At 36.7% G+C, this 144,179-nt stretch overlaps 11 protein-coding genes, 1 long non-coding RNA gene and 5 pseudogenes across 15 annotated transcripts in view; 7 read left to right on the forward strand and 10 right to left on the reverse strand.

The window, feature by feature from the left end:
* The first annotated feature begins 7,059 nt into the window (after positions 1-7,059).
* Positions 7,060-10,789, forward strand: LOC111206587 (NADPH-dependent diflavin oxidoreductase 1-like). The gene has a single exon (XM_048758846.1). The coding sequence runs from the start codon at positions 7,734-7,736 to the stop codon at positions 7,932-7,934; it is 201 nt and encodes a 66-aa protein (XP_048614803.1). The 5' UTR covers positions 7,060-7,733; the 3' UTR covers positions 7,935-10,789.
* Positions 10,790-17,580: 6,791 nt separating this feature from the next.
* Positions 17,581-25,342, reverse strand: LOC111206173 (annotated as a pseudogene).
* A 10,781-nt stretch (positions 25,343-36,123) lies between these two features.
* On the reverse strand, positions 36,124-39,609 carry LOC125587263. The gene is made up of 4 exons (XM_048757491.1): positions 37,659-39,609; positions 37,067-37,589; positions 36,885-36,984; positions 36,124-36,816 (listed from the first exon to the last, which is right to left on the reverse strand). The coding sequence occupies exons 1-4, from the start codon at positions 39,607-39,609 to the stop codon at positions 36,124-36,126; spliced, it is 3,267 nt and encodes a 1,088-aa protein (XP_048613448.1).
* Positions 39,610-45,157: 5,548 nt separating this feature from the next.
* Positions 45,158-46,805, reverse strand: LOC111206337 (putative F-box protein At4g10190). Its single transcript, XM_022702956.2, has one exon. It carries the CDS (start codon positions 46,369-46,371, stop codon positions 45,229-45,231), a length of 1,143 nt encoding a protein of 380 aa, XP_022558677.1. The 5' UTR covers positions 46,372-46,805; the 3' UTR covers positions 45,158-45,228.
* Positions 46,806-53,243: 6,438 nt separating this feature from the next.
* Positions 53,244-55,040, forward strand: LOC125587264. The gene is made up of 3 exons (XM_048757492.1): positions 53,244-53,717; positions 53,817-54,139; positions 54,308-55,040. The coding sequence occupies exons 1-3, from the start codon at positions 53,244-53,246 to the stop codon at positions 55,038-55,040; spliced, it is 1,530 nt and encodes a 509-aa protein (XP_048613449.1).
* A 21,574-nt stretch (positions 55,041-76,614) lies between these two features.
* Positions 76,615-79,686, forward strand: LOC125587265. Its single transcript, XM_048757493.1, has 8 exons — positions 76,615-76,643; positions 76,745-78,097; positions 78,169-78,337; positions 78,418-78,525; positions 78,640-78,729; positions 78,813-78,920; positions 79,009-79,083; positions 79,348-79,686. The coding sequence occupies exons 1-8, from the start codon at positions 76,615-76,617 to the stop codon at positions 79,684-79,686; spliced, it is 2,271 nt and encodes a 756-aa protein (XP_048613450.1).
* Positions 79,687-80,184: 498 nt separating this feature from the next.
* Positions 80,185-83,081, reverse strand: LOC125587757 (annotated as a pseudogene).
* A 4,483-nt stretch (positions 83,082-87,564) lies between these two features.
* Positions 87,565-88,625, forward strand: LOC125587266 (protein ALP1-like). The gene is made up of 2 exons (XM_048757494.1): positions 87,565-88,555; positions 88,597-88,625. The coding sequence occupies exons 1-2, from the start codon at positions 87,565-87,567 to the stop codon at positions 88,623-88,625; spliced, it is 1,020 nt and encodes a 339-aa protein (XP_048613451.1).
* A 777-nt stretch (positions 88,626-89,402) lies between these two features.
* On the reverse strand, positions 89,403-90,677 carry LOC106421918 (annotated as a pseudogene).
* Positions 90,678-91,157: 480 nt separating this feature from the next.
* Positions 91,158-92,292, reverse strand: LOC125587267. The gene is made up of 2 exons (XM_048757495.1): positions 91,285-92,292; positions 91,158-91,238 (listed from the first exon to the last, which is right to left on the reverse strand). The coding sequence occupies exons 1-2, from the start codon at positions 92,290-92,292 to the stop codon at positions 91,158-91,160; spliced, it is 1,089 nt and encodes a 362-aa protein (XP_048613452.1).
* A 758-nt stretch (positions 92,293-93,050) lies between these two features.
* Positions 93,051-93,830, reverse strand: LOC106394201 (glutathione S-transferase T2-like). Its single transcript, XM_013834794.2, has one exon. It carries the CDS (start codon positions 93,828-93,830, stop codon positions 93,051-93,053), a length of 780 nt encoding a protein of 259 aa, XP_013690248.1.
* A 538-nt stretch (positions 93,831-94,368) lies between these two features.
* LOC111206175 lies at positions 94,369-99,253 on the reverse strand (annotated as a pseudogene).
* A 907-nt stretch (positions 99,254-100,160) lies between these two features.
* On the reverse strand, positions 100,161-103,413 carry LOC111198069 (zinc finger CCCH domain-containing protein 55). Of its 3 annotated transcripts, none has more exons than XM_022702634.2 (8): positions 102,357-103,413; positions 101,853-102,029; positions 101,576-101,755; positions 101,396-101,499; positions 101,073-101,291; positions 100,869-100,977; positions 100,595-100,755; positions 100,161-100,451 (listed from the first exon to the last, which is right to left on the reverse strand). In XM_022702634.2, exons 1-7 carry the CDS (start codon positions 103,169-103,171, stop codon positions 100,608-100,610), a joined length of 1,752 nt encoding a protein of 583 aa, XP_022558355.1. In that variant the 5' UTR covers positions 103,172-103,413; the 3' UTR covers positions 100,161-100,451; positions 100,595-100,607. The 3 variants fall into 3 exon arrangements, with proteins under 3 accessions (XP_022558355.1, XP_022558356.1, XP_022558354.1); XM_022702635.2 differs by having other exon boundaries at positions 100,640-100,755; positions 101,396-101,502; positions 102,357-103,411; XM_022702633.2 differs by having other exon boundaries at positions 101,396-101,502; positions 102,357-103,409.
* Positions 103,414-103,928: 515 nt separating this feature from the next.
* Positions 103,929-107,373, forward strand: LOC111206176 (annotated as a pseudogene).
* Positions 107,374-110,858: 3,485 nt separating this feature from the next.
* LOC106397851 lies at positions 110,859-117,463 on the forward strand. 2 transcript variants are annotated; one of them, XR_007324103.1, is made up of 6 exons: positions 110,859-114,922; positions 115,020-115,989; positions 116,129-116,251; positions 116,379-116,465; positions 116,867-116,912; positions 117,068-117,463. It is a non-coding gene; the product is annotated as an uncharacterized LOC106397851 (long non-coding RNA). The 2 variants fall into 2 exon arrangements; XR_001279867.3 differs by having other exon boundaries at positions 116,129-116,465.
* Positions 117,464-136,865: 19,402 nt separating this feature from the next.
* On the reverse strand, positions 136,866-142,740 carry LOC106374525 (bifunctional dethiobiotin synthetase/7,8-diamino-pelargonic acid aminotransferase, mitochondrial-like). Its single transcript, XM_048758849.1, has 16 exons — positions 142,034-142,740; positions 141,884-141,966; positions 141,704-141,815; positions 141,521-141,629; positions 141,359-141,439; positions 141,143-141,273; positions 140,927-141,067; positions 140,453-140,460; positions 138,697-138,791; positions 138,397-138,509; positions 138,162-138,308; positions 137,906-138,039; positions 137,698-137,829; positions 137,484-137,618; positions 137,279-137,391; positions 136,866-137,181 (listed from the first exon to the last, which is right to left on the reverse strand). The coding sequence occupies exons 5-16, from the start codon at positions 141,403-141,405 to the stop codon at positions 137,007-137,009; spliced, it is 1,371 nt and encodes a 456-aa protein (XP_048614806.1). The 5' UTR covers positions 141,406-141,439; positions 141,521-141,629; positions 141,704-141,815; positions 141,884-141,966; positions 142,034-142,740; the 3' UTR covers positions 136,866-137,006.
* A 219-nt stretch (positions 142,741-142,959) lies between these two features.
* Positions 142,960-144,179, forward strand: part of LOC125587758 (ABC transporter G family member 15-like) — a 3,914-nt gene continuing 2,694 nt past the window's right edge. Inside the window, exons 1-2 of the mRNA XM_048758848.1 lie at positions 142,960-143,296; positions 143,920-143,999. Of these exons, the coding sequence (XP_048614805.1) occupies positions 143,065-143,296; positions 143,920-143,999 (312 nt within the window). The 5' untranslated portion in view covers positions 142,960-143,064. The remainder of the gene's footprint in view (positions 143,297-143,919; positions 144,000-144,179) is intronic.

Genomic DNA, 144,179 nt, shown 5'->3' on the forward strand with positions numbered 1-144,179 from the left:
ACTCAGTGATTCATGAAAACAGTTGTAATAAAATAATAAAAAATATAAAATTAAACAAAATTAGTTTTTTGGTATCCCGCGTACAGACATAAATGAATCACCTAGTATATACAGTATATATTAAAATTTGAGCTAAGAAAAAACTGGGCATGCCATTAATAAAAATCTGGTACTCATTACCTGTGGTAAAACATGCATTAGCTTAATAATATTTGGGAGTGATTCATCAAGAATTGAATTTTAAAAGAAGTATTTATAATAAAATCTACATGAATGATAAACTGATTTGTTTAGTTAGTGTAACCAAGGTTCTCTCTCTACTTTTAGAGAGAGATTTATTTCTCGATAACCTATGTTGACAGACATATATCTTTCACAGAGGATCAGGATTATCTTTTTTGTTGTAATATATTTCGATCTTTGATAGGATAGTCACTGATCAATAATGATCAATAAGTTAGGTTCGGTTTGTCTTGGGCCTGGGTTCTTAAAATATGTATTGGTGGGACTGGATTCTCAAGTTTGCCATGTAAATACTTTTCCATAATGGAAATTTAGTTAGACAAAAATATGATTCGTTTAGTTTAATTTCAAAAAAAATATAAAAAAATACATGAGATTTATATATTTAGAAGAAAAGGGAGAAAGGAGGTGTATTTTTACACAAACCACAAAACCAAAAAGAAAACTATAAAATCAACTTATACTATCTGCCAGCCAGCATTGAGAATTGTTAATGGGCCGAAATTGAGAGTGAGGGCTTATTGAACTGGTGATTTGAGAAAATTTTATTATATATAAAATCAAAGGAATTTAAAAAAAAACTTGGGATTTAAGCACAACTTAGAAAGGATTTTAAGAGTTTTCGGAAATAAAATCAATAACTTTATTCTTTTTCCTACAAATTAATACAGAGACTTGGTCCCGTCGTGTTGCAGCCAGTAAAGACAGACATTTTCCAAAAAAAAAAAACAATAGATTCAACCATTAATCTCAACCCAGAAACTTTAGCAAGCATCAAATTGGCTGACGATTGAATAAAGAACATGCCATGTTTTTTCATGTAGATCAGCTTTGTTACCAACCAAAGCCATAAACATATCTAGAGCTCCATGCTTTTGCAGTTCCTGTTAGATTTAAAGGGAAAAATCCAATGATTCAGTCATTTAAATCATATGGGTCGAGGAAATCAAATAGTTGTATGCTCTACTACCGCTAGATAGGACTTTCTGCAAGTCTGTTTCCAGGCTTTAGTTCAGAAGCTATTGCATGAATCCCCAAATATAACAGCAAGACCAGTGGCGGATCTAGAATACATTTTTATCCGGGGCAAAGATGAAAACTATTAGCAGAAAATAATATGTGAGCAGGGGCGTAACAAATTTTTGTAAAAAAATTACACTGAATTTGAAAATTTCATCGGGGGCAACTGCCTCTCTCTTACTTCATGTGGCTCCGCCACTGAGCAAGACCATAGATGATTAAAAACCTGAACTTCCTTAGCTATTAAAAGAAAGAATCATAGCAACAAGTCAGTCTCAACATTCGTAAACAAAAGCTTAAACTAAACACAAAGCTCACACCTTTACGCGTTAGCATCTGCTGGAGCTGCTGTATGATTCCAACAAACATCACCAGCATAAACACCGTTTTTGTTGGATTCAAACACACATAAAACACACATCATCTTCATGAATCAGCAAAACCCATTTGGTTTCTCCAATTCTTCAGACAGAATCCCTAACTTTTGTGAAGATTATAATTCAACCCAAGGTGTCGCCTTTTCTGAAATTGGCCTCGAGAGTATTGCGAATAAGTTCTTCCCGTTTATAATCAAGCACTAATGATCAATTCAACAAAATCGAGAAGTAGGAAAGAAGAAGAAAAGGAAAGAACTTGCTTGGAAGAGAAGCAGTACATCCCATAGCTATAGAGCAGAGAGATCGTATCTGGACGTTGATGGCATCAAATTTACATAAACCGTATCCATGAAAAGCAAGTAATCTATTTAGCAAAAATCTGTCATATCAGATAGGAGTCATAGGAGGAATCCATTTCTCATAATTTTCAATTGGTTTGATCACTTTTTTTTTTTAAACGAAGACGATGCAATCCTCATTTTTATTTTGAAATAACATCTCTAGGTGGTATTTTTCTCTCACTGAATTTTAACAACGAATCATTTTTCGGATAATCCAAGATAAATTTTGATAAATACTGGCGTGAAATTCTAATTTTTCAATAAGGGGAGATTTAGTGGGATTTATACAAATGATAAGTCCAATAACCATGGATTTATAAAAACTTTTATAAATACCAAATACAATAAGGAGAGATTTGGTAAAAAACTGGTTTTTCTCAAATCACCAGCTCAATAAGCCCCACATTTTAGGGTTTTGGGGATTGCGAAGGAAAAAACAAAAATGAACTTGCGCCGTGTTCTCGTTGCTCAACTATGGAAGATGGCCTGTTCAACAGTAGCTGGTCCTCCGTCGGTTGTCGTGGAGACCACTTTTGCTAGGTGAATAATGTACTTACGGCCTCGCAGCTGGACTGGAAGGACACGGAGAAGAGGAAGATGTTCTTGAAACTGCGGCATCTTGAAAGGACGGGACTCACAGTAGAAGAAACACTAAATAAGTTTATGAGCGATGATGAGCACAAGAAGAGGAGTATCTTTGTCGTTACCAAAACAGATCTCTACAGCTGGGCTAAGCTTCTCCACAAGGAATGCAAACATCACCGTGCCGTCGAGGTAATGTCTGATCTATTTCAAATGTCTTTTCTTTGATTAAATTAGTAATTGTTTTATCCTCGTAGATCTTTGAGTGGATGGAGAGCAAGAATATGTCATTGACGGGATACAAGCTTGCTTTTTTTATTGAACTCATTGCCAAAACCAAAGGCTTGAAGGCTGCTTATAGCCACTTCCGCAAAATTGAACCAACCCTCAACGACATGGATATTCGAAATTGGAATATGAATCGGTAGAAAAGTCTCCTTTGGGTTTAAAGTTTCTTTCGCACCGTTACATGACTCCAGTTCCTGCTCATCTTCGCAAGTGATGGATGATCGTAAGTATCGTTTGGTTTGGTATCTTTTAATAAGCAAACGATGCAGACTTATGTTCTCTTTTACTTAAGAATTGTTGCTTCGTTTTATGGAAACTTTAAAATCTTAGTTCTTTGTATCTCCGAGACAATCTCTCTGTTTTAAATTTTATAAATGCTGAAATCATTAAAAGGAGTATTTCTTTCCACTGAAGAGTTCTCGTGAACATAGCATAAACGTTGTACTCTCTCTTGTCCTTGCTGCTAGAGTTTCTGTTACTCATCTTCAATAGCATTGTGGGAATATTTCATCCATGAAATATAATGTTCATCATCTTTGATGGTCCTTCTACAAGCCAATTCTCTTGGCTACACTAAAATCTGTTTCAAGTTTATATGTAATCAAGTGTTTATTGGAGCAATCAACTCGAAGAGCTTCTATTCTCGTGTTTTTTTCGTTTTCCCTTACTTCCGGAGCTTTAACCTTTTGAGCATACTGTGTCTTATTCAATTTTTTTTTTTTTGGGCCATTTAAGACTGAACCTTTTAATTTAGTATTTGATATATAGAAAAAAAAAGATTTGATTGACTTAAGTTCAAAACTATTACTGTAATTCGAAAGCGAAGAGATTAATCTATATTATGAATATACAATAGTTTATAAGCAATTTCAATGTTGGAACAAAATAAAAATTCAATTCGAACAAAAAATGAAAATCAAAATTAGGTCTATTATAAATATAAATGAATAAAATATAAGGAATAGTAAGGATTAGAGTCTAATCGACACTATGGATAGACTTTATTTTCATTTCAAATTGGATTATATGAATTCCACTTCGTTCTTCCCTTTTCTAACACTTTAAAGTTTACACGCATTGGTTGACCAAAAAAAAAAAAAGTTTACACGCCTTGAATTTCTCCATCATTATAGTAGGTCCAATAACAACTACGGGTGTTAAATAAGAATTAGTAACACACTATAAAAATGATCCAATGGAACATGATTTTAACTATTTGATATGAATGAAATCTACGATCTCTAGTCTATCTACTGAAAAGTGTTTTAGTTTAGATTTTATAAATGTATCAAAACTTACTAATCCTTATATTTTATTCATTTTATACAAATAAGATTTCTTGCTCATTAGAAAGCGGTTTTATAAAAGGCACGTTGATGAGAAACACAATATTGTCGACTTATCCTATGCTAATCAAAATCTGAAGTTAATGTGTTAATAAGGGTAAAACAGTTTTATATATACAGTAAAACCTTTATAAATTAATACTCGATAAATTAATAATCTCTATAAATTAATAAATTTTGTCGGTTCCAACTTGGGTTGGTGTAAAATATGACACAAATCAATAAAATAATAAGATAATAATATTTTTAAAACTTTCATGTAAATATATAGTCTCATTAAAATAATAAATTAATAATATATCCCTATATATATTTTATATAAGTACAAGCTAAACATTATATTGTTAGTTTTATATTCACAATGAAAATACTTTTATTTTTCTTAATATTTTAATTTATTTTTAATAATATTTATTAAAATTATATCGAAAACCGCGTAACAATTCTATGAAACATAACAATATACATCAAATAAGATAATAAAATAATATGAAAGTCAATTTTCTAAAATTTAAATAATTTATATACGGTAAAATCAAATATTTTCTTATTTTATTAATAAAAATATTTAAAAATATAAAATATCTAAAAAAGAAACTTTTGTAAATTAATATCTCTATAAATTAATAAAATTTTAAAGTCCCGGATGTTCTACTATATATATACTCAGGTTTTTGTAAACCAAAAACGTGTAGTTAGTTTAATGATTTTTAGTGCACAGTACAATAATAATCTGTTGGTCAACATAATATACAAATGACTATTTTAGGAAATTGCTAGTTTGTAGGATATTCTATTGGATTCTTCGTAAGTTTATTATTTTGCATATATTGCATAATGTTAAGTGATTTACTAATGAACTAGGTGATTTTCCCATGATTATACACGGGTATAATTATTTATAAAGTAAATATAGTATTTCAAAGGGCGGGTATATTTATGTTTTTGTTTTTTATTATTTCAAGAATAACTTAGTGGAAAATATAATTAACTCTGAAACCAAAAATCAAAAACGAATCAAAGACTGAACGAGTATCCAAATTTTTAAAATAAATATTCAAGTTAGGTATAGGTAGAAATAATAGGAACCTGAAAAAATTTGGTCCAACTTAGACTATTTGTAAGTAAATAAAATTGTTTCTATTTTAATAGTATTGATTAATTATTAAACCGATTAAACTCAAGTGGTAAGTCAATTATGTATTATTGAAAAGTGTAGATTTTAATGCTAGGTTGAAATATTATTAGATGAAAAAATAAAACATGATTTTGTATTAACACATAACCTTAGTCAAAAGAAAGTAGTCTGACCTAATATGTAAACCGTAGATTTTGTTTTTTAACGTCCGAAGAATAGTTCGGTACAATGTAACACATGATGAAAGAGACCCTACCTGCGGAAAAATAAAAACAGCGCAAAAAGACAACGACACAATCTTAAAGGAAAGATGCAATAGTCTTGTCTAAACGCTTTCTTGACGGAGACGGTTGTGAAGCCATGCCGGTCCTCCCATGGTTAAGTATGATATATGTATTCTCTTTGCTTATATTATTATATCAAAAGTTAATATCAAAATATGATCATCATTTATTCTATTTGCCTATGTTATTAACATATATCAACCGGAGGTGGGTTCCTAAAATTCTGGGATTCAAGCGGAGGTTGGAAAATATGTAAATTAGTAAAATGTAGTTATGGTTACATAATTAGTTTTATATTTTCAAATAGGTCTAATAGTAAGCAAAGTAATATTCCAAGTAGTTGTAGGTGTAATTGTTAAGAGTGATTCTGTTTTAATAAAATAGATTTTAGGGTTTTGGGGATTGTGAAGGAAAAAAAAAATGAACTTGCGCCGTGTTCTCGTTGCTCAACTATGGAAGAGGGCCTGTTCAACAGTAGCTGGTCCGCCGTCGGTTGTCGTTGAGACCCCTGTTGCGCTAGGTCAAGGAAAATGGTTGATGTACTTGCGGCGTCGAAGCTGGAGTGGAAGGAGACGGAGAAGAGGATGATGTTCTTGAATCTTCTGCATCTTGAAAGGACGGGACTCACAGTAGAAGAAACACTGAATCAGTTCATGAGCGATGATGAGAAGAAGAAGAGGAGATTTTCCTTCGTCGTTACCAAAACAGATCTCTACAGCTGGGCTAAGCTTCTTCTCCACAAGGACTGCAAACATCAGCGTGCCCTCGAGGTAATGTCTGATCTATATTTAAAAAAAAAATTAATTATTGCATGTTTTATTCTCGTAGGTCTTTGAGTGGATGGAGAGCAATAATATGTCATTGACGGGCTACAAGCTTGCTTTTTATATTGAACTCATTGCCAAGACCAAAGGCTTGAAAGCTGCTTATAACCACTTCCGCAAAATTGATCCATACGTCAACGACATGGATACTAAATCCAAAAATATGCCTGCCTTCTCGTTGCTTTCGAGATTGGGAGCTGAATCGGTGGAAAAGTCTCGTTTGGGTTTAAAGTTGCTTTCACACAGTCATCTGAATCCAGATGCTGCTGATCTTTTGATAACACATTTCTAAGTTTATGTCACAAAAATAGCTCTCAAAAACTAAAATGACCAAAATAGCATTTTATCTTTTGAAAAATTTAAATTTTTTTTTATTCTTCAAAATTTGAAATATTATCCCTAAACCCCACTCCCCAACTTTAAACCCTAAAACCTAAACTCTAAACCCCAAACTCTAAACCCTAAACTCTAAATCCTAAACCCTAAACTCTAAATCCTAAACCCCACCCCTTAACTCTAAACCCTAAACCCTAAACCCCACCCCTAAACTCTAAACCCTAAACCCTAAACCCTAAACCCTAAATCCTAAACCCAACTCCTTAACTCTAAACCTTAATGTCTAAATTAATTTACCGTTGGGGTATAAGTGTATATTTATCTCTTTTGATAAAACATTAAGTGTTATTTTGGCCATTTTTATTCTTAAAAACTATATTTGTGACAAAAACTTTTTTAGTGCTATCATAGTCATTTTCTCTTTCATAAATGCTGAAACCATTAATTGGAGATTTTTTTTTTTTTTTTTTTTTTTTTTTTTTTGGTAACTCTGGTATCTGGGCAGCCACATTCTCAACTATCCCCCGTAGGGGGTCCAGCGCCCCAACGGAAGGGATGTTAAATCCGTTGTGGCCAAAAAACCCGGGTGGCGGGCAGTACAGCTGTACCTCCTTTACCACCAAGCCACGAGCGCTTGGTTTAATTGGAGTATTTAATTCCACTAAAGAGTTCTCGTGAACATACCACAAACTTTGTACCTATGGTGAAGTATGTGTGTGTGTGACCATTATACAGACAAAATCTGAAATATGCAAGTGCGAAAATTCACAAAACATAGTTGCTTGTGGTTCTTCTCCTGGTAAAAACCAAACTCTGCCTTACGTAAAGTTGCCAGAGTACGATTAACCTCGGAATTTGAAATCACTGCTTATATACAAATAGTTATACATCCATTACACTGCATTCTCTAGAGACCAACTGAAGAAGGTTTACGTGCAACACAAGATCCGAGAGATGAGGAAGGAAGTTTGTGATTTGCTATGCAATGGAGCCGCCGTTTACGTGGCGGGATCGTCCACGAAAATGCCTTGTGATGTGATGTCGGCTTTGGAGGAGATTGTGATGGAGGAGACCGGAGGATCAAAGGAAATGGCTTCACGGTGGCTCAAGGCTTTGGAGAAAGCTGGGAGATACAGTGTCGAAGCTTGGTCTTAATCCCAACTTCCTCCATATCATGTAATGTTTGATTACTAGTTATAAGAATCATTGGATTGTTATTTAAATTGATTTTATATCCACATTGAACGGTTCAAGTGAAGATAATTTGTTTGATTGTATGCATTTAGAACTTATGTATAACTTAATTTTAATTTTTTATATAATGAATGGTTTTTACCTTTTTTCATTTTTCTTTTTTGGTAAAAATGTTAAAATTTTATACCATTTTCAGTTTTTTACAGAATTTACAAAGAGACACTAGTAGCTGAGAAAGGAAAAAAAAAATCTAAACAACACAGGGAAGAAGAAGAAAAATCAACATCAAGAGACCTAAAGAACAATCAAACAATCTTAACTCATAGAACTAAGAAGCATAGCAGAAGTTAAAGGTTGACCAAATGAATGCATTGCCAAATGGAGATGACACTTGATGAAATATGAGACCACTCTGCAACAGAAATTGGCTTGCCTGCTAACGCTGCTCCAAATGATTGATGCCATCTCTGGATAGCTTTGCAAACCTCAGTCGAAGAAACTCAATCCTCCAACCACCACCAGCAGTAGAAAATTGAGTTTCAAGAACTCCTACCACTACTTTTACCAAAAAGCTCTAGTTGCGCCCACTGGGAAGTTCCACCTAAATCTCCAAAAGTTACCATTATTCGGTTCGGCTTCAGAACTAATGCGAACCATACCGTAAACCGGGTGCAGTGAGAGCCACATTCTGATGTTGTTCTTCCAAACCTACAATTAGACTATGGATAAGCCCACCATTGTGAACCAAAAGATTCAACACTGGTGCTGGGATGACATATCCAAACATGAGGTTCCCTCGACGAACTGTCCCTCCCATGACCCACAAGAGGTTAAGAAACGCCGCCTCACGCTAAGCACGAGAACCGGAACTAGTTCCAAGAGCAACGCCAAAGCTACGCCAACGTGGGAGAGCCGGTGAGCAACTCCGACGAACCGGAAAGGAAGACCCTCCAAAAATAAACAACCGATGCAAAACGAACACCAAAAGCGACGAAGACCGAGAGTGACAAGTTGGAGCAACCGCCGGAGGAGACCAAGAACAGGTCATAGACGGCCCGCCTCAACTACGAGAACGGCAGCGGTACACGAACAACACAGCAGCTGTAGCTACTACACAGCAGCCAACACAACCACGAGCTCGTCTCCGGAGAATCTCTGAAGCCCAACAGAACCGGAGAAGGTAGGAGGTCTCACCTACTCGACGCCAAGAAAACGAAACCACCTACGCCAGAAAACTCCTCACCAACCTGAAGCAAGACACCAAGCCACCGAATCTAGAGAGGAGACATCCACACACGACCACACGCTCCCACCGCCACAGAGGAAACAGATTTAGAAATTGATAACCTAGATCTACTCCACTCCGCAACCCAAAATCCGACTTCACCGCCAGTATACCCAAGTACCAACCTCGTCTCGACACCACCACTCCGCCAAGAGATACCTGAAGGTCACTCACCGAGGTAGAGATTCCTCCGTTTCTGCTCAGCTTCATCACAACAGGGCCAGAAACATATCAGCAGGGAAGGATGGACCAGTGAGGAAGCAAGAGATAGAAAGGAAAAAAAAAAAAAGACGCCTCCGGCTGCGGAGAACCACCAGAGCAACCGGAGGAAAGACGAGCTTTTTTTTTTTGAGAGAGAGTTTGGAGAGAGAAAAAGGAGTTTTTTAAAAGCAATAAAAAAACTTCACCTTTTTTTCATTTTAACTAGGGTTTGTTTGAATAAATCATTCACCGAATAATACATGATTTCAATATGTATTTTTAACTAGGGTTATCAACTTATGTTTTAGATGCTGAGCCTCTGCAAATATGATCACATTCATGCATATATATATGTGGATACCAATTTTACTTCACGTGACTATACTTTACAGTATATGTTTTAGCAGACTTCCTGTTGTGGAAAAACAAGAAATAGAAACAGCAAGTAAATTTAAAACATAGTTGATATGAGAATTGAGAAAATTCGCCAATAAGAGATACATGACAAAGGCCCGTGACCAGCAGAGTTGCTTGCTTTGTTTTTATTTTACTAGTGTTGTGAATGAAGAAGGGAACTTGTGTTATTATTACTGTCGACCAGAAGGTCCATATATATACAAGGTATTAGACCGTCATAAGGTCATGTTTATCCTAACAAGATAAGGATAAGGATAAACACTATGTTACAGATATACATGGAATATATACTAGATAAACACATAGTCTCTGGTTGTCTTTATCATGTCTCGGATTGGGCCTGCAGTACGGGCTGGTCCATGGTCGATCATCATTTGGTTTATAACACTCCCCCTTGATCGACACATCCGGTACAGGTTCGTTGCATGCTTAATGTTGCCTCATTAAAACCTCTCCTGAAAAACTCCAAAACCAATGTGGCAAAATGGGAAACCAAGGACAGGAAAAAGAGTACAACACATGAACTCCCCCAGATGAATGCATCACTGTAGTAGACGCATTCCCATCTGGTATCCGAGTCTTCTTGAACGTTGAAGTTGCCTATGACTTGGTGAAGATGATTAGCTGGATTCTCCTTGAATGAACTTGTAAGTCTTGGACGTTGGTATGTCTTTTGGAACTCCATTAAGATGTGGTCAGGATGTACATCTTTGCTGCTGATCACTCCATGTCTTGGTTGAACTGATGGTGCTTCAAACGGTGCTCGGATGGACTTTATAATCTGCAATAAAACTTTACTTGCAGGTCCTTTTTCATGTCCCACGGATTCTCTTTGGTTATATGGCTTTCCCAAAATGTGGACATTCAATATATATTGAGTCATAGACCCAGAACACATACGAACAACTTTACTTCATATCTTTTGTTCATTCGGACTTATATCTCTTCGTATGTGCCAATGGCTTTATCCATTGTAACCAATCATTCTTTATTTTCTTTTGTCGATCCATGTTGAGCTATAGACCTTGTCTATATTCGTTCATAATCATGAGTATCTAAGGTCATACCATCAATAATTATTTGCTGCAATGAAACTCATCACACAATGAATTCGCAGTCATACACTCATGTCCTTTGTACATGGTTATCGATCTTTTCTTACTTTAGCAATGCTTATAATCATTAAGCCACGACCAGACATCCTTCTGGTCACTATCCTGGTTTATGGTTCTCACTTAGGCGTGCTGACTTAATCATACACACACACACACACACGGCTATGATTTTTCTACAGACTTTCCATATGTAAAACATAGCATGTTTAATCAATCGATAACTTGTATCATTGAACCTTTGAACCATTAAACATTTTTCTCTCAGTTGGTATTTATTATGATCACAAGGAATTATAATATTTTCTGTATGGACTGACTGCACTAAGTAAATACTTAGTCTTTCATATTATTTACAGCTGCTGTATATTACAACTTAGGAACAAAACTTGTTCTATGAGAATTTCTTTCTCATATTTCTATGGTACGTTGATATCTTTATCCAGTGATCCATTTGCTGCTTACTACACCATTATTTCTTTAGTAAATATCCAGACAAAATCAAACTTGATTTTCTGTAGTAGCATCCACCATATAGGAGCATATCTCTTTATAAATTGTTCCTTGGTCCTTGTGAGTATCCTTGTGTAATCAAGCTATACTTGAACGTTATTTAGAAGGAACATGGACACACTATACCATGTGGTCATGTCCTTTAATCTCACGGAATTTCTTATCTCACAAGATCCATTCACTGGTTTCTTTCTTAGATGGCTTTTCTGTATGTACATGGTTACTACGCCCATCTGTCTTATAATTACTTTGAATTCTTTGAACACCCCACGTCCCTATATAGGTTTTATGAGTACTCTACGTGGGTTCATGATCCTCAGGTTATATCCTTCAAATCCCAAGTACTACAATCTTTTATGAGCTCTTATGTATGTAAATACATCTTTGGTGTTAACACTCTTTATCTTCAGTTTCATACTGTTCCAGACATGATCTAATTAGATTTTGAGATCTTATTATCCAAGACCTTTATACCTTGCAGTTTGGCGTCCCAAACTACATGGTCTGGTACCTTAGATGTGTGGTTGCGCAACCTTATTTCTCTGTCTGAACTGGTTTCTCTTATGAACTCGGATTTGTACGATTCTGAGCACCTTTCATTACTTTCCGAGGTTCCTTATTATTTGGAACTTATTTGTCTATCTCTAATAGACATTGTAGCAACTTGATTGTGTCTCTTAGACATCAAATTCGTGGTGCTTAAGCTGGTATGACATAGTCATTTTTTCTTTTCGGGTCAGTGTGTCTGGCATATATTTCTGCTAGCTTTTATATCTTTTGATCATATTCTTTTAGAACGTCTAGATCATAATCTTTGGTCTGAGGATCTTGCCAAGACAACTATGGTTGATACCATTATATTTCTCTTTTACTCTTTACTCTTTATCAGCCTGATAACTTTCTCCTTTCAAAGTTGGATAATCAGATTACTATCTTTTGTAATCTGTGTTCTTGGCCACTTGATTAAATCATCCATGTTTGGCACAAGATACATTATAGTTTCGTGGAGGAAGTCTTATTTATCTAATATATATTCCCAATCCTCATCTGAGGTTCCATCTTAAATGGCACACATATATGTGGTGGAATATTCGTATTTTCTTAAGATGGTTTGTGTATATGTCTGGTTTATGACCCTTAATCATTCAGAGGTGGGAATGTCTATGCTTACATGTATGGCCTGATGTAAATCAATATTTATATACATAATGTCCTTAAGCTTTAGGCTGGACGTGGGTGATGTACCATTAGTGAGAGCTTTAAAGCTTTCCAGCCGTGTATATTATGGTTGTAAACCATGGAATCCGAATTTATGATATGATCATGGACTGTGGGTTTTAGTCCTCTCTCCCCCTCATGAACATACTCATAATTTCGTAGTGCTTAGGACAGTGGAGCCTTAATTATTTTAGTGATTTTCCCTTTTGTGTACTTATAACACATTGTGAGATTTTATGGGATCACTTTTGTGCCTTAATTAATTTTTCATCATGTTTTGGATCAAGATGGCTAATCTGGTCATGCCATAAGTGTTTATTTCGTGGTGAACCATACTGGTTACCATGGCTTTATGCCTCTTTCATACTGATCTTTAGCATAGAATAAATTAGTAGAAAATATGGGTATAGGCATTAATTGATTTCTTTATAACTCAATGGGTCTGAATAATGTTGTGTCTTTTGCCATTGTCAGTACCAATTAATTGATTTCAAGTGATTGTAGGAAGGTAAAGTTGAACCTATACAATCAAGATGAAGTTAAATCTATGCGAGAAATCAATATATCAGTGAACTGACTCATTAGTCTACACCCAACAATTGATTTTATGTGATTGCAGGAATGTAAAGTTAAACCTATACAATCAAGGTAAAGTTAAACCATGCATGAAATCAACTATCAGTGGACTGATTATCCTTTTATTAAGGTTTTATTTGTTATTTAATCAAGAATCATCAAGCAAGACCAAGCAAGATAATATATAAAAACAAAATCGTGAATCATCAAGTAGGTCAAAAGCAAATCACAAAATCATAGACTTAAAATAAAATTATCATGTCGAGATCTTTCTTTTAGTCAATGTATAAGCCGGCCTCACAATCTATATTACTCCACACGGCTTTCTTGGATTCATCCTGATCCAATGCCTCAGGATATCTCATCTCACTGTTTTGTTCCTCAATGCATCTTTTCTGAAGTTTCTCAAATCTGTCAATGGTATCTTTAATTTTCTGCTTTCTTTGCTCAGTTGCCAATAGGTATGACAATAGGTCATTATAGGTTGTGAAACCTTTAGCTGTATATGATAGCAACCGATCCTTTGGATTGAATGTGGAATATGTTTTATACAGTAGATCATTATCTGTAACCACTTCATCACATAGTTCAAGACTATGGGCGATTTTCATTAGAGCAGAATCGTATTCTTCCACGGATTTAAAATCCTGGAACCTGAGTATCTTCCAATCATTCATGGCCTTTCGCCATAATTCCATTGAGTATATGGATTTTAGTTTTATCCAAAGATCATAAGGATCCTCAATACTTTCGTACTTATTTCTCAGTTCCTCAGTGAGATGATAGCGCATAATTGTTATGGCTCTATGCTTTTCACTTTCAACTTCATCATTTCTTTCAATGATACATTTCCCGAGTCCTCTAGACTTCAGGGCAATTGAAGTGTTCATTTCCCATTCTGGATAATTATCTCCAGAGATATCTAGGGCAGCATAATCCGAAGGCTCAAATCTCGACATCTGAAATCATTAATAAATTCATGATGTAGAATTCTTGCAACCAATTCAAATAATTAGTGCATATGATTTCATAAGTCTATCTATAATACTTTAGGCTACACGGCTCATGTTTTGTGATGCTTAGGCCTTACGGCTTTAATCTCAATCAAGGGCACAAGGCCGCATGTATGAACCAATGCATTATGCCTCACGGCCATTCAGTATGATTGATAACAAAAACACAATGCCACACGATCCATATCAATCAAATAATCTAGCAACCTAACTCTCATTCAATATGTAAATTCTTTAAATCAATCTTTCAGGTTTTAAGTAATGAGAGATTTAAGGTTTCAAGGCCTTTAGGAATATCAATCAAGATTAAGGGTTTCAAGGTCTTAAAGATTTTGAATCTTGAGATTAGATCTATTAATCAATTTATCAATCCTAACATCTCAGATCATCAATCATCAAACAAAGACATTTTAAAACCGATTTACACTTTTAGGGTTTCAGTTTGAGTGATTTAGATTCGAATTTAAACAATCTTATCAATAGCTCTAGGTGATCAAACAATCAAAATTTAAATCAAACAATTTTAAAACCGATTTTCCAAAATTAGGGTTTTTAGGAGATTTCGAAAAACTTTAATCTTTGATCAAGGGGATTTGATTTGAGATTCAAAATCATTAAGACTTTGATTTTAATTGATCAATGGATCAATCTCGAATTATGGTTTAGGGGATCGGACTTATTCGAGCTCCGATTTTCTCTTTAGGGTTTGATCTATTTTCCCTATGGCTTTCATCTTTAGAGTTCTGATTTTAGGGTTTCAATCTTTACAAAACAACCATGTTCAATTCATGTTCTCAGAATTAGGATTACCTTTGTTTTGCAGATTGTAGAAACCGGACCACCAAGATGAACCTCGAACGGACGCGAGCTGGCTGCTTCGGGATCGCGAGCTGAGAGGATGCGATCGGGTTAGGTTTGTTAGGTCGCGATCGCCTTGGTTGTCTCTCGCGAACGGGTTGAGGCTGATCGTCGGATCGAGCTGAGGCAGTGACGGGAACGCGAGACGGGATTGAGTTCAAGGGTTCGTCTGAGCTGCGATCGGGATGAAGCTGAGACGGTAATGCTTGCTGGAACGGAATCAAGAACGAATTAGGGTTCTTTGGGATTAGGGTTCCAAAAGACCAAGGCGGCACCGTCTATTGTTTCTGCGAGTGTGGGCGTGTCTGAGATCGGATTGACGAACGGTTTTCGCTGATAGATTCGTCTTGTCCAGAGCTTCAATTTGATATGTGGTTCGTCGTCTCGTTCCTCGGGGTTTGAGAGATAGATTGATTTTAAGTTACGCCTGGATTAGGGTTTATGTGTGACGGATTTTAGGTTAAGTTTTGTCTCAGGGTTTTGCAGTCTATCGTGCTGATAACGTGTTGTGAATGAAGAGGGGAACTTGTGTTATTATTACTGTCGACCAGAAGGTCCATATATATACAAGGTATTAGACCGTCATAAGGTCATGTTTATCATAACAAGATAAGGATAAGGATAAACACTATGTTACAGATATACATGGAATATATACTAGATAAACACATAGTCTCTGGTTGTCTTTATCATGTCCCGGATTGGGCCTGCAGTACGGGCTGGTCCATGGTCGATCATCATTTGGTTTATAACAACTAGTAGATTCTTTTTCTGCCCTACGCACGGATCGTGTATTCTGAATTTTGTTTATTTACCTATTTTTTATATTTTTATTTAATTTTCTTGCGTTCACATTTTTTTAAGCTCTAAATTTGATTTTGAATTTGAAAACAGTTGCTTCTGTTTTTTTTTTAAATAGTCGTTTCGCTTTCACCTTTTCAACTAATACCTTACTATGTTTATGCTTAGAATATTTTTATAAATGTGCAATTTTATTTTAAAATTTATGATGAGATTGTATTTTTATTATAAAGCTTATGTTATTGCAAAACATATTTCCATTATATGAAGTAAAAAATGTAATACGATTAACACAATTAAGATGAAGGTAGTTTGAGGGGTTTTTGTAAACGTAATACAGTAAAACCTCTATAAATTAATACTCGATAAATTAATAATCTCTATAAATTAATAAATTCACCGGTCCCAATTTGGGCCGGTTCAAAATTTGACATAAATCAATAAAATAATAAGATAATATTTTTTTAGAAAATTCTATGTAAATATATGGTCCCATAAAAATTATAAATTAATAATTTGTATATATGCATATTTATGTAAGTAAGAATCCATTATTATATTGTTTGTTTTATATTCACAATTGAATTATCTTTATATTTTCTTAACATTTAATATATTGTTGATGAGATTTAGTATTATTATATCTAAAATCACATTTTATTTCTATGAAATATATATTATATACACCAAATAATATAATAAATTAATATAAATGTCAAATTTAAAAAATTTATAATTAATGTCTATACACTAAAATCAAATACTTTTATTATCTTAGAATAAATATACCTTAAAATAGAATATCTAAATAAGGAAACTTTTGTAAATTAATATCTCTATAAATTAATAAAATTTCAAAGTCGCAACATTATTAATTTATACATGTTCTACTGTATATCATTCGTGTATACAACACAGCTTAAATCATAGGGAAATATCCTAGGATAGCACTAAAAAAGTTTATGTCATCTAAGGATCAAAATGACCAAAATATTTCATTAAAGAGGTAAACCTTAGGGTTAAGTAATCCAAACCTTAGGGTTTAGTGTTATGGGGTGGAGATTTGGGATTGAGATTTAAAATTTTATAAAATAAAAAATAAATATTAAAAAATTTAAAATAAAAATTTTAAAAATAGTTTCAAAAAGTATTTTCGAATTACAAAAAGAAAATTTGAAAACAAAATAAAAAAAATTCGATTTTTTTTTTATTTTAAAAATTATAAAAAAGTTCGAATTTGAAAACATATAATCTAAAAATAAAAATAAAATTATTTTTTAAATTTTTAATTTTTTAAACTTTTTTTAGTTTTTTATATATCTAGGGTATTAGAGTCATTTTACCTATTAAATGAAATATTTTGATCATTTTCCTTTTTGTGATCAAAACTTGAAAATGGTTTTCATAAGTAAATGCGTGAGGAAAAAATCTCTATTAACGAATGTTATATACCAATTTTATATGTAACTACTTTTATTAATATGTATAATGGTTTTCTACTGAACTGAAAAAAAATTAGTAGTTTATAACACTTGAACTAAAAAAATTAGTAGTTTATAACAGCAGCATGGATTAAAATATGAAAATACAATATTATATAGTGGTGTCTTATATTTTAACTTTAAAGTAATTATTTCTTAGTGATTTTTTATCATTGTTTAAACGTTTTTCACAGTTTTTTATCATGTTTAATTATTATAGTTAGTTTTGGTCAAATATATTTTGCATGATGGTTTAACAAATAAGCTTTTATTTCAACTTTGAAGCAACCATTTGCTAACTCACTATAAGAACATGTAGTGTACAAATCAATAAATCACTGAAAACTAATCTAAACATGGAGGAAGGAAAAATAGAAAAACGCCAATGAAAATTCTGGAGACATGTTATTCTTATTGATCAGTAGCCCGAACCACATAAAAACTCAAAAATGAAACATTGCTGATAGTGTTCCAAAAAAAAAAAAAAACATTGCTGATTTAAGAATAACTATATTTTGATATGTGCTTTCAAAGCGTGGAATTGTCTCTTTTGGAAAGATTTTTATTTTATAACATGTACTGTATATGGTTTTTAAAATGATATAATGTGTTTTTGGTATATGTGTAGTTGTTATTTTATATGTTTAGGATGATAAGTACTGAGATATAAATATAATATATAATCGGATGCTAATTAATAATTAAGAAGTTTTGAAAATGATAGAATGTTAATTGGCTTCATTTTGGATATTATTAAAGAAATTTTATTACCATAGTTAATAAAATAATATACCACTATAATTTTCAAAAATTTTAATAATTATTTGTATGTTTCATATAACACTAAGTTACAAAATGTAACCTAACATTATATTTTTTTAATTTGTATAAGCTAAGTAGGTTTGTGTAGGTCAAAGTTGTATTTCACTATTTTGTGGTTTAGGGTATGTACATGATTTTTTTTAGGCTGTAAAATGACATTTAATTAATCTAATATAGGGTATCTAGAAGTTAGAATGTTATTAAATCTTGCTTTAATGTAATTGGTTCCCGAAATACGTGACATATGACCAATTGAAATTATGGCTGACGAATTTATTTTTTATTTTATTTTTAAATTGAAAAGTTAGAAAGTTAAATACTGTTTGACTATAAATGAAAAGGAAAAAAAAGTGACTTATGATTGGTTACAAATATGGCAGGTGAGTTAATTATAATTTTATCTAAAAGCAGTGACATTCTCTTGTAAATAATTTTAAAAATCAAGGGCAGAATCCTATTAGAAATTCTACTTTAATAGTATAGACTATATTTTGATCTGCGCTTTAAAAGCGCGGGATTGTTTTTTGTTAATAAAACTATTAATCCCTTTATTAGTTCATAATAGAAATGACAAATCTATTTGTTCAATCCATCTATATTTGATAAATATTTTGTGACCCGTAGCAATAAACCAAAGGAAATCTGACATATAGTTACGTAATGTTAGCTGTTGTGGTAAATGTATTCAAGTAAAACTATTGGTGTGATATATATAATATTAAGTAAACAAAGTCATCCTATAAAAGAAAATTCAAAATAATTAATATTGTTAAGCATAAATATAGAAATGGCATGCCATTGTACATAACTTCAAAAGGTTAAGGCATGGATTATGCTTTAATAGTATATATGTTGTCATGCTTGTAAACTGGGAATAAGTCTTTTTTTTTTATTTTTCATTCTTAAATGCGTATAGAGAAACAAAATACAACTCAGAATAAATATGTGTAGGGAAGCAAGACCTCTCTCAACGTTTCTGAAATCCAATAACAAATTTAAAAATATGTTGGGAAGCGATGAAAGGAGTTAGGAAGCGAAACATTTCTTAACATTTCTTGATGTTTAGGGAGAAACCCATTGTATTTTATTTTATTTAAAAACTAGTGGTTGGTCCGCGCTTCGCGTGAGATTCTAATTTTTTTTATAAAAAAAATATGTGATATATGTTTTCTATTGATTTTGTTTATTGCAATAGAACCTTTTGTTTTGTGGATGGTTTAAATGTGTGATCTGCAGTTAATGTCGAGTGAGGTGGTGCATGTTCATCTCTACTCCTACTCGGAGGTAGCTTCTTAGGTTTTGATGGAAATATGTGGACGTGAATTTTAACAAATAAGCATTTATTAATTAAAGGGGTTATAATTGTGGTCTTGGATTTGTTAATTAATAAATGCTTATTTGTTAATAAATGCTTATTTGTTATGTGGACGTAAATGCTTTGTTTAATGTAGCAGATTGATTACTACAGACGTTATACAAAGGTGGTCTGGAGGCTGTAAAATCTGAAGAGACACAGTGGTTCTCCGCAAGTCGGGAAGAAACGTAATAACTCTTGGGCCAGACTGATAAAAGTTATAAACGCATTTAGTTTTTCAGTTTACACAAGCCCATTCAGAGAGAAACCAACTTTCAATCTATATTATTAAACTAGGGTCGGCCCGCCCTACAGACGAAAAGTTATAATAAAAACTATTTTATTATGTTGAATAGTGTTTATCTTCTTGTTTTAAAACTAATTTTAAGTTAACACTTAGTGTTTTGACCTAAAAATAGTACTTAGAGTTATAAAATAAGATAATTCTATTTGTAATAGTTTTCGAATGGTATGTTGATTTTGTATTTAGTCGTTTGATGATGTTGCAATTTGTTTAAAATGAGAAAGTTATTATTAGAACAGTCGCAACACTTTTAAAAGTCACATATTTAGTTACCGTTAGGAATTCTATAATGTATGTGAGCAAATATTATTTATTGAGAAATCCAATGTGCGTATATTTCTTGTGTAGACGAATAATTTAAGTACTATTTGAAAACGTAAACGGACTGGCTAATAGAAACGATTAAATATAAGAACTTGTTGAGTGGTGTTCATATGAACGTTTTTAACCTATTTTCTTAAATTAAAACTGTAGAAAGTGTGTATATTCACCGGTTCATTTTGCTTAGAACTTTATGCGTTCAATAGGTGCACCATTTTAAGTGATTTTGATGGGAGATCTCAAAAGTTATAGAGGAAGAAATTGGGTGCTGAGAATTTTGCTTACCGAAGTGGCATATTTGACCAATTAGATTTAGCTACTGATCACAAAACTTTCTTCCCTTTTAGGGACCCGTTCTCGGGAAGGTCCACTTTAGAAAGTAACGCACCACCTACGATGATCTTGTTCTCATAGGTTAACAAAGAGTCTCACTGCTGTGTTTTCTCTTGATTCCACGGTTCTAGCTCTAAGGACTTGAGTTATGACTCTTGGTACATTACTTTTTATTTCCAACTAAACACAAGTGTTTAGCAAAAGACAAAATTGGCTTTACACTTTTTAATACATTTAGGAGATCCCTCATTTTTAGTTAACTTCAACAATCAAAGCTTTAAAAGAACAGCAGTAAAATAGTTAACTTCATACATTTGGCGGGTGTGACGTGTGTATATTCTTCAAAGAAATCAAGATCGATTCTCTCGATATCTTCAACCGAATACTTCAAGTAGTTCTCAGGGTCTCTTCCACTCTCTATATGACTCCCGAACCTTCCAAGAAACGATTTATCTGTGACCTAAACCAAGATGCAGATTTACCTGTATAAGAACAGTTGCGAGGAGACCTAAACTCCACAAGTTCATTGTAAGAGGGCTACAGATTGTCATTAATTGCCTTGATTACAAAAAGTTCAGCTTCTAGCTCTCCAAGCTTGACCAGAAAAGGGAAACGAAGGAAATCAAGTATAGGGATGACGAAATAGGAAGCAATGACTGTCCAAGAAATTAAAAACAAAAGCAAGCATATGGGTTCACCTCAACATCATCCAAACATATCTTCTGTGTCACCTCTCCCCATTTTTTATCTGCATAAAAATCAAAGTTCAAAGAGAAAGTTCAAACAGAAACATATTACAATGGACAATCATATAGCTGGTAGAGAGATGATCACAGACAGAGGGAGAGCCTCCAAGAATCTGATGAGACATACTTCGACGGTGGAGACGCAAATGGACGATTGAGTCAAATCGACAGAGGAGAGTCGTTCAGATTGCTCTGAGTCACATCAAAACCGCTTATGGAATATATTGAACCCGCCTTGATAAGATGTTTGTACACAGTGGCTTGTATGACGGTTGACTGCAATACATAAAACAAAAGGAGTGAAAATCAACAAAAAGTGAATTCGAAAGCATCTCCCATAAGTGAATTCAGAGGATTGTGTCAGAGAATGCTAACTTTTTTAAAGCCGCAGATATACCGCCTTGGAGAAGATACATTTAGTGTTGAGGATCACTGCTACAGCTGCAAGTAGCGCAAAGGCCACAGCAAACACTTCGGACTGAAAATCACAGAGGAAAGAATAAGAACGATTCTTTCTTCTAACAGATGTATATAAGTAATGCTGTATGACTTCAGGGACTCAAGCCCGAGATGAAAAATGCAAGGAAAGGACAATTTTAAATGGAAATGAAAACACAGATGTAGCTAATATCCATAAGAATTAATAACATTTAAACATTGCCAAAAGCGAACAGAGATGTCTTTTTAGATATATCACATATATCAAAGTGCATTCAGACACAAGAAAAAGAATAAAACAGCCTTCTTTTAACCTATTGATTTCTTAGTATGTTCATAAAACCATTTTCAAGCAGGAATATCTGAAAGACCGACCACAACCATCGTTTTGGACACATAGCTTACGTGACCACAACATTTAATGGTAAACTTTACAATATGGTTAATCGCATATCGGATCATAGACATCAACTGCTGGTCAGGCAAGACAGTAGAGAGCCATGAAACTAAAAATTACAAGTATAAGAGAGCACCACATTGTGTTGTTTATTGCTCACTGAATCAGTTCTGTGTGTTAAATCAAAAGCTAACAGCAGTGCACTGTCTAGGGATGTCTTAGCCTAAGCATCGTTCTAGAGAAACTCCCAAATCAACAAAGATACCACCTTTAACTTTAAAGCTAAGATTTTGATTACCTTTTTGACGGAGGGAGACCATGAAAGCATAAGCCCCAAGAACACAATGAAGAAAAACGGTCCCCACAGATCCCAATCCCTAAGCGCCTTCCCAGGATCCTCCCTATTCGGATTCGGAAACACCACCAGCTTCAGATTACTCACGATCATTGACAGATCCCTCTTCACAGTATCCCACACCGTCTCCGTCAACGTGTTCGGCGGAGACCCGAACCCGCTCCCACCGATCGTCCTCGAACTTTCGAGATGCCGAAGTTACCTGCCGGCGGAAGCGATGGAGGGGCTGGAACGGGCGGCACTTTCTGGGAGGTGGACGGCGGAAGCGCAGGGAGGTTGGATTGGACGAAGAGAGAGGAGGATGGGATGGGTATTGAGGGACGGATCGGGCTCGGTGGACGAGCGGGGAGGATGGTTCCGGGACCTGATTGGAATCCGCCGTTCATCTTGTTCTCGATCTCGTCGATGTCTGATTGGGACGATTGGTAAAGCTGAATCGTATCATTGTGAGAAATTCCAAATTTTTTATTCCGATGCGTTTGGTTTCAGCCAGAGCTTTTTGATGTCCGTGAGATTTAGTTAATGAAACGCAGAGTTTCGAGATGGTGGTACCATTCACAATCCACGACTTATCTATGTGGCTGCTGATGTGGCGCTCCAAAAAAAGAGTAAACTGTATTTTATAATAATAGATAGATAGATAGATAAATAGATAGATAGATGTAAAGTACAAAATAGAAATACCTTTTGGTTTTGGAACTTAATTACGTTAGAATGCCACTGTAGTTATAAATAATCCTATCTTTAATTAATGTTGTCTTTTCCAGATAATTAATACATTTTCCTAATTCTAATTTTACCAACAAAAATGGCAACAATGTAACGGAAATCAAAATCATATTGCTATCATAAGGGAACTTTTGTGACATCACTTACAAAAAATATTTTCTTTACTTCTTCATCTATAGCCGATGTTGGTCTTTTTAAAACATCTCTGACAGGCCAGATTAATAAAAAATTCATACAATGGAGTTTTACTTTATTTTTATTTCTACCTAAAATTCGAACAACTTATTGAAATTAATATATTCATATGTATATATTAATTTGGTTACTATTTACCAAATTTTACAAAAATTAGATTTATCTAACCTTTCTAAACAAACAAAATAAATACATTATTCCTATATGCTAAAATATATTACAACCAATCGAATTAATTTGTTTAGTTATTGTTTTCCCCAATTAGATTTTTCTATGTTTTTTAAACAAACAAAATACATAAATTCACAATCCAAACCATAATATCTTTTAAAGTTTATCCATATGTAATCAATGAGAAATATTTATTATCGCTAAAAGATATATAAAATATTGGCTCACCAAATATCTATATCAAATATTGTGATTCATTAAAATCCAAACTATTTCCTAATTTTGTGCTAACTATAATATCTTTAAAGCCAAATGTATTGTACGGTTAAATTCTGTGATGTTCCCTTGCAAGCTAGGTTAGCGCTTATTCTCTACTCTACGGTTATATATATAATTTTATTTCCATACACTTTTCATTATCACCTTCTATCGCAAAGACAAACCACCATGTCAACAAACAAAAGTTTTACCTTGCTTAACGAGGTTAAACCTTACAAAAGCGGATGCCGAGTACAAGTTAAACTCTTTCACTCATGGAAACAAAACCCCCAACCCTCCTTATGCTGACGAGACACGCGAAATGGTCTTATCCATTTATTTTTTGTATGCTTTTTTATAATTATGGTTTCTAATATGATTTCAAATGTTTTTCAAAGTGGTAAAATACTTGCATCATGAATAAGAACTCATATGTTTCCGACACAATGCAACCTTTCGATTGGAGAGTGGTGTGTAACTGAAAACTTTAAGGTATCCCAAGCAGGTAAACGGAAATACCAACCAACAAGTCATCAATATAAGATGACTATCACCAATGAAACAGTTTTCACCGGATCCGACCACCAAGTATTGGTGATACATTTTACGCTAAAACGCAAAAATATAAATTTACTTAATGTAATACGATTACAATTATATTCACAAATATAACATTTAGTCAAAACACAAATTAAAATTTGAAATTGAATACCCGCGTGGTCGCGCGGGTCAATGTCTAGTTATGAGTAAAGAGATTGCCACGTATCGTAATTTGTCCCGGTCTAAAAGATGAGGTGGAGGACTGTAGAGAGAGGTAACTCTCCTTTATTATATAGATAGATAGATAGATCGCATTTTCTGAATGAATCTGAAGGAAAACCAAAGGAGGATCATAACCAAAATTACTCGAGACGTGAAATTTCCAACAACTAAAACCAAAGGATCATATAGTAGCAAGGCAATATTTTACAGAAACCTTTAAGAACAGTAATCTTATTTTAAGACCTAAGCAAAATTCTCAACTACTTTCTACATAACATGATAAATTATATCCGTTGACCTAATTCATATTAGGATTTGGTTCACAAAATGAATCACTTGGTTCAGAAAAACTGGGATTGAAGATTATTTCACTACATTATAGTATTCTCTCAGGAAATAATTTATAATGGTTGTAAACAAAATTCTTTTCCAAAACTTAAAAAGCAGAGGAGGCTTGTCATAAAGCTCATACAAAGCAACAATAACTACATTGAAGACCACCAATGTGTTCGCATAAATCAAACTATTATTCACAACAGATCATGAAGAGAAAGAGAATAAACATACCGTATATTCCAGAGCCAGACCAACAGAGGTAGTTGTTCACATGCGTTAGATCATAGACATTGATATGAACCTGTGTAATGGCATCTCCCCTCTTCTCTTCACTCCCCTCAATTGAGCCTGAGCTCAAAGTAGGCAACCCCATTTTTACTCACAAAACAGTAACTTGTAGTATCACAATTAAAAGTCACGGTCCCTTTCTTCCTACGACTCTACAAGACAAAAAAAAAAAAAACAATTTTGAAGTCAGAAGTTGACAGCAGGAATCCAAAACGCGAGACAGAATATCAAACTCGAATCTCGAAGTTCCTTACTCAAAGAAGATTACATATCAGTGGGTCTGCATATCACTGGAATCCAAAACATTTTTGACAAAATTTTAGGTCTTTAAAGGAAGGAATACAAATACCTTAACGCAAAAACACACTTACCCTTCCACCAAGAATCCATTGTAAGATGCAGAGATTAGGCCCAGCCACCGAAGTCAAGCTAGAAACAATCACAACATCGTAATCTTTGTAACTATCTTCGACTGGTTATCTAGAATCTAGAACACTGATTGTGTAAGAAGAGGAGGCATAGTTGCACAGGTTACCTTTTGGTATGCGGAAGCCTAGTGTATTTCGAACAGATGAAGCGATGATTCAATGGTAAAATTGACACAGAAAAAAATACATGTGGGAATACGATGAGTCAAAAATCGACATGAAACTTCCTCTAACATAGATGAAATTCAGAATGATTTAGGTGATGATTGTTTTGTTAGATTCTAGATTTTGGTTTTTGGTTTTTGGCTTTTGGTTTTGGGTTTTTGGTTTTTGGTTTTTAGTTTTTGGTTTTTGATTTTGCAGTAGATTTTGGTTTTTTGAAAAACTTGATTGGTGGTTTTTGATTTTGGTTTTTAGTTTCTGGTTTTTGCTTTTAAAAGAAAATAAATTTTAAATATTATGAATAGTAAAATATCTATTATTGAAAAATAAAAAATAAAATACTATCATCAAAGCATACATAATTTTGTTTTAAAATTTAAAATATTTTAAAACAAAAATTACCTGAATACGATCATTCCACCATTCATCATCCATTTGAATAGCTTTTGTGGTCTCGTGAAATGAAACCCCAGTCATACGGCCCAATCGGCAATAAATGTCATACAATTTTTTTATAGAATAGAATTTATTTTTCAATGGAAGCCATTCTGGATTTTGACCTGTTGCTTCTTGAAATTCGTTTCTAATTCTCGTTTTACTCTCTTTTTTCAAAGGACCGGTACACCAATTTATTTTTTCCATTTCATTTTCATATATTTCAAGAAATATATGGACCTTGCTATCGTTCCATAGTATTTTTCCCTTTAATAGTAATATCATACATAAGTTAGTCAATTAAACTATATAATCAGTTAATTAAAATAATTTATTTAGTAAATAAATACCTCTTTGCCATTTGATGATTGTCCTTGGTGTGCTATACCTATAACAAAATACACCATTAATAGTTAAATTTATGTAACTTAATATTATAAATAAACTACTAATAGCTACAGAGGTAAATTCCTACGTACATGTTATTATAATAATTATATAACAATGCATGTATTTATGCTGTAATTATATTTTAGAATAAAATTTTAATTCTTTATTGTAGATATAATATAAATAGATAGTAACCGTACCTTTAAAACAATAAGTAAAATATGTACATCCATAATTTTTTTTAAAAAATTAACCATAATTATATTATATATTCATTAATTGATAACTACAAAAATTTATTTTCAGGGAGCAAAATACCTTCTCGATTGGATGTAGAGAAGAAGATTTGAAACGAAGAAGATCAGCAAGCTTCCTAAAACTTGACACTTGGATGCATTATTTAAGGTTTACGTTTGACTTGCTTTGCTTTGCTTTGTGTGTTTGTAGTGAAATAGCTTTGTCTTATATAGTACATTATTTAGTTAAAATTAGCTAACAAAAAAAACAGAAAAAATAATCATTTTTATTTTTGTACGTAACTTTCTTAGGGAGAATCCAATAGAATAGGAATTTTGGTTTTTGGGAAAGAAAGAGTAAAGAGAAGTAAAAACCAGTTTGCCTAAAAAAATAGGAAATCTATTTTGTCAAAATCATGATTGGATAAAAAGTAGATTTTGGAAAATCAAAAACCAGAAACTAGTGCAGAATCTGCAAAAAATCAACCTTTAAAATATGATAAAAGCATTGGAAATAACATACCTATTCGTAGATGAGTAGTTGTTGGACCCCCTTTTGTAGGGTTTCTTGCCTCCCAGAATTGGATGAAGCGAAAGCGTAATTCCGATTCGGCTAGGCCCAGTGAGACGCCGTTAAAAATTTGAGCCGATGGAGACTTTCCGGCGATTTTTCACGATTTCATTGCCATTGTCTGCGGTGGTCGTATGGTGTGTGATTCAGGGAATGGTTTATATAAGATAACAAAGAATTTGTATTTGTGTTCTTCTTGATCTTCCGCAACCACGCTTGTAAACTCTTGATCATCATGTGAGTTTAAGTTTGGTGGATTTTAATCTTCTCCAATTATCTGCAGTTTCCTTACGCGCACAGTATCATCAGTATAACTGCCCGTCTCAGTACCCCACCAGCGTTGTCTTCACATGGTATGGTAACGTACCAATCACATACCACTTATGCAAATCAAAACAAAACTCAACTACTGTTTACACTTATTAACAGGGTCTTAAGCATGCATGGAGATTAACCATTGTATTAAGGTTAAACTAGAAGATTTCGCCTGCAAGAACCATCTTCTTGGTTTCAGGATGCTTATCTGTGGTGCCTCTAACAATGAGAATGGAGTTGTTAACTACTCTCCAAGCATATTCAATTTGGGAATCAGAACACGGGTTTTGTTGTGATAATGATGTTTATTATTTAGATAATCATGTAAATATTAGAGATAAATACTCTAATATAGTCGGTTTAGGAGATATGTAACATGTATATATATTGAGCGTCAAGCTCATGATAAGGCACGCACAAATATTCAGTAATCTCTTAAGTTTAACATGGTATCAGAGCAATAGATCAAATTCAAACGATCTCTGCTTGTTGGTATAATTACAACTCTTGTTCTTCATTCACAAACAAGACATGGGAGATGATAAATCGCTTACTACCGGCGTGTCCGAGAAGGGGGCGAGGTCGCCTTATTCGTTGTTTTCGTCAGATAATCCTGGAGCTTTGATCACTTCCGTTCAGTTAAAAGGTGAAAATTATAACGAGTGGTCAACGGAGATGATGAATGCTCTACAAGCCAAAAGAAAGGCTGGTTTCATCGATGGTACATTGAAGAAACCATCTGAGGGACACGCAGATTTGGAGTCTTGGCTCAGCGTCAACTCGATGATAGTAGGATGGTTGAGGACATCAATCGAGCCAAAAGTAAGATCTACAGTTATTTTCATCACAGATGCACACAAGCTTTGGGAGCATCTCAAAGAGCGGTTCTCATTAGGGAACAAAGTACGAGTACATCAGTTGATGGCGAAGCTTGCCTCGTGTAGGCAGGATGGACAAGCGGTGATCGATTATTATGGTCGACTTGCAAAGATGTGGGAAGAGTTGCAGACATATCGACCACCACCGGCTTGTACTTGTGATGCAGCGTCTCTTTATGAAAAAGAAAGGGAAGATGAGCGAGTTCATCAGTTTGTTATGGGACTGGACGAATCACGCTTCGGTCATGTTGTTACAGCTATAATAGAAGCTGATGTTCTACCAGATCTTGGAAAGGTGTACAACAAGATAATCCGGGAAGAAGATCGTTTGAACTCAGCTAAGATACGAGAACAGCAGCAGGAGGCAGTTGGTTTCGTGTCTCGACGTGAGACCAACAGTGGTGAGTTGGGAGGAGGACATGATGCTTTACCAACGTCACAATACAGAGGAAAGGATCGTAACTGCTCAAATTGTGGAAGAACCGGTCACGAGAAGAGTACTTGTTGGCAGTTGATCGGCTATCCTGAGTGGTTTACAGAGAGAGGAGGACGTGGAACCCGTGGTGCGAGTAGAGGAGGAGGTCGCGGTGGAGCCAGTAGAGGAAGAGGTCAGTCAAATGTAGCATTTGCTACAAGCGCCAATCCTGGAGCGACTGCACCAGAGCTTACCGCGGAACAATGGAGAGTAATCACTCAAATTCTACAAGAAAAGTCAAGTGGTGCTTCGGATAAGATGTCTGGTAAGGATATGGGAGATGTGATCCTCGATACAGGGGCATCACATCATATGACTGGTGACATAAATCTTCTTATTAATTTAGAAGATATATCTTCGTGTAAGATTGGGTTTGCAGATGGGAGTACTACCGTAGCAAAGAAGAAAGGCGTATTGCCTTTGTCTGATCGCATCTCTGTATATGATGTGTTATACGTGCCGGATTTGAACTGTTTTTTAATCTCAGTATCGAAGCTCCTCAGGCATTCAAACTGTTTTGCGTTTTTCACCGATACCTTATGCGTTTTGCAGGACCGGTGTTCGAGGACGCTGATTGGAGCAGGTGAGGAACGTGATGGGGTGTACTATTTTACGGATGTTAAAACTGCTCGATGCAACAAGGTTGTGAAGGTTGAGGATTCAGTCTTGTGGCATCAGCGATTGGGACATCCAGGGCTTTCAGTTTTATCTTCGTTATCTGTGTTTTCTGGTGTTAAAGATTCTGCAATTTTAGATTCATGCGAGGTCTGTTTTAAGGCTAAGCAAACAAGAGATTTGTTTCCTGCGAGTTCTAATAAAAGTAAAGCATGTTTCGAGTTGATTCATATTGATGTCTGGGGGCCATATCGTGTAAAATCCTCAAACGGAGCCTCCTATTTTTTGACTATTGTAGACGACTAATCACGTACTGTCTGGACATATTTACTTCTCGAAAAATCAGAGGTAAAAGAAGTGGTTCAGAATTTCTATGCTTATGCAGAAACACAGTTTGGGAAACGTATCAAGAAGGTGCAGAGTGATAATGGCACAGAGTTTCTACGTTTTTCCTCATTCTTTAAATCAAAAGGGATTATTCATCAAACTCCCTGCGTGGGGACGCCGCAACAGAATGGTAGAGTTGGAAGAAAGCATCGTCACCTGTTGAATGTAGCAAGATCCTTGATGTTTCAGGCGATGATGCCAATCAAGTTCTGGGGGGAGGCCGTACTTACAGCAGCTCATGTCATCAATCTGACTCCAACCAGAGTACTTAATGGAAAATGTCCACATGAGATGTTGTTCGGGTCGACTCCATCTTACTCAAAGTTACGAGTGTTTGGTTCGTTGTGCTTTGCACATAAACAATTACGTGACAAGAACAAGTTTGTTCCTCGTAGTCGAAGATGTGTGTTTGTTGGTTATCCTTTTGGGAAGAAAGGTTGGAAGTTGTATGATCTGGAAACGTGTGAGTTCTTTGTGTCGCGTGACGTTATTTTCAGAGAAGAAGAGTTTCCTTTTTCTGAAACTGTTGCAGATAAGTCGCCTCTTGCTCATTTGGAGATATTTAGTGATGAGTTCGTATCAAACGAAGTTGAGATTATCAATGGCAGGGGGAGTAGTTGTGATCAGCCAGATTCTTCGAAAGAAATTTTGGCTTCTCAAGATCCTGCAATTATCGAAGTTGGACCAGAAGTTCCGAGTGTTGTGGAAACAGAAAGGAGTGAGATTCCACAAGAAGTTTCATCAAGTCTTGCCCCAGAAACAGAGAATACTTTGGGCAGAGGACAACGGGTTAAGAAGCCTTCGGTGAAACTGAATGATTACGTGACTTACAAGGCAGTTTGCGACAATAGTACCCCTCACGTCCTCGCCGGTCAATCATTCAGCGTCTTCTTCGACCCGGTCTCAGGTAACACTCTCATTCCACTTACTGAATATATTTAAGATGAAAACTTTTCTGGTGGCCACAAAGCTTTTCTTGCAGCTTTTTGTGCTGATAGCGAGCCTAAGAATTTTAAAGAGGCCATGCGCGATAAGAGGTGGACAAAAGCAGTTTACAAAGAAGTTGATGCACTTGAGGTTGTGAAAACTTGGAGTGTAGTTGATTTACCGCCAGGGCGAGTAGCCTTGGGAACAATGTGGGTGTTTAAGATAAAGTATAACGCCGATGGAACAGTAGAACGTTTTAAGGCAAGGCTAGTTGTGCTTGGAAATCGTCAGAAAGCTGGGTGTGACTATGACGAAACCTTTGCTCCAGTTGCGAAGATGACTACGGTTCAGAGTCTCTTAAAGATAGTAGCTACTCAGAACTGGGAAGTGCACCAGATGGACGTGCAGAACGCGTTCTTACACGGTGATCTGGATGAAGAAGTGTATATCAAGCTTCCGCAGGGTGTTAACAATTCAGATCCTAATAAGGTGTGTCGACTACATAAGTCGCTCTATGGATTGAAGCAGGCTCCTAGATGCTGGTTTGAGAAGCTTACAAAGGCACTCGTCAAAGCAGGGTTTGTTCAGTCTCTGTCCAACTACTCCTTGTTCATATACTCACGTGGAAACGTTGAGATTCGGGTATTAATTTATGTGGATGATCTTATTATATGTGGAAACGATGGAGAGGCAATTAAGAAGTTTAAGGCATATCTTGGTGAGTGTTTTCACATGAAAGATTTAGGAAGACTGAAGTATTTCCTTGGAATCGAGATTGCTCGCAATAAAGAAGGATTTGTGTTGAGTCAAAGAAAGTATGCTTTGGACATAGTCAAGGAGACTGGTCTGGTCGATGCAAAGACTGCTGCAACTCCGATGGAGCAGAACCATCACTTAGCTACCGACGACAGCCCTTTTTCGAGGGATCCAGCACGATACAGACGGCTTGTAGGAAGGCTGATTTATCTTACTAATACAAGACCGGACATATCCTACTCAGTGCACATATTGTCACAATTTATGCAGAGACCGCGAGAAGGGCACATGGATGCAGCATTGCGGGTCGTGCGGTTTCTGAAAGGGACAGTCGGGCAGGGTATATTGCTTAAGTCAGAGACTGACTTACAGGTTTCTATTTACTGTGATGCCGATTGGGCAGCTTGTCCATTGACAAGAAGGTCCTTGACTGCGTACGTTGCCATGATAGGAGGTTCTCCAGTGTCTTGGAAAACAAAGAAACAAAAAGTGGTGTCGCACTCATCTGCTGAAGCAGAGTATCGTGCCATGTCCATAGCTACTCGTGAAGTGCAATGGCTACGACAACTCTTACGAGATTTGGGGTTTGCGCCAAATAAACCAGCTAGACTATTTTGCGACAGTAAGTCTGAAATCTACACTAGTAAAAAAACCGTAAATAGCAACGGTCAAAAATCGTAGCTATGAATGATTTTTCGTAGCTATATGGATAGCTTGCTACGAAATGCGACGATTTCAAAATCGTAGCTATACGATTTTAGCAAATTCGGTTCGTAGCAAAAATCATTTCAACATGCTACGAAGATGCTACGGACGTGTACGTGGAAAGTTGCTACGATTTAGAGACGAACGGTTTCGTATCTTTTATTTTGTTTGCTACGAATTTGGACACGGCTACTTCGTCGCACAATTTGCTACGGTTTAGAGATTAATGTTTTCGTCTCTTTGTTTTTGTTTTGCTACGATCGTTTTCGTGAATAGGTATTTCAACAATTAAAAAAAAAAACTAATTAGAAACAATTTTTTTGAAACAGAAACATAAATTATATTACATATTGAGCCTCTTAAAAGCTCAAAAGGTTCAAAAGATTAAACATCCAAAAGGTTCAAAAGATTCAACATTCAGAAGGTTCAAAAGATTCAAACATAATACATAAACTTGATTTAGGGCAAGCCACATCTAAGACCTACAAACCCAATGTGTTGCACCACCTATCTAACTCAGAATTGTTACTGGTGATGTGTTGAGGTTGTGATTCACCTTGAGCTGGAGACATATCACGAGCTGGAGATGGTGCTTGACCTTGAGGTGGAGCTTGAGCTTGAGGTGGAGCTTGAGACTGAGTTGGTTGTGCAGTAGATGCAGCATGATTGGAAGCTTGAGGCTGAAGAAACTGCAGAATCATGTCGAGACTTGATTGAGTTTTAGCCATCCCTTGGTTGAAGTCAGTCTTGATAGCCTGAACATCAGACTTCAAAGTCTGGAAATCAGACTTCAAAGTCTGGAAATCAGACTTGATTTCCTGAGTGATGGTCTCCAAACCACAAACCCTAGTCTCCAAGCCGATGTTTCGGTTGAGTGAAGCAGAAACTGACTCAGAAGGATGTTTGTTGTTGAATTGAACACTGCCAAGCCCATAAATGGTGCCCTTGCGTGTCTTTCCACGCTGAAAAGGACACAAAAACAAGATAACATTATCACAGAGAAAATTCAGTCACAAAAAATGCAGTCTGATCTTGTTACAATTTCAATACAAGAGTAAAAAGAAACAAATATAATGAGCAAGAGAGATTATTACCTTGATGTATTCTTGGTTTAGGAGAAGGCGCTTAGAATTTGCTGTGCCAGCAGTTGAGCAAGTTTGGCTATCTCCAACTGGAGAACCATCTTCTAACATCTCTTCAACTGCTTGCTCAACCTCTAGAACCAGTTGCTCAGTTCGTTCGTCCATGAAGGTCCCATCTTTGCGAGTATGAGTCTTCCTTGCAAGGTCTGTATATGAAGGTAGTGCATCCAAACCTTGGTCGAGCATCTACAACAAAGGAAAACAGAAAGTTAGACATTTAGCAGTTAAATAAATGGAAAAATGCAAGTAAGACAAGTTGGAAAGCTGACCATACAATACCCAATATTTACAAAGCAGCGTGGTCCTGCACCATGGACGTGCATCTTCAACCCCACAGGAGCCGAAGTGCGAGAATCAGCTGCTGATTGGTTCTTGGCTTTTGCTTCATCTGTTGACCAATTCGCAAGGACTATTTTCCAGTCATTCTCACTGATGTATTTAGGTTGCTTGTTCTTTTTCCTTTTTTGGCTTATGCGTCCGCAGATAGACACTTGAGTCTGAAGCTTCCATTTAAAGTGGATTTCCTCATGAAGATTGTCTTCCCAATAGTATTGTTGCTGGAAAAGAATAGAAGTGATTAGTATTGTTGCTACAACAATATACTTAGGAATAGAAATGGAGATGGTTCAGGATCACTTACGATGAATGAGTGCCACCATCCTATTCTCTTCGGCTCTGGAACCTTTATGCAGCTTTGCCACGGCCCCCAGTAATCTCCCTGCCATGTTGCTCGGATAAAAGCATGAACTTCAGGATCAACCCCAAACCTGCAAAGACAATGTTAAGCATCAAACAAAATCAGATAAGAAGACTTAGCTAACGTCATTAAGCACACGGATAAGAAGAATTAGCTAAGGACAATAACACTTAACTAAGGTAAATAAAAAAGGCATCAAATTTATAATAAACACTTAGCTAAAGGTCATTAACTAATGGTAAGTAAATGATATCACTTACCACAATGCTCCATTGGGCTTATCAGGATGAAGGTGTGGCTGGTTTATTCTTGATGGAGCACGTAGCAGAGCATCTTCTGTTCTCCTCACATAGGTTGGAGGAGCCGCTGGAGGAGCCGCAGATCCTGAACTTGAAGGTCCTATTGGTTGCGCAGGAGCAGGAGCAGGAGTCGTAACAGCAGGCATTGACGCGGTTCTCAATTGGGGTCTCACGTATCTTGCATCTGTAGACAGAGATAAACATAAGAAGCTGTTAAGATTTTAGAAAAATTAAAACACAAATCCGAAACCGAAAGCAAACCCTAACTATAACGTGAAAGTAAAATCGAAACAGAAAGTCCATACCCTAATCCAAACCGAAAGCAAACCCTAATCCCAAATCAAAAACCGAAAGCAAACCGTAATCTCAAATCGAAACAGAAAGCAAACCATAATCCCAAATCAAAACCCTAACCATAACTTGAAACCCAAATCGAAATCAAAACACTAGAACATGAAAATCTAGGTGTGGCGATTGAAAAACGAAACCCTAACTGGAAGAGAGAAACACAAAATGAAAAGAGAGAAACAAAGAGATAAGAGAGACAGAGAGAAATCGAAACCTCACCTGGAAGAGTCAAGCCGGGAGGGCGAGGACGACGACGGTCGTTGGGTGTGTTTTCGGTAGAAGCAGCCATGGAAGAGAGAGCTAGAAGAGAGATCGAAAGAGACGGGAGGTGAGAGAGGTTACGGCTTAGAGAAAGGTTACGACTTTCTTAAGGAAACAAAAGATGAAAAAAATGCTAAGTGTGGGAAAATGGGTTTTGGGGTCCAAAATGTTGGAGGGAATTGGGTATTGGGCTCTAAAATGTTGGAGGGAATAATAGATTTTGGAGATATTGGAGAATTTGGAGAATTTAGGGGTTAATTAGGGTTTAGATAGAGTTTAAAAATAGTATAATTAGGATTATTAATATCTTTTTTAAAAAAATTATACACTAATATTTTTTATATGAGACAGTTTTATAAATTACAAATTATATAATAAAATGTTGAAGATTTGTAGAATTTGAAGAATTTAGGGGTTAGTTAGGGTATAAATAGGGTTTAAAGATAGTATAGTTAGGATTATTCATATCTTTAAAAAAAAAATTATACACTAATATTTTTTATATGAGACAGTTTTGTAAATTACAAATTATATAATAAAATGTTGAAGATTTTGTAGAATTTGAAGAATTTAGGGGTTAGTTAGGGTATAGATAGGGTTTAAAGATAGTATAAGTAGGATTATTCATATCTTTTAAAAAAAATAAATTTATTTTTTTTTAAATTATGCACTCATATTTTTTGTATGATACATTTTTATATACTACAAATTTACTACATAGAAACTTATATTATACATTAAACATTCATATCTTACAAACACTAAGAATTTATATTATACATTCATATATCTTACAAACACTAAGAACTTATATTATACATTTGTATATCTTACAAACACTAAGAACTTGAATCTGATTCAGAATCAGAATCAGTACATGATTCTTCTAACTCATCTTCAGAAATGTATTCGTCATTGGGAGGAACAACCGGCGTTGAATCATAATCTGAATCATCTTCGACAACATAAGATTCAATGCGTAACATTTCACTTTGGGCAACAACTTGGTTGTGTGTATCATCTTGTAACGCAGTAAGAACAACTTTGGAAGTTTCTCGAACCCCTCTAGACACAACTTTCGTACATGCCCACCAATCGCTTGCTGATGTACGACGAGCTTGCGGATAAGGAATGAAGCAAACTTGATCACAATTACCAGATAAGATAAATGGGTCATATTTCTCGTACTGCCAGCGCGGTGACACATCGACGATTCCTGATTTATGTTTTTGAATCCCCCGACCTACAACTGTATCAAACCACTTACACTTAAAAACCATGGCCTTAAGCCCAATAGAACCAGAATACTCAACCATCATTATCTCTTCGATCAACCCGTAATAATCAGTGTCCGTCGTACCCCGGACTTGGACACCGTAATGTTGAGTTCTCTTATCTTGGCCATGGCTATGTGTGTGGAAGCAGTATCCTCGTGAGAAATATATCGGCCAAGCTTTATAATTGCGTTTCGGTCCTTGTACGAAATCCAACATCCACAACGGAAACTCATATAACTGACTCGCATTGACAACCTGTTAATTAAAATCATGTTTATAAATGATAAATTCACATTGATAGTCATATTATATCAAAAACTTACATAATTTTTCACCCATTCTGCAAAGTGGTTGTCTTTCGCTATATGTAGATCATTACCACATATAGATGGATTTCTTTCCATCATAAACTCCTCAAACATTCTGTTCGGTAGTTGTTATAAAATGATTAAAATTTCCAGCTAACGTTGTTAGAAATGTAGAATATAAAAATTGGTTGAAATACCTTTCGTAGGGCTCAAATGTAGGACAATTGAGCATCAGAAATGTATGCAGCACAGTGTAGTCATCATCGGTTAGATACCTCTGTTCTACTTTTCCACTCACTCGACCTTCATGGTAAAACATATTTGGCACATCTGGATCTTGATATGTGAATCGAATATCTCCAGGTTGCAAGACTTGAGCAGGCACTTCTGGATTCCCAAAGAAGTGTGCAGAAGATGTAGAAATCTCTTCATTACGACATTGGGCAATAATAGAACCTGCAATATGTGCCTTATTTTTAACTTTTTTCTTTAGATGGTACATGTATCGCTCGAAAGGATACATCCATCTATATTGCACTGGACCACCTAGAGTAGCTTCGTCTGGCAAATGCACTACGAGATGTTCCATAACATCAAAAAATGAAGGAGGAAAAATCTTTTCCAAATAACAAAGCTTCACTGCAATGTTTTCTTTTAAAATTGCAACATCTTCACTCTTCAGTACCTTTGCAGAGATATCCCGAAAGAAGAGTGCTATCTCTACACAAAACATTTTTAAGTTAGTAGGTAGTAAGTAACACTTATACAAAAAAAGTAAAAATAATTTACCAGAAATTGCGATGTGGACATTTTTGGGAAGCAATTCCTTAAACGCAAATGGAAGAAGTCGTTGCATGATGACGTGGCAATCATGACTTTTCAGGCCCGAAAGCTTCGAATTTGTCTCGTCAATACATCTACTAAACTTTGAAGCGTACCCATCTGGAAATTTTATATCATCCTTCAACCATCGCAAGAATTCTTTTTTTTCTTCTTTAGACAACCGAAATATCGGCACTGACATCGTTCCATCATCTTTGATATGTAACTCTTGCCTTCTGCACAAATCAGGTAGATCCATCCTTGACTTTGCATTATCTTTCGTCTTCCCAGGAACATTAAGCACCGTGTTGATAATATTATCAAAGAAATTTTTCTCAACGTGCATAAAGTCCACATTGTGGCGAAGAAGAAGATTTTCCCGATACGGAAAATCCCAAAAAATACTCTTCTTCACCCAATTGTGATATTTCCCATATCCGTCTATGTTGCTCGCAGGTTTCTCGTGTCCATTGCCTCCACATTCAACAGTTTTCTTCAATCCTTCGATGTTGTTGATTCTTTCACGGAGAATTTCTTCTCCATTCAACCATGGTGGAGGATCATCGGTTATCGTCTTTCCCTTTCGAAACGCTTGGACATTTCTCCTGTAAGGATGGTCTTTAGGCAGAAACATTCGATGACGGTCAAACCAGCTATGCTTCCTTCCATGTTGCAACCAAAATGACTTTGTATCATCTAGACAATATGGACAAGCTAAACGACCATGAGTCATCCAACCTGACATCATGCCATACGCTGGAAAGTCATTAATGGTCCACATTAATGCAGCCCGCATCGTGAAATTTTCCTTTCTAGAGATATCGTATGCTTCTGCCCTGTGACTCCACAAACTTTGTAATTCTTCAATTAGCGGCTGCAGATAAATATCAATGCTCTTCTTTGGATGTCTTGGTCCGGGCACTAAGACTGATAGAAAGAAATATTCTCTTTTCATACACATACCAGGAGGTAAGTTATATGGAGTTACGATTATGGGCCAGACCGAGTGGGCTTCACCACTCATACCAACTGGATTAAATCCATCTGTTGCTAATCCAAGATATATATTCTGACTTTCTGCAGCGAAATTAGGATATACCTTGTTAAAATGCTTCCAAGCTCCTCCATCAGAAGGGTGATGCATTTCTCCTTCGGGCGACTCATGTTCCGCGTGCCATCGCATTTGTGATGATGTCGCCTCAACTTGGTACAACCGCTTCAACCTCTCCGTAATAGGCATGTAAAACATTCTTTGTTTTGGCCATTTTTTTCCCTTTCCACGGTTCTGGTGATATCTATCTTTCCCACAAAACCGACACACCAACAAGTCTTGATCTTCCTTCCAAAATAACATGCAGTTATCCTCGCAAATATCAATCTTCACAACAGGGAGACCAAGCGCCTTTGTCAACTTCTTCGTCTCATAATATGATGCAGGAGCTTGATTTGGTTGTGGCAGAACATCTCTGAAAGTTTGTGATATCTCATCCAAACATGACTCTGACAAATTATGATCGGTTTTTACTTTCATTAAACGTGACGCCAAGTATAACTGAGAAATACCTTCAGAACATCCTTCATATAATGGTTGATTAGCGGCTTCAAATGCTTGAAACACGCTATCTTCATATTCCTCCTCATCGGGTGCTTCCATCACATTATCCAATACATGAGTTGATCCAGTGCCTCCACCCATAATATCAGGAAAGTTCTCTTGATATGTCTCTTCTTCCGTATGTAATGTCTCTTCTCCCATAAATGGACCTCCTGCTGATGATCCGCCAACGTCATAGTAATTTTCTCCATGGCTTGACCATAAGTAGTAATTACTCTTGAATCCGACTAGGTAAAGATGGCGAGACACGGTTCTCGCGTCACGTTGTTTTCGGTTTTGAAATTTCGAACAAGGACATAACATGGTTTTCCCCCTCTAAAAATGAATTTTGATTGGAAGCAAATGCGATAAAAACATCAACCCCTTCTTTAAACTCTCGAGAAACACAATTATTGATCGGATCAATGTGTCGATCCATCCAATCTCTTGAATAAAAATAAATCGACATTGAACGCTCAACTTTTTTCCAACAATATCGAACTCTCTTTGATAAAAAACTCGTTCTAACGAGAGTGAAGCGCTCGGTTGCTTTTATAGAAAAAATAATGCCACGATTTTGCTATGACATTGCTACGTTTCTTGCCACGTTTTGCTACGAAAATAGCTACGAAATTTGCTACGATCCATAATCGTGGCAAGCTCCAAAATATCTAGCATTATTTACCCTGCACATTGCCGGATTGAGGGGACATTAATTTAGAGTAAGCGACGAAAAATTCACGTTGCTTATTGTTTTTTTGTTTTTATCGCTACCACTTGCTCAGGATTTGACTGGTGGGGCGTATTTTTTGGTGGGTTGCTACGAATTTGATACGGTATGAAATCGTAGCCAGTTGCTACGTTAATTTTAGTAGCAATTTCGTAGCAAAAGCTTGCCACGTTTTGTTTTCATAGCAAAAAAGTAGCAAGGTTTGCTACGATTTTACTACGTTTTGCCACGTTTCCTGTTAGCAAATGCGTTGCAATTTCGTATCTTTTTTTGATTTGCTACGAACTCATCGTGGCAGTTTCGTTGCTATGTGTTTTTTTTTTACTAGTGCTATATAGCTACGAATCCAGTTTTCCATGAACGTACTAAACATGTTGAGATAGATTGCCATCGAGTTCGGGACGCTCTGAAGTCAGGAATTATTACTGCATTGTATATTGGGACGAAGGAGCAACTGGCCGACGTGCTAACAAAGGCCTTAGGGAAGTTCCAGTTTAACCATCTCATGTCCAAGTTGGGCATTTGTACTACGCATGCTCAAACTTGAGGGGGAGTGTTGTGATAATGATGTATATTATTTAGATAATCATGTAAATATTAGAGATAAATACTCTAATATAGTCGGTTTAGGAGATATGTAACATGTATATATATTGAGCGTCAAGGTCATGATAAGGCACGCACAAATATTCAGTAATCTCCTAGGTTTAACAGGTTTCAAAACCACAAATGTCTCAGTGAGAGGCGTCATGTATATTGACTTCTTCCTTGGCATTGGAATGAGGATATTTGAGGTGAATGGGACCTGTTACCTTTACAGATGGAGCAACATCGTTCCCTTCACTGCAGTATCGATTTCACTAATTAATTTTTATTTTTTTTTGAAACAGAATTCACTAATTAAATAAACATTAAGATTGATAAACAATATGTCAAGAGACTGCTTTGTATCATTAGAAGAATGCTCTACTCTCCCATCTTTAAGAAACATCGTAACATAGTTGGCTATAGAGGTAAATATTGTTTTTTTCTTAGCCATACGGCCTAATTTCCCTAAATACAAGTGAATCATCATGGTGTATAGATATGTTATACTCTCTCTGTTTCTAAAAGATTAAAAAAAAAAAATTTAAATGTTTCAAAAAGATATACAGTAAAAATCTATAAATTAATATTGTTGTGACTATAGCCGTGTTCTTTTATCAACCGCTGCGGCAACGTCAAGAAAAACAACAGCGATTGTAGAGCAAAACGGAAATGACAGAGTTATCAAGTGTCGCTAGTTGAAGATGTAACAGATATATTACACACATAAGATGACGCTGAAAATATTGGCGTCCATTAGAGATGCCTTGGATAGCACCGACTATCGTTTCTGGCGGCTGTTTCTGTTTCCTCCATGTTTATTTTGTTTTCTGTTAACGTTACTTTTTATTACGCTACTGCTGCCGCAGCGGTTGATAAAAGAACATGGCTTATGATAATTTATTAATTTCTAGAGTAATTAATTTAAAGAATTTTTTTATTTTTAGATTTATATTTTTAAAAATATTGCTTATTTAAGAGAAGGAAACAATATTTTATTTCATAATATTATATATTAGTTACAACTTTATAGCTTTGAATTTCATCTATTTTTATGATATTATTTGATATGTTTTATGTATGTTGAATATATCGACGTATACAAATGAGTTTTTATATTAATTCGGTAAAGTAACACCAAAATATTGAAATGAAAAATAAAAATTAGAGATACAATTCATTTTGAAGATTAATAAACAATAAAATGCCTTATTTATATATATATAAATATTTTATATATATATATAGATGTTTTATATATAATAATTATTAATTTATGATTTCAATAGGACCATATATTTAGCTAGGAGTTTTCTAAATATTATTATCTTATTATTTTATCGAATTATATCATATTTTACACCGGCCCAACTTGGGACCGAAAGAATTTATTAATTCACCGTGTTTATTAATTTATCGAGTATTAATGTGTAGAGTTTCTATTGTATGTTTTACAATTATTTGCAGTTTTTATTAGTTTATAAAGATAGATTGTAAATTTTAAATAAATAATTTACTTATTCAAATACTATTAGTTTAAACTACATTTTTTGTCACCAGTTTAAACTACATTATAATCAAATTTGAATTAATATATTTTCTTAATCTACATTATAATGAGGCATTTTGCACACTTCTCAGCGCGACACGTCAGCGTTTTGTGGGTCCTACTTTTAAAAACTGTGAAAAAAAATCAAGCCATTGGCTCGAACCCGGGTTATTGAAATAAAAATACCAACATTTATACCACTAAACTAAAGGATACTTTGTACATTAATGAGAGAAACTAATATATATTTTTGAAGGTCGGAAGCACTTGCTTCTTCGGCTTCCTCTGAGGGCAGAACCTACAAGTGTATTAGGGGTTTCATTTTTAAATGGGATTCATCACGTTATATGGAAAAAAAACTCAAGTTTGCAACAATTATAGTTTTCACATATTGTAAACTGGCGTCAGTTAACAAGAGTTACGGTTCTTTTCATCATTGTCTCTGACAAGTCTGAGTTACAGTTACAGAGTTACACCGTGTGTCTGTTCGTAATCTATTTTTTCACCAGTAAACTCTTCATCTCCCCATCTTAAATCACTTGATCATAAATGTTCCTGATTTGTAGCCCCTCTGTAAACCCTATATATATGATTCTCATATTTGATGAACTAAATCTGCATCTCCACAAAACTCATTGATTCCTCTTAGCTTTAACCATATTCAAGAAAATGTTTCTCCCTGCCTCTCCAGTTCCTGAAACTGGCGTTCCCGGCGTCCGTCACTCAACATTCGTGTCTCTCCATCTTGGTCGTAGTAGTCAGAGCATAGCCTCTTGTCTCCTCCGCTTTTGGGATTCCCTGAACTTCAAAAAAGACAATGAGTTTATGGGAATCATGGTTTTCTTCCTTGATGAAAAGGTAAGTTAATCTTCGATCTATCACACTTATTTAACATAATTGTTTTTAATTGATTTCCTGATTCTTTGTTGAATAATATTATTTGCAGATTTCGTGATTATGGGTTTATTCCTGCCGGACGTGCTAATCAATACATGTCATCTTTGAAAGCCGGTTCCATTGTGAAAGTCGATCATTTTGAGGTTGCTAGGTGCTCAAGCATGTACATGATAATTGATCATCCATTCCTCATTCGTTTCATCTCACCGACCATTATTGATGAAGTCATCACGGGTGCTCCTGAGATCAATCTCCAGTCAAGATTAGACTATTCGACAATCTCCAAGTGATTGCGAACAAAAACCTAGAACTCGCAGGTATATTATCATATTGCATCTGAGTTTATATTATGTTTCGATATCATAACTGATATTTAAATTCGAAGATGTGGTTGGGCAAATCCGTTCTGTCCAGGGCTCTTACCTCACCAAAGAAACAACTTGAATCGCTATTTGTCTCCTCATTGATCTGTAAGAAATAATCAACACACAATCCCCTTTATATTACTGTCTATATTGTGCTAAAATCAATAATCAAAAATATTTCATACCCAAGATATGTGGTCGTCTATTTATCTCTCTTACTTATCAAACTAATTTTACACAAAACTTTATTTTACAGATTAAGAGAAACCACAACAACTCAAACAATCAAAACACCAAAAACTAGAATCCCAAAAAGACGAATCATTAATGTTCACCTCTCTTTTTTTCTAATTTTACAAATAAACTTCAAAACAAATATACCAAACCAATCACCTCAACTAAAACTCAATGACACATACATCGAGTCAGCTAAACAAATACAAACTACACGGTCAGCTATTTAACAAGTTACAAACTTACTTTCGCAGATGCTTACGAAGAAGACGAAGACGACAACCAAGATCAGTGAAATTACCTACAAAAAAAGCAGAGTAAGTTACGAACTCTGATAAATACAAATAACAATGATTTTTGTTTACATATTACCCATCCAATAAAATAGAAATAAACACAATCACACCAGGAGATACAAGAGACAATCCCGACAAACACAAAGGCGGCAACAACATCTCCACCTGCACACTCCTCTTATCTTATGAAAATAGCTTATATGCCCAATGTCAACAGGCCACTGATATTGTCTTCTTATGAGAAATATATAAATTCGTTTAAAACCCATTAAAACTCAAATACTCAGAATTGTCACTCATTTTATAGTTATTTCTACAAGTCTTCATGTATTTGTTTTAAGGGTCCGGTAAAAGAACGAGTTTCAAAAAAAAAAAAACAAACATAATAAGGATAATAAAAAATTATTACTTAATACACAACTTAAACAACTAAATTGGAAAAAAAATATTCAGAAATAAAAGGTACTCTCAACAACATTAATATAATTTATGTACTATCAACAGTACAAGAAACAAATTAAAAAGACAAACAAACAATAAGTACCAGTGACGCAGCAAGCAACACCACGAACTATATCAATCACATTACTAACACAGTTTAGTCATTCATAAGTGGAGAACAATGCATACACAGTTCATCATCACAACTCTAACCCTATAACAATAAAAAAAACTTGAAAAACAATGATCAACCAAAACTACAATTATCCCTATCAAATATTGAGATGAAACAAAAATTCTGTCTACAAGCGCGGGGGCAATGCCCTTAGTATGTGTAAAATACAAGAATAGAGAGAGCCTATAACTAATTTGAGTTACCAAAAGTGTGTGGAGTTACAATACAAAGGGTTTCTTTTACTACTGATCAAATACCCAGACGACATAAATTGTGAAGCAGCGCCCTAGAACCTTAATTACTGATCAAATACGCTAATTTCTAAAAAGTGTGGATTTGGATGGGAGAAGATATGGATGGTAAAGTATCCATATCTAATTTACAATGTAACAAAACTCCATAACCATATGAAGAGGACACTCTCAATCTGAAACGAAAGCTACGGTGTCCAAATTCTTAAGACCATCCAAGATGTATCACAAACGATCCTCAGTGGTCTTGTTGATTTGTAAGGACAACACTTGCTTCAAAAAATATTGCTCCAGTCCCACTGGAATTAGACTTTGAATTGTATGGGAATCAATAATAGAGCAGCAAGACTTACATTTTAACATTATCAAATATCATGAAAACTTGGATAACAATGCATAAACTAGTGTGACAATTATAAGTTACGTCATTGGTGCTTTCCATGTGCCTAGCCCCAAAGAACCTCGTTGGATTTGAACCAAAGTAGGATCATCATACCTGTAAGGAAGTGAGGATTCAGATCCGACGTCATGATGGTCTACTTGTATGTATTTATCCGTTCCCACAATGTGTAAGCAGTTACTAGAGTTCTTATATTTAGTGGGACACACTAAAACTTTATTCTCACGGTCGGCCAAGAAACTCATCCCATTACAAAGCGGATGGGTTCGTTTCACTGTTAGGAGCTTACTCCACGACATGTCTCCAGTAATTTTAATTTTAGTTGCCATCCATATATCTATATCTTGTCCCTCGTAACGATAAGTTAACAGACAAAGTTTTTGCTCTTCTCTAGTCACTGATAAAGCATAAACATAATAAGAAAGAGGATCAACCGGAAGAGACACACATCCAAACCTCTCTATTGTAAAATCAAAACATCCTAAGGTATTTACGTTGGTTGGACAGGCTTGATTAAAATCATAAGAAAGCCAATAAGTATTTCCATCAACAGACGTGCCATATTGCCAAGCCCCTGGAAGTGACCACTCTCTAGTCTCACCAACAAGCCTCCACAAATTAGATGTAAAGTCATAGATTTCGTACTTAACAAGGCATGGCCGCCCGAAACCATGTCCAGGATGATGGACCCTCGAGATTTTGTACTCGTTGTTGCATGAGGATTTACCAAGAGCGTAGGTATCGGTATAATGGTGGGAATTTAAGGGTTTGACAATCCTACTGGTTTCCCCTGAACATGGGTTCCAAACAACTAGTCTTTCGTCCATGGTGGTGCATAGCAATAAACCATCGCAGTGGCAGACGCGGCGTACATCGACTTCTTCTGAAGAACTAGAAAGAGGATCATTAAGGCTGAACTGACTTCTTACCTTTGCAAAGTTGTCGTGGAGATCAAGCCTAACTAAATAGACCCTATAATCAATTAACATGACAACAAGAGACTTCTTCGCACGTCTCACTTCTTTTTTGATAAGAGCGTTCCATTCTTTTGAGGTAGATCGGAGTCGTGCAAGAGAAGCCTCTGGAACCCTAGAGAGTATCTCCACAAGCAAGTCTGTAGGAAGAGATATTGTGTTTTTCCTCTTCTTTTCTTGGCCCGTCATCAATGATCTTGGAGATGAACCTTTGGAACCTAGTGTGTGTGGATGAAACCCTAGTGCTGTGTTTGTATGAGGCAGAGGCTCACCAATTTAAAACCTTTCTATCGTGGGCTTCGCTGCCCTAGATTCATCAGAAAGTTAGGCTCGTGGGCCTGCGATGCTATAAGTACCCTACGCAATAAGTAATTGGTCCTTGATAAGAAACAGATTTTGCTACGGCAATAGCTAATATTGGTCTTTCATATCCCTCGGTATTCGGATTCCAGTTCAGTTTTCGGTTCTTTGGTTCTAGAAGTTTAGATCCATTCAGGTATTTAGAAAATTCGATTCGGTTTTAGTTTGGTTTTGTCGGTTCTCGGTTCGGTTTGGATAACAAAGTTAGGAGCCGACATATCCAAGAGAATTTTGGATCCATTTGGTTGCGGTACGGTTCTGGATGTTTCGGTTAATCTTATATATTAAAACAGAAGTCACAACCTTGATTCATGTGTGATTTTTTAAAAAATAGACCTAATTGACCTATATTCCTGTAAAGTCATGTTACATTAAATATCTAATCTTATCATTTAAATTTTGGGCCTACAAATTTTTTTTATTGGACTATCAATAATTGGATTTAAACAATAGATGATCTATTGGATTTATAGATAGTATAAATTAAATAGATCTATTGGATTTATAGATAGTATAAATTAAATAGATATAATTTAACGTTGTAATAGTATACCTCTATATGCTAAATATTTAAATATTTGTTGATGTTAACTTTTAAAATTATAAAGATTTTTTTTTAAATAACAAAAATCATATTATCTAACAATGATTAATCTTTACTACCTTAAACCAATGAAAACAAATTTTAAACTATATAATTTATTTTAAAAATTAAATAAAAATTAAATGTTTAATTATTTACTCGATAATATAAATCTATGAAGCGAAAAGTTTAATTTTTAAAAAACATTCTAAATTTGTGAAATGTTATAATATCTTTGAATATGACAATAAAACAATATTTTACTAATCTTTATATATATAGTTATGATTTTAATAATGAAATAATAATCCGAAAATATATATAGAAGAAGATACAAATACATGTGAAAGTTTGAAACAATCTATTAAGTGAAAAAATATACAGTAAACTTATTATGTTTTAAAAATTGATAGATACATATATATTATAATATATACTAATTTAGAATTGAAAACAAAATATTTATATAAAAATAAATGAAAACAAAAATCCGCGCGGTTGCGCGGATCGAAATCTAGTTCAAATTAAAAAGACAAAGATTCGAGTTTTTGGTATATTATATTATAGAAATTATAAGCATATTATAAGTATGTAAATTATATTATAAATATTTGGGTACACATTTAATTTTCGATTCAGTTCTGCATCTTTGGTTCTAGAGATTTAAAAACTGTTCGAGTAATTTGTAGGATCCAAACACGAACATGACCTCTCTTTTTTTTGTTTGGTTCGGTTCTTTGATTCCGGATAAATGCCCAAGCCTAGTTTTTCATATTTGCAGATAAGTAAACATATATTCCCTAACAGATTTCTTAAATCGTTTTCCAGAGCCGTGGACACGATTAGTGAATCAATCATAACGACCTTTGCAGTAAAACTAATATTACCAATTACTATAGAGACAAACGTATACAAAATGTCGATAAGGTGAGTGACTTTTTCCTGTTGTGCTCTTTGCTCATGCAGGTTAAGTCAGGTATTATTGGTTTGGAAAGTGTTGTCAATTACATGTTCACTCTTTTAACTTTCCCAAACAGGAGTTCACAAGGCTGTGGTTTACATCTTCAAAGGATGTAACACTTTGAACGTGGAGATACTTGAAAGGACGATTAAGATCCATATCCAAAGGATGGAAGGCTTTTTTCAAATTTGGAGAACTTGGGTTTGTTACAAGAGAGCCATCTAGTTTTCTATAAACTCTAGATTCTTCATTCTGATTTTAAACATTATTCTGCCAACCCTATGTCCGTGATAACTGATTACATACGGTAATTTCTGAAAATTGTATATTTGAATGGGTCAAGACATCGTAAAAGCACCCATGTCTAATTTACAATGCGACATAACTCTATACAAGAGACACTAAGCTCAATCTGAAACAAAAGATGTTGAGATGGAAGCAAAAGAAGAAGAAAATAACTAAAGAGGTCGAGTCTACCTACAGCAATGAAGTGGGCACTTTGATAAAGCTACATTGAACACTTTAATGCTATAAAGAAAAGAACACTTGCTGAAGAAAAAGACAGATTGTTGGAGTCAAAACCGGTCACGACGGAATCAATGTCTGAAAGTTTCCGGAAAACCAACCCTCGATCGATCCTTGAAAACTAGACATTCCCGGAAAACGGTTAATCAAGTAAAAGACAGTTTTTCGCGGATGCGAACCGAAGAATGTCGAGAAGAGGATCAGTCTGGATGAGGTCTCGATCGTAAGCGAGAACCGTCTCAACCGAGGTCACCTCACCCATGGGCGAGGACGACCCACATCGAGGCATGGGCGAGGACGACCCACGCCGAGGTCACCTCGCACATGGGCGAGGACGACCCGCGCTTAGGTCACCTCGCCCATGGGAGAGGATGACCCGCACCGAGGTCACCTCGCCCATGGGCGAGGACCGACCTCCTGTCTAGAAACCGTGCATCCTCGTCTAAGTTCCCGTAACACAATCCTCGGGCCCTTGGATGCAATACCCATGTCTCGTCTCGCTTAGGATTATCAAAGAAAGACTTCAGAAAAAATTATAAAAAACTTGGTCGTCAAAACGGATTCCTGTCTGCCGTATAAAATAGGCTATGGTTAGCTTGAACACCAGTTGCCTTAACTATACGGGTAATTGGAATCCTTTCGGAAACACCAACAGCTGTTTCTTAGAAAAAATCGTAAAAACGGCTAAGTCCCAAAACGGCCCAAAAGGGGCCTGAACCGCGACTAAACGGCCCACTTACGATTTTAGAACAGAATTGAGCCCAAGGCTGATATGACGGTCTATTTTTTATTTCGCAGGAAAAGATAAATGTCAAGTTTCCGAAGATAATCATGAAGGGTGACGAAAAATGGAAAAGCCCATCTCGCGACGAATCCGGCCCAGGAAAAGGTGCAAACCGACCTAGAGAGAGTATATAAGGAGGGCTTAAGGCGAGGAGCAAAAGAGAGAGCTTTCTCAGAAAAAACTTAATACTTAGAGCAATTTAGGCATTTTTTCATTTTGGCTATCGAGTTGCGACTCGGCTAGGTTAGAACTTAGGTGGCTAGACTAGCGAACGTACCAACAGCTCTCGTGGCCTAGGATCTTACCTGTTGTTTACGCTCAAACGCGAATTCGGAAATAAGACCTCTTTGTTCTCCTTTCGCGATTTATTACTTTCGACTCTTTCATATTGATTGTGTTGTGTGTGGCCCAGCAGATAACCGGGACCTTCAGGGAAGGCTAGGTTAGCTTGGCCTTCCTCCGATTAACAAATCTCGACGGTGTGAATTCTGGTTCCCACAGGTTGGCGCTAGAAGCACTACAAGAAAACACGCCGAATTCCGACGGAGGTTCCGACGGACATCAATGTCGTCGGACATTTGTGACGGATTACCGACCAATTTCCGACCAAATCCAAAAAATTGAAGTCGTCAGAATTCCATCGGCCCTTTCCGACGGAATTCCTACGAAACAAGGGTCGTCGGAATTTTCCGACGACTTTTCGACGACATTCTGATAAAAAATGTAACCGTTGTAGTCGTCGGATGTTCGTCGGTATATTCCGACGAACTTCCGACGACATTTCGATTAACAGTAAAGTCGTCGGAATTTCGTCGGAATTTTCCGACGAATTTCCGACGAACCATGTGACCGTTGCCGACAAATATATATGACCGTTGTATAGCCGTTTGAGATTGGACAATACCGACGAAATTCCGACGGACTGCTTTACATCCGTCGGAATTTCGTCGGAAAGTCGTCGGAGGGCCGTAAGCAATTTCCTATAAATACAACCCCTCCTCATTCAACTCATTCACACTTCATTCTCTCTTCATTCTCTTTAGTCATAACAATTCCGTGAAAATCATGTCTTCAGAAGTTTATTATCGTTCGTGGATGGATAAACCTCATTTGGATCCGAACACCAATTTGCTTACGGAAGAATACGTTCAAGGGATTGGAGAATTCATGAGAATTGTTCAACAGCAACCGGATGCAAAAAGTGGTATGTTAAGATGTCTCTGCTCTTCTTGCAATAATAATAAGGTTATAAAAGAATTTGATGTTTGGACTCATTTGTATATGAAAGGGTTTTCACGTAATTATAAAGTTTGGTACCTTCATGGGGAAACTGGTTATGAATATGGTAGTACTAGCGAACCTCAGCCTGTTAGTGAACTTCAGCCTGATATTAGGTTAGAAGAATCTAGAACGGATATAGATTATGGTGTAGGTACTGAGCAGATGGTACATGATCATTATAGAGGGGAAGAACCAAATCCCGAATCTAAGAGATTTTTTGACATGTTGGATGCAGGAAAACAACCTTTGTATCAAAATTGTAGAGATGGTCATTCAGTCTTATCATCTGCAACTAGATTAATGGGTATTAAGACAGACTATAATTTGGCTGAAGAATGTATGGATGCGATTACTGATTTTGTCAAAGGTATTCTACCTGAGGATAACCTTGCACCGGGTTCATACTACGAGGTTCAGAAACTTGTTGCAGGTCTTCAACTACCGTATGAAGTGATAGATGTATGTATTGACAACTGCATGATCTACTGGAGAGCGGATGAGACACGGAATGTATGCAAATTTTGTGGGAAACCTCGTTATCAGGAGACGAGGGGAAGAGTTCCGATCCCATTCAAAAGAATGTGGTATTTGCCTTTGACGGAAAGATTGAAGAGGTTGTATCAGTGTGAGCGCACAGCAAAAGCAATGAGATGGCATGCAGAGCATTCCACAAATGGTGAGATTAGACATCCTTCAGATGCGAAGGCTTGGAAACATTTCCAGTCAACATATCCAGAATTTGCGGAAGAGAGAAGAAATGTTTATCTTGGATTATCTACTGATTGTTTCAGCCCATTTGGAAAGCATGGAAGACAATATTCTCTATGGCCAGTTATTGTGACACCGTACAACTTACGGCCGAGCTTGTGCATGCGACGAGAGTTTTTGTTTCTCTCAATTCTTGTCCCAGGGCCAGATCATCCTAAAAGATCACTAGATGTGTTTCTTCAACCACTAATATATGAGCTGCAACAACTATGGGCGCATGGTTTTGAGACATACGATGTTTCGTGCAAAGAAAACTTTCAGATGCGGGCAGTACTTATGTGGACAATAAGTGACTTTCCAGCATATGGTATGTTATCTGGATGGACAACACATGAGAAGCTATCATGTCCATATTGTCAAGATGACACAGATGCTTTCCAACTAAAGAACGGAAGGAAAACGTGTTGGTTTGACTGTCACAGACGATTTCTACCACCTGATCATCCATACCGCAGGAGTAAGACTTCGTTTACGAAGAACAAGCAGGTGTTTGATGGTCCACCTGAGGAAGTTAGTGGGAAAGATTTGTTGAAGCAGTTTAGGTATTTTGATGCAGAAAGGACGCCAGATGTAGGTGGACATGAAAACATTCGAGTCAATGCGGTTGGAGAGCTACATAACTGGCACAAAAAGAGTATTTTCTGGGATCTGCCATATTGGGAGAGTCATCTATTGCGGCATAATTTAGATGTCGTGCATATTGAGAAGAACTTCTTCGATAATCTGATGAACACAGTCCTTAACATCCAAGGTAAAACGAAGGATAATTTGAAGTCAAGGTTGGATTTAGTCGATATTTGTGATCATTCTGAACTTCACGTTGATGAGAACGGTACGGCCCCTTTTCCCATTTATCCCTAAGCCGTGCTTCTTCGTATCTGGCATCTTCTTCGCAAGCTCCGTATGCCGATCCCATGATTCTCGAGGAGCTACATGACAAAGATGAAAGGATTGGGGCATTGGAGGAGCAGAACACCACTATCCTTTCGGAGAAGGCCACTATCCGTTCGGAGAATGCCACTATCCTTGCTGAGTTGGCATCCCAGAAGAAGTTCAACACCGAGACAATGCAGAAGCTAGATCGCTTGATGTCTTCGAGTTCATCTTAGTTTTTTTCGGCTTTTTAAAACTTTCGGAATGTTTTTTTTTTCTATTTCGGTTTGTATGAATTTTAAACTTTCTGAATGTTTTTTTTCTATTTCGGTTTGTATGAATTTAAATTATATAATATTATTAGTTTTAAATTTCTGATGTTTTTTAATTTATTAATATAAAAAAATATATAAAAATGCAAAATTAATTCGTTTTTAAAATTTATATAATTCGGTATATTCCGACGGACAATGGTCGTCGGAATATACCGACGGACAAATATCCGTCGGAATGTACCGACGAACCAATTTTCGTCGGAATATACCGACGAACAAATATCCATCTGTATATACCGACAAACAAATATCCGTCGGTATATACCGACGCCCAAAGTTTGTCGGAAAATACCGACGCCCAAAGTTTGTCGGAATACACCGAGGAATCCACTACGTCGGAATTGTCCGAGGAACGTTCTCCGTCGGTACCTAGTTTTTCCGATGAACTCTGGTCTCGTGTGTCCGCATCGTAATATCGTCGGAAGTTCGTCAGAATGATACCGAGGGACAGGTTCGTCGGAAATTCGTCGGAATCGGTCTATTCCGACGAATTTCCGACGATTTCGGCCATCAGAATCCCCCTGTTTTCTTGTAGTGAAGGAGGGAGGGTACTGATCTATCTCTCACGCAACCGCGCACGCTCAGTCAGGTATGACGATCTACGCTGACAAAGACAAGCAAACGCACGACGGGACTTCCGTCAATGCCAACGCTGACAGAACTCCAGCTGGAAACGTATCCACGGTCACTATGAACGCCGTGATACTGGACCAGATGAAAGAAATGTTCGCCTCCGCTCAGAAAAAGTCGGACGAACAAGGAAAGCTCGTGGCCTCTCTTGCAAAACAGGTGGAATCCTTAACGGCGAAGGGCAAGAGTAAAAACCCGTGTGGGGCCACAAGAGCCCGCAGCGGTAGAAGACTCGATTTCGAGACTCCAAGCGATCGGGCCCCACGGGCAGACAAGGATTCTTTAGGTCAGAACCCTGACGAAACAGTCCCGCCTGGAGCACAACCGACCACGGAGAATCTTTCACCTCCCGCCGGGAGCAACAAAGGAGGCGATTTCAAGCGGATCGATCTGGACATAAGTGACCAGTCCGATCACTCGGACGGAGGTGCCGACGTCCATCCGAGAAGAACGCGAAGCCAGTCCGCTCGGCAGGATGCGTCGTTCGAAAAGCCCATGACAGAAGAAGAAGAAAACCTCTATTGGGTAGAGTAGGAAGAACTGGCCAAGAATCAGGCTCGGATCCACCGCAGCCAACAGGCTCGCAAGGCTGCTAGAAATCCTGATGAGATCCATGATCTCCGCGAGTACATCGCAAAAACTGAGGCAGAAGTCAAGGCGGTAAAGTCGCAGATTTACCACGCGACAAGCGCTGCACCCGAGATCGACAGACTTCTCGAGGAAGCGCGGAAAACTCCGTTCACTTCCCGAATCACGGAAACTAACATCTCAGATCCTGGGAAGATCAAAATTCCCGTCTACAATGGAACCACCGACCCGAAGGCGCATTTGCAGTCTTTCCTGATCGCGATGGGAAGGTGAAAACTCAAGGAACGCGAACGAGATGCTGGCTACTGCCTCCTCTTCGTCGAAAACCTCAAAGGAGCCGCACTCGAATGGTTTTCTCGTCTGAAACGAAACTCCATCGGAATTTTCCGCCAGCTCGCCTCAGAGTTTCTCAAACAGTATTCCATGTTCATGGACAGGGAAACCTCAGACGTTGACCTTTGGAGTCTATTTCAAAGAGAAGACGAACCACTCCGCGAATTCATGAACAGGTTCAAGTTGGTAATGGCAAGAGTCACTGGAATCAGCGACAAAGTGGCTATCGACGCTTTGCGGAAAACTCTCTGGTACAGGCCGAAACTCCGGCAATGGATATCCCTTGAAAAACCGAGAAAAATCCAGGACGCTCTTCACAAGGCAACAGGCTTCATCATAATGGAAGAAGAGATGAAAGTCCTCTCCCAGAAGTACAACCCGCAGAAGACGTCCGCGAGAAGAAAAAACCCTCGTAACGACAGGTATGTCCACCACGAGGGAGAAGACCTCCAGGGCGAGCATAATTACGTTGTCAACTCCGAACAGGGAAAGACTTCCGGAAATACCTGGACCAGGAACCAGTTCAAGGATAATTCCTATTGCGAGTTCCACCAGACCAGAGGTCATTCCACTATGAACTGCAAGGTTCTCGGCGCAAGGCTTGCTGCGAAGCTCCTCACCGGCGAAATTTCGAAGGTCACAGGCATAAAAGACCTCCTCATGGATTCCGATCGCCCTCCCAAAACTGATAAAGAGTCCCCCGAAAATGACACCCGCGAAAATCAGTCGGGCGAGAAACGCGGAAGGAGGCAAGATGACCGAGGAAACGCCAGCAACCGTCGAACGGTGTGCATGATCATCGGGGGATCGCAATTCTATCGCGATTCGATCTCGTGATCAAAGCTTATGGATGGAAGGCTGAGATGAGTTCAAGCTCGCTGGTTCGGTCCCCAACCGACGACGCCCCTAACGATACGATCGTCTTCGAAGAGCGGGAAACCATCAGAATCGACAAACCTCACTGCGACCCATTGGTTATCGATCTGGTAATCTGAGACCTTGAAGTGGGAAGGACCCTTATCGACACAGGAAGCACAGTCAATGTCATCTTCTGCGATACCCTCCGGAGGATGAACATTGAACTCGGAGAAGTCATCCCGGAACCAAAACCTCTCACCGGTTTCTCAGGTGCAACGTCAATGACCCTCGAATCAATTAAACTCCCAGTGATGGCTAAAGAGGTGACGAAAATCATTGACTTCGTGGTAGTCGATAACCCGGCATCTACAATGTCATCATGGGAACTCCTTGGATCAATACCATGAAAGCGGTACCGTCGACTTACCACCTTGGCATCAAGTTTCCAACTCCAAACGGAACAGCGGTAATCTGGGGATGCAAGAAACAGTCTAGGCTCCTCTTCTTGGCCGAGCATAAACTACGACAAACTCGGAACACCCCCGCGGTCAACCCGAAGCGGGCTAAGAAAGCTGAAAATGCTCCCGAGAGCTCCATAAAAAGTGATCCAGAATCACCCGACCAGGCAACGACTCCAGACATCGACATAGTCCCCGAGTCCATCACCTTGCCAGCGGACAGCCCGACCCCTGAAATGGTCGTCGATCCAACTGAAGCCCTAACGGCTGAAGTAACCGGAATGATCCCATCCAGCGAGTAGGAACACCCGCAGCAACAAGCAGAACTACGAGATGGCTTGATCCTCGAAAGAGGTACGTAGGCAGCTTGTCATATCGACAAGTTCAGCTATCCACCTCGTTAAAAAGGGGGGGGGTACGTATACTCGTATACTCCCACAAAATCCAAAATATCCATGAATGTACTCGATATTTTCGAAACTTTTTCTATCAATTCTACCTTCTTCCGATCTCACGATTCACTTGCAATAAGTCACAGTAATCTAAGGTTGCCCTAAGAAACACTCAAGATAAGGGCATACCGTCCAAGCAGTCCTTGGACGAAAACTAATTCCTACATAATTCACACATACTCATGGTCAAGTAAGACCGGAAAAACTCATCTTCTATAAAAACGAAGATCGTAGCCATCTCACAGCAAAAGACATAAATTCGAGAAAGCGAGACGTCACAAATATTTCTCGAAAGATATTATCCAAATACACAGTCCATCCGTGACTCTAAAATACAAAATGCCCGTCGATTGGCCCCGACTGACAAGTCCAAAACGTTCTCTAAAAAAGAACTCGTAGTCAAACCTTTCATAAAAACTAAAGGTTCTCTTACATCCGACAAGGATACCATAGCGCGCTACACAAGAAAATCCGAAATTTTGGTCAGCACACCAGACGTTTTCTGGAGAGTGCTCGATTCTTCCCACACAAGTCATATAAGCCGGCGCCTAGTCGCACACTTTAATCGGAAAGAATCAGGTAGCAATCGCCAACGGGCAAAATGAAAGCCGATTAGTCGTCGCATAGCCTTAGAGCCAAAAGTAAACCTACGTCTTTCCCTAAACCCAGTCCTACTGGTCCATTAACATCTCAAGACATGATATCGAAACTGATACGAGATCTTAAAACATGTCTCATCGTCCACATCTAAAACGCTCACGAAACTTCGTAAAACTCCTAAACGTTTTCGAATACCCTCGAAAGAGCAAACGAACGGAACGACAAATTAAGAGTTAAGATACGAAGTGACTACTCATGTCTTTCCCTCGACACTTGGCAGGAGTATAAACTAAAACCCATAGAATGCTAAAAGAACATTCGTTATATATAAAAAGGCCGCAGAGCGGCTGGGATTCGAAGCCACAACGGCCAGTCCCGCATACATAGTCAAATGACCTCACAAGGCCATAGCACACTCAAATAACGAAAGGCCACACTCGGCCTAAAACACTACACGAAATCTTGAGATAAAGGCAAAGGGAAAACAATCCCGACGACCTTCAGAGATCAAGGTCAAGATACCCAGAAATTGATGCTCCAAATGAGTCTGTGGGCTGATCCACTTCTCCTCCCTCGTCCGCAGCATCGGCTCCCGCTTCCGTCATGTCCTCCGAAACCTCGATTGGTTCCCAAAGCTCTCGGATCCTCCCCTCGATTGGAGGAACCATCGACTCGGCCTGGGCGCACCTATCCATGAGGCCCGACATCTCAGCAACCTCGGAGAGAAAAGAGAAATCAGCGTTCTGCGACTTTCAGAGGGTACCAACCGAACCGCGGCATTCGCGGAAGTCACCCATGTAGTCTTTAGCGTCCTTGAAACTCCTGAACTCAGCATCAAACAATGTAGCTCTCCTCGCTAACTCAGCAGCAATCGCCCTCCTCCCTTTCCTCCCCACATGGATGAGAGCTCGGGAATGGGACTCAGCCTGTCTGCGCTCTCTTTCCGCAACCTCTTTCTGAAAACATATGAATTTCCTCTCGATCTCTTCGGCCTTGAAGTGAGAAAGACGCGCCTCTCTGAAACTTCCGTCAAACGTTGAATTAAAGACCAGCATTTCCTACACGAATCAAGGGTCAAACATGGAAGCGGCTAACGAAGATTCGCCAAAAAAAAATAATTTTTCAGAGACTAAACCTCGTTGATCAACCGAGAACCTTCCGCGACCACTTCTCTCTTCGACGCTTCATCCAGTGACGCTGGAGTAGTAAAACCGGGAGGAAGGTTGGCAAAGAAGTCGTCCGGAAGAGGAGCCTCGCTGGTTCCACTTCCATCACCCGGGGTGAAACCCGGGTTCCATCCAGGGAGCGGAAGATCTTCTGAGACAAAGTTTTTGTCTTCGAGAGCGATTCCCTTGTATTTTTGGGGCCTAACTCTCTCCCTCGTCGGGATGTGGCTCGTCCATGTCTGATGCACGTAAAGGTCGGGAGATGCCTCGCGATCGGTAGAGCACCACTGCATTCCGGATCCTGTCTAGGGTGAAGGAATCCCAAAAGAACGGACCATTGCGGAGAAGATCGCGCTTAGCAAACAGGTCCCTGAGGATCGCGGGGAGGATACCGTTCGCTACAAAAAAAAAATGCGTTAGATACCTCCGAGTATCTATACGAACCAAATTTCCAACCATCGTACCACGATGAAAGTTCCATTGGCCACGGAACAAGGGGAGACAGTTCTCCTCGACGGATGCGCCATCGATTCGAACATAGAAAAAATGCTTGAACCATCCCTTGGCATTTGAAGTATGCCCCTGGATTATCGATATATGTCTTTTAGGAGCCATGCGGTATGAGTAGTCAATCGAGGTCTTTCATGTCGACCATAGCCCTTCAAAGTCGTCGGGGCTGAGGTCCATTCCGAGCTTGTAGCTCAGGATCAACACGCCAAGAAATTTCTGCAACGCCGCAACGTTTAGTTGACTAATCGACAGCTCAAAACGGTCGAGTGCACGGACGATGGCCTCAGGAATCAGGAACCACATGCGACAACGTGTCAGGAAAGCTTCGTAGCATGTGAAGAATCCCTCCAGGGGATCCTCCGCACTCTCCCCCTACACCGGGACTCGAAACACAACCCCGCTCGGAACTTTGTAAAACTCTCGAAGGGTCTTAAGATAGGCGGGAGAGGTCCTGCTCGGAAGGGTAGGATCAAGCTGCATCGCGGATCTTGTGGGATAGAAGACTTCGGGCGGAGGAGTTATCGAACCACATAAAGCGTCCCATTACGCTTCCTTCTCTTCTTGCTCGACCTCGAATTCCTCATTGGGAACAATCTCCTCATTGGTACAAGGATTGCCAGAAGATGATTGAGGGGAAGTCTTTTTCTTAGAGGATCTCTTTCTTGAAGTCATTTTTTTTTAAAGACAAAAACTTTGACACAAAGGTAAAGAGAGAGAGGATAAGAGAAATTTCTACCTTGGAGAAATTTTCTTGTGAAGAGAAGTTAATGAAGACTTTGAAAAAAAACTTACTCCACTTAAATATAGGGAAAAAGGTTACTATTCATTCTCGGACTTTCGGCAAACCATTACGTCAAATTCCATCAAAACAAGTCATACCGCAAGCTAGGACCTCACACCCAGGTCCGCGGATCCTAGCTAGCTGGGGGGCTAACTGTTGGGGTCAAAACCGGTCACGACAGAATCAATGCCTGAAAGTTCCCGGAAAACCAACTCTCGATCGATCCTTAAAAACTAGACATTCCCGGAAAACGATTAATCAAGGAAAAGACATTTTTTTCGCGGATGCGAACCGAGCAATATCGAGAAGAGGATCAGTCTGGATGAGGTCTCGATCGTAAGCGAGGACCGTCTCAACCAAGGTCACCTCACCCCTGGGAGAGGACGACCCGCACCAAGGTCACCTCGCCCATCTGCGAGGACGACCCGCACCGAGGTCACCTCGCCCATGGGCGAGGACGACCCGCACCGAGGTCACCTCGCCCATGGGCGAGGACGACCCGCGCCGAGGTCACCTCGCCCATGGGCGAGGACGACCCGCGCCGAGTTCACCTCTCCCATGGTAGAGGACGACCCGCATCGAGGTCACCTCGCCCATGGGCGAGGACCGACCTCCTGTCCCAAAACCGTGCATCCTCGTCTCAGTTCCCATAATACAATCCTCGGGCCCTTGGACGCAATACCCGTGTCTCGTCTCGCTTAGGATTATCAAAGAAAGACTTCGGGAAAAGTTATAAAAAACTTGGACGTCGAAACGGATTCCTGCCTGCCGTATAAAACAGGCTATGGTTAGCTTGAACACCAGTTGCCTTAACTATACGGGGAATTGGAATCCTTTCGGGAAAACCAACGGCTGTTACTTAGGAAAAATCGTAAAAACGTCTAAGTCCCAAAATGGCCCAAAAGGGGCCTGAACCGCGACTAAACAGCGCACTTACGATTTTAGAACAGAATTGAGCCCAAGGCTGATATGACGGTCTATTTTTTATTTCGCAGGAAAAAATAAATGTCAAGTTTCCGAAGATATTCATGAAGGGTGACGGAAAATGGAAAAGCCCATCTCGCGACGAATCCGGCCCAGGAAAAGGTGCAAACCGACCTAGAGAGAGTATATAAGGAGGGCTTAAGGCGAGGAGCAAAAGGGAGAGCTTTCTCAGAGCAAACTTAATACTTAGAGCAATTTAGGCATTTTTCCGTTTTTACTATCGAGCTACGACTCGACTAGGTTAGAACTTAGGTGGCTAGACTAGCGAACGTACCGACAGCTCTCGTGGCCTAGGATCTTACCTGTTTTTCACGCTCAAATGCGAATTCGGAAATAAGAACTCTTTATTCTCTTTTCGCTCTTTTACGATTTATTACTTTTGACTCTTTCATATTGATTGTGTTGTGTGTGGCCCAGCAGATAACCGGGACCTTCAAGGAAGGCTAGGTTAGCTTGGCCTTCCTCCGATTAACAAATCTCGACGGTGTGAATTTTGGTTCCCACACAGATCACCTACAGCACCAAAGTGGGGGATTTGATAAACCTGCATTACACACTTTGGTGCTGTAGGGATTCGCAGACACTATTCACTACAGTTTAAAATTCAAAATTTAAAATATAGCTGTTGGAGTCTTTTCTCTTTTTTGTCTTCTCATACCTTTTGTATTTATGGTTATGGCTATAAATAGCACTAGATTTGACCCGCGCTTTAAAAGCGCGGTCCTATTTTTGATTGACCAAAATTTATTTATTTAATCCAACCTATGTTACTTTTAATTTTGTGTGTATTTAAAATGTAAGACAATCTATTTTAATCAGCTTCGTATTGATCATAGTTTGTTTTAATATTTTATAATTAAAATGTATTAATATTTTCATTTAGCTTACTTTTTTTATTTTATAACTGTTTTGCATATTTGATGGGAACCCGTAAGAATATCAATTGTAAGACATTTACTGTCACCTGCACAATATAATTATTAATTAACAATATATACTATATTTTGATCTGCGCTTTCCAAGCGCGGATTTTTTGGATTATATTATAATACAAAGTCTTATTATATCGAAAATTATAATTTTTAACAGTTATATAAGCTATGAATTAGTTTATTTGAGATTTTACATGTACACTTTTACGTAAATTTCTTTTAGGCATGAGAATTATATCCGGATTAAAAAACCAAACTGAACCGACCCGAAAATATAGGTTTAGTTCAGGTCCAAAGAAGATAATCTATTGGGTTTTTTTTGGACCCACAGGTCTTTGTTTGAGTCTGGGTCCTATCCTAGACCCGATCATAAATATGTTGTGTTTATTAGGTATATTTGGATATTTCGAATATGTTTCCGATATTATGGATATTTTTTTTAAGTTTTTGGCTTACGATTATAGTTTCTGATTTCAGGTAAATTTTCAAATTAAAAAAAAAAAAAATTGTGTATTTTTCAGTTCATCGTGCTGATTTTGAATAAGATTTTGAATTTTTAGGTATTTGAATTTTTGACTATTTGTTTGGAGTTTCGAATATTTTTCAGATTTTTTAGATATTTTGATTTTTTTAGGATCCTAAATACCCGAACATAGGTGGACCCATTACGTCCATATCAGGTCCAACAACCTTTTGATATAGATTTTTAGTGTTATTGTACAAAAACATGGTTGATGAAATATTTTTCTGAGTAAAGGTATCATAAGGAATAATATTAGGATCTGCTAAAAATATTTAAAATATTGTATGGTTAGAATGATTAATGGTATTACCAAAAAAAAAAATTGTTATACTTGCCTCCAACAACTTTTTTATATTAGATTTTTTAAGATTATTTCTCTTTTAATAGTATTGATTCGTTTTTAAGTGAAAAGTATATAAAAGTATAATATCTAAACCAATAATTTTTAAAATCGTGAATAATCAGTACTGATATCGCGAAGTCGGGTTAACTTTAATAGAACCAATGAATTTCTACATTTTTTGTGAAGGTAACATGAATATTCAGAAAACTCATTTTTAAATATGAAAATATCTACCAAACTGTAGACGGTTGAAATTTTAGTATATGATATGAGATTTTAGTGGGAAAATTTATATATGATATAATCCCCTATATATTATTTGAGAAACATTACAACTTCTTTTTGTAGCCACGTGTCATCACTAGGATGATTCTTAGAATCATTAGAGAAATATGTTGGTCCATCTAATTATATAATAAACTTTTTATTAAACTAACAATAAATTAATTATTAATGTATTTTATTATTTCTTTAAATAAAATTTACGGAATTGCCTAATTTGGCTAAAGTATATATGACAATTAATGATTTTGAATAATAAAGATTTGATAAAAATTAGTGTATCTTCTATCATATTTGTTTAATATTAAAATATTAAATAAATTAAACAACCACAATAACCATATAATAAAAAATTTAGATTTTTCTGTATATGTTATATTTTAAAATTTTAAAAACGACTATAAATTACTAAAACTGTTAAAAGTCTCACATTCAAATGATTACAAAATTATATAAGTAAAAATTATAATTTAATTAATTATTAAGATTAATATATATATATATATATATATATCGTTTTAAATTAAACTATAAACCATATAAAATAAATAAATCTTTTAGTTTCAAAATTTACTTTGAACAATTTTTTGGTAAAAATTTTAAACGAACATTGACAACTTATTTTTTTATAAAAATTATAAATTATTAAAACTATTAATCCCACAACTAAAATTTTGTTATCAGTAATTTAATTTTTTTTCTATAAAAGATACAAATGATCAAAAAACTATATGAGTAGAAATCATCATTTAATAGACATTAATATTAAAAATATACTAAAATATACTATGTATGTTAGTATCATTTAAATTTAATTACATATCCTATCAAATATTAAAAAAATATTTTTTAGATTAATAAAATTGATTTATATGTTCGCACCAATTTAATTATATATTTAATAGTTGCTGACTTTTAATTATTCTATATATATTTATTATTTCATAATATGTAAAAATATTTAATACATAAAATAATTTTTATATATAATATTTATCCCGCGCAAGGCGCGGATCTTAACCTAGTTACTTTATTATAAAAGAAAGAGGAAATTAGAATATACACATATATGTCGTGTAACTTCTCTTGCTTTAAATCGTATATTATACGATAAAAGTGATAATATAAAACATTAGTTTCAATGCTTTTACGATTAAAAATCAAAATGGTAAATATAGCAATAGTAGTGATTAGGATTTAGGAGTGAGATTTAAATAAATAAAGGAAATTAATAAATTATTGTTAGAGAAATATATGGTAACATATTATTAGTATAAAAAGGTAAGACCAAAAAATAATGAGATAAATGAAAGGGTACAAACAACTTTCATAGGTAGATTTTTTAAGACTTCTTTTCTTTTAATAGTATCGATAGTTTTTTTTCCGAACAAAACAATATATATAGTTAACAATATATATTTGCTAAGAAAATTAAAAGAACTATCAAGAAGAAAGAGAAGAGCAGAGAAGAGATGCACCAAAAGATTGATATTGCTAAGTCAGGGCTAAAAGAAAGAGGTCAGAATCTATAAACATTAAGCTAAATGTCAAATAAGTTTTGCAGGAAAAGTAAGCTTTTCCATTGCAATTATCTTTCGCTTCCTGCATTTGGTGTATATATCAATTGGTTGCTGCTTGAGGAGGTCAACACCAAGAAGATCAAGTTTGATATGAAGGAGAAAAAAGCAATAGGTCGTGTAGATGACAATATGGATCCAAAAGACTGCGTAGTTTATGCTTAATATATTAATAAATTCGCAATTATTATTTTTAAATCTGTTAGTATAGAGATTTAGATTATGGAATATTCTCTAAGATATGATAAATTTCTAAATCCGCTAAGTTAGGTATTTGAAAAATATTATGGAAGATACGATGGGCCTTTAATTGCTTTGGGACGATTTCTAAATTATCTAAAATGGGAACACCTGATTGGTTGAATAATATGTACCAACAATTATTTTTGAAAATCTAAATATGGGAATGGCATAACAATGTAAATAATATAAAAGGTAAGGGCAGAATCCTATTAGAGATTCTGCTTTAATATTATAGATTCTTTGTACACGTAAATGAATTAATGGAGTTTATCTTCTCCTTCATCTAAATCTCTCTTACTCTTTCTAATCTCTCCAATCTCTTATCTCACTAATCTTCCTAATCTCTCAATCTATTCTTTTACTTCTTTAAATCTTATATGGTATCAGAACCAGGTTGCTCAAATTTCTGAGTTCATTCCGCAGATCTCAGTCTGTTCATCTTCTTTTCTCGATTCCTTTCCTTCATATTCTGGGTTTTGCTAGTCTGATTGAAACAAGCAACCCAAATATGGAACTGAACCACAGATCTGTTATACCAGGGTCCCTGTGGGAACCAAAATTCACACTGTCGATTTTCGATTTCCATTTAAATAAGGAAAGTAGGAGAACCCTAGTTTCCCCTCCTACTTTCACAGATGTCCCAGATATCTGCTAATACCACACGCCAAACAATCAGAACACGAAATAAAAACGATAAAATATAAGAAATCGAAAAGATAGCACAGTAGATCTTATTCCGAATTCGCGTTTGAGCGTTACAACAAGGTAAGAGCCTAGGCTGCGAGAGCTGTCGGCGAGATTCCTAGTTCTAAAACCCTAAAGCTGCTAAACCTAATTGAGTCGCAGCTCGAATAACAAAAACGGGATACTGTCTAAATCGCTCTAAGTGCTAAGTTTTTTGCTGTGTCTTGAATCCCCTTTTGCCTCTCGCCTACGTAGCGACTGAGCCTTATGCGTGCTTCGGCTTGAGCTCGGTCGCTACGTAGCGACCGAGCCGTATGCGTGCTCAGTCGCTACGTAGCGACCGAGCTTTGGCTCGAGCTCGGTCGCTACGTAGCGGGCGAGCCGTGTGCGTGCTCGATCGCTACGTAGCGACCGAGCTTGGCTTGTGCGTGGTCCGATTGCCATTCTCGAGCTTGTCTGTGGCCGGTTTGAATACGTGTCTGTTGCCTTGGGACAATCGGTATTTGGTCTGATCGAGATTAGAACAAGATTTTACCGCAAGGCTCTTTGTAAAGATATTTTTTACGAAGAATCACTTTCGTAAAAAATGCTCATGCTGATTTTTGCGGAGATTTGGACAGTAACTTCGTCGTAACCGTTTTCAACCCCAACAGTTAGCCCCCTCAGACCGTTAGAATCGTGGATTTCCAATGAGATTCTAGCGTGCGGTATGGTGAGTTTAGCCAAGGTTGGCGTATTTGGGCGAAGTTTATATCCAAAAGTCCGCGGGCAAATAGTAACTTCCCATGCCTATAAGAAGGAATGTAACTTCTTCTTAATTTTTCACTTGCTTATTCTCATAAGAAGTTTTTTGAAAAAATTTCCCTCTTCCTCTTTCTCTCTTTCTTCTTGTTTTCTTGAATTTTACAAGATGTCTAGCAAAAAAAAAGACTTCGAAAAGAGGTACCTATCGCGGTTCCTCGTTCGAAGATGTTCATGACGAGATTCTTGTTCCGAAGGTTGTGTTCGTGCCTCACTCGATAGATCCAGCCAAAATGCGGCATGGTGGACAACGAGATATGGTTCGATTACTCCTCCTATCGAGAAGCCGTTCCCTGTCATGAGCCATCGTTCGGTCGAAAGGGGCGAGCCGAGCAGAAGTACTAGTGACTTTCTTCAGACCGTGCAGTCGTTCTACCGAATTCCAGACACGGTGGAATTTCGCATTCCTCGTCATGGGGAAAGCGCCGATAGTCCTCCGGACGGTTATTTCATTTGTTACGAGTCATTCGTGGTGCGCTTCCGTTTGTGGTTCCCGATTCCTAAAGTCATCATCCGTGTGCTTGATCGTTTTGAGGTATCGATAAGCCAGCTGAATCCTACCAGCCTCCAGCATCTCATCGGCGTTGTGATCCTGAGTTATGAGCATGGTCTCTCCCTTACCACCGACCACTTCGAAGCGCTCTTTAGACTGCAGCTCGTCTCGAAGCCGGACAATTACCGGTTGGTCCCTCGGAACCATATGTCGGTGATCAAGGGGTTTACCTCCAACTTTAACTTGTGGAAGAAGTTCTCCTTCTTCCTCCGTATAAGTGCTGCATCTGTCGAGGAGAGCTGCATTCCGTTGTTCCGGAGTAAACCGAATGACGGTCCCTTCATCAACCGACTCCCTCCATTCCCTGAGGACACGATCGAAATGAGGGATCTCCTCAGGAATGGCCCGTTTTTCTAAACGTCCTTTACGCCGAAGAGAGTTCGCAAGGCGTTGAGGCTCGTTTGTCCCGATTTCGAAGGGGGCGTGGGGACGGACAGTGATCCTGGGTCTGACGGTCCTGCTCCTTGCGACGATCCCGCTGGGGAGACAAACGTGAGGTCTCCGAAGGGCAAAGGCATTGACCTCGGCGATATAGACTTTTCCGTAGATGATTCTATTCTCCCAGGAAGGGATCCGGACCTTGCTTACGGTGACGGTAGCGGTACGAGCGAGGCGCCTATCCCAGATTTTGACGATTTCTTTGCCGGTCTACCCTCGTTTTTCGATCCTCCCTCATCAGTGGATGAAATGGGAAGGTCTAAGATAGTCGTGGAAGGATCTCGTATAATCAATGGGGTTAGTTGCTCTTTTTTTTTTTTAGAAATTTTGCAGATAGGATCATGCGCTTTTTCATATTTTTTTTAAACGCGTTGGTCATTTTTGCAGGGTCTGAACTTGCTCAGCTCAGCTCTTGAGGCGAGCCATAGGGAGTCCATGGTCTATCGCCTCAAGGGATAGAAAGCGGAAAAGGACCTTGCTCGTATGCAAAACCAGATTTTGGAGTGAGATTCGAAACTCGCCAGGGACAACGAGAAGGCTGTTCGTCGTGCGGAAAGGAAGGGTAGGAGAGAGATCGTCAAAGTGATGAGGAACCATGCCTCTCAGTTAAAGACTGAGTATGGAAACCTCAAGGATGCTTATTCCTTGGTGGGCGATTTTCGCGAGTGTCGCGGCTCAGTTGGCACCCTTTGGAAGACGCAGGCGGACGACTTCGTTTTCGAGGAGGAGATGAGGGATATGAAAGATGGCATGAAGGACCATGCCCACGCTGAGGTGCTTATTCCCCCGATCGATGGGAGGATCCATGGATTCTGGGATCCCATCCAGGTTTCTCCCGATACGGAGGAGGTCGCGACTGAGGTTGCTGGTGACGATGAGGAAGTGAACTATCCCGCGGATGCATTCGGAGCTTCCTTGTCCGGAAATTTTAACTTTGATTTGTGAGTATCAAAGTCGGTGTTTTTCGGGGAGCGATTTCCCCTTATCTTGTGTTTATGGCCGCGTGGCCTTTATTATCCGTATCTGGCCGAGTGTGGCCTTTATGCTGAGACTTTGTGTGGGCCTTTTTGGCCGTTTTTTATCGGGACTGGCCTTTGGTGGCTTTGAATCTCTACCGCTCTGCGGTTTTATATATATGATGAATATTTATCGAAGTACCTTGTTCTGTGAAATAGATATGAGTTGTCGTCTCATATTTACTTCTAACGAGACGTTCAATCTTGTGGTTCGCCTGAGATGTGATTTTTTGTAAGTGTCGCTTGTTTACTTTTACGAAGTTTTCGTGAACGTTAAGATATGGACGGAGAAACATGGTTTAGGATCTCGTATCATTTTTAGATATCATGTCTTGAGATGTTAGAGACCAGTGCGCTGGGTTTAGGGCAAAACCTAGGTTTACTTTCGGTTTTAAGGTTTTATGCGGTGACTAGCCAGCTATCGATTTTTCTGTTGTGATTTTAACCTGATTCGTACCGATTTAAAGTCTGTGATAGGTTCTCAGCTTATACGACTTGTATGGCATGAATCGAGCATCTCTCCAGTGACAATTTTTAAGCCAACTGGAAGTGCTAGACCAAAATTTCGGATTTTTTTTGTAGCGTGCTATTATCCTTGAGTTGGATGTTCGAGGATCAGAAGAATGATCATGTTGCGTTTGTTTAAGACGGCTGGTGTGTTCGTCGGGGCCAATCGAGTAGCGGGGTGTAAATACTCGTTGAGATTTTATGGTTGCGTTCGGACAGTTGTTTGCAGAGTTTCGAATTTAACTTGGCGACGTCTCGCTGTTGTTTCGAAGAATATACATATGTTTTAGGTGTTGAAGAATGAAGGCTTTTGCGATTTTTTCCAGATAAGGCCGTTTGACAAGAGTCTGATGTTTGTAGAATTTTATTTTTTAAGCGTGTCCTGAAACTTTTTGCGTAGCTGAAGCGTAAGTATTCGTATTGTAGTAAAAGTTTAAAAAAGCTCGATTACAATGATGCATCTTTTAAAACGTGGGAGTATACGAGTATACATACCCACCCACCCCCCCCCCCCCATTTTAGAGAGGGGGATAGCTGAACTCGTCTTTCGACGAGCTGCCTACGTACCTCTTTCGAGGATCAAGCCATCTCGTAGTTCTGTTTTATGCCACGAGTGTTCTTACGGCGGTTGTTTCCGTGCGGACCGCCTTAATCGTGGAGACTGTCGCAGGGTCGACGTTTTTGTCTGGGTTTTCCGGTTGAGTCATAGCATTGATTTCGGAATCGTGCTGAGTTTCGATGTCCGAAGCGTTCGCTTCGGCAGACGATGTCAAATCGTCTTTCTTTGAAGTGTTTTCGGCCGAAGGCTGAGTTAACTTCGCGCGTTTGCGAGTTTCCATCTCGGTGGTCGTGATTTGTCTTAACTTATGCTCTGTAAGAAAGCAAACCCGTGACTGTTTCTGACAACCCTAAATGGCTGCGATTCCGCTCTGGGTCGGGAATTTGACGCCGAGGTGATATGTAGACAGAACGGCTTTCATGGCGTTAAGCCATGCGGTTCCCATGATCACGTTGTAGATGGCAGGATGATCGACCACCGTGAAATCGATGATTTTTGTGATTTCCTTGGCCATGACTGGTAGCTGGATCGATCCGAGAGTCATCGATACTTTGCCTGAAAATCCCGTCAGCGGTTTTGGCGTTGGGGTAACTTCCCCGAGTTTGATGTTCATCTGTTTGAGAGTGTCACAGAAGATAACATTAACCGTGCTTCCCGTGTCTATGAGGACTCTCGTAACTTCTAGATCTCGTATGACAAGATCTATGACGAGTGGATCGCAGTGAGGTTGATCGATTCCGGCGGATTCGTCTCTCGTGAAAGTTATCGATTTGTTTTGACCATCTCGGGGAGGAGACCACGTAGGCCAGTTTGCACTTGATTCGGCCTTTCGCTGGTAAGCCTTTCTGAGACTGTGTCGTTGCAATACTGCGATCCTCCGATGATCATGTTGACTCTGCGACGATTGTTATCGTTTCCTTTGTCGTCCGGTCTTCTTCCGCGTTTATCCCCTGACTGGTTTCTTTGAGGGGAATTCTCCGCGGGCGGATTCCTGTCCGTCTTTGGAGGGCGATCGGTCTCGAGGATGAGATCTTTTACGCTGGTTACTTCGGAGAGCTCTCCAGCTAGTAGCTTCGCGGCCAATCTCGCTCCCAGGACTTTGCAGTTAGTCGTGGAGTGCCCTCGGGTCTGGTGGAACTCGCATAAGGTGTTTTCGTCGTATCCTTGATTGCGAGTCCACATATTACCCGTGGTTCAGCCTTGATCCGAATTGATCGCGTAGTTATGCGCCCCTTGGAGTTCTTTCCCCTCGTGATGGACGTACTTATCGTTACGAGAGCTTTTCTTTTTCGTCCTTTGGTCTACATCTTTCGAGGACGGCTTTGTCGGTTTATGCTTCTGCGGCAAATTTTTTGTTTCCTCTTCGATTATGATGTAGTCCGTTGCATTGTGGAGGGCGTCTTGGATCGTCCGTGGTTTGTCGAGGGCTATCCATTTTCTGAATTTCGACTTGTACCAGAGCGTTTTTCTGAGTGCGTCTATGGCCACCTTGTCGCTTATCCCGCTAACCCTTGACATAACCAGCTTGAACCGGCTTATGAACTCGCGGAGGGGATCGTCTTCCCTCTGGGACAGACTCCAGAGGTCGACATCGGATGTTTCTCTATCTATTAACATAGAGTATTGTTTGAGAAATTCCGACGCGAGCTGTCGGAAACTTTCGATGGAGTTTCGCTTAAGGGGTGCGAACCATTCGAGGGCCGCTCCTTCCAGATTTTTGGCGAACAGACGGCAGTAGCCGGCGTCCTTTTCGCTATCCTTCAGTCTGAATGTGCGCTTTAGGATTAGTCGTACCATCGTACTTTGGTACTTTGATTTTTCCTGGGTCAGATACCCTCGTATCAGAGATTCGAGCGGTGAAGGGTGTCTTCTGAGCCCCCTCGAGCCATCTGTCGATCTCTGGGGCAGCGCTGGTAGCGTAATGGATTTGGGATTTCACGGCCCTCACTTCCGTTGCAGTTTTGGTTATGTAGTCGCGAAGGTTGCGTATGTCCGATTTCTCGCCAGCAGATTTCCGAGCTTGGCGGCTGCGAGTAATCTCGGCCTGTTTCTCGGCCAGCTCCTCCTGTTTGATCCAGCATAGGTTTTCCTCCTCTTCCGTCATTGGTTTTTCGAACGGGGAGCCCTCCCGAGCCGATCGGCTTCTGGTTCTTCTTGGATGTCTGTCAGCGTCCTCCTCAGTATCGTTGGAGACGTCGCTGGGATCCAAGTCGACATGCTCGACTTCATCGACCTCTGTGTCCTTTGCAGGGGGTAGAGGACTTTCAGAGTTCTGTTTCTGGGCAGGGGATGTTTCGATGGGGTTCTGTCCAGAAGGACGTTTCCACGATGTTCTAGGCCTGTCGAGTGGGGTTGTGAAATCGAGTTTTCTTCCGCAGATTTTCGTAGATCCGCGGGGGGGGACTGCACGGGTCCTTGCCGTTAAGGTTTGGACCTTTTTCGTCAAGGTATCCACGAGTTTGTCATGTTCTTCCGACCTCTTTTCGTAGGCGGAGAACATCTTTTTGAACTCCTCGAGCGTCGCGGCGTTAGCAGTTGCGTTGGCCGCGGAGACGGCCGCTTTCGGAGTGTTTTGATTATCGTTGCCTCCTCCGTTGAGAGGATTTTGCATGTTATTCGTGTTGTCAGTTGACATGTCTGATCGAGCGTGTTGTGGGTGAGAGTTAGATTGATCCGTACCCCTCCCCCCTCCTTCTAGCGCCAAACTATGGGAACCGAAATTCACACTGTCGATTTCCGTTTAAATAAGGAAAGTAGGAGAACCCTAGTTTCCCAGAGGTCCCGGATATCTGCGAATACCACACGCCAATCAATCAGAACACGAAATAAAAACGATAAAATATAAGGAAGCGAAAAGATAGCAAAGTAGATCTTATTCCGAATTCGCGTTTAGGCATTACAACAAGGTAAGAGCCTGGGCTGCGAGAGCTGTCGGCGAGATTCCTAGTTCTAAAACCCTAAAGCTGCTAAACCTAATTGAGTCGCAGCTCGAATAACAAAAATGGAAAATTTTCTAAATCGCTCTAAGTGCTAAGTTTTTTGTTGTGTCTTGAATCCCCTTTTGCCTCTCGCCTAGGACTCCTTATATACTTGCTCCTAGGTCGGTTTGCGCCTTTCCCCTTCTGTCCTTAAGCCGTCATAGCTCAAAAATGGAGATACTCCAATTTTCCCGATCTTCGTGTTTATCTTCGAAAACTTTACATTTATCCGCAGAAACTTGACATTTATCTTGCCTTACAAACCAAGCATAAACCGTCATAAGGCTTATGGGTCTTCGGTTAAGAAATCTTAAGTGGCCTTCGAGCTAAGTTTTAGGTCTCTTTGGGCCGTCTTTGACTCGAAACGTTTATTACGGTTTCTTCGATAAAAACAAACTTCCCGCGGTTTTTATCGTAAAGTTTGACTGATGATTTCGAGTGATGAGAAACAAAGAATGGTTTAGCCATGGTTCACGGGAGATAGCATTAAAGAGTAGACGAGAATGCATGGATTCGTGTCGTATCGACGTTCTGGGAGAGTCTGGTCGCTTCGTAACGACCGAGCCGTGTGCGTGCTCGGTCGCTACGCATATGGTTCGGTCGCTACGTCGCTATGTAGCGACCGAGCTTGGCTCGAGCTTGGTCGCTACGTAGCGACCGAGCCGTGTGCGTGCTTGATCACTACGTAGCGACCGAGCTTGCCTTGTGCGTGGTCCGGTTGCCCTACTCGAGCTTGTCCGTGGCTGGTTTGGATACGTGTTCGTTGCCTTGGGATAATCGGTATTTGGTTCGATCGAGATTAGAACAAGATTTTACCGCAAGGCTCTTTGTAAAGATATTTTTTACGAAGAATCACTTTCGTAGAAAATTCTCATGCTGATTTTTGCAGAGATTTGAACATTAACTTCGTCGTAACCGTTTTCGACCCCAACAGCCCCTTGAAGGGTTTAATTATTTTCTTTGGTCGAAATTAGCCAAAATAGCTTTTGGGAGCCATGGACTTTGGAGGAGTCACATAAAGATTGAAACTTCAAAAATGGCAAAAAGGAGGTCAAGCTACCGATCAGATGGGTGAAGAAAAGTGGGTCCAAGAAGACCAAAGAGCAGTTGAGATCATCCACATGTCTCTCTCAGATTCAATCCTGGAAGCCTGTGGAACGGCCTAGGAGTTGTGGGAGAGTCTGAAAGCTGTTTATGGAAACATCTCCAATCCAGCAGTGTTAAAAGAAAGACTCAAGCAAAATGTCGTCTTCAGTCTTCTACTAAGTTTGAAAGACTTAAAAAAAGCTTATGCTCAAGTTAAAGGCAAGTCCATGTATACTTCCTTCATAGGTGATTCAAAGAAACAAAACACTTAGACAAACAATAATGAAATGGACGAATCGGATGGTCCAATTACTAGGAGAGATTGGGATGCCTTTATCATAGAAGCAAAGGTACTCGTCGCATCTAGGAAGTCTGGTACTCATTCCATGGCTTCTAAATCCATCATAGTTAATTCTGGAGCAAGTCATCATATGATATGTGATAGGAGTTTGATGAGTAACATTAAGGCAGCCTCAGGGAATGTACTGATAGCTAATAGGATTCCAATAGAAGGGGTAGGAAGTCTGAAGTTGTTTGACAAGGAATCTGCTGCTTTTTATTTGCCTCGGTTTACATCAAATTTGATATTAGTGAAGAAAGCTACAGTTAATCTTGATTGTCAAGTGGTATTCATACCAAATGAAGTTGAGTTTCAAGATCTTAAGACAGCGCAAGTGATTGGCAGAGGGGGCAGCAGAAATGAACTCTACCACCTTCAAACAACTAAGTTTTCTAAACTCCCTACTTCTATTTGCTTGAGTAGTGCTTCTTATAAGCGTGATAGTATTACATGGCATGCTAGATTGGTCATCTTCACACTCGTGCCTTTCAGATTATAATGCCTAATATGTCATTTAATTATTTGGAATGTAAAGCATGCATTTTAGGGAAACATTGCAAGACTGTTTTTCCAACATCATAAACTATGTATGAAAAATGCTTTGACCGAATTCATTCTGATGTGTGGACATCCCCATGTGTTTCTAGGGACAATCATAAATAGTTTGTGACTTTCATATATGAAGGGTCCAAGTATACATGGGTCACCTTGTTGCCTTCCAAAGATAAAGTGCTAGATGCATTTATAACCTTCCAAGCATGTGTTACTAATCATTTCAATGCTGCTGTGAAGGTATTAAAGTCAGACAATGGAGGGTGAATACACAAGCCATGCGTTCAAGAATCATCTGACAAAGCATGGCATACTTCATCAAACAAGTTGTCCTTATACTTCCATCAGTGAGACAGAAGAAGTGACACAAGAGGATTTTGCTCAAAGAAGCGGAAATGAGGAGGAAGAATCTCATGATCTAGAAGAGATTAATGAAACTGAAGTAGAAGAAAATGTTCAACTATTAAGAAGAAGCACAAGAGTGAGAAAGGCTTCAAAGTGGTTGGACACAAGGGTATATTTCAATGCGCATGCAGTAGCTTATCCAGCTCAGGCTATGTGTTCCTTTGCATTACATCCAGAAGAACATGTGGCGTTCATGCGCAATTTGGATGAGGATGAAGTTCCAAAATCTTATGAAGAAGCAATGAAGCACAAGGTCTGGAGAAATTCAGTAGGTGATGAAGGAGATGCAATGATAAGGAATGACACTTGGTATAAAAGTGAATTGCTTAAAAGGAAGAAAGTTGTTTCAAGTATATAGATCTTCACCATAAAGTATTTTGCAAATGAGAAGATTGAGAGGCGCAAGACTAGGCTGGTAGCAAGAGGGTTTACTCAAACCTATAAACCCTATGGGGAAGACTAGATTGACACATTTGCTCTTGTCGCCAAGCTCCACACAATTCGAATTATCTTATCCGTTGCAACCAACTTGGAATGAGACTTGTGGCAAATGGATGTGAAGAATGAATTTATGCAAGGTGAACTTGAAGATGAAGTATACATGCATCCTCATCCTGGTCTTGAAGATCTGGTGAAGCCATGGAATGTGTTGAGACTAAAGAAGGCTATATATGGGTTGAAACAGTCTCCAAGAGCATGGTACAACAAGCTGAGCACAACTCTCAATGGAATAGGCTTTAGGAAATCAGAACTTGACCACACTCTCTGGACCATCAGGTATCATTGTTATTCTGGTGTATGTGGATGATCTCATCATCACAGGAAGTGACAAAGCTGGGATACAAGCTACTAAATAGTTTATGAAATCTGTGTTTGATATCAAAGATTTGGGAGGATTGAAATACTTCCTTGGGATTGAGATCTGCAGATCTAAGGAGGGATAAACTCTAGATCTGTTGGAGGATGCAGGCAAGATTAGAGGAAAGTCAACAGACTTTTGAAGATAATCAGACTTTTGATGATGCTGGGCTGTATAGAAGGATGGTTGGGAAATTGATTTACCTGACTATCACAAGACCGGATATATGTTTTGCTGTGAATCAAGTCAGTCAACATATGCAAGCTCCAAAGATGCATCATTAGAACATGGTAGATAGAATACTGAGGTATTTGAATGGGTCGTCTGGTCAAGGAGTTTGGATGGGATGCAATGTGAGTTCAGAAGTTGTTGGCTATTGTGATGCTGATTGGACATGTGATAGAGTGGACAGAAGATCGACCACACGATATTGCACCTTCATTGGAGATAACTTGGTTACTTGGAAGAGTAAGAAGCAGAAGGTAGTTTCTTGTTCTAGTATCGAGGCTGAGTATAGAGCCATGTTGAAGTTGACAAATGAGTTGATCTGGATCAAGGGTATTTTGAAGTATCTAAGCATTGAGACAACAACACCCATGATCATGCACTGTGATAACCAAGCAGCTATCCACATTGCATCTAACTCAATATTTCATGCAGAGGAAAAAGTACATAGAAGTTGATTGTCATAAGGTGAAGCAGATGATAGTCCAAGGAGTGATATTACCATGCTATACACGAAGTGAAAATCAACTTGATGATGTGTTCACTAAGGCTGCAAGACAAAAGACAATTGAGTTCATTCACTCTCGTCTTGGACTCATTGATCTTACACCCAACAGTTGATCCCCTTAACCATGAAGTCTCCACTCTTTTTTCCTTGGTAAGTTTTTGTTCCACTGAGTTTTTCTTACTAAGGTTTTTAACGAGGAAGGTCTCACTACAAGAAAAATGATTTTTAATAGCAGACCGGTATAGCATTTTTTACTATTATGCTATGGTTGACTAACCCGCGTTTTAAAGATAGCGTTTGTATATTTCGAACCGCTATGGTAGAGGGTCGATTTAAAAAAAAAAACAAAATTCAGCGTATGGTTTTAAAAGAAGCGCTTATGTGTAATAACAAAAAGTTATTAAAAGTGTTATAGTTGAGTTACACGGTAATGCCCGCGACACTTAGAAATATTTTGGCTCCTAAAACAATTAGGCTCCCAAAAAAATCCCAAATTATCAAACCTAATTTAGGTTTTTTCCCTCTGTCGTATCTCTTTGCCTCCATTTTGCTCGATACAGTCAACATCAACCTCTCTCACCCAAAATTTCAGTTTCAGTTCCTAAGGTTCTACCATTTCTCATACCGAATCGTGAAAACAGGTCCCCTCTGTCGTATCTCTTTGCCTCCATTTTCCTCGATACAGTCAACATCAACCTCTCTCACCCAAGATTTCAGTTTCAATTCCTAAGGTTCTACTATTGCTCATCCCGAATCGTGAAAACAAGTCCCCTCTGATTGGAATCCATTCAGAATCCGTCAAAGGTTAACTCGCGTTTTAAAACTCTGCTACCCGATTCAAAATCGTTTTATCAGTTTCCAATTAGTGATATAGGGTTTTTGCATGTCTAATTGATTCGTTTTTGTATACTCTTTTGCAGGAAGATTTCATCTCCAGGTCTTTCGCTTAAGGTACCTCTATCTATTTATTTTTGGGTTTCTCGTTTCAGTTAGTATATGTAAATTTTTAAGTGATTTCATTGTATTTTAACACTGTTGTCTCCTTTTGTAGGTCAATCTAACTAAAATTGAAGAGATTTCATAAGGTAAAAAGAAGTGACACTTTCTTCTACTTTATAAATCTCGATCTTTTTTGTTGTTCTTGCTTGATAAAGTGAGTGTCTTGTATGTACATTTGCTCGGAGCTGTAAAATGGATAAATCTTGGGTCTTTTTACCAAGGTATTAACTTCACTACACTGTCCTTTATAGAGTTATTTTTCTGTTTATCTCATTAGTTTGTAAGTCATAATGTTATGTTCTCACTTGTTCTAACCCGATAGGAATAGCCTTGAGTATGAGAAAGGAGCAAGGGAGTTTGTGTCTTCTTCATCAAGACGTTTAGGCGATCCAGCTAAAATGTTCTGCCCGTGTCTTGATTGCCGCAATGTCTGCCATCAATCTACTGAGACAGTTTTCGAGCATCTGGTGATAAGAGGAATGGATCAGAAGTACAAGATTTGCAAATATTGGACCAAACATGGGGATACAAGGCCTCATCAGTCAGCTGATGCCTACTCGTCTGAAAATGAGGCTTACGAGTTGTTTAGAACAAGCTTCATGGGAAATGAAGGCAATGGAGCAGCTCAGCAAGAGAATGCAGAAGCGTTTGAGGTAATGGACAGGCCAGAAGAAGCTGAGTTCAGAAAGAAATTAGAGGATACAGAGACGTCATTGTACCTGAAGTGTATTAAATACACGAAGGTAGCTGCAATTATGGGACTTTACAGGATAAAAGTCAAGAGTGGGATGTCTGAGAACTATTTTGATCAGCTACTGTCATTAGTTCATGACATGCTCCCCGCAGACACTGTTCCTGAAACAGTTTGGTTTTGGATACGATGTCATCCACGCCTGCAGGAACATATTCTTTATAGAAAACAGTATGAGGATGCGGTCAGCTGTCCAAGATGTAGTGAATCAAGATGGGAGAAGGACAAGCAGACTGGTGAGGAGAAGAAAGGGATTCCTGCTAAGGTGATCCGGTATTTTCCGATAAAAGACAGGTTCAGGAGAATGTTTAGATCGAAGCGGTTGTCTGAGGACTTGTGTTGGCACTCCACTAATGCTTCTGAAGATGGAACTATGCGACATCCAGTTGATTCATTGACTTGGGGTCAGGTTAACAACAAATTGTCGGAGTTCGCAGCTGAAGCAAGAAACCTTAGACTAGGTATTTCAACAGATGACATGAATCCTTTCTCCATCCAGAACACCAAGTATAGCACATGGCCTGTTCTACTAGTCAACTACAATATGGCTCCAATGCAGTGTATGAAATCCGAGAACATCATGTTGACAATGTCGATACCTGGCCCAACCGCACCTAGCAACAACATTGATGTATATCTACAGCCACTGATAGAGGACTTGAAGGAATTGTGGACGGAAGGCATGGAAGTCTATGATTCTTTTAAGAAGGAGAGTTTTACTCTTAGAGTGATGATGTTGTGGAGTATCACTGATTATCCTGGTTTAGGGATATTAGCTGGGTGTAAAGTGAAGGGGAAGAAAGCGTGTAATGTCTGTGGGAAGGATACACCTCATCGGTGGCTTAAGTTTAGTCGCAAACATGTTTACATGGGGAACAGGAAGCGTCTGATGCCTAGTCATCCTTACAGACGAAGGAAAGGATGGTTTGGTTTGACAACACGGTGGAGGTTGGTACTGTGAAGAGGATTCAGAGTGGTTCAGAAATATTTGACAGTCTAAGGTACTTCAAAAACGATTTTGGAAAACATTTACCTAAGAAGAGTAAGCGAAAAAGGACTGAAGGAGATGAGGATGATGGTGTTTCAGCTGACGAGTACGAAGAAGATGATGATCTGTGGCGGTGGAAGAAGAAGTCTATCTTCTTCGAGTTACCTTATTGGAAGGTATTGTCATATTAACTTTATTTTCTATCATAAATTGTTAATATTCTGCTTCTGATAAATATTTGTTCAATATATGGCAGGATATGCATGTGAGGCATAACATCGATGTCATGCACGTGGAAAAGAATGTGTCTGATGCGTTGTTGTCTATTCTGATTCATAGTGGGAAGTCTAAGGATGGCCTAAAAGCAAGAAAGAATTTAGAAGACATGGGTATTAGAAGCAACTTACATACAGAAATAAGGGGGAAGAGACATTATTTATAAGTAATATTTATCTGAACTGGTATTTGGTTTGAGTAGGAACAAAGTGATAAGTACAGGGAACTCAGGAAAGGGCAAATTCCTCACACCACTAGCCGTAAAGGAATGAATCGACTTGCAGATGAGATGGTATGTTTGTCATATTGAAATAATTAGTAAGGTGTGGTTTCAAATAAGTGCAACTGTTGACAACATTTTCATATAACTTGTAGAGAAAAAACAGTTCTGATCCTACGAAAGTTACTAGAACTAAGGTTTGGGTAGCTGGTCATACGCATTCTGATAGAACACCCGTGCGTCAAGAATTCGCAGAAACAATAGTAAGTCCATTTTAAATTCCTTCAACTAAGTCAAATTGTGTTTGCTTTTAAGTACATTTTACATATCATGTGATATTTTTGATTGCAGGAGAAGATAAAGAGAATTGACAGTGAGATGGAATCAAGTTCCGCATATAATATCTCTGAAGATGCTGTCACTCAGGTTCTAGGAAAAGATAAACCAGGAAGAATTAGGGGGATGGACAGAGGGGTTACTGCGACGAAGTTGGCATTCTTACATGCTAGAGACTCCCATGTCCAGAAGCTTCAAGCTACTCAAGCATAACTAATCAACAAGCTTGAAGATTTACAAAATGTGGTTAAAGACTTAGCCGGTAAAAAGGTAAACGACTTATTATTGTTGTGCTCTTTACAGTTTTAATATAAACCGGATATGTTTATAGTTCTGAGTTAAACTTGTTAGCAGAACACCGGATATGTTTCTAGTTCTGAGTTAAGCGATGTTAGCCAGGGAAGAATACGGTGCCAGATATTGGATTGGGTTTCAAATGATGATTTGGTTGTTGCTGAAGGAGAGTTCCACTTTAGTGAACCCACGTATAAGATTGGTCGAATTCCACTGAGTCCTAATGCGGCTGCTGTTGTAGTGAAGTCTGTATCAGTTGTAACAGCATCTATATGGAGACCTACTCCAAATTGTGTATCGCTTCCTCAGGCCGTTGGAGTGAAAATTGCATGGCCATCTGAGAAGCTCATATTGGATGATGGTATTGACTTAGGAAACAATGCTAACACCTACGGGTGAGAGGTAAATTAAAAACTGTATTTCTGTTCATTAATATGCACAATGAAATTAACTAATGCGAAATTGTGTTGTATGTTTGCATGCTTCAGCCTGAGAGTGACTCTGTAGGAAAAGTTCTAATATTTGATTACTGGAAAGCAGAAGATGAATTGATTGCTGAGGGTGTATTGTTGTCGACTGATCCTGCTAAACTCGTCAACCAAATTCCTCTTGGACCGAATGCTGCAGTTGTTAAAGTTGAAAGGGTTGTTAAGTCTGATGCATTTATCTGGAGACCTACGACAGAAGTGACAAAGATGGGTGATGCAGTAGATGGGACAATTTCATGGCCTATAGATAAGCTACAACTACCTGATCCACATTCACCTACTGAATCAACCAAGAAATCAAATCAGGTTAGTTTCTGAAACATGTAGGTTCTTAGTGAACAAAGTGAGATTTATAAGAATGGGAATTGATATTGTAATGAATGTGTTTCTCGTTTTTCGTTTTTAGAGTGGTAGTAACAGAAGTGGTAGTAGCAGCAAAGGTGGTAAACAGAAATGCGCTCTTTTGGGCTGTGCTAACTCTGGACAGAGAGTTGCTTTAGGTCGTGTGTTCTCAACTGATCAAGCAGAGAATGTGCATTTCGTCCCTTTAGGTCCAAATGCTTCTAAGGTCTGGGTAGAGGTTTCGGAGTTCGATGGGGCACGCATGTGGAGGCCAAACTCTGAAATTGAATTCATAGGTGATGCAGTATGAAGTACCGTGGCTTCGCCAAATGATAAGCTTGTTTTTATCTGAGACAATTTCTGTTGCTTTTGATCTTTTGATGTTACTACTATGAACAACTTATGTAAGAATGTGTTTATGTTGAACATTTGAAGTTTATGTGCAATAATATAATATGTTTCAAATTACAGAAATCAATGTGTATAAATATAATAATATATAAAATTAAAAAATAAATAAATAGAATATATATAGCTGATAAATCACACTTATTTAACTGCTATAGTAGTTTTAACAATAACATATCGAAAACGCTGTTAATACTTTAAACTAATAGTATTAATGAGACGCTATTAAATAATATTTAATTGCAGCTAATAAAGCGCTATCGTTAATGAAGATTCGATAGCAGTCCTAAAAAGCGCTATCTAAAGTGTCTGACCTACTATGACGGGCGATGATACAACGCTTCTAAAACCGCTATCGAATCATTATATAGCGTTTTTCGTCCGCTTATAAAACCCATTTTTCTTGTAGTGTCTTCATGGTCTCCAAGCTTGACCTCCGGTTCTCCTACCGTCAAGCTTGAAGGGGAGTGTTGAGATGAAAGCAAAAGAAGAAATAACTAAAGAGGTCGAATCTACCTACAACAATAAAGTGGGCACTTTGAGAAATCTACACTGAATACTTTGATGCTATAGAGAAATGAACAGTTGCTAAAGAAAAAGGCAGATCACCTACAGCACCAAAGTGAGGGATTTGATGAACCTGCATTACGCACTTTGGTGTTGTAGGGATTCGCGGACACTATTCACTAAAGTCCAAAATTCAAAATATAACTATTAGAGTCTTATCTCTTTTTTATCTTTTTATACCTTTTGTATTTATGGTTCTGGCTATAAATAACTTTCTTTGTACACATAAATAAATTAATAGAGTTTATCTTCTCTTTCATCTAAATTTCTCTTAAGCTCTCTAATCTCTCCAATATCTTATCCCACTAATCTTCCTAATCTCTCAGTCCATTCTTTTACTTCTTTAAATCTTATAAAAGCTAAGGTGTCTAAGTTCTTAAGACCATCCAAGATCTATCACAAACGATCATCAGTGGCCTTGTTGATTTTTAAGGACAAGACTTGCTCATTTAATTAGAGATGACCAAATATGTTGTTCCGGTCGCAGAGGAATTAGAATTGCAATTGTATAGAAATTAATAGTAAAGTAGCAAGACTTACATTTTTTATGTATCAAATATCATGAAAACTTGGTTAACAATGCATAAACTAGGGTGACAATTACAAGTCACGTGGTTGGTGCTTTCCATGTGCCTAGCCCCAAAGAACCTTGTTGGATTTGAACCAAAGTAGGATCATCATCATACCTGTCAGGAAGTGAGGATTCAGATCCTACATCATGATGGTGTACTTGTATGTATTTATCCGTTCCCAAAGCAGTTACTAGAGTTCTTATCTTTAGTGGGATACACTATAACTTTATTCTCACGGTCGGCCAAGAAACTCATCCCATTCAAAAGCGAATGGGTTTGTTTCACTGTTAGGAGTTTACTCCATGACATGTCTCCCGTACTTTTAATCTCAGTTGCCATCCATACATCTATATGGAGTACCTTGTCACCAGAAGCTAACAAACAAAGCTTTTGCTCTTCTCTAGTCACTGATAAAGACAAAATATTATAAGAACGAGGATCACCCGGAAGAGACACAAGTCCAAACCTCTCTGTTTAAAAATCAAAACATAGTAAGGTATACCTCGTCTTTTGACTAAAATCAAAAGAAAGCCAGTAAGTATTTCCATCCACATACGTGCCACCTCGCCAGACACATGGAATGTACACGTCTCTAGTCTCACCAACAACCCTCCATGAATTAGATGTAAAGTCATATATTTCATACTTGACAAGGCATGGGTAGCAGTAAGGTCCATGATGATGGACCCTCAAGATTTTGTACTCGTTGTTACATGAGGATTTACCGAGAGCGTAGGTATCGGAATGATAGTGGGAATTTTAACGGTTTGATAATCCTACTGGCTTCCCCTGAACATGGCTTCCAAACTAGTCTTACGTCCATGGTGGTGCATAACAATAGACTGTCACAGTGAAAGACGTGGCGTACGTTGACATCTTCCGAAGAGCTTGAAAGAGGATCACTGAGGCTGAACTGACTTATTACCTTTTCAACGTTGTCCTCATGAATGCCGTGGAGATCAAGCCTTACTAAATAGGCTTATCAAGTCTCTAATTCTTTTTATAAGAGAGTTCCATTCTTTTGAGGTAGATGGGAACCCTGCCAGTGAAGCCTCCGGAACCCTAGTGAGTATCTCCACAAGCAACTCCTCGGGAAGATATAATGTCCTATTCTTTTCTGTTTCTGTCATCACTCATCACTGATCTTGGAGATCAAACCTTGTAACCTAGTTATGTGGGATTATTCGCCCTAGATTACGCTGGAATTTTGGCTTGTGGGGCTGCGATGCTATAAGTAGCGTACGCTACGCTTTACGTAATTGGTCTCTGTTAGGAAACATATTTTGCTACATGACTTCTTGTTACGACAAATATGTAATTGGTATTTGATATTTTTTTGGGCAAATCTCCAAAATAACATATTTCTAAGTTTATGTCACAAAAATAGCTCTCAAAAACTAAAATGACCAAAATCGCATTTTATCTTTTAAAAAAATAAAAAAAAATTTATTTTTCAAAATTTGAAATCTTATCCCAAAACCCCACTCCCCAACCCTAAACTCTAAACCCTAAACTCTAAACCCTAAACCCTAAATCATAAACCCTAAACCCTAAATCCTAGACCCCACCCCTAAACTCTAAACCCTAAACCCTAAACCCCACCCCTAAACTCTAAACCCTAAACCCTAAACTCTAAACCCTAAACCCTAAATCCTAAATCCTAAATCCTAAATCCTAAATCCTAAATCCTAAACCCTAAACTCCACCTCTTAACTCTAAACCCTAATGTCTAAATTAATTTACCATTGGAGAATAAGTGTATATTTATCTCTTTTGATAAAACATTAAGTGCTATTTTGGTCATTTTTACTTTTAGAGACTATATTTGTGACAAAAACGTTTTTAGTACTATCCTAGTCATTTTCTCTATTTTTTTGCAAATTGACATTTTCTACATAAGTTTGTGTGTTTTCAGTTTACAATATACATAAAAGATGGATATATATATCAATTGTTTTCTGGATTGGGATGAGTTAAGGCTCAAAGAGAACTTTTAACAAAGAATATTGTGAATTTGCATTACAAAAGGGAGATTGATTGTTTGTCTATCTCATGGATTCATTATCAGTTTGGTTCTCCACATCTCTGCTATTAGGATTAGCAGCAACAGCATTCATTAGAGCTGTGAAAATAAGCCTGTGAGGTCCTCCACGAGGGATTGGGATTTCACTTCTCCACTTTTCCAATGCTTTCCCGTCTTTCATAGCGATACTCCAGTGTTCAAGTTCTTGTGTATGTCGATTCTCTTTGAGTAGCTGGAGCATACCTGAATGTAAAATAAACCTTGTCACTCAGTTTCTCTTAAGCATCTATCATGGTGATAACAAATAATATCAATCTTGAGCAGCAAAATGATATCCAAGTTCAATATTTTGTGGGTTAGTCTGTTTTGGATCAAAATACAAAGTATCTTGTCAGATGCTTCTCTATGCAGCCTCTGTTTTTTCAATATGTATTTTGTTGTTTGTAGTTAGAAGATACATGTGACAGGAAGTGCTGCTGACACATCCTTATAAAATAAAGGTGTTAGGAACTATTGTGGGAATACACAATGCTCAAATCTTGTGCTTTGTTGGAAGAGTTTTTTAGATTCTAAATATATTATGATTTCTTCAGTGTGCCGCCAAGGAGCATGAACTGATACTGGTGGATACAAAATATGAGTTTGGAAAAAGTTACGATGGTTCAATCTTATTGATTGATGAGGTTAGTTTTACTTTCTCCTTGTCCTTGTCATCTCTCTTTGAATACACTGTTGAACACAAATCTGCACAACTGCCAAATTCGCTGATTAGAATATAATCTAATTGTACACATTGTATATAGATTCACTACACTGGATTCAAGCAGATACTGGCTTGCGGGTTCTTATGAAGAACGCTTTCAAAAAGGTCTTGAGCCTGAAAATGTTGATAAGGCGAGTGACTTTTTCCTGTTTAAGTCAGGTTTTATTGGTATGGCATGCATTGTTTATCGAATGTTCCACTCTTTTTTCTATCCAAACAGGAGTTCATAAGGCTGTGGTTTAAATAGAATTGCAATCCATATGAGGACGAGGTAATTCTTACATCTTCAGAATGTAAATTCCAGCATTATAATAAGAAAATCTGCTAAATGTGTTGCATCTATTTCAGGTCCTCCCCGGTGCTCCAGCTACTGAATTAGCTTGGTGGTATGTATTCTGATCTGTAAACTCTGGTATATACTTGATTTACAAGATTTTTTGATATTGAAGAAACATTGAACGTGTATACGCTGTAGACTCTGTTAGCTTACGCTAGTAGCATTGGTTTTAAAGTATTGATGGAAGAACCCGTAACTATGGCGGGAAAAGGGCATTTTTAGACCCCAACAACCGTCGTGTCTTTTTAGACCCAAACAAAACATAAGTGCAAAATTATTCCTGAACTGAGATTTTTAAAAATAATTCGACCCAAACTTGACTCCCTTACATGAAATCCTACCTTGACTAACTTATAGTTAGTCAACTGTTAAACCATGCTTAGTCGGATAAAGAAAAAGTGTCGATTTCAACCCGTACAATTTCGGTCGTGCCTTCGGCCCTGTTCGTTTGCAGGTCGCTAGCGGCAGCGACCAGTCCTAGCGACTAAACGTTGTTCGTTTGGTGGTCGCCGGTTCTGCGACTGATCGCTGCGACCAGACGCCAGCGTTCGGCGTTCAGAAATTTTGATTGCTGAAAATTTCAGCGTTGCGATCGAAAACCAGCGATCAAAAAAATAAAATAGTGTAAAAAGACAAAAATACCCTTGATTTATTTTCAAAATCACAAAACAATACCCTTAACCCTAGATCTCTTTACGCCTTTCTTCATTACGCTTCTTCATCGTCTCTCCTCCTCAGCTCTCTCACGCAGGCTACCATCAAAGCTCAAAGGTCAGTTCTCTCTCTCTCTCTCTCTCTCTCTCTCTCTCTCTCTCTCTCTCTCTCTCTCTCTCTCTGATTCGAAATCCTTCTTTAAAACTTTCAGAAAGTTCTAAATTTTGCCTTTCACTTGAGAGATTTAGAAGGGTTTATTGCTAGTGAAATCAGTGAGATGGGCATGTTTTAAAACGTACTCTTGCTGCTTTTTTCATGCTCTGGTGTTCTACAATATGATTCTCTATTTTTCTTACATGATTTATGCGGTTGTGTTGCTGACAGGTCGAGATTGCTCAATCTTATGAAAGAGGTGGTGCAGCTGTCTCAGTGTTTTGACTGACCAGAAGTATTTCAAGGTTCACTTGTTGTGTATACACGTTTGCAGATATCTCATACACATTTTCCATGTATTTTTTTCTAACATTTATTAGTTCTTATCTTGGTTTGGTACAACAGGAAGGCTTTGAAAACTTGGAAGCAATAAGAAGCGCTGGTGTTAAGGTAATTCTCTTAGCAAAGTCTCATTTTTTCTTTTGTTGTTTTAATGATGAAGATCAATTGTTCTGCTTTCTTAATGACAGTGTTGACATTTTACAGATTTGGACATAAACCACAACTAGACAGAAAGAATGGCTAATGATGTAAGTTTCTAATTCAGCTCTTGTTTCTTAAATGTTTTGTGATTGTTTTTTTCTGCTAGTTTAGTTTGTTTGTCTATTAATGAGACTTGTTATTTAGACCTGGACCGACGAAGAATTTCGGTATTTTCTTACTCTTTATGCTGAAGAAAAAAAGAAAGGGAACAGACCAAGGACTGGCATGAATTCAGTTGGAAGAGAGTTCATCCCTAGGAAGTTTGAAGAGAGATTTAGTAAGAAATGGATATGGGACAGGTTTAAGAACAAGGTTGATGTTTGTAGAAAAGCATATGTCAAGTTTAAGAAGCTGACTCACAACAGAACCGGACTTGTCTATGATGCTATGGGACGGTTGGAGATGCCAGATGCTTGGTGGGATCAACGCATAGCGGTAAATAACTTTGTTCTTGATTTTTTTTTTTTTTTTCTATTTAGAACTTGAGTATGCATTGTTCTCTTAGTCTTATTGCTTTAATAATGTGAGTATATTAGCTTGAAATGTCTTTGTTTGAGAATGTTTAGTGTTTGAGAATGTAGTATGTGAGTATTTATAATGGGACTGGTTTGAGAATGTTTAGTGTTTGAGAATGTAGTACGCGAGTATTTATAATGAGACTGGTTTGAGAATGTTGTATGATTAGTAATAACGTGAGTTTTCAAGTGAATTAATTTTTTTATGTTCTTAAACAGGAATGGCCAGGTGCAAGAAAGTATAAGAACAAAGTACCTCCAAACATGGATATGTTTGAAGCAGAGTTTGGTGCTGTTAGTGTGACTGGAGCAGAAGGATGGTGTGCTCAGCAAGGAGAAGCTAGCTTAAATTCTAGAATGGATGCAGAAAAGGAAGATGAATCAGATTCTGCTGACACAGATATGCCAGCACCAAGAGAAGGAACAAGTAGAGCTGGATGTTCAAAGTCAAAAAGAAAGCGTAAAGAAGTTGATCAAGAGCCTTATGTTGTACGAAATGCAATTCTGGCAGAAAAAAATAAGATAGCTGAAAGGATGTTAGAGATAATGGCAGAGGATCGTGTGGTGTTGCAACAGGATCGTAAGTTCCGATTAGACAAAGTATTGGAGATACTTAATGAGCTGCCTGGAGTGATTAAGTGGTCACCATTTCACATTGCTGCTGTTAGCCATCTCAAAGCTGATGAAGGAAACAGACTGGCCTTTATATCTTTCCCTAGTGATGATGATAGGATTAGCTACCTTGAGCATATGATTGGAATTAAGATTTATGGAGGATTGTAGTATGACTTTTGTTTCAGTTTTTTGTTACGACTCAGATTGTAACAATTGTTAAGCGAATGAATATTTTTTGTTATGACTTTTGTAGCTCATATTCACAACTTATATATATATGATTTTAATTACTTGCAGATGGTTAGGTGGTACTTGGATGATGATGATGATGATTATGATGATGAGGATGAATATGAGGACGATGTGCTTAAGCCAGAGAGATTGCTTCAAAGAACAGATCGAGGTGCTGGATGGCATCATGTTCAGCAGCTTATGCACGGGTCAGATCAACAGTGTTATGATATTCTTCGCATGAATCAGAGAACATTTCAAGATTTGTGTAAGATGTTAGCGACGAGATATGGGTTAAAAGAGACGAACAATGTCTATATTGAAGAAGGGGTTGCAATGTTCCTTGAAATGGTGGGTCAAGATAAGACGGTACGGGTTATTGCAGAAAGATATCAACGTTCGTTGGATACGGTCAAAAGGAAACTTGAAGAGGTTTTGAGTGTTCTCTTGAAATTTGCTGCAGATGCACTAAAACCAGAAGATGGTGAGTTCACAAGAGTATGTCCTGCTTTGAGAGATGATGATCGATACTGGCCATGTTTTAAGGATTGTATTGGGGCATTGGATGGAACTCATATCTCAGTTCGCCCTCCTAAGCGAAATGCAGAAGCATACCGAGGTAGAAAACAGGAGCCGACCATGAATGTCCTTGCTATATGTAACTTTGATATGAAGTTCATATATGCTTATGTGGGTGTACCGGATAGAGCACATGACACAAAGGTATTGACTTACTGTGCGAGGAACGAGCCCTTTTTTCCACATCCGCCAAATGGAAAGTACTATTTGGTTGATGCGGGATATCCCACAAGAACAGGGTATCTTGGTCCGTATCGCAGAGTTCGGTACCATCTTGATCAGTTCAACAGAGGAGGACCGCCAACGAACAGTCGAGAGGTGTTTAACCGGAGACATTCAAGCTTGCGATCAGTGATTGAACGGACATTTGGAGTATGGAAAGCAAAATGGAGAATTCTTGACCGTAGGCATCCAAAGTATGGTTTGATCAAATGGATAAAGCTAGTAACAGCAACGATGGCTCTACACAACTTCATACGTGATTCACATCGAGAAGATAATGATTTTGTGCGTTGGCAGAGAAGAGAAGAATATCATACACATGGTGATAATGATGAAGAAGAAAAAGATGAAGATGAAGAAGAAGAAGAAGATGGTGATGATCATGGTGGACATATTCCATATGAGCCTACTGGTGATAGAGTCATGGAAGGTTTACGTGATCATATTACTAGTGAGTTGAGTAGAGGATATCGATTACCTTATTAGTTTATTTGATTTGGATTTGTACTGATTTTTATTTATTAGTTTCATAACATTTGACTTTAAATTTTAAAACATTTATTTTATGTTTAGTTTATTAATATAGTTTTAGGTACAAGATACAATATAAATTAAAAATAAAAATTGAGTTACAAAACCAAAATTTTGAAAAATATAAATAACTCTAATCATACTTTTAATGTATATATGTACAGGGCCGTACACAAGAGAAAATGTATGTCAAAAATAAATATTTGGTCGCCAGCGATACCGAAACGAACAACATAGCGACAACCGCTGCGATCAATCGCGCGACATGGAAACGAACAACATAGCGACAACCGCTGCGATCAATCGCGCGACTTTCAAACGAACAACTATCAGCGACATCATGTCGCAGTCGCTGGTCGCTGACTCTGGTCGCTGACGCTGGCGACCACGAAACGAACAGGGCCAAGGTGTCCAGGTTTTAAGATCATTCAAACGCAAGGGTTTTCAGTGGTATTGCTGATTTTTGAAGGACAAGACGTGCTAATTTAATAAGAGATAACCAAAAACATTGTTCCAGTAGCAGAGAAAATATAATTGGGGAATTGTATACGAACTAAAACATTATAGAGTAGCAAGACTTACATTTTAATTTACCAGATATCATGAAAACTTGGTGATTGGTGCTTTCCATGTGCCTAGCCCCAAAGAACCTTGTTGGATTTGAACCAAAGTTGGAACACAGCTGACAGGAAGTGGGTATTTAGATCCTACGTCATGAAGGTCCACTTTTATGTATTTATCCTCTCCCACAATGTGTAAGAACTTGCTAGAGTCCTTATATTTAATGGGATGCAGTATAACTTTATGCTCCCGGTCGGCCAAGAAACTCATCCCGTTACAAAGCCTAAAGAACTGGTCTCTGCTGGTTCGTTTCACTGATAGGAGTTTACTCCATGACATGTCTCCGGTACCTTTAATCTTAGTTGCTATCCAGACATCTATATGGAGTAGATTGGCACAAGAAGTTAACAGACAAAGTTTTTTCTCTTCTCTAGTCACTGATAAAGCAAAAACATAATCAGAAAGAGGATCACTCGGAATAGACACAATTCCAAACCTCTCTGTCGAATAATCAAAATATCGTAAGGTATTTCTCGGTCTTTGACAATCTTGACTAAAATCAAAAGAAAGCTATAGTAAGTATTTCCATCCGCAGACGTGCCATGTCGCCAGTTCCGTGGAAATGTCCACCCTCTAGCCTCACCAACAGCCCTCCACGAATTAGATGTAAGGTCATATATTTCGTACTCAACAAGGCATGCTGACATCCAACCATCTCCAAGATGATACACCCTCAAGATTTTGTACTCGTTGTTGCATGAGGATTTACCAAGAGCGTAGGTATGGGAACTATATTTGGAATTTAACGGTTTGATAATCCTACTGGTTTCTACCGAACATGGATTCCAAACAACTAGTCTTTCGTCCATGGTGGTGCATAGCAATAAACCATCGCAGTGACAGACGCGGCGTACGTCGACTTCTTCCGAAGAACTAGAAAGAGGATCAGTGAGTCTGAGCTGACTTATTACCTTTACAAGGTTGTTGTCGTGGAGATCAAGCCTAGCTAAATAGACCCTACAGTCAATTAAGATGATAGCAAGAGACTTCTTATCAAGTCTGGCATCTTTTTTGATAAGAGCGTTCCATTCTTTTGAGGTAGATCGGAGTCGTGCCAGAGAAGCCTCTGGAACCCTAGAGAGTATCTCCACAAGCACGTCCTTAGGAAGATATACTATGTTTCTTTTCATCTTTTCTTGGTCCGTCATCAATGATCTTGGAGATGAAACCTTTGGAACCTAGTGCCGTGTGTGTATGAAACCCTAGTGTTGCGTCTGTATGAGACTCATCAATTTAAAACGCTTATATTGTGGGCTTTGTCGCCCTAGATTCATCTGAATGTTTGTTCGGCTCGTGGGCCTGCGATGCTTAGAGCATATGCATTGGTGTACTTGTATTAAGAGTCCTTAGGAGTTAAAAAGTATTATTCTTTTACTTTTGAATAGTTAAGGATTATTGTCTTAATCTTACGTCCAATAGTGTTATCCAATCAGAAGTCCTTATGAATAAAATAATAATATATTTTTTAAAAAATTGAAAAAAAAAAAAAAAATTTATTGCATAAAAAAATATAAAAATACAATAATTACTGATTTCATGATTAAAAGAAACATACAACAATTATTAATTTTGATCACCAAATTTGTTCCAAACATTTTCGATTAAATCGTTTTTTAGTTGTTCATGTATACGCCTATCGCGAACATGAGTCCGAATGCCAACCATATTATCGAGATTTGTAGGCGTCTCGGTACTGTAGGACATATCTACCTGAGAACTTCTGCTTCCATCTCCTTCTTCAAACTCAGATATATTGTACTGAGTGTATCCGTCTCGTTCATATTCGACTATCATATTGTGTAGTATGATACATGCTCTCATAATCTTCCCAACTTTCGTCTTGTCTAATGTAAGAGCCGGGTTTTTCACAATCGCAAATCGAGCTTGCAAAACTCCAAAAGCCCGCTCAACATCTTTTCGAGTCGCTTCTTGACATTTAGCAAATAACTCTGCTTTAGGACCTTGCGGGAGGGAGATAGATTGGATAAATGTTGACCATTTTGGATATATGCCGTCTGTGAGGTAGTACGCCAAATCATACTGGTGTCCGTTGACCACGTACTGAACTCTTGGTGCTCGACCTTGTAAAATGTCATCAAAAAAAGGTGATCGATCAAGGACGTTAATATCGTTCAAAGTACCTGGAGAACCAAAAAAAGCGTGCCATATCCAAAGATCTTGTGAAGCTACTGCCTCCAAGACAATTGTCGGTTTTCCGGATCCACGTGTGTATTGTCCTTTCCAAGAGGTTGGACAATTTTTCCACTCCCAATGCATACAATCGATGCTTCCTACCATTCCAGGAAAGCCGCGTATCTCTCCAATATCAAGTAGTCGTTGAAGATCCTCTGGAGTTGGTCTTCGTAGATACTCATCTCCAAATAACCGTATTATGTTTTCTGTGAACTTATGTAAACACAAAAGTGCCGTGGATTCACCAAGTCGAAGATACTCGTCAACTGCGTCAGCTGCAGAACCATAAGCGAGGAGACGAATAGCAGCCGTACATTTTTGTAGTGGAGAAAGACCGGGCCTCCCGGTTGCATCTCTTGACTGACGAAAGAAAGGGACGTCCTCTGAAAGGCGATGGACAATATGCATGAATAAGTCTTTGTTCATGCGGAAACGACGTCTGAATAAGTTTGGGGGAAAAGTCGAATTCTCGCAGAAGTAATCATTCCATAAACGTTCGTGTCCCGTTTCTCGATCGCGTTCTATATAAAGACGTCTAACTGGGTTATTGTGATGGGACTCCACTATGTTGTTGTATGTGTCCTCCAAAATGTCGTCAAAAACTTCTTCTAGTCTTTCTTCGAGTTCGTCGGATGAAGATGATGACATTTTGTGTGTTTACTTCGTAATCCTTCACTGAAAATGAAGATTGTTAATTAATTTTTTGTTTAAAAAAACACTTGTGTTGTAAATTTTACAAGTGAAGACTTCTGTTATCTAAATAGTTTGCTAAAATGTTGTATATATTTTTTAAAAATTGTTTAAAATTCACAAGTGAAGACATATTCTTTGTAAAAAAATTTTTTAAAAAATTCACAAGTGAAGACATATGCTTTGTAATTTTTTTTTTTAAATTGTTTAAAATTCTCAAGTGAGTTCCATATGCTTTGTAATTTTTTTTTTTAAATTGTTTAAAATTCTCAAGTGAGTTCCATATGCTTTGTAATTTTTTTTTATTTAAATTTGTTTAAAATTCACAAGCGATACACGAAGCTGATCACATTAATACAATCCGAAAGAACCACAAGCCATACATAGATAACAAAGAAACAAGTACCTGCTTACAACTGATACAAAGTGCTGGAGTTATGTCAATACAAGCCGAGGCTTCACGCCAATACAACGGTTTTCAAGTACACAGAAAGCTAAAGAAACAAGTGAACTACAAGTGCTACCTAAACCGAGGCTTTACGCCAACTTATAGAAGTACATAAGGCCAAATTAGAGATGAAAGGACAAGTCATGACAGAGGAACCCGTGAGCTTACTTCACCCGTGAGCTGGCTTCACATGTCCTCAAAATGTGACAAGTCTAAAATGCACCCGTGACCCTGCAAGTGAAATTATATTCAAAACTATAAACATACCTTACTGTAACATCTCAGACATTAGTTTGTTTTTAAGTGATGTTTCCATCTCAGAGAGGGGGTCTTGTTTGGCTATCAAACGTTCTAGGATTTTTTGGTTAGAGAGTTTCTGTTTTATTTCAAACAGGGCCTCTAACTTTGACAACTCAAGTTCCTTACTGCTCTTCTTCCTCTTTAGAACAGCTTTTGCAGCCTTTACCCCGATAGGTCTTGCTTCAGGTTCTCTCACTTCCTCATCTCCATCAACCTCCAACACTTGCTTGCGCTTCTCCTTAGGCCCCTCCTTAGGCAGATAGGTTGAGCACCATTTACTGTCATGCCGGAGCTCCCTCCAAGCATGTTCGAGGTTGAACTTGATGGAGTGGTCGTTGTAGTAGAAGTCCAAGGCAGCTTTCATCACGTCATCCTCGTTTTGACCACTACTCTGGCACCTCAGAGCCGCGTCGTAGCAGCCAACGAACTTACAGACGCCCTCGTTAATCCTCGCCCACCGCTGCTTGCACTGACCGAGCTCCCTAGGTGCTGTCCCAACCAAGAGAGGGCTTGCATTGTAGTAATCAACGATTCTCTTCCAGAAAGCGTCAGCTTTCTGCTCATTGCTCACCACAGCGTCTTTGCTTGTGTTAAGCCAAGCCCCAATCAGGATTTTATCCTCTTTGGGAGACCACTTACGCCTCTCCTTAACATTTGAACTCTGGCTACTCATCCAAACATGTTCAGGTGCATCAAGATCAACGGGATTTTGGCTATTGAGGAGGTTAACAAAACTAGGGGTATCCATGGTTTACTAGATATAACTCTATGTTACTCAACTACTAACACAGAGCCTTTAAGTAGAGGATTTAAAGTTTTCAAGTACACACAAGTTAAAGAAAGGTAGATAGAAATTCACTAGCATTTAAAATTATCATTTAACACCAATCAAATCGGAGAGGTTAGGAAGATAGAAAACATTTTTCATTTAATTTTTCAACTCTTAAAACATTTCAAGTTATCAAATCCGAGTAGTTACTTGGTAACTATACTTATCAAAAACAACAAGAAAGATGGAAGTTGTTACAGTTAGTACCTTTTATATACACAGTGTCGAGGTGAGACACTCCCGCTTCAAGCTTTGGACCCTGCCCCTGATCACACATTACACGAAACAGTTAAAAGCTTTTAAATAACTTAAGAAACACTAAACACAAGCACAAGTATAGAACTAACCCGGCAGACACATAAGCAGGAGAGCTATTACGAGACCACCAATTAAACAACAAAGCAAGTGGAAGCCCGTGGTAACCCCTGAATTCTTCTTAGCTAGCTCACAAACTGTCTCCTTAAGCTTAACCACTTTCTCCTCACTCTCGTTACCTTGGTCCTTGAGCTGCCTAAGTTGTGTCTGAATGTCACTCAACTCCTCCGTAACGGCCACATCCCACCACTTCCAAACATGGCAGTCGTCGTCGTCTACGTTCTGACATGTGAAATACCTTCTCCCTGGATCTCTCGGTGTGTAAGATGTTGCGACTACAGGGTCACCACCACAGTAACATGTCTTCGGGATTCCTTCTTCGACATCAGGTTGAGGAACGTACTGAACAGGGACTTGAAGGTTCAACCTACTCTGAGCTTCATCGGCATACACATCTGCTTCTTCTTGAAGAAGCCAAGTTAAACTCACTTCTGAAGACGACGGTTGGCTATAGCTATAATCTTGGCCCATGATTCCGTAACCTGAGAGAATAAGATGGAAATTAAACATCAATACTAAATCAATCGAAGGAAAACAAAATCGTATTCAAAGCCTAATCAATTCGAATCGTCATCCCCAAATCATTCGAAACCCTAACTTCAATCGAAATATCCCCAAATCGATTTAAAACTGAAAAGAAACCCTAAATCTCGAGGAGAACAACATCCGACCAAAACAAATCCATAAACGAACGATAGGAGGCTTCGATTTACCTTCGATATCACCAAGTCGTCTGTCGCCTCTTCGATCGCCCGGAGCTTTTTTTTTTTTAATCTCCTTCGCGTTTAATTTTTTTTTCCCTGAACCAAATTCATCCCGACATCGAACCGGGGAAGGGATGACACGTCGGTAAGGATTCAATCCTTCCAGCCTTCTAATTAAGTTACGGTCCTTAATAAACCGTACTTAATTAAATTTTTTTAATTCTATTTTTCCTAAAACCGCGAGCTAAGGACTCAATAAACCGACCGTTGCGGTTGGTCTAAGTAGCCTACGGAATACGTAATTGGTCTTTGGTAAGAAATATAAGAAAATATATTTTGCTCTACATGCATGACACTCTTGTTACGCCAATGCCTAATTGGTCTTCTATATTGTCAAATAGACACTTCCACTAAATAGATTTCGAATTCCATGCTTTTTTTTGTAACATTGATTCCTTCCATAAATAATGTGTCCAAACGGACGAAGTTTTCGGTTTAAACACGACAAAAGAAATTAGAAAGCTGAGGATATGATAGGAGTATTGATAATATATCTGTCTTCTTCTAATGATAAGAAACGTGAGACAGATTTACCGAGTAGCTTTGTTTCGATCACAACCACCTTCTCGTGGCGAAGATGATTGATCACTACGATCTCATGGCGACCTATTGCGACTCATGGCGTCAATAATCTACAACATACAAAGCATACCAGCTCCCTTTTATACTTCATTCTTCGATTGGCTGCCCAACCTCTCTAACCGCAAATCCTCTACACCATTCAGTGTATTTACTTCACTATAAATCTTTTCTTCGCTTCCAAGTCAATAGTGTAAGATAGACGATGTCTATCAGTATCAGGATACCTGCAGGGCTGGGTTAGAACCCATACGCATGAGACATATGCATGGGGGCCCATGATTTCCTTAAAGATTTTGGGGTTTATTTTTGAGATAATTAGCTATATATACATATTTAAGAGTGATATTAGAGAACTACACATAAAGATAAAGAGACATAAGTGAAGAAGACCATACCATTTATCACATAAGAAGACGATATTATCCCTAATCCAAACTGCAAGGACAGTTGGCGTACTGACGTCAGGCGGCTTGAAGACACTGAATAATAGGTTGTAGCTTACCTATCTTTGTGGGTATGCAGAAGACAGTTATTAGCCACATGATTTCTTCTCATATTTACAGCTATATTATTAAAAAAATTATAGTCTATGGAAAGATATTAATTAACAATATGGCTAACTATATAAAAGTTACTAAGACAAACTATTTCTTTCCACAACGACCAAACTAACTATTTCTCCGCCCGATAATTAATGAAGCTAACTCATCTGCATATGATGTGTACAGTCCCACCAAGAAAGCCATGCGTCCTACAAATCTCTCGCCATTAGTCTCAAACCAAAGGAACTACGAGCATATTAAAATGAATATATTTTGGGAGGAAGATCCTTGCGATTTGTCTAAAAGCGACAAAAACACATAAATATTTCATCTAATGTAATTTGTAACCGCTAAAATATAGTGCGGAAGATCAAATCGGGATATACACTATTAACAATGTTTTAGTAATTAAACTTCTCAACTAAAGATGAATCGTAAAAAAAACCTCAACTAAAAATCTTGTGAAATAAACCCTCAATTTTAGTTCTGTTAACATATGTTACCCTCCGTCTAAAAAATCGTGACGGAGGGTGGCATACGTTAACGTTTTATAAATTGAAGGTTTATAATGATGAAAACTTAGTTGGGGGGTTGTTTTACGATTAAAAAATAGTTGAGGGGTTTTATCACTAAAAGTCATTAAATATTTTAAAAAATTTATTATCATTTATACATTGTTTTAGATTTATTTATAAGTCTTCAATACTAATTTATAAATTTTAATACATTAATTTATTATAAAAACTAATTTATACATCCTAAATTAATAATTTTAAACACTACTTACAGCTTAATATAACTTCAAAATATTAAATTATTTGATATTTTGCAATAGTGATATAAGAAAACGTGTGTGTTTATATCGTCATAATCAAATATCAAATAATTTAAAGTTTCTAAGTTATATTAAGTCTTAAAAATTGTGGAGGATAATTCATCCATGAAATCAATCTTTCTATTTAAAGTTACACACTTTTTCCTATTTCCATGATTTCCGTCATATGCCTTATACTTTCCCTCTATCCCAAAAAATAATGCATGATTATTTTTATTCCAATGCATTATATTTTTGCTTGTAGTCGGGATCAATAAGATAATATATTTGATATATTATTCTTGATTTATTGTATTACTTTATATTTCAATAGTATCACCAATAATGGTAGATTATTTTATCCTAAAAAATGTCAGAAAGTGTAAAAACGTATAAAATCATTGTGAAACCGTATTAATCATATGTAAAACTATTAAAATGTTTATAAAGTTTTATAAATCGGTTATAAAGTAATGTATTAACATTTATAAATTAGTTTTAAAGGCTTATAAATCAATCTAAAATAATATATAAATGATAATAAAGATTTTAAAAAATTTAATGACCTTTAGTGAAAAAACCCCTCAACTATTTTTGAATCGTAAAAAAAAACCCTCAACTAAGTTTCCAACATTATAAACCCCCAACTTATAAACCGTTAACGTATGTCACTCTCCGTCACGGTTTATTAGACGGGGGTAACATATGTTAACGAAATTAAAGTTGAGGGTTTATTTCACAGGATTTTTAGTTGAGGGTTTTTTTTACGATTCATCTTTAGTTGAGAGGTTTAATTATTATAAACCCTTTAAATACACCAACTAATATGTTATGTTACAAATCCATTATATATTAACGATCAACCTTGTATTCCAATATAGATAGTAGATTTGGTTTAGCATGTTAGATTTACATACTAACAAATGATTTGATATTTATATTATTGTTGACGAAAAAGTTACTATACAATGTTAGTTGTTATATTAAATGTTAGTGTATAAATTTTTTATCACAAACGATCCTCAATGGTCTTGTTGATTTTTAAGGACAGGACTTGCTCATTTAATTAGAGAACCAAAAATATTGTTCCAGTACCAGAGGGAAAAAACTAGAATAGTATGGAAACTAATTATGGAGCAGGAAGACATACATTTTAACTTTATCAAATATCATGAAAACTTGGATAACAATGCATAAACTATTATGACAATTACAAGTCACGTCATTGGTGCTTTCCATGTGCCTAGCCCCAAAGAACCTCGCTGGATTTGAACCAAAATAGGATCACACCTGCCGGGAAGTGAGGATTCAGATCCTACATCATGATGGTCTACTCGTATGTATTCATCCGTTCCAACAAAGTGTAAGCAGGTACTAGAGTTCTTATCTTTAGTGGGACACACTATAACTTTATTCTCACGGTCGGCCAAGAAACTCATCCCATTAAAAAGCGGATGGGTTCGTTTCACTGTTAGGAGATTACTCCATGACATTTCTCCGGTACTCTTAATCTTAGTTGCCATCCATATCTCTATTATATCAAACATCTCAACACGAGAAGTAAACAAACAAAGTTTTTGCTCTTCTCTAGTCACTGATAAAGCGAAAAGATTATAAGAAGCAGGATCAACCGGAAGAGATACACATCCAAACCTCTCTGTTGAAAAATCAAAACATCGTAAGGAATTTCTCGGTCTTTAACAGTCTTGACTAAAATCAAAAGAAAGCCAGTAAGTATTTCCATCCGCAGACGTGCCATGTCGCCAGTTCCCTGGAAATGACCACTCAGTAGTCTCACCAACAAGCCTTCAAGATTTTGTACTCGTTGTTGCATGAGGATTTACCAAGAGCGTAGGTATCGGAACTACATTTGGAATCTAACGGTTTGATAATCCTACCGGTTTCCCCTGAGCATGGATTCCAAACAACCAGTCTTTCGTCCATAGTGGTGCATAGCAATAAACCATCGCAGTGACAGACGGGGCGTATATCGACTTCTTTCGAAGAACTAGAAAGAGGATCAGTGAGTCTGAGTTGACTTATCACCTTTACAATGTTATCGCCGTGGAGATCAAGCCTAACTAAATAGACCCTTCTATGAATTAACATGACAACAAGAGACTTCTTGGCAAGTCTTTCTTCTTTTTTAATAAGAGCGTTCCATCCATTTGAAGTAGATCGGAGTCGTGCGAGAGAAGCCTCTGGAACCCTAGAGAGTATCTCCACAAGCAAATCCTCAGGAAGATATTCTATGTTTCTTTTCATCTTTTCTTGTGTTGGAATTTGTAATGTAGAATCAAAGAACCTTAAATCGTAGTCGGAATAGCAAAAGAGAAGTAAATTTGATTTCTAGAAAGAAAAAAAAAAAGATCTTTATTAATCGATGTGAATGATACTAACTCACGTCTTACATAAGTATATATATAGTTTAAACTTTATCAAAATAAATAGAAATTTTCTTCTTTTTTTTCCAACAAATAGAAATTATCTATTCTATATAAAAAAGCTAATTTAATAATTTCCTATTCTTATTTTATAAGGTAATTTTCTTCTTATTCCAAAGATCACTTGTTTGTAAGTGACTTGAATCTCTTCTTCTTCCTTTTATGCAGGTTGCTTCATTCTCCATTTTAATCACAAGATATTTTCAATTATGGGAAGAAACATTAAACGTGTACACGCTGTAGACTCTTTTAGTTTTACGTTAGTAGTACTGATTTTAAAGAATTGATGGAAGAATACGTATTCTTGTATGAAACAACCATCACTGGATCAAAAATTGACATTCTTCAGGCACAGGTGTGTTGTAATTTTTGTTACATTGGAGATTATAACGGCTTTAGAAGCGTATTGAATCGTAGCATTATCAACAGGAACCAATAATACATGACCGAATCTCAAGAAACACCAGCCAAGCATTCTCATCTCTCCCTGGACACTACTAATCTTTGATATAACCAAGGAGGGAGAGAGCATAAAACCACTTTTGACTGGGTGAGAAGAGCCCTAAAATAATTATTTTGTTTAGATATTGACTTGGCTATTTAGAAAGTAGAGTTGTATTAGAGAAGAAAGGATAGACTCAGAGAATGAATAACACCGAGACAACGATGAAATATTGAGACAACTGAAGTAACCTTGTCGAGAACCAGGTCTTGTGACCCGGTAAAAAAGGTTAAACAATCAATCATCATCAATGAACAGACGAAAAAACTTAAAACTTGAGGTTTGAGTAACTGTGTTGTTCTTCTGCCTATCAATGCACTGTCTGAGGTTAGTACTTAGTTGTAATTCTATTGCATATTGGCATTTCCATAACCGCCGTCCTTTTTTAATAGAGATATGTAAAAAATCCTAACTCGTTAACTCTCTACTCTTTCTTTTCTGTTCCACCACTTTAGCTTCTTCTACATATAGACAAAGTTCTTCTTCTACTTCCTGTTTTTTATCAGTCTCTACTTTTCTGCAACCAAAGAAAATTAAAACATCTCAACAGTTAATTAAAGTAGCTTCAAAGTTGCAGAGTATGACTTATTAGAAGGAAGAGAATTAACACCAGGTTAATAATGATTGTGCAGCTTAATGGAGAATGAATTTTTAACATACCAATATAGCTAAGCTAAGCTGATTGAAGTGTTGAGGCTGGCTTACTTTCCACAGTAGCACAGTTCTCATTCTCAGACTCGGACTGTTCTTGGGTTTCACCGGTCTTTGATGGGGAAGCAAAGAAGCAATCAGGCAGAGCGTTCTCCAGACTTGTCTCTTGCCTTCGTCACCAATGAGAGAATAAAAGGGACTTATAAACATTTATGTAGTAACCACCAGTTTTGATTCTGAAAGAGGTCCAAAAAAATACTAGATGAGAATTGATCATACATACCCTTTGTGGAAATGGTTAGCGTAACCACCTTCGTGGCTCTTGTTATTATCAGAATCAGACAGAAAAGCACGGTTTGCTTCAGACTGAAAATGTCCTGAATCACCATTACCTGCTAAAAAGAAACACAGGGGAAGGGAAGTGGTGAATATAATAAGCTAATAGGGATGTAAGGCCAAGTTCCATTGCAGGAGAGATAGAAATAACCTTCTTCACCAAAGAGCATGCTTTGATTGACGCGGGCGGGGTAATGAACAGGGGAGCCAATAGAAAGACTGCGCTGGTGATGGTGAAACGACTCGCTATCCAAGTCGGGTAACTGGAGATTGAGAAGTCTTCTCCTTTGGAATTCTAATGCTTGTTGTAAGTCAGCTTGCTCAGCTTTTCTCCTCATCATCTCTTGTGTGCTAGAAAACATCCTCGGTCCTGGTAGAGCAAACAAAACACGAGACTGAGCTCTGAGCTCTGATGAAACCATATCCACCACATAAGAGAAGAAATCAAAGGAGAGGAAAGACAATGCAACTAACCGAAGTGGCAATCAAAGAGATCCCTTGCGTCCATTCCAGATGGACTTGAACCAGGAGAAAAGTTCCCTCTCTCCATCTGCTGCATCAGTTGTTGCTGCTGCCTCCTACTATTGTTTGACAAAAAGGTACCATAAGAGAAGAATAAAACAAGACTAGGCGTGTTAGGTGGTTTCAACATACTTTTCAAGGATTCTTCCTTTCTCTTTGTAGGGTTTAACAAGCACGCGTGAGTCGCAGATGAAATGTGGGTTTCCTCTGGCCAATATGATTCTCACAGTCTCAGAGTGGACAAAAGTGACAAACCCAAACATCCGTTTCTGCTGGTATGGAATCCTAACATCCTGCACTGGTCCAAAATTGCTACAACAAAAAGAACAAATGTAAGTAAATATCAACCAAAGTTTAGATGATGCAAACGCATAACAGCTTTTGATGCAGTTGTGTTTTTGAAGGAGACCCGAAGTAATTGGAGACATCTTCATCTGTGAAGGAGCTGTCAGCTGGAAATGTCAAGTAAATCTGCTTAGATGCAGAGTTTGATTTATCTCCCATCCCCATAAACTCCTCTCTTTCATGTCGCCCTGGACTACCAAACCAGTAACCCTCATCCCCAAACTGTCCTGCTCCTCCTGATCTGCAAAAGCAAACACCACCAAAAGAAAGCTTAACATTTACACCACAACATAGAAGTAGTCCCAAGACTTTTTGCACTTGTATGATCCAATTTACTGAGGAATAAGACTACTGACAAACAACTAAATAAACCAAAACAAACCAAAGAGCCTAAGACCAAAAGCCAGACTTCGACAACCACAATGTAATTTAATTATTGGCATCTCAGGCACCTTAATGATTCACTAAAGTTATTATAAATGCACTTTTTCATGATTCAACCAAACATTACATTATTAGGCAAAATAAAAAAAAAAAAAGAAAAGGAGGTTCATTTCATGATTATTACCTATGATGAGCGTTACGCGAACCCAAGAGAAAATTAATGCCTTTATCATACGACATTGGTGAGCCACCACTAGCCGCCAAGAACTGTGCAGCGGCCATTCGCTGCCGTTGAGCCAGGTTCATCCTCGCTATCTCCTCTTGCTGTCTGAAATCCGGAGAACCAAACCCACCGCCAGGAGACTCGAAATCATCTCCTAAACCAGGAAACCGACAGTAACCGCCATAACCGGGTTCCTGTGACCCGAAACAAACATCGCTTGCTGAGAAACTCCTCTTATGCAAATGGGCATCGTCATTATCACCCGAGAACCCGAACAGATCCGTGTTTTCGTCGTTGTTGTTGTTGTTCTTAGAAGAAGACTCGTTGAGGAAGGACAAGTAGTTACCGAGTTGCCCCTCATCGACTAAATCGTCACCACCACCATCTGAAGCGAAAAGAGAGGAACTTGCTTGAAACGGACTCGAACCCACGTTAGGGTTGTTACTCCCAGGAGTGTTGTTCAAGGAAGGGCTCCTCGAGAACTCCATAAACGGGCCATTCCTCGGAGAATGGCGGTGGATGTTAATGGGTCTCGAGATAGGGTTCAACGGCGTCGTCGTGCCAGAAGAAGAAGATCCGTTCGAGGAGAGACCCAAAGCGGACTTAGCTTTGAGACAAACGGACTGCAAGAGAGTGTCTGGTCCAAGAGCAAGACGCATCAAGTCTCTCTTGCCCAAGTCCTGTAAGAGCAAGTAGCCTATGATTTTGGAGGCGAAGTCCGGTTCTAAAGTTCGGATCTTTGTGAAGAGTATGGAAGTGGGATCTCCAGGATCCATTGGCGAGATTAAAAATCGTTTCTTTTAGTGAGAGAGGGAAAGGGAGAGAGATTGAGAAGAGGAGGAAGGAGAAGAGGCTACTATGTTTTTGTGCGAGGAGAAGAGTAGTGGGTTCTTTAGTACTTGCTTGGGTTTGTTTATTTATGCGTTTAAATGCATATGTTTTTTTCCTTTGGAGATTTTAGTATATGGTTTTTTGTCTTCTAACGAGAGCATTTATTGTATTAAAAGAAACTACTTTCGTAATGTGTTACTTTCTTTTCGGGTTCTGTTTTTGATATCGGGTTTAGGGCTTTCAAGTTCGTCGAGGCTCTTTTTAGCAGGATTATAGATAAAAAAAAATTAATTTAATTGAATTTTTTTTGAGAAATTTAATTTGTTTCCTTATTTTGCTTAAAGATTTTAGTATTTAATAAAGGGCAAATCTCCAAAATAGCACATTTCTAAGTTTATATCACAAAAATAGCACTCAAAAACTAAAATGACCAAAATAGCATCTTTCTAAGTTTATCCTTTGAAAATTTTATTTTTTTTATTTTTCAAAATTTGAAATCTTATCCCCAAAACCTCAATTCTCAACTCTAAACCCTAAACCCTAAACTCTAAACCGTAAATCCTAAACTCTAAACCCTAAACCTTAAACAATAAACCCTAAACCCTAAACCCTAAACCCTAAACCCTAAAATCTAAACCCTAAACCCTAAACCCTAAATCCTAAACATCACCCTTTAACTCTAAACCCTAAGTTTGTGACTTTTGATAAAACATTAAATGCTATTTTTGTGACTTTTGACCTTAAATGCTAGTTTGAGAACAAAAACTTGATTTAGTGCTATTTTTGTTTTTTTCTCTTTAATAAATGTGTTTTTCAACAGACCAAGGGTCTCCCAATTGGATGCATGATTTACATTTCCTTGACAAAGATTGGATGCATGACTTAACGCAGCCTTACTTTTTGTTGTAGTCAATACATGGTAATTTTTTTTTTTTTTTTTTTTTTTTTGATAAAAAGCATGCATGGTAAATTTTGTTGTAACACATTCATATCTCTAAAGTCTTACTAAAATCAAACGTTCTTGATTTTGTTAAATATAACTAATCATTTTAAGTTTATTAAATCTGTCTTTATAATATTACAAATTGGTGATTTTAACCAAATTTATACGAAATAATTTAGTTCAACGGAAAATATGTGATCTAAGATTTTTAGATTTTAAAGATCTTATATTTAATTAATTTTACAATTGGTGCAAAAGAAATTAATTTTACAATTACTATATTATTAAGTTAGTGATTTGGAAGATTTTTAATTATGGATCATAACTCTATAAAGATCTAACAATACTAAAAGAGAGATATGCTCATCAGCTAAGCCATCCACGTAGGCAAAAAAAATCAGCCTATCAGACATTACGTTTTTGCCACGTCACAAGGCGACCAATTACAGTTGAGCTAGGCGAAACATGTTGGGCTTAACCTAATCGAAGTGGCCCACTCCCAATCAAACCCAGCTCCTGGTCCAACTTCGATGAAAGGGATCGCCGACTCTTCATCTTCAATTTCATCGCAAACGATTCATGTCTTTTAATTCACTTCTATCACAGAAACAAAATTTGGTCCAAAATTAAAATATCAAAACAACTTCATTTTTGCCGGCAATGACCTTTCGTTTTATCTCTTCGACCTCAAACCTCCAGCCGTTTTAATATCTCCACCTCCCCCACAATCTAGATCAATAAATCCCGACTTCAAGACATAAATCACTAGATGCAACGCACTCTTCAGCTTCTGCTTATCACTATTCATCTTTTTCATTACTATAAATACGAGGCTCACCACGTACACGACTCCCCTCCAATTATCACTCAAAATCCAAAAAATTGATGCATCAATGTCTTAAAAGGACTCCAAATCGTCCCTTGCAATCCCTTCCGTTGATTTCCACGACGAAGACGTTCTGTGTTTCTGCACGTTGTCTTTCCAGTTTGATTCACTTCTGCGAAGCCCAGAATTCTGCAGAAGCTGGGATGCTCATTTGGCCTTGCGGTGCTCTTGATCACGAAAAGGTACAACCTTATATCCTCAAACCCGAAATATGTTAAGCTATGATTTGTTCAACCTAACTGATATCACACACCCACATGCGCCTCTGTTATATACACGGCCTTTAATTGCGCAACAGAAGTTCAGGTTCCATTCCTTTCAAGAAATCAACGCAAACTGCACACGAGAGACGATTTATATGGTAGTTATAACATACTATTATCATTAGTTAAATACATGTTCATCTTTACTTATGTGTAGTCTTATACTACCTCTTATGAATTGAGTATGAGTTACAACACAAGATAAAATAGCAGATTTTGAGATGAAGCTGATGGATAAAGACTCAGCATTTGGGACTACCTGATGATGAGTACCATTCAATTGTGAGTAGGCCGTTGAGAAGTCGATTCCATCGTCCATGTTTCACGTATTTCTCTCCCTCACTGATTGCTCGGGTACCTTCTTGGACAATTGTGTTGTAACTGATTTGCTTTCTCATCAGGTGGTACGTTGCTTTGAGTACAATGACATTATTCATGTCAATGGCAGGATTGATCCCACCTCTGACATTCATGTCATCATTCTCAAACTTATTTTCTAAGCTACTCAGACTAGACAGACTTAAGAAAGGTAAAGCTAAGGATTCCCATTCCAAAGTTAAGGTGAACAACAGCTTAGCTCTTAAACATTTCATAATCCGCTCTGCTTTTCTTCATAATAGTTATGTGACATTCTATGCATGAGACAGGAAAAGCCGAAAAATCTGCGTTGGAAAGAATCCATGCGGCCATTCTTTATGGGAACATGCACGTCAGTTGAATTGAGTGACCCCGAGAAGGAAGTTGTAAGCATCTCTGCTTGCGTACAATGAAGCCTGTGGTCTATGTGGCAGATGTTGCTAGCTGATCTTACTGAGCCGGAGAAAAATACAAATGTGGAAGAAATTAAGGGTCTTTCTTTGGATTTTCAGTCTAGGCATGTGGTTGTTTCAGCACAGGTCAGGATCATTGTCTCTTTAGTACATTATTTGTATGCATTGAGGCTTCATACCTGTACTTTACTTAAATAAAGCTTCCTTTCATGGAAAGTTGGTTGAGGCTGAGTTAACCGAACTTCCTCTTGAAGAACATGAAGAATCTTTGAACTCGCTAGGCGTTAGCGAAAGTGTCTAGGGCACCTCATCAGGGAAACGTACAGCCTTCTAGGTTTTCAGAAGTACTTCACTTCTGGTGAAAAGGTAAATTACATATACAGACAGACATTAAAGCATATTATTTTAAAACACATCCTTCATTCCTTCTAAAACGTCGATTCTTTATGGCAGGAAACAAAAGCGTGGACAATACACGCATGCGGGTTTTCAGTCAGTAGTCTCAGTATGGGTTTTTTGGGGTTAGGAGATAATTTGGTAGACAATTTTGTTTATAAAGAATAATTGCATCAGAAGCTACTGGTGTCATTCATTCTGACTTTGAAAAGGGTTTTATTAGAACTGAGACACATTTTTACCCTCTTAATGAATATGTGGGACAGTTATAATACTCTTTGTTCTGAACATTGATCTCCTGGTCATTAAAATTGAAATCTTCGACTGTATATTATTATGTTTCATTAGGAAGCAGGACAATATTTCAAAGTTTCTTTTTGGGTTCGGGTTGCATATGAAGATTTTGTTTCTGCAGCAAAAGAAAAAAAAGACTTTTGTGAGTTTCTTCTCTGATGCCATAAACTGAACTCCTGCCTAGCGAATATTTCATGATTTTCTTGCTCACTAGGAATTTTTAAGAAAATTGGATTGTCTTTTTGTGCAGCTGAGATCTGAGGGTATAGTGTACATTGTTAAAGAAGGATATTTTATGCTTTTCCTCTTCAACATATAACAAAACTCTGAGATCTCAATCACTTTATTAACAGAACATCACAGCTGTGTTTATGCACGTCCACTTTTATGCATCGAGGGTTTCATTGCTCTTGGTTTCAAAGAATGCAGTGATATCATTCTTCCATTTTTACACTCAGAGAACATAACTAATATGAAAATAGAAGATGATATGTTAAGTTCTCTAGAACAAGAAGTCTCAGGTAATTCTACAATAAAGACAATTACGAAGGTTTAACAATGGAACTTGGAAGCATGCTCAAAGTTCTCTTATGAATAACCATCGTCTTTTCTTATGTAACTAATATTTTTTCTTATAAAACTTTTGATTACAGTTTGAACATAAATTCTTCATAAAGTTTTTTTGTTAAGATTTTCAGAAAATATTGCGAGGCATTGTGTGTTGTATCCTGAGTTGATTCTTTTTCTGTATATGAACAAATCAAATAACGATTGATTTATATAACTAATTCCGCAATCTTTTTTGGTAGAAGTCTATATAAGTATTTTATTTAATTATTATTATTTTATTATATTATTTTAAAAAGATTTTAACATTAAAATTTTGGCTTCTCAGCATGTCCGTATATATTTAGTTTCATCTTTATAAAGTTATTGAGCAGAATAAGGTGTAGATTATGTTTACCTTACAATATGTACATCCAATGTCTAGAGTCATATTCACCGCTATTTTACTATATATGGTGTAAATTTTGTTTGACTCACAAATGTACAGACAAAACCTAAAGTTGACAATAATATTTGAAATTGTTGAATTTTCATTATACAATTAAAAGATTGGTATTTGAATTGCTGGATACGTTGTGGTAATTCAGTCGTAAAAAGATAAATATTCTAAAATATATTTATTAAAAGAATTGCTTTTATAAACATGATCAATTAGTATTTAATGAACATTTTGTTTGGATTCAATTCTCATATATAAATGTCAAGGTAAGAATATGTAGTCTATCAGTTACTAAATACAGAAATATATATTGTTTTTCTTTGATAAATTTTTTTTTATTGTTGTTAGTTAGGGGTACTTACCGATTTATCAGACAACTTAATGTTTATAAAAATTATAATTTTAAAATCCAACAAATCTTTCCAAATTAATATGTATGCATATTCATGTCATTTGTAGTTAACATTTATGTAGACAACACCTACCTTCAGGGGTAATAATATCGTCATATTGCCCAAACAAAATCAATTATAAATAATCAACTAATCACTCAAACTAATGCACATATATAGTTTGAAAAATACTTATGACACAATAAATTAATCGCCATAATCCAAAAGCTAGAACAAAGCTTATAATTGGTCTGCTTAAAAATAGGTACATGCAAAACACAATATTTATATTTCTAATATATGTTCCACTTTATATGAAACTCCATTATAGATCAACAATTGTAAAGCTTTCACTATGGGACAACCAAACATCTATATTTAAGAAGCTGCAAAGCAAAAATAACTAGAAATACGAAGTTGTCATGGTGACAAACATTATTTGTTAAATATATAAAGGTAAAAACAACAATTTAAAAATGCAATACATTGTAACTAATACCTCTCATTTACAAGGAAGCAAATATTATTTTCATCATCGGTGATACAATTTTACTTTAACAACACAATAAAATTATTACAGATTTTAAAGACAGAATAAGGGCCAGGTTTCATGTCTGAGTTCGAGCAAAAAACACCAACATAGCTCAAAGGATGATCTTCAAGAAAACCCAAATAAAATGAACATCTCACCATCTCCAATTTTCTTATGTATTATGAATTCAGTTTTGATATTTTGGAAAGCATACGAAATTCAATCTTATTCAGTTTTAAAAGGGCCAAAATAAAGCTACATACATCATTTAAACAAGCAAAATCAGTGCATATCATTCTCCATCTTATACTATATGTTAAATGCTAAAAAGTTTAAAATTGTAGAAAATTTAAAGCTCAATTATCCGCGCGTAGCGCGGAAAACGACCTAGTTGGTATAAAAATCATATATACAATTTATCAATTGAATATCATATGTACACAAACTATACTTTAAATGGCAAACTGATAAGTCAGTTTAATAAGTTTGTTTGGAAAATATAACTAATCATTTAAAGTTTATTAGATTTGTCATTATAAAATTAATAATTTGTGATTATAACTAGATTTATCTGATAATTAAACAATTTATTGTAATATAAATTATATAATCAAAGAACTTTAGATTTTAAAGATCTAATATTTAATTAATTTAAATTACAATATTATTATGTTAGTGATTTTAGATAATTTTTAATTTTGAATCATAACTCTATAAAGATTAATACAAAAATCATGCGTAGTTTAACAATTGGATGTCATATGTACATAAACTTTACATAAAAATTTTACGGTAGAATATCAGTTTTATAGGTTTGTTTGCTTCGTACAACATTTTCGTTAGGCTATTATTAAAAGTGACAGTTGTATTTCAAAAACTAAATTATATTACGACCCATATTTATAAAATTTTATTATTTATCTGATTTTGTTTTATAATGTTATTAAATATTTGATACAAACAAAAGTTTACAATATTGTGATATTTTGTTGTTTCAAAATGTAAATCATATAAATACTTTATAAATTTGATTGAATGAATTTTTATCAATAAATTTTTATATGTATGTTCGGTTAGATACCCTAGAATATTTATTTATATATTATAAGTTTGTTTACCATCATCACTTCTCAAAGTGTAAAACTTTGGTGCAAAATAATGCATCTTTGCTTTATTTCTGTATTGTTAAAGAAATGTTATTTCTGTACTTCGATAATCTGCAGTGCATTGTAATTTTGTAAGCTATATTTTTGAATTTTAGAAAACAGAGGTTTGGATTACATCTATTCCATTATATTATGTGGCATTTATATAACTCTAAATTTGAGGACAAGTACGAAAGATATTCCCTCCGTTTCGATTTAATTGTCGTTTTAAGAAAAAGTATTTTAAAATAAGTGTCGTTTTAGAGTTTCAATGTAAAATTTATTAATAAGATTCTTCACTTTATTTTTCTATTGGTTGACATATGGTTAGGTGTATATGTAATTGTGTTTTATTTTGGAAATATACAAAATCATATGTTTTTTTAATTTGTGTGCATAAACCTAGAACGACAATTAAAATGAAAAGGGTGGGATATCATTCTCTCTATTCAAAAATTGATGTTTAAATTTTTCACATTTATTTTAAAAAAAATTTGGTTATATCAAGAAAATTTTATTAGTTTTGGTTTTAAACATAAATTCATTGATCTAATCTATTAAAAGTGGAGTACAAAATTAGATTACCACTTAATTTTACCACTTATTTACAATTGCATGTCATTGAGATATTTATTGAACCTATATTTAACTATGTTTGTCTTTTCCTAATTTAAATTATATATTTCCTTAATTGAATAATAATCAAAATAAATTTTCCAATAGATTTTTTAATATATTTCGTATTAACGTATTAAATATTTTTTGATATTTATTAGTAATAAATAATAAAGTAAAAACCACATATCATAATCAATTTATATAATATATAAATAAAAAATAAAATAATTTATGAAATAGTGTGTTATAATAAACGATTTAAATAACAAAAATATAATTATTCAAAGTAATAAATAAAATTGTTATGTTTTAAAATATTTTATACTAACAATGAGTTAATACATTTAATTTACAAATATATATTATACCATTTAGTACCAAGAAAAATTAAAGTGAAAACAAATATTCAAACGGTCACATGTCCAACTCTAGGATTAGACAATAACAGCGCGTGATAAGTTTTTAAAAAAAAATATTTTAATTGAAATTATAATTTCAAAAAAAATTAAAATTATTTTATTTATTTTAAGGGATGCTAAAATTTTGGAATTAGAAAAATTTATGACCCAACCCTATATTATTTTAGTATGAATAACTGAAATTTATATCATAATATTTTATTAAAATTTTAATTATAAATTTTTATTATAACTGCATAGTTACTTTCCAATCCAAATTTATGAATAGAAAGTTCAATTTTGTTTTGTGATATAGATATTTTTGTTTGTGAAAAATAATTTAAAATATATACTACAAAGCTTTGTGGAGTAAGAGCAAACAAATATATGAGTTTAAAAATTATAAAATTATTTGTAAAAATGATAAAAAGAGTAAAGGAAAAACAATATCATACATGTTAACTATGACATTATTTTGTTAAAAAAATAATAAACGTTTGAAAACATATATTTGCCATTAATGATGTAATTTTTTTTTTATGTATATAAAAATGAAGTAAAAACCGCGCGGATTAATTTATAGTTATATTGTAAAGCATCAAGCTTTTAGTATAGTATGAGGAAAAAGGCAAAAACTTAGGGAAAGAGTATTGTATTTGATAGGAAACAACGTAAACAACAAAATTATCCCAAACCTTTGTTATTAATAGCGCAAAAATCTGGAACCGGGCTGCTTCGTTAACGGCGCTCACTTTTCCCCTGACTCACTAAAACCCGCGCGTGACATTAATATTTTTTCTCAATTAGAAAAATTCCAGTACAGCGAGTGCACCTAGATTTAAATATTGGTCAGATCTTTACCGTTAAATGCAGCAAACAGTTTGTAAGATTGCTTTACGGGGACACGTTAGGTTCTCAATAGTCATAGTCAATTTGACCAGAGTTCGTATTATTTGCCAGAGCAACCATGCATCAGACAATAATGAAAACAAAAGTAAATGCTCTTCATCGAAAACGAGACTTCTCAATTTTACCGATTACTTTTACTACAGTATATTTTAAGTTATTTAAAACAGTAGTATCTGACTAAATAAGATTTTATAAACTATACTATTAAAATTATCCGGAAACGGATAAAAAATGATCACTATAAAGGACCAGTATCTAACATTTTTAAAATTAAATATAGCTATAAGTTTTAGTATCCTAGGTGTGTGTATGAGTAGCTGTAAGCTGTCACATCATGAATGCCAGAAAGAAAGGAAGAAACAAATCATGTTGCGATTTTGAATACATACTTTGTTCTTTTGGGCAAGGTTGCTCCCTTATCTATTACTATTATCCGTGTAAGCTGAAATAAATTTATTCATTTCCAAGATTAAAGATGGAAAATTGATCGTCAATCAAAGGCCCAAATACCATTACATTTATAAAGAATAGAACCTTGTTTCCTGAGACACGTTAAAAAGCCCAGTTTCGACCCAAAATGTAATTTACTCTCTCGTTCAAATGCTTCCAAATTGTGTTGGCATTTTGTTTAAACCTAGAAGTAATTTCTCGGTACGGTTGCTTTGAGATCTATATACATACATACATACCAATAAAGGAGACTGCCACATCATCAGATAGGGATGTGCATTTTCCGCCACGTGGCGACTAAAAAATCCCTGAAATCCTCTTAATTCGAGATTTAGTGGGGCTTATTGGACTAGGGATTTCATAAAATATTAGGATTTTTTCAAATCTTCACTTATTGGATAAGGGATTTATAAAAACCTTTACAAATCCTCCCTTATTGGATATAACATTTGTAAAAATCCCACTAAATCACCTCTTATTGGAAAATATGGATTTCATCAATGAGATTCAACAAAAGTTATTTTGCATTGTTAAAAAATAGCATTTACGCTTCAAATTCAGTAGAAAAGAATACCACCTAAAGAGATGGAATTTGGAAAAAAAAAAACAATTATTTAACAAGAGAGCGTAGCTGAGATTGGAAGATAATCAATCCAAAGTTTTCTCACCATCGTCGATCTTATATATGGTCCTTTGATGAGATAACAACAGAAGTTTCAACGAGAAGAAGATGATGTGCGACATGTCACCTTCTCGGCCCTCCTTGCAGAAATCTAACTGCAGAAAAGCAATTTGAAACTATCGTCGAAGAAAACAATTTACTCAAACGAGCCGTGGTGACCCAACGGAAGCGGCAGAGAGAAAGTGAAGATCAAAGCCAGGAATTGCAGAATCTGAGGCAGATGGTTACTCAGTACCAGGAACAGCTTAGAACTCTTGAGGTGAATAACTATGCTCTTACCCTTCATCTGAAACAAGCACAGCAGAACAATAGTTCCACCCCGGATTGGTTCCATCCTGACGTGTTCTAATGCCCTTGTCAGTCAGAGAAACCGCACATATTTATATCTAATTTCAGTTTCCAGTGTTTGTTGTATGTTTCTTCGTCTCGGTTGGATTGTGACCATTTGTTATATACAAATTCTGGAATGGTTGATGAATAGCTATAGTTGGGGAACAAAAGCAGTTGTATTTTTTAACAAGGCTTTGAGACGTATTATGTATTGAAGTTACAAGTGTATTCCATACAACCAAACAGAATTAAACATATGTACATATATGCATCTTAATCTACTAGTATCCACACAAGTGACTTAAACATTCTTACGTTTATATATCTCATCAAGTATATAAAAGAGGTAGTATTGGCAGCTCAACTGCAGTAGAGAAAGGTTTTTTCAAACTTTCTTGGTTTATAAGTGGACAAAACCTGTTTTGCTTTTCTAGAAAGTTACTTGAGCAACTCTGTATATTTCTATATGATCATATCCTCACCAAAATATTAGTTTATACTTATGGATGATTAAGAAGATAAAAGCAATTGGTTGTAATGTTTTGCTGATCCAGAAGAGTATTTTGGGAGATGTTGTGACTGATCTTTCTCTTCACTATTTGACCCAAGCTAAGATTATGGCGATTAAGGATGTTGAGAGGTATGAGATTGAATTTGTCACCAAGATATTGAACTGTTTCTTAATCCCTAATATTGAACATTTCAGAGCTGAGAACCTTGGTCATGCTGATCTTGTTTAAGAAGCTTCACTTGGAGATGGAAATATTTTGAACATCATTGGAATCAAAGATATGGGGAGAACCACCTATGTTCTTATCCGTGTCCAATCAGCTTGTTCTTGATAAAGCCGAATAGAGTCTACACGATGCTTTATGTGTTCTCATGTGTTTGGTGAACAAGAGGTTTTAGATTTCAGGAGGTGGTGCACCAGAGATTGAGCTCTCAAGGCAGCTAGGTGCTTGGGCTAAAGTGCTCCATCAAATGGATGGTTCTGTATGAAGTCTTAGCTGAAGTTCTCGAGGTTATTACTTACACTCTAGCTGAGAAGGCAGGTTTGAATCCTATTAATATAAACCTAATAGATATATTACGTTTTTTAGTTTAATCGTAATATTATTATTGAAATATTTTATTATAAAAAATCTTACCAAATCCTACCAAATTCCTTTTTTAAATCTCCATCAAAATCCCTGAATTCAAACAAAACACTTCAATTCCACCAAATCTTAAAATCCTAAAAACTTTCTCAAACCCCTAATTCAATAAGCCCCCCTTAGTCTTTTATGGTTTTTTTTTTATGTTTTGACGTTTGTTATAATTAACTTTTGCATGAGCTTTAATATATCCTTTAGTTTAAGCCCAGTAAAATACATGATTTCATCATCGTCTCACATTCGACCTTTGTATCTCAGTCGTCTGCTTTCCAGATAACTCATACGCCGGTAAAGTCAGAGTAACGTCTCCAGCTTCCATTAATATGTAGGATTCTAAAAAAGAAAAAAGAAAACTCCTTTTCGATTACTCAGCAAACAAATTCACAAATCTCTTCAAATTCCCTAAAGCAATCCAAAACCTACATATTGAAGCAACCATCTCTCTTCTTCATCTATATGTTTATGTACGAGGGGGACTCTTAACTGAGATACTGATTTTTTCCTCTTTCTCCAACTTTTCTTTGCAAGGTAAATTGCCATTTTTCTCTCTCTAAACTCTCAATCTCTGAAAAATAATTAACAAGCTTTACTCGATAATTTTCTCTTTTGGCTTCCATGTAATCAGGTTTCTCGCAACAATGGCAATCGAGAATCAAGATAGCACAATCCAGAAAATCAAGCCAAATAGAGAAGAAACATGGTATTCCAAACAATACCCTTTATCTAAATGATATTGTTTTAATGGCTTATCTTTATCCCTCGAATGTTCTTTATACTTGATGTTTGAGGTGTTTTAGTACAGTTGCGGGTCTGACCAAACTGCACCATCAGGATAACTTTGATTTCCAAAGGAAGTTGCGTGATCAAAAGTATTCTTTGAAGAGGTTATAATATAAGATGGAGTACAAGGAAGATCTACACAGGAGGCTACTACGCTAGACCAAGGTTTCTCATTATTGGATACACCGGATTGTTTCTCTTTATCAAGAGAGGTTACTGTGGAAGAGAATTTTGCAGAGATTGAGCTTTGTTTGCTTCTCTTCAGGGGTGCGGTACCGAGAGGTAAAGTCTTAACTCCATGTTCTTTGTTCAAAAATGACTTTCCATGATTGCTTGAGATAACAATATCGTTTAGGTCTCCATCCACCTTTTCTTTTTAAATTGCATCAGTATTTGCATTCACAAAAAACCATACTCTTCTTTCGAAGATCTTCAAACATCCAAGTTCATGAGTGCTCTCTTTTATAGGTGAGACCAGCTTCCTCTTCTCACCAAGCTATAAAGTAACAAGATATATAATTTGAGAGAATCTTAAGCATATATGTCTAATACGATTCAATACTTCTAATCCTAAAACTACTCAAGAGCAGCCTCCAAAGCAGATTATAATAGAATTAAGCATAGACTCAGATTCTTGCAAAATCACCATGTTTTCATCCTTACTTTACCCAATATTTTTATCTGCTTCCATTTGATATATTTACCTCCCCACCTTCGATTTTTCTATGTAAACTTCCTTGGCAAGGCCTTCGTGCAGGTACCAGAAATCTGAATTATGGCATGATCAGTGAAAGAGAAGGCTTACACATGTCGAGGTAATAGTTACTGATTTGTTTTTACAGTTGTATTGAGAAAATTGTGTGGAATTAGCCAAAGATGTTTTCTTAAAGGTAGTAGAAGAGTCCCTCACCAAAAAAATTCATTCATATATACAATCTTCTTCTCCATTGGCAGGTTCACTTAAAATCATTCCACCTGAGTTCACATCATACTTTCTCTATGTACGACGATTGCAGTGTGAATCCAAACCACATATTCATACCCAAAGCGGCTTTTCAGGGATCTATTAGTTTGACGGTTGGGAGAAGTCTATATTTCTGTAACTTTCATGTAGCATATGCTCGAAGATTTTCTCATTAAAAACAACTCTTTCGATTCTTTTGTGCACTCAAAACAATTTGTTTCTAATGTTATATATTTCCAGGTTATTAGTTGCATATGCACTTTGATTGGACAATCTTGAAGTAACAGCAGTTTTGACTCCAACTCCAGCTCCAGCTCCAAACCAAGAGTAAGTAACATCTATATTAAGATTAAAGCGTTTTATTTCATTTTAAATCTTCAAGAAAATACCTTGACCATCATCTTTGTATTCCAACAATTAGTCTTACACCAGCTCTGAATCCTCGTATGCCATCTGGTGAGAAACCAGAGAAACCTTCGGGAAACCAATAATTGTATCACCTGCATATGCGTAACTGTTAGCATATTATTCTTATCCATGGAGCTCTTTTTGAATATTTATGTAAATGTCGTTTTTCTAAACCGTATTGCAATCTCTTGAGGAGAAACTGTGTGGTGGATTATGAAAAATTTAGTGGAATCTGTGGTATATTTGGTTGGCATGTAATATACAGTGACTTCAGTTCCTCAAGCGTACTCTTAAATGATGATTTTTTTATCCGACTTTAGGCTTCCATTAGAAAGACCTCGGTGACATACACACGTCCCAACTGCAGTAAGTATTGAACACATATTTACCTAGGGTTATTTGTGCTTTTGTTTAGTGGTTTGCATTCAATTATGTTCTGTTATATGGTTTACATAGTTTAATTTAGATGATTAAATATTTAATTTTTCTCCTTTTTGATCTTATTTCCGTTCATTTACTAGAAAGTTGGAAGACACAGCTACACATCTCATGGATACGTTCAAACATGCTATTTGCGGTTAAAAAGAGATGTTTATAGCTTCGGTGTTGTGATCTACGCCAAACTATTGAGAGGAACAAGCCAGCCACTGAATTGGGTGAAATAGTATTCTTCTGATAGTCCACGCTTCAGCATGATCATTGACAGCCTATGCAACAACATCCAGTGCTGTAGGGAAAGGAGTTATTTTTATTTCTTAAATAGAAAAATAAAGAGAAGCCTATGGTGGAGACTGTAGTGGAAAGATTAAAGAAGATTATCAAAACAAACGATATATTTTTCTCTAGGTTGCGTCAAAACTAATTTGAACACCAATTTTATAATTAATCAAACTCAAACTAGATTTTTTTCTCTCAAATTTTGTAGTATGTTTTTTCTGTGCTTTCCAATCAATAGGGAGGACATTGCAAATATTTAAACAAAAAATAAAAATATGATCATGAAGTTTTGCCTCACAACAACTAACGAACCAAATATTTAGATTATGCAGAGAGATCCTAAAAGAGTATTTGAAATGCAAGAAGGGTGCCAAGATCATATAAGTTCAAAATACTTGGCTTTCTCAACAAACTCACGTACCAAAACAACCACTTTCTCTCAACGTAATTTGCATTTTCAGATCCGCCAGTCACTGTTTTGATGTAAAGATAAATCAATTTTGTTCAAACAGAGAACCAAAGTAACAGTCATTGTAAAAACATTTTAGTTATTGAATTAATTTAACATTAATTTTTAAAAGTCTGAATGCAAATGGTTATGTCCATCACACTCAATAACCACAAATACGCAATTCAGATCAAACATTTTACAACAAAACAAAATATTTGATAGAAAATATGTACAAAAAGATAAACAAACGTCAAATCTTATTCAAAACACAATTAATATTCCCGCGCTAATACTTATAAGTACATATATTTAGATATAAAAACAAACTGAGAATGAGATATTTGATTATACTTTCATTCAATACAGCTTACGCTGAAAAGATTAAAGGATTTATTTAATTCTTTTGGTTTTAGTCTTTAAAGAGAAAAACAATTTTCAGAAAACATTTATATACAGTTTGGTTCATCTTAATTTTCAGAGTATTAATGGTTACGCCATATTTAAGTTATTTTGGTTAAATTACGTTTGGCACTCTAAATTATACGAAGTAAATTATTTGATATCATATGGTATGAAACTCAAATAAATTTCTGCTAGAAATGTAATATTTTATTAATTTCTATCACCAAATATTTTCAAATAGCATGAGCCAAATTTCCAAGAAATACTTTTTATAAAACAAAATTCATTAAATGCTAAAATAAGTTACAAACCATAATTAGTAAAACACTTAAAATTAAATAAAATTTCATTAATTAAAAATTTAATATAAACTGAAAGAAACATATATTATAAAACATCATTTGGTGTAACATAATATATACTAATTATTATTTATGACATTATTGACACTATTAAATATTAATTTTATAATTTTATCACATTACATTTGATTTTCAGTTGATTTTGTTTGGAGGTGGGTGTATTAATTTATTATCGTGAGAAAATTAGCTACTGTAATAATATTAAAATCTGATACTCTTAGAAATAAAAGAAATATTAGTTATTTATACTTTAAATTTTCTTTAACTATATCAAATTGAAATGGAAATCAAATAGGAAAAATATAAATCATTACACTTTCCATATTTTTAATTTGAAAAATTTGTATTCTCTAACAAAAATCAATGTTAGTGGTTATTTCAACTTAAACAAGAAAAAATTAATAAAATTTACAATTTAAGAATAAAAACATATTATATTTATTATTTTGAATGTAAAATAAATTTTCAAATTTTTATAAAATTAAAATATATTTTAATATAAAATATTTCAGTGTAAACTCACCCGCCCGTAGGGCGGGCCAACATATAATAATAAAGAAGAATTGTCGCTCTCCACAGTCCTCCACGACTAGAAAACCCTCGCTTCCACAACCTCTGGGATACCGCCTTCGTAACACCTCTCCTCTCCCTTCAATTAATTAAGATCCTTCAATTCAGCCATCCCATTACTTGATATTTAACTCACGATAATCATCACCAGTTTCGTATTCTTCTCTGAAACGCCACCACCTACCAACACAAATCACATATACAGACCAGAGTAAGAGATAGAAACATAGAGAGAGAGAAAGAGAGAGTGGAGTTTACTAAGATAGAGATGGGAGGTGTGACTTCTTCAATTGCGGTGAAGGTACCGCTCTTCGGCCGTATCAGTTAACTTACAAGGCAATCAAAGACAACGCATACGGTGGTACGATGTTGGATCTCTCGATCGAGCTAAATATGTTGATGCCGGTAAACCGGACTGACGTAAACGATATAATAAAAGCGAAGTTAAGGAAATAGACGAATATAAAAATGAATACGAGGGTGATAAGAAATCGTATTCGCAAACAGACATGGAGTCAAGATATGATCTCTTTTCTTAACTCAAAATATGGCCCTCCTATTTTGCCTGAGGCATGCCTTGATATTTCTGGTGAGTGTTGATTGTGCTTCATTGTCTGATCTTTGGAACAAAAAATATTGTTGTTGTTTTAAGTTGAGTCGGTAATACTTATAGGAAGCTCAATCAAACCCAGTGAAAGAACTTACCCTGAATAGATAGTACAAACATGATTTTTTACCATTGATGTCATGAACTTATACTGTTCCTTGCAAATGTGCATGAGACCATTCATGAAGACATCAATCTTAGAGGAGACATAAATGTCTGTGCTAAATCCTCATTCCTAAGGTATTGGTTCTAATCGGATATTAATTGCTGCTATTTTATATTTTGTTAAAAGCCCCTCAGTGTCGCTTTGTTGATGCATCTACACCGCAGGCGTACTGCCAACATCTGTGTATACATCTAGGAAGTCCTCTTCTGGAGCTAGGTTGACTGCAACTGTGGGTAAAGAACCTGAAGCTGGTGAGTTTTGCATTGTAATTTTTGAATTGATGAACTGTTTCTCGCAATAGTGTTTTTTCTATGTTTTAGCTATGACTAATGCCATCTTACTCTTTAACAGGCTGGCGCTTTAATGCTTGATAATGGAATATTTTGCGTTCATGAGTTTGACAAGATGGATATCAAAAACCAGGTCAGTGATCATTTATTACTTATTAGTATAGATGATTAGTTTTCTTGGAGTGTTACTAACTTAAATTAATGTTACATTTGGGGACTAAGGCTGCAATTCGAGAAGCCATGGAGCAGCCACAATAAGCACTATTTTTCTATGTATAGATCCATCTACTTCCCATGATTGAGGAGTATAACTTACTCATGTAGTAAAAGAGAGAGAACACCGAATCCAATGGGAATGTACTTATCTTCTTTCCATCATAATTTTTTGGCCAATATAATCTTCTCATGATACTGGTTTCTGCATGTTAAAATATCTGATGAAGCTCCAAGAACAGCTCATAGCAGAACATGAGGCACTTTACGGGTCAAAACCGAGCCCATCAAAACCCCTTGGTGGTTTAAAAGGCTCCTGGAATGTCAACCGGTGCCGGTGGTGCTGCAACCAACCGAAGACTTTCCTTAAGAGCCGGAATGTTTTGGGGCACAATTTATTAATTATCATCAGTTTGTTACTCATAAGCTCGCTCTGTACAACATAGAGGTTGGGGCAAAATGTGTTGCGAGCTCTGCATTTTGTTTATAGGTGTCACTGGAAAGTAAACATTTGTCTGTAACCTAAACGGTTTTGTACGCACTGCAAGTTTTGATAAGTTTGCACATTCTATGCAAAGATGCATGACTATTGACTTTACAAATCCACTTGATATAAGTCTTTTGTTCTGAAAATGATTTGCATTACTAATTGGAATAACAACCACCACATAGAGTTTAAAAAGGAGAAATAGATCTAAACGAAATTGAAAAGATGCTTTATTACTAATTAAAACAACAACCACCATACTGAGTTTTTAAAAAAGGAAATAGATTTAAACAAGGTCTATATAAAAAAAAAGAGACAATTTTCAATTTTAATCCGTAATCTATATTAACAAGGTTAAACATTCTCTTTTCATGCTTACCTCACCTTATCAAAGAGGCTACTTACAATAAAAAAAATAATAGAAAAAGAAGGAACTTTCATAAAAAAATTACATTATGATATTAATTTCACATTTCATCAAACTCAAGACAACAAAAATATATAAGGGTCTAACTGGTGACCATTATAGGAATATTAGAAATGAGTAGGGAAAAAATGTAGAGGAATAAAATTATAAGAATGAAAAGGAAAATTATTCTTTATCAATTTTGAGGAGGAACAAATTTGCTCTATATTCCTCTAGAATAAAAGGAATGAAAATGAATGAAGAGGAAAAATTATTCCTTATAAATGGTAAAATAAAAAGGGAATAATAAGGAATGCATTATTCCCTTTCATTCATTGGTCGCCAGTTAGACCCTAAGAGTTAATCTGACATAAATTTCTCCACTTTAATCACTAAACTCAAGTTTTGAGAAATAAATAAGAATATCAAAATCTCAATAAATGATTCATATATAATCCAAAATTAAAATTAAAAAATAGTTTGAAAGACAAAAATAAAAAGATATAAAAAATATAACACGAAATCTATCAAAATATATAATTTATCCAAAATACATAATATAACACCAAATACATAAATTTTAAAAAAAGATTGGAGAAATTCATAACAACAAAAATTAGACGAAGCCATTTACAATATTGTTTTCTTGCATTGCGTCAAACCAAAGTAGACAAAAATTAAAATCAAAAATATTGTAACTCATCGATTTTTCTTCTTTTTGGTTTAAAATAAGGTCAAGAAAAACTAATAAAATTATTGAAAACCATCACCAAAAGTAATACATAATTAGAACCAAAATTTTCAAAATAGTCAGAAACAAGCAATAAAAATATAATATATATATTTGCGTGAATAGTGTGAAACCTATAAAATAGAAAAAATGAATGATGTAAAGCACAAATCTGAAGTTGTTTTTCCATCTTTAATTATCTAAAACATACTCCATTTATGTACGGAAAACATATAAATATATAACTTAAGTTGTTTTTCGTTAATCAAGTAAACACGATGCTAATGAATGACAATAATTTAAAAGAGGTGATATGAGAGCAATTGCTTGACAGAAAACTAAAAAAAAAGCACATCCATATAAAACATTTGTGAAATAATAAACTAAAGTAATTAAATAAATTCTCGCGAAACGTGGACACACCTCAAGAGAAAAAAAGTTCAATAAGAACATTCATCATGCTTGATCATCCTAAATAAATTCAGAGTAAAATTCACTTAGTGTTTGTATACTTCATTTGAAACGTTTTAATTAAATATAGTCTCAATAATAAAATTCAAAATGCGGTAACTATTGTGTACTTTACAGATGATACTTAATAGTTTATTTATGTTCTCTAAATTAAATATATATTCACTACTCAAACCATAACAAGCTCATCATCAGCGTGGATGGCAAGATGTTGGCTGCTAATTTCCATGAAATGTTGGGAATTGAAATCATGTTTAGTATAAGTTCCTTTTGGGATATTGAATATTTCGGGTTCTATTAGATATCTATTTAGGTTCGGGTTCGGTTCGGATAAAACTCATAACTCAAAATACCATAAAATAATATTCATTCGGTATTTATGTCAGGTTCGGATCGATTCAGATTCATTTTTATCGGATCGGATCGGATTCGGTTCAGATTTTCGAGTTTAGTTTATTTGCACAGCCCTACATTTTTCTTTTTCGAACATCAACTTTACTTTATGTTTAAAGTTCAACTACATTAATTTTATTACGACTATCAGCTATTTATTCTATTTTTATTGAATCAATCAGTGAAAACTACTTATGCTATTCTCCTTTGACCTAACCAACTTCAAAACAAAGTGATACACTACGATCGCCAACCATATCAAATGAATCGAAAAAATTATCATTCTCTTTCAAAATATTTACATCTTCATATATTTGAAAATATTTTATTTACTACAACCATAAAATTAATTTAAAATTCATTAAAAAATAAAATATCCGAATCCGACGCGTAGCACCAGAATACCACTACTTAGTCATATTTTCCTTATTCATCGACTAAAAACTTAAAGCATTTGCTATATGTATTCAGTTATAGAACTTGAGTATTAAGTATAACACACGTCCATCTTAGTGTGCAGCAACTAAAACTAGTGTTAAATGTATTTCATCATGTTAGAAACCGTAAACGTTTTTTCCATGAGAAAAGAGAAGATATTATTCTTCTTGTTTCATGTTGCCTTTAAATAGACAATTACGGTGTGCTGGTAGACTTTGGATTGGTTCGAAAGTGATATAAGGGTAAAGATATATAGTCTTTGACTTTGAGAAACGAGAAGATTCTTTAATCGTTAGTCTAATAAGTCAAGACTAGGTTTGCAGTCACACTGATTTGTAAGAACAATTTGAAATACTGTTTGGATGGCTTTAGGGCGTGAAATGTTAATCCAAGCTACAAATCTAAAGTTTAAATAAATAATATCTAATAAGATGTACAACTCTCATTAGTATAATTTTTTTTGGAAACGATCTCAATGAACTTGCTTTTTAGATAAAAATGGACAATAACTAATTAACCAGATAATAGAAAGTTAAACATAGCTCAAGAAAACCCAACATAGAGTATATAAATAACTAGGTGTTTTCCTGCACTAAGTGCATAAATAAAAATTTGAAAATTTAAAATATATTTAAAAATAAAATTTTGTTAATTTTTATATTTTACTAAGTACTTACAATAATTAGTTTTAATTTAATTAAATATAAAAGTTAAGATAAGATAGATATTTTTATTAAAAATTTTATTTAATAATATATATGTATATATTTAAAATTATGATTTTGGAAATATTTTTTATTTATTTATTGTGGTTAAAATATATAAAATCAAATTCTATAAAATTAACAGATATTTTGCTAGATGTATAATTATCAAAACGTAAAAATAAATAATATTTCTACAACTTTTTAGATATTAAAAAAACTAACGGTATTGTGACTAGAAAATTACAATTTAAAAAAACTGCATAAAATTTGAAGAACTGTTCTAGTAATAAAAATTAAATAACTATAAAAAATAAATTAAAAAATGTTTAAAAAATTATAAAATATCATATATTATCTTCCCATTTCAGGTATTATGTTATTTATTGTTATATTAATGGTGATTTATGAGTTATTATCGTATTTTAAAAAAATTACCAAAAATATATATCAATATTAAATTTAAATGTTCATGTCACAATTAGCTTCAAACCATATCATTATTGTTAGTATGTCGTGACATCATTTTTCTTTCAAGATCAATATAGGGGATATACATCCGAATATGGACCGTTCTACTAAATTTGTCAAGGTGGTAACTAGTGAGATCTTACATTGGTTATATGATGTTAATAATTATTCTTGTTTGATATAAGAGGTTTTTTGTCTTCTTGATCAAAACTATTCTTTGATACTATATGAGAAACTAGGTGAGCTTTTACATGAATGTCAGTGCTGTTGGTTGGGCCCTTCGTGTGTTGGAACTCGGAAAGAGGAGGTTTTGCAAATTACTGGTATCTGAGAACATCAGCAGCGATCAATTTCTTTAACAACGTTTCTTAACATTTACTCCTTCCGTTTCTAATTGTAACTAGTTTTGCTTAAAAGCACAAATATTTAGGAAGCTTTAATTTAAAAAAAATATATCATTTAATCAATTAATTCAACCAATTATAAAAAAACTTAACATTATTTCATTGGTCAGACAATATCCAATAAATGAAAAGATGCATTGAAATATGTAAACTACTTATATTGTGAAACAAACTCTTTTTGCTAGAACTACTTAAATTTGGAAACGGAAGGAGTATATATTAATATTGTAAGGCAAACCAATTATCTGAATTATGTTTAATGTTTCAAAATTTGTTCTATGTGACACAGGTAGAACATCTCCCATAAAAGCTATGAAAATTTCTTCACGAAGATATATATATATATATATATATATATATATATATATATATATATATATATATATATATATATATATATTTATTGTTTTTCTTTTCTACTTTTCAATTTTATATTAGTTTTTACAAAGAGATACCCTTACACAATGTTACCATTGCGGGTGTTCTAATATCTTTCTCACATTTATCAATGTTATAGCCACCTAGTCTTGTAATATGTTTTAAGACATTTACATCATAAGTCACTTTATTTTTCGCAAACTATATTTCATTTTTAATTAGAAGAACAAAGTTACCCTCCAGCTATGGAGGATGAGTTTAAAGATGCAAGAGCTAATTTAGCCACTTTATCAGCAGCACCATTACATAAACAAGGAATAAAGTGAAAGGAGATAACATCAAACGATAAACTAAAGTGATAGATTTCAAACAAGAAGCAAAATAGTTTCGGACGGGATTCGTTAGCTTTGATCAAATGGATGAGAACCTGAGAATCTGATAGAACTTGTTGGGTTCCTTTTAGATGGAGGAAACTCATTGAGTTTGGTTGGTGATAACCAAACTTGGAAGTTGGGCCATTGGTATTAGTCCATGAGATTAGTATCGGACCTTGGGGGGTTAGTGAGACACTATATAAAGTCTCTTAACCTAATTTCTGTAGTAAGCAGAGAAAGTTAGAATTGACACAAGAAAGAAGAGTGCTTAAGAAGACTCATTAGACAAAAGAGAGAAAATGAGAGAAGAAGACATATTTCGTCTGGGTTTGTCAAGGCAGATTTGGATGGTCAAACGGATCTTGTTTGGGCTGGTATTTTGTGGGAAGCTTCTTCAGTCAGTGGGTTAAGGGTTCACGAAAGGGATTTGAATTTCAACCGTTGGATCTTCTGTTGTCTGGTTTTTAGTGAAGCTGGTCGTCACAATTCTTCAGCAGTGCTGTCTTGAGTATTTATGGTAAATCCGACGGTTGGATCTTCTCTGGTTGAGTTGAAATTTGGCAGAGGTATTGTTGACTTGTTCATCTTGGAATTTTACGGTGGGATTAGTCTCTGGTTGCCGGAATCCTAGTGATATGAGGTCGTCTTGTGGCTGCCTGTTTTGAAGCTCTTTGTGTTGCTCTCTTGTTGTTGTTGTTCTTGTGTTGGAGATAACTCTTTGTAGCTAGAGTCTCTGTTTTGTTCAGGGTGTTGAACAGAGAGGACGTGGTTGTACTCATACCCATTTATATAGTGGATTTTTGAGTGGACTACGGTCCGTTGGTTTTTCCTTCTCACATCGAGGAGGTTTTCTAACGTTAAAAAGTGCTTGTCTCATTTAGTTTCTGCTTATACTATATCCTGCTATAGTCGAAGTATTATCCTCACAGGTTCACACAAGGTCAGGGGAACACGACCGTTACATTCCGCTGCGCCTCGTGCCATTTTCCCCAACAAAGTGGTATCAGAGCTTCTGGTTTTAGAGCTTTGGGTTTGATAACTTCGGGTTATTATTTGCTTGTGTGAATGATGGAGAATATGGGCAGGATGATAAGCTTGAATGGTGCTAACCATCATCTATGGAAGGGCAAGATGGAGGATCTTCTCTTTGTTAAAGAATTCCATGTTCCAGTCTTTGAGGAGAACAAACCTGAGAAGAAGACGAATGAAGAGTGGAAGTTGCTGCATCGCCAAGTGTGTGGACTGATAAGGCAGTGGGTAGATGATAATGTTTTGCATCATATTGAGACTGAGACGGATGCTCGTTCTTTGTGGAAGAAGCTGGAGAAGTTGTATGCAAGGAAGACCAGAAACAACAAGATGTACATGATCAAGAAGTTGATTGAGCTGAGGTATCAGGAGGGAACTCCGATGACGGATCACTTGAATGCATTTCAGGGATGGTCAACAAGCTGTCCGATATGGGCATCAAGTTTGATGATGAGATTCACGGTTTGTGGCTTCTCGGTACTTTACCGGATTCTTGGGAGGTTTTCAGGATGTCTCTTTGTAACTCGGTGTCAGAAGGTGTTATTTTGATGGATTCAGTGAAGAACAGTGTTCTTAATGAGGAAGCAAGAAGACAGTCGAACGCTAGCAGTTCGCGTTCAGATGTCTTTGTTACTGAGTCAAGGGGGAGGAGTTCGAGTAGAGATCCCAAGAGAGACAAGAACAGGAGCAGAAGCAAATCTAATAAATTTGCTAATATGGAGTGCTATTTCTGTCACAAGAAAGGGCACATGAAGAAGGATTGCTGGAAGTTGAAAAACAAGCAGCAAGGAAATCAAGAAGAAAAGGTGGATCGGGTGACTGTCACCAAAGATCAGTTTCTCATTCTTCTTGAGGGTGATGCCATTAATGTCGCATGCCAAGACACCAGTTAGGTGATTGATAGTGGAGCTACTACTCATGCAACATCACAACGGGATTTGTTTTCTACCTATACTACGAGTAACTATGGTTCCGTGAAGATGGTAAATGATGCGATGGCTCAGGTTGCTGGCATTGGTGATATAGGCTTGGAGACTAGTCTTGGGACTAGGTTGGTGCTTAAGGATATTACACATGTTCCTGATATTAGGATGAATCTGATATCGACGGAAAGACTTGATGATGAGGGTTATTTCAGTTTGCACGGTGGTGGTAAATGGAAGCTCTCTCGCGTTTCTTTGATTGTGGCTCGAGGTGAGAAGTCCTCATCCTTCTATTGGATGCAGGCTACGGTCTACAAAGACGCTATTAATGCGGTGGAGAATGATGGTGCCATGGAATTATGGCATAAGAGACTCGGTCACAAGATTGAGAAGGGAATGTCTGTGTTGTCTAAGAATGAGGTGATTCCAGGAATCTCTGGTTTGCACCTGCAGAAGTGCTTGCATTGCTTTGCAGGAAAAAACACAGGGTGTCTTTCAAGTCTTATGCGCCTTCTAGGAAACCCGAGGTACTGGATCTGGTACATTTAGATGTGTGTGGTCCAATGAGGACAAGTGGCGGCATATCATATTTTGTGACTTTATTTATGATCATTCAAGAAAGTTGTGGGTATTTCTTATGAGGACGAAGGATCAGGTGCTGGGATATTTCAAGCATTTTGTGGCATTGGTTGATAGACAAACGGGGAAGAAGCTGAAGTGTATCCGCAGTGATAATGGTGGAGAGTATTCTGGACCATTTGATGCTTATTGCAAAGAGCATGGAATAAGGCATCCGTTCACGCCACCTAAGACTCCACAGTTGAATGGGTTGGCTGAAAGGATGAGCAAGATGATTGTCGAGAGGATGAGATGTTTGATCTCACAGTCAGGCTTATCGATGACTTTTTGGGGAGAAGCTTTGAACACAGTGGTTCATGCGCTGAATTTGTCACCGAGTGCTCCATTGGATGGTGATATTCCAGAGAGAGTTTGGACTGGTAAGGATGTCTCTTACAGTCACTTGAGGGTCTTTGGGTGTAAGGCATTTGTTCATATTCTCAAAGATGAGAGATCGAAGCTTGAGATGAAGTCACGGCAGTGTGTGTTCATCGGTTATGGTCAGGATGAGTTTGGGTACAAATTTTATGATCCCGTTGAGAGGAAGCTCGTAAGGAGCAGAGATGTTGTGTTCATGGAAGATCAAACGATAAAGGACATTGACAAGTCCAAAAAGCCAACTCAGATTTTTGAGGGTTTGATCGATACAGAGGCTACTCCTTCTACATCGGTCCACGGTGAGGTTGAGGTTGAGGTTGAGGTTCAGGATAATACACCCAGTGCAGATGCTCCCGCACAAGAAGATGGTAGTGGTGATCATGGTGACGATCATGGTGAGGCACCAGCTACTGAGAACCAACCTACTATTGTTAGAAGATCCGAGAGAGGTCTTAAACCATCGACAATGTATGATCCTAGTGAGTATGTATTACAAATTGATGGGGGAGAGCCTGAAAGATATGATGAAGCTTTGGAGGATGAACACAAGGATATGTGGTTTGGCGCCATGGATGAAGAGATGGATTCTTTTGAGGAGAACCATACTTTTGAGTTGGTGGAATTGCCTAAGGGTAAGAAGGCTCTGCTTAATAAGTGGGTGTACAGAATTAAGCATGAGGATGACAATTTACCACCTCGACACAAGGCTAGATTTGTTGTGAAAGGCTACAGCCAAAAGAAGGAAATTAATTATGATGAAATCTTTTCTCCTGCCATGAAGATGTCATCCATTTGGGTTGTGCTTGGATTAGCAGCGAGCCTTGATCTAGAGGTTGAGCAAATGGATGTGAAGACTGCTTTCCTTCATGGTTATTTGGAGGAAGAGATCTACATGGAACAACCGGAAGGCTATGTGAAAAAGGGCAAAGAAAATTTGGTTTGCCACTTGAAGAAAAGCCTTTATGGATTGAAGCAAGCACCAAGGCAGTGGTACATGAAGTTCAAGTCTGTTATGGGGGAGCATGGTTATGCAGAGATTGATTCAGACCATTGTGTATTTGTGAAGGTGTTTGATGAAGATGATTTTATCATCTTGTTTCTGTATGTCGATGATATGTTGATTGTGGGCAGGAACATGGACAGAATTAAGGAGCTGAAAGAGCAGCTCAGTGAGTCCTCTACCATGAAAGATATGGGTCCAGCGAAACAGATTCTTGGTATGAGAATTGTTCGAGATAGAGGTGAAAAGCTGATTCACTTATCTCAGGAGAAGTACATTGAAAAAGTACTTAAGCAGTTTCACATGGACAAGTCTAAAGTGTTGAGTACTCCTCTTGCTCCACACTTAAGACTGAGCAGTCAACAAAGTCCGAAGACATATGCGGAGAAGGAAGATATGGCGAAGGTTTCATATGCTTCTTCAGTGGGTAGTTTGATGTATGCCATGGTCTGTACAAGACCGGATTTAGCCTACGCCGTTGGAGTTGTCAGCAGGTTTCTCTCCGATCCGGGAAGAGAACATTGGAATGCTGTGAAGTGGATTTTGAGATATCTCCGAGGGACTTATGATCTAAAGATTACATTTGGGAGTAAAAAGCATTTGCTGGTCAGTTTCACTGATTCTGACATGTCTGGAGATGTTGATTCTAGTAAGTCTACTTCGGGTTACTTGGTAACATTTGCGGGTGGAGCTGTGCATGGCAGTCAAGGCTGCAAAAGTGCATTGCACTATCTACCACTGAGGCAGAGTTCATTGCTGCAACTGAAGCTTGTAAAGAGTTGTTGTGGATGAAGAACTTCTGTGAAGAGATCGGTTTCAAGAAAGAAAAGTATGTGTTGCTTTGTGATAGTCAAAGCGCCATCTGTCTCGGGAAGAATTCTACATTTCATTCGAAATCAAAACACATTCAGAGGAGGTATCATTGGATACGAGATGTGGTTGCTTTTAAGTAAGTGGAACTTGAGAAAGTTCATACGGATGATAATGGAGCTGATATGATGACAAAGTCTTTGCCGAGGGGGAAGCTTGAAGTATGCCGAGGGATAGCCGGAATGGATGTTTCCTCCACCTAATCGGAGGGGGAGTTTGTTGGGTTCCTTCTAGATGGAGGAAACCCATTGGGTTTGGTTGGTGATAACCAAACTTGGAAGTTGGGCCATTGGTATTAGTCCATGAGATTAATATTGGGCCTTGGGGTGTTAGTGAGACACTATATAAAGTCTCTTAACCTAATTTCTGTGGTAAGCAGAGAAAGTTAGAATTGACACAAGAAAAAAGAGTGCTTAAGAAGACTCATTAGACAAAAGAGAGAAAATGAGAGAAGAAGACAGATTTCGTCTGGGTTTGTCGAGGCAGATTTGGAAGGTCAAGCGGATATTGTTTGGGCTGATATTTTGTAGGAAGCTTCTTCAGTCAGTGGGTTAAAGGTTCACCAAAGGGATTTGGATTTCAATGGTTGGATCTTCTGTTGTCTGGTTTTTAGTGAAGCTGGTCGTCACAGTTCTTCAGCAGTGCTGTCTTGAGTGTTTGGTAAATCCGACGGTTGGATCTTCTCTGATTGAGGTGAAATTTGGCAGAGGTGTTGTTAACTTGTTCATCTTAGTTTTGTACGGTGGGATTAGTCTCTGTTTGCCATAATTCTAGTGAGCTGAGGTCGTCTTGTGGTTGCCTGTTTTGAAGCTCTTTGTGTTGCTCTCTTGTTGTTGTTGTTCTTGTGTTGGAGATAGCTCTTTGAAGCTAGAGTCTCTGTTCTGTTCAGGGTGTTGAACAGGGAGGACGTGATTGTACTCATACCCATTTATATAGTGGATTTTTGAGTGGACTACGGTCTGTTGGTTTTTCCTTCTCACATCGAGGAGGTTTTCTAACGTTAAAAAGTGTTTGTCTCATTTAGTTTCTGCTTATACTATATCATGCTATCGTCGAAGTATTTTCCTCACAGGTTCACACAAGATCAGGGAAACACGACCGTTACATTCCGCTGCGCCTCGTGCCCTTTTCCCCAACAGAACTATCAGCGGACGTTGGACAATGAAGCAGTCATGACTGTCGAGCGAACCGCAATAGCTTCTCCCATGAGAGCTGACGAAACAGAGGATCTAAAGTCCTTGATGGTCGGAATTATAACACCTTCGAAACCTGAAAACACTCCACCAATACCACAGTTGCCAGAGTTTGAATCCCATGCCGCATCTACATGGCACACAGTTTGACCACGAGACGGCTAGGGAATGCTCGGAGGAGCAGAGGAGGAACGTTCTGCAGTGTGGCCTCTACCTGTAGTGAGAGACTGAGTAGCAGCCCATTCTTTTGAATCTGCAACACTTTTAGTGACCACCTCCCACTCTGTGAACGATTTATTTTCAAACCACAGTTTGTTTCGTGCTTTCCATATGTTCCAAAGGAACCAAAGCCAAATGGGGTCTTTAAAACCCAAAGGAGGTAAGTTGACATAACCTTTCCCATTCGCAATCAGGTTTGACATTGTGAGATCCCTCAATGTCGGGATTTCCTTCACTAGTAGTAGGTTTCAAAAGTGTGGCGCAAATGGACAGAGGAGAAGAACATGGACAGCATCCTCAACCCCTCCACACTAAGCGCATGGAAAAGGGGCCAAACCACGAGTCTCTAAGTTAGAACTGCCTTCTTCATTACTTTCTATAGAAAGTTCTTGATCTTAGGTGTAGCAATACTGCATTGTATTATAAAGCTGGTGGTTGTATGTATCATATAGCAGAATATATAGCTCTTGACCATATAGCAGAATATATAGCTCTTGACAAAATTGTCAAATCATTACAACCAATCATATGGCTTTCACATCTGTGAATTTTGGTTGGTGTTATGGTATGAGATTGTGACTAGACTCTTATCAGGTTAATTTTAATTATAGTAGAGGACTGTGCCAACCCAGTGAAGGATTTGCAGTACGTACTTACACATTTTATGGTAAGTTCGATTTGTAATATGGGTTCTTATCTTTTGAAAAGGATGTTTTCTTGTCATATGAAAGTGTTATGGGTGCTATACAAAATAAAACCATGTATAAACGGAGAAATAGAATCATATTATCACACAAATATAAATGTAATCATAATAACCATATGTACCAACTACACCCAGGGGCGAAGCTACGTTGTTGCTTGTGTGTGCAAGTGCACCCATAATTATTTTAAAACTTTCATGTTATATATAGATATTATAACTAAATTAGTCCAGCCGGTAAGGAATGCACCCACTAATTATCAAGGTCGGAAGTTCGATGCACCCACGATCACAGTTTTCTACATATAATATATTTTATCATTTTTATGCACCCATTAAAAATGTATCCTGGATTCGCCCCTGACTACACCATTGCATTTAATTACTTACACCTTACATTAAAGAGTCTAATAAGACCCGTGACTCTCCAGTCTCCACTTTTTTTAACACATTCTATTTTCAGAGCTTTTTATGTTCCTGCACATTTGAAATGTAATATAATTTCGATCAGCTAAAGATTATGTTAGGAGACAAATATGCTTTTGTTCTTCATAAGTTCGCACTTCGTTTACTAATTAATGACTAGGTGATACCCGCTCCCTGCGCGGAGTGAATGGATTAAAAAAGATTATAACTTTTAATCTATAGATATTAGAAATGCAAAACTTATAGTCACAAGATTACATATTATATAATGAGTTGAGACTCACCATAAGTGTTTTGCTTGCAAGATCGAATTTGTAATGAAGGTTTGGGATGAAGAATGTGATGAGTAGATGTGCTCAAAACAACCTATTTATATATACGATGAGGAAGAATTAGATTTCAAATGATGAAATCGTATGTGATTCGGATGAAAGCTAATCTATAAGAGTAATCAAAAACTTATATAAACTAAATTATGAAGGAAAAAAAAAACACATAAAATAGAATTATTGTTTTCATAAAATAAAATATATTCATATAAGATAAAACGAAATATAAATAATAAACTAATAAAATTCTTGAAAAACATGATCAAGGACACCATAAGAAACACACTTAATGATGACGTTACTGTAATCATAAAACATGATATTGCAGCATATGTGATAGAATAACATAATAAAGTGAAATCACGATGTTATCACCTAGGCGAAATGACAATGTTACCACCTAGGTAAAATCAGAAAAACCTAATGTTTTGGTAACAATGTTTTGAGATATAGACTGTGGTGAGGAGATGTTAACATCGGCTACATATTTATATACAAGAAGTTTTGGGTCTAGGGTTTGCTATCTTTATTCGAAATCGCTTTAAATATATGTAATATTCAATAATTAATACTGAATAACTTGCGCTACAATTCTATTTTGAAACTCGCCTTATTACTCCATTTGCGAATTGATCTTTCTAATCAGAAAACATTTTATTCTTATTTTTAATATAAAGAAACAAAGATTGCAGCTTGATTGAAAAAAATCAATCGATCTCAAATCAATAATTAATTCTGATTTTGAAACTTTTCATTTTTCGTCGCAATTTTTGTATAGAAATTATTGAGTTCAACTCCTATAACGTACATTTATTCCAATAGCGTCATATTTATCTTTATACATTCCTGATTTGAAATATCATGGAGATCATCGTATGTCCCATTAAGTATTGTGTGATTGACAATCCCTTCGTTTAGGTGAAAACTTATATTATTAAGAAAGTAGAAAAATATTGTAATATGTAACTTTTAATATATATTTCTTTTCACTAATGTCATTATTGCTGTAAGAAAATCTTTAAAATGCATAGCAAAGATATCTATAATGCATAGCAAGGATTTCATGTACACTATATCTTTAAAATGCATAGCAATGTTATTATATATGGCTTATTGAGAGTAAAAAAAATACTCAGTAATTACATATCCCAAAAAGAAAGTCTTTGTTTGAAAACAAAATCTACATTTACATTTGAAATATTGTATCATAAATTTTATAGAAAACTCCTCTTTTCACGTCAATTGTGTTGCCATTTCCTACGCTAACATTGCCATTGACAATAATGTATTTGATCCCGTGATTGACAAATCAATTTTGATTCATATATTATCGGAACACTCGAAATGGTAATGTATTAAATTGTGTTGCCTTGAATCCAAACTATCATAAAATGATCGTCGATTACAATTGCATTGATAATTATGGAAACGATAAACGTGGTTAACATACAATGGAGGAGATTTGAAACTATTATTAGCTTTTAAAAATACTATATATTAGATCGTTTTATGTAATTTTTTTTGAAAAAGTGTATGTATATATCTATAAGATTTTGCGATTATGTAAGAATTGTTGAACATTTTGTTTGACAACACATATATAACGAATTCGTGATATAGCAACACATATATAAGTAGATATGTAGATACATACGTACACAATGGATTTTATATAGTTTAACTATATAGAAAGGCATTAATATTTAAGTCAGGCTATACGAATTTCCATATTGAAATCGATAATTATGAAGAATCTCTGGTTATGGTAATAAAATCTCTGCGTATTTGAAAATGGAAACGTTTGTAATCAAAGAGTAGTAGGGCATGGGATAAATTATTTTGTTAGTCAATAAGCTTATAGTATATACGGAAGTTTTAATGTAATTAGCAATGGCAAATTTTGTAATTAGTCTAGTTAAGAAAGGATGTTTGAATATAAGGTTTGAGAGAGCTTGTGGTGATGCCACGTAGAAAATGACACACATGTAATAAACACATGAAGTAAAGGTTAGTTTTATCTAATGCTCCTCAAATAATAAGAAAGAGATATATTTTCTTAATTAAACGAATCATTTCGTATTTACTTTCTTTGCACTTGAGAACATATCAATCATAGACTTGCCTGTAGAGGTTAATCATCTCAATTCACTGTAATGTAAGAATCTATACGACACAGTTACAAAAAAAAATCTATACGACTCTAACCATTAAGCCCTTTTATATTATTTTTATTAACATTATTGTAAATTGGACCATTATCTCAACGCTATATTTACATGTAATAGATCGTTTTTCCGCGCTATGCGCGGATAATATATTTTAAAATTTTTTTTTTCATATTTTTTTTCACATGTAAATTATCATCTTAATTTTAGATTAATTGTGTTTATTTAATCAATTGAACCTTACTATTTTTACTTTCATTGTAAATATTTTGTATAAATGGGAAAATTTAGTTTTAAAATTTTATTTATCGTTTTAAAATTTTATTTATATTAATCTCAAATAAGTTTCTATTACATAAAATGAAAAAGAGTAACCTGACTATCACAGTAAAATTAGGAAGATAGTTTGAATTACTTTTCTTTTATTATGTTTGGCAAACTTTACTTTTGTATAAGATTTGAAACATTTTAGGGATTAAAATTTCATATAAGTAAACACATCAGAACAAACAAATTTGTTCAATAATGCACCTGCATTTATTATTATAGTTTTACGTAAATTTTATAAAATTGATGATTGATAATTGTTTTAAAACTGAAACCGTTTAAAATTTGTCTATGCATTATTAAATAGTAAAAATATTAAATTATAAAATAATATTAATATTGATTGGAAGTGACGTAATAATACTATTATTAGTGACCAATAATTTAAATCTAGAAAAATTATTGATCCGTACTTTGATATTTCTTAGAAAAATTATTTATTCACCGACCAATAAAAATCCGGGAGCTCATATTCAGTAGTTGAGAAAAAAGAAACAAAATAATAAAAAAATTGTCAAATTATATTATGTTAAAAAAAAAAATAGTACAAATTTTTTATAACACAAAACAATAAATCATAAATCCTAAACATTAAACTCTAAAAACTAAACCTTAAATTTTTGGGTAAATCCTAAACCCTTGGGTAAATCCTAAACCCTTGGGTAAACCCTAAATCATTGGGTAAACCCTAAACCATTGGGTAAACTCTAAACTCTTTGGTAAACCCTAAACTATAGGGTAAATCCTAAACCCTAGGGTTTAGGGCTAAGATTTAGAGTTTTGCTCACGGCGTTTAGGATTTAGTATTTATGATTTATTATTTAGTTTTTACGATTTAGAGTTTAAGATTTACCCAAAAGTTTAGGGTTTAATGGTTAAACTTTAGGACTTAGTGTAATTTTACTGACAGCGTTAATAATGTTTTTAAAAAACTCTACTATTTTTTTAATTTATTTTTACTTTTCTTTTAGTTTTAAAAACATAATATAACTTAGCAAATTTTTGTGATTTTGCTTTTTCTAAAACATATATATATATATATATGACAGATAATTAGCTGGTGAACCCACGTCCTCTAGGGTAAACAAAAAAAAAACTCTTCTTGTTTTTGTAAATTTGTTCTAATATAACTTTGATAACATTATAGTAAATAAGTCTTATGTGGCTTTGGACTTCTGTATATTGGAACACAATTATGGGTAAACTGTTTTCTAATTAAATACAATATTAAAAACAATGTGGAGTACTATGCCCTATTAAATTCTCCAAACCTTATGTAGAGCTTAGACAGCAATTCCCGGCAAATTTCAGGAGACGTGCAAGGGCCACACATGAGGTACACGACGTTTCCTAGAGGCCGCATGAAGATTCCATCTTCCCTGAGCATCTGTAAAAGAGACTTTGCGTACGACGAAGCATACCTAAAACACATGCAGAGCAAAACACAAACCATATGAGATACCAAAAGTCTGGTTCTTCAAGACAATGCTTTTTAAAAGAGATTCAGTAGATCTTTACCTGGAGTTGGAAGCATCTACTTTAAGTTCTAGAGCGAAAAGGGTTCCTATTACAACCACCCTTTGAACCGCACTGTGACATGATATTTGCTGCACCAGTTCTTCATCCCACAGCTGCACAAAAACATGTGTACGGTTGAAACCCATTTAGAGATGTTTGATTACTGATCATCTGACACAAAGATGTTTATATTTTGTCTTAGTACCTCTCTTAAGATTCCTCCTTGTGGGATGATGTTATGGTTAGTCTCTGGATCTTTGAACCATTCGATGGCTTTGGCGGCTGTTGCGCATCCCATAGCATGAGCTGAGTATGAGTGACCATGAAGCAGTGCTTGAAGCTACAACCAATAAAGAGGATTAGATATCTTCAAGCGGAAGAAAAGAAAAGCATGAAGATGGTTCTTCTACTTTTCTTACCTTTGGATCTCCAGAAAATGAATCAAACAAAGCATCTGTGGCAAGAGTTACAGCCAAAGGAATCATTCCACCAGTCATCAGTTTGGCGTAGCAAGCTATGTCCGGTTTGCAACCGAGAAGTTCGGCAGGAGTCTTTGGTAATATCATTGTAACTTTGTTAGCAGAATGAAAATATATAACACAAGATGACATAAAATATATATACTACCTCTACTCCAAGACGCCAGAAACCTGTGAACACTTCATCGAAAATTACTGGAATTTTTCTGTTCCTGCACTCGTTGACCAGAACTCGTTGGAAGAGAGGATCAACCATGTGCATTCCCCCAGCACCATGGATCACTGCAGATACAATCAGCCTCCTTAATAAAATAGTAGTTTGAATCTAGCAATTTAGATAGCACGATGCTAAGCCTTACTGAATATCTGAAGTCATACTTATGGATATACTATCATAGTCATACCTGGTTCTATTATTAGTGCTCCAACATGGGCGGATTGTGTATTTCCAGAATACTCTTGTAGCTGTTTTGATACATAGGCCAAATAGGTTGTTGCAAGAGTTGATGTGTCTCTACTCTTGTCGAAAATCTCATCACGAGTGCTGAAGGCTGTAAGAGTTTGGGAGTACTAAATCACACAGCTAAAATATATGTAAAGGAGGATAACAGAGAGAGGAGAGGAAATTATGATATTTACTTCCATATTCTTCTGGGGCTATTTCAGCAAAAAATTCAGGGAGAGAGAGATTCCAAGCTCCATTGAAGAGGATATCAGTAGGAGGATCCAGAAACAGACCTTTTCCAGTATACCTACAAATACAAAGATAGATGTAAACCTAATCAAAGAGAAGCAAGACAATGAGAATATTCACAGGTGATGTAATCATGATATCGTTCATCCTTAAGGAATGATATTTCTATCTAAGCAATAAAATTCAATAGAGAATTTTCAAGTCGGAATCATGAAAAGCGATAAAGAAAAAAACTCCGTCCATACCACGGCTGCTGGAGGAAGCCTGTGTAAGGTGATGGTGCTTGTGCTTCCATTGCTCCTAAAGTATCCCCATGGTAAGACCCCCTAAGAGCTAGGACCTAAAAATACAACGCACATCTCAGTAAGTACACACTGTTTAAGTCTAACGTACGCTAACAGATACAACATTAAAGCGTCTAAGTATCATTGAGCACTAGCAAAATGGTTGTACCTTAACCACAATGGTGCTGTTCGTTTCATTGACGCAGGTTGCTGCGGCTGCGGCTGCGTCAATTATTTTTTCAAATCTTGTTCGTTTCGTTGACGCGGTTACTGCGTCTAGACGCGGCGTCTAAACGCTGCGTCTGGCGTCTGCAAAATCTGGACGCCGAAATTATCCGCGGCTGAGTCAAAAAAACTGCGTTTATTTACTGTATTTACGATTTTACCCTTGACCTAATTAATTATTTGCAAAAAAGAACATAACTCCATTGACGCAGCCGCTCTATCTTTCTTCGATAGACGCATCTTCGAGCTCCTACATCTCCGAGCTCTCTCTCTTGATCTCTGACATCTCCGAGCTCTCTCTCTCTCGATCTACACATCTCCGAGCTCTCTCATCTCCGGCTTGCGCTCTTTCTTCTCTGACGCAGACCACGAGCTCTCTCATCTTCGGCTCGAGCTCTCTCATCTCGACGCAAACCTCGAGCTGTCTCTTCTCCGGCTCGAGCTCTCTCATCTCCGGCTTGCGCTCTTTCTTCTCTGACGCAGACCACGAGCTCTCTCATCTTCGGCTCGAGCTCTCTCATCTCGACACAAACCTCGAGCTCTCTCTTCTCCGGCTCGAGCTCTCTCATCTCTGACGCTGACCACGAGCTCTCTCATCTCCTCCGATTTGGGTTTCAAGCATTGTTGAGGTAACTAAGACAAGAAGAAGCTGTTTTTGTGTTTCATGAGTTTTTGAGAATGGGTTTTGGATCTGATGGGGAAAGAGAATGGGTTTCTTCTGATGTTGCGTCTTGAATACTTCTTGTGATAGACTGATAGGATTTGTGTTGTCTGTGTACAAAGCCGATTCTCTAGATTAAGCATGTCTTTGTTAATTTTCTGTGTTGATTTTGATTATGTTAACAGTGTCTTGCTACTGTTTTTGAAGTACAATTTAAACAAGGAGACAGACTTTGTTGTTTAGAAGTTAATGGTGTTGTTGAGAGCTAATGGTGTTGTTCTACGCTTAATTATAGTAGCTTACATTGATTTTGAGAAAATAAAACTGAATCTTTTGTGATATTGATTATGCAAATGTGTAGAGTGTCTACCTTTGTGGAATCATCATAGTAGCTAGCTTGTATTGATTTGAGTAAGTTAAAGTCGAATATTTACTTAATGGTATGGGTTAGTGTAGTCATGTCATGCTTTTGAGGTAAAGAGTTTTGTGAGTTGAGCCTTTGTTGTATTCATGTAAATATGTTACAAGACAGTTTATAGTATCACTTCAACTTTGTTGTATTCATGTAGATATTTGTTACTTAGTTTTGTTTCTCCGGTAGCGAAACGAGCAGAGAAAAATGGAGGCGAGTGTCAGTCTAGGGCTGCTCCGTTTTGGTTTTCTTCGAGAGGGAAGAACACACTGTGTGGGTTATCGGGTCGGATCTATTCGGGTTATGGCCCATGTAATTTTTGTAAATGGGCCGTGTTTGTTTTAACTATATGGGCCACGTCAATTAGTAATAGTTCCCTGGAAAATCTTTTTGAGTGTCTCTGCTGCTCCGGCACAAGCTTTTATTGCTTCTTCTTTCTTAGTTTCTTTCTTAGGTTTGTGTGATGAGTTTCTCTTATGGGTTTGTATAAGATCTTATGTGTTCTGGATATTGACGTTTTAGCTTGATATAATCTGATGGGTTTGTTGGTTACTGGTGTTTTGATTGATGATTATCCAATGTATGTTTTAATACTGCCGTTGATGAGACATGAGATTGGTCTCGTTCTGATGGTCTCTTGTGATTTTTCTTTATTTTGTTTGGTTCTATAGCTTTGTTATGGAGACCGGTTGCGGCTGCGGCTGCGGCTGCGGCTGCGGCTGCGGCAATGTCCTGCGTCTTAGAAACGAACAACAAGTTGCGTCTGCGGCTGCGGCTGCGGCTGAGTCTGCGGCTGCAAAACGAACAACAACCAAAGGAATAGACGCAGCCGCAGCCGCAGACTCAGCCGCAGCCGCAACCGCAGGAACCTGCGTCAATGAAACGAACAGCACTAATATGTTTTTTCTCATCTCTACCCTCAGAAAATTCCAATAGGGTCTCATGATCAACACAAAACTTACGAAACGCCATCTTCAAGGCAATTTCGATAGCTGTGGATCCATTATCTGAGAAGTACACTCGAGAAGCCCAGCCTGCATGTATAAAACTAATTAGCCCTCCCATCAATGCTTGAAAAAAAATAATAGAAACAATGTGAGAGAAGAAACCTTTTCCCACTCCATCTATCAAGAGCTCAGCACATTTCAAGGCAGGTTCATATACATTCTCAGGGAACATAACATGCCCGAACCTAGCAGCAGTGTAAGTCATTTCTCTAGCTAGCTCAGCCTGCAACCGCCTAAAGAAAATTTCAAAATAAACTTCAGAAGATTCACCACAAGAAAAGATAAGCATTAAGATACAAAACAATAGGCACAGATGACCTGGAAAGCAGGATCTGGCCCCTGTGTCCACCAGCTAGCACAAGCATCAAACTGCTGGGTAATAGAATCGTTACCAGAACCCTGAAAATGACGAAAGTGGCAAAGTTCTAGATGAGCTAAAAAAATGTGGGACATGTTAAAAATTGATCTTTGCATACAAACCTTGTAAACTGAAAATTTTTCACCACAGCGGGAGTCAATAACCGTCACAGTTTCTTCAGGCACAAGTTTATGCTGAGTAATTCCCACATTCAATCTGGTCTGGACCAATCTGATAAAAAATATTACACATCAAAACTGAGTTCCTGGATACTAAACACAAACGAAACAACACAAAATCACAACCTGGTAACGTTCTTTCAGCATCTGGAGATTGTATTGCTTATCACCTCTTAGCTCCTGGACAACATTAGGGTTCAAAAGGAACGTCACGAGCGGTGCAGCCCTTCCTCCATATCTATCACCAGAAACATTCATCATCAACCAACCAACCAACAAAGACGAAAGAGGCAAACTTTCACAGACATTATTATATCTTGGGGAGCGTCTTCTGTGTGGTGGAGACTTTTGTTGGTCTTGTTCAGAAGCTCGATCTTGAACTTGAGGATCTGCTCATCAGGGTAAAGCTGATGCTTTTGAAGGAACTCGAGTATATAAAAAACCAGGTGTCTGTACCTGGCCATTTTGGCTTGATTGACCATCTTTCTTTGAATTTGCATCCCCACCTTTTGCTGATCCCTTTGTGTCACCCTATTGATAATTAAAAAGAAGATGAGCGACAATTCAATAAAAGTTGATACTTCTCCGAAAACTATCAAAGATCTGCATCACCCAAAATATTTTCTCAGTAAAGAACCTTAACTACAGAGAATTAGAACACGAAACAGGATCAAAAGACCTTAACTTTTCAATCAACCCACCAAACTGCAAAGGAGACTCGTCGAGGGAAAAACACATTTACCATTCCTCATCTCAACACCCACCGACTCGAAGGTTTCGTCGGAGGAGGTTCGGAATCAGGTTCGGGATGGCCTTGTTGATTCATCATCGAGAGAGAGACATAGAGAGAGAGACATGGAGGAAGAGATAGAGACAGAGAGATGTTTGAGCAAAAAAAAAAGAGACGAAGAGATGAAGAGAAGAGACAGCTCTTCCACACCCTAATTAGTTACGAGGCGTTGAAGAATGAAAACTAGAAGAAAAAAAAAAACGGCTGGAAATCGAGGAAGATGAATCATAGTCGAAGTTGATTTCGATGTGAAGTTTAATTTGGGCTAAGGGATGAGCCGAAACATAGCAGACGTGGCAGAAAAAATGATTGTTATTGGATGATTTAATTAGATAACGTGGATAGCTTTAGAGGGGAGGATATTCTCCTTTTTAGTATAGTTTAGATATAAATATGCGTGCCATTGATCTATCTCCTTCTTTATATATACGCATTTACTAATGAATTGAAATACTAAATAGTATGCTAGTGTAGATATACATCAATACATGCATGCATGCCCTTTATAAACGTTGCCATATTAAAGACAATCCATTAAATGAATTTAGTTGTTTGGTGAATGTAGAGCTTATATAGTCTTTTTATCTTTTTGTTTTTCCTACTCGTTATTATTCACTCCCACCAACAAAAGAGAAACTAGAAGAAACAAATAAAACTAGATCGTGTAAGAGAGAGAGAGAGAGGGAGCATAGAAACTATGGAACTAGAGGGCTCGAGTAGTTGCCCGAGGCCGCTACCGTCAAAGGCGGAGATGAGCCGTGGAGCGTATTTGGCATGGGAAGACTTAACGGTGGTTATACCCAACTTCAGTGATGGTCCGACCCGAAGGTTGCTACAGAGGCTAAACGGGTATGCTGAACCAGGTCGGATCATGGCTATAATGGGTCCTTCTGGATCCGGAAAGTCCACTCTTCTTGACTCTCTTGCAGGTCAGTTTCTTCTAACATTCAACTCCATGCATCACACATTCCGACTGACATACCTATCTTGGCAATTTTTATATTATTGGTATTTTTAGCTATTACTACTATATTGATAAATATTGTAATAGTGTTATTGACTTAGTTTAATTTTTTTTTGAACAAAAGGCTAAACTTAGTTTAATTTTCTGTCGTAATGTTATCCGGAAGTTGCCAAAATGGTATATAAAAGATTTGTAAATCTATGTATATATATATATATATGTTAGTTTTTACTAATTACACCTTGGTTTATCAACATCATCACAGATCATACATTAACCGATTTTATACCGAAATTAAAGCTGATTTATTGGAAAATTATATCTACATACAGTATTTATAAACATCCGCTGCATGCAAAGAAAGTAGACAGAACACTTCACTGCCTCATAAATGCAAAACTTATTACTGGGGCTAGCATTTCTTATTCATTATCTCTTTAGTTATGATATTTATCTCCATTTTTACAGCCCAATACAAAAAAATATAAAAACCAGTGAAAATAGTAGTATTGTTTTTGTTTTTTTTTTCTCTCTATAAGATGAAGTTCTCATCGACTGTTAAGAAAATAATTCTCGAGTTATCTACAGGTAGACTCGCAAGAAACGTGATCATGACCGGTAATCTTCTATTGAACGGCAAGAAAGCCAGACTAGACTATGGTCTCGTAGTAAGTTTCCTCATTCAAGATTTCATCTCACATTTGACATTCTATAACAAGCAACTAACTTGTTAGATCATTAGGATTGTCCTTTTGGTCGATAAACGTTATCTTTTCATTTGTCGTAACATATTTTAGACAGATCCAACCTAAGTAGATAGTGGTGAAAGGTTAAAGTCTATAGTTATT

Source organism: Brassica napus, chromosome C5 (genome assembly GCF_020379485.1).
Source record: "Brassica napus cultivar Da-Ae chromosome C5, Da-Ae, whole genome shotgun sequence".
Taxonomy (NCBI): Eukaryota; Viridiplantae; Streptophyta; class Magnoliopsida; order Brassicales; family Brassicaceae; genus Brassica; species Brassica napus.

Coding starts and splice junctions, on each gene's coding strand:
- LOC125587265 (XM_048757493.1), top strand. CDS start 76,615: ATGGATAAATCTTGGGTCTTTTTACCAAG. Junction 76,644..76,744: donor TCTTGGGTCTTTTTACCAAG/GTATTAACTTCA, acceptor CTAACCCGATAG/GAATAGCCTTGAGTATGAGA. Junction 78,338..78,417: donor TCGAGTTACCTTATTGGAAG/GTATTGTCATAT, acceptor AATATATGGCAG/GATATGCATGTGAGGCATAA.
- LOC125587264 (XM_048757492.1), top strand. CDS start 53,244: ATGACGATCTACGCTGACAAAGACAAGCAAACGCACGACGGGACTTCC. Junction 53,718..53,816: donor ACTCGGACGGAGGTGCCGAC/GTCCATCCGAGA, acceptor TGGGTAGAGTAG/GAAGAACTGGCCAAGAATCA. Junction 54,140..54,307: donor TTCCTGATCGCGATGGGAAG/GTGAAAACTCAA, acceptor GTTCATGGACAG/GGAAACCTCAGACGTTGACC.
- LOC125587267 (XM_048757495.1), bottom strand. CDS start 92,292: ATGTCATCATCTTCATCCGACGAACTCGAAGAAAGACTAGAAGAAGTT. Junction 91,239..91,284: donor TTACATTAGACAAGACGAAA/GTTGGGAAGATT, acceptor ACAATATGATAG/TCGAATATGAACGAGACGGA.
- LOC106374525 (XM_048758849.1), bottom strand. CDS start 141,405: ATGCTTGTGCTAGCTGGTGGACACAGGGGCCAGATCCTGCTTTCCAG. Junction 141,274..141,358: donor GGCCAGATCCTGCTTTCCAG/GTCATCTGTGCC, acceptor AATTTTCTTTAG/GCGGTTGCAGGCTGAGCTAG. Junction 141,068..141,142: donor GATAGATGGAGTGGGAAAAG/GTTTCTTCTCTC, acceptor TTATACATGCAG/GCTGGGCTTCTCGAGTGTAC.
- LOC125587263 (XM_048757491.1), bottom strand. CDS start 39,609: ATGTTATGTCCTTGTTCGAAATTTCAAAACCGAAAACAACGTGACGCG. Junction 37,590..37,658: donor TGTCCACATCGCAATTTCTG/GTAAATTATTTT, acceptor TGTTTTGTGTAG/AGATAGCACTCTTCTTTCGG. Junction 36,985..37,066: donor ACATTTGAGCCCTACGAAAG/GTATTTCAACCA, acceptor ACTACCGAACAG/AATGTTTGAGGAGTTTATGA.
- LOC111198069 (XM_022702633.2), bottom strand. CDS start 103,171: ATGGATCCTGGAGATCCCACTTCCATACTCTTCACAAAGATCCGAACT. Junction 101,503..101,575: donor AAAGGAAGAATCCTTGAAAA/GTATGTTGAAAC, acceptor GTCAAACAATAG/TAGGAGGCAGCAGCAACAAC. Junction 100,978..101,072: donor CATGCTCTTTGGTGAAGAAG/GTTATTTCTATC, acceptor TCTTTTTAGCAG/GTAATGGTGATTCAGGACAT.
- LOC111206587 (XM_048758846.1), top strand. CDS start 7,734: ATGAGGAAGGAAGTTTGTGATTTGCTATGCAATGGAGCCGCCGTTTAC.
- LOC106394201 (XM_013834794.2), bottom strand. CDS start 93,830: ATGGATACCCCTAGTTTTGTTAACCTCCTCAATAGCCAAAATCCCGTT.
- LOC111206337 (XM_022702956.2), bottom strand. CDS start 46,371: ATGACGGGCCAAGAAAAGAAGAGGAAAAACACAATATCTCTTCCTACA.
- LOC125587266 (XM_048757494.1), top strand. CDS start 87,565: ATGGTTAGGTGGTACTTGGATGATGATGATGATGATTATGATGATGAG. Junction 88,556..88,596: donor GGCTCTACACAACTTCATAC/GTGATTCACATC, acceptor GTGCGTTGGCAG/AGAAGAGAAGAATATCATAC.